Source organism: Stylophora pistillata, chromosome 2 (assembly GCF_964205215.1).
Source record: "Stylophora pistillata chromosome 2, jaStyPist1.2, whole genome shotgun sequence".
Lineage (NCBI taxonomy): Eukaryota > Metazoa > Cnidaria > Anthozoa > Scleractinia > Pocilloporidae > Stylophora > Stylophora pistillata.
Window position 1 is genome coordinate 56,077,288 of NC_142520.1, and position 105,396 is coordinate 56,182,683.

A 105,396-nucleotide genomic window follows, 5' to 3' on the forward strand; every position below is an offset into this window, starting at 1 on the left:
CATCTCACGTTAAGAATTCCATTCCTTTTTCTCAGTTTCTAAGACTTCGTCGTTTATGTAGTAATGACTCTGATTTTCACCACAAATCAGAGTCAATGTGCCAGTTCTTCGATAAACGTGGTTACCCCGCTTCCGTCGTTCAAGCGGGTTACCACCGCGCTCAACTTATTGATCGACATTCAGCACTACAAACGTCGCATAAGGAAGATTCCGACCGCATTCCATTCACTCTCACGTTTCACCCTCAAAACCACTCAGTTAAATCCATCATTCTTAAAAACTTCAAATTACTTCAAAACGATCCAGAGACAAGCACTATCTTTTCGCAGCCTCCGCTCATTTCATTCAAACGCGACAAAAACTTAGGCAATTTTTTGGTCAGAAGTTCTTTTCAGACTAATGACCAACCAGGCACTTTTAAATGCGCTCGTGCGCGATGCAAAACGTGTCCTTTCATTCACAACACTGATAAAATATCGGGACCTAAACGATCCATTAAGATCACCGATCACTTCACGTGCACCTCCGCTAATGTAATCTATTGCATAACTTGCACTTCTTGCAAAAAGATATACATCGGCGAAACGGGCAGAAGACTAGGTGACCGATTCCGAGAACACCTTCGAGACGTGGAAAGGAATGACAAGGACACATCTAAACCAGTCGCTAGACATTTTAATTTACCTAATCATTCTAAGCAACATATGGCAATCTGCGGTCTTTCCTTGCACTTAGGTGGCACGGAAAGCCGTAAAAATCTTGAACAAAAGCTCATCTTTCAAACCGGCAGTCTCAATCCCACAGGGATCAATGAACGCTTTTCATTCCACTAATTTATTCATGTTTTTCTCGTTGCCATGCACCCACCAATAACGTAGCTCCATTTTCTGCCTTTAAAAGCACACACAACCCACAATTCCTCTATTCGCTCCGACGAAGGGCTAACGCTCGAAACGTCAGCTTTTGTAATCATTACGGTGGCCAATTTACCATTTCAACTTTTGTTGATATATCCAAATAATTTGCAGGACAGCTCCGTTCTGGGTGAAATATCGACATATAAAGATTCCGCAAGACGAAAATTTTTAGGGTATGTGTTCTCTAAACTTCCTCAGAGCTTCATATCTAGTCTAGTTGATTTCAGTGAATTTCAAAGAAATCTTTCTTACGGGCCATAAGGCACGTAAGAAGTCGTGGAATTCGAAAATGCAATGATTTGATTTGTTTTAATTTATCGCAAAGATTCAGATGATTTTCACATAAAATGTTTTCATTGACGACAGTCATTAACTTGCCTGCGAACTTGAACTCCGCTTAACTTCGCACTGGTGCTGGATTCATTACGGCTCCTTACCTTACGGTTATGTTCCAGGCATGTTTGTGGCATATGATAAGAACCAGGTTTTACGCTCTCTTTAATTTTTCTCTCCGCTTTACGGTCTCTGATTTTTACAGATATTTTTTGTGCACCATACAGAGGTGTTTCACTAAGAGCAACGAGTCATAAATACAACCGTTAGAGTGCGTTTTAATAATAATAATAATAATAATAATAATAATAATAATAACGAGGTGCTACGAGGTGAAGCAATATAACATCATTATGGATGCCTTCGGGGGGTGGTCACGGGAGCTGGATGTCATGATGCGCGAGCTGGTGGGAGGCAGAAGCACAGACGTACTGCGAAAGATGCAGAGGGCAGTGCTTTCAAGCACGCTGAATATTGTCCGGACTTTCAAGGTGGCAGTTTGACTTTCTGTTAGAAGGAGGACCGTAGACACAACGAAAAAGCTTTTTAGGATTAGTTAATGTACATTTATTTTTTTACTCCATGGCTCACAGGTTACGGTTTTCGCCCTATGCTGCCTGATTAGAATGTAGCATTCAGTTGATTTCTCTGCGACATAAATGACAATTTATATGGCGCCCTATCTAAAAGCTTTAAGGCGCTTCAAAGTTATTAAGACCTTCCAGCACGTTTACCCGGTATCTCAAAAGATTCATAGCTTTGAACTTCCCCAGAAATGCAGGCGAACACTAGTGCTTACTCCAATGACGAAGAGACAGTAGCCGGTTCCTCTCATAAGATATGCAGGAAGGTTGATAATGCCTCAGGTGTCTCAGATCAAGTCCAAACATTGTAAGAGCTTGTAGTAAAATGGGCCGTATTATTTTACGAAGAAGAACAAGGACCAGGATTTCTTTCAACGTCAACACAGATAGTTAGATCAGAGGAAGGCAGGAAGAGGCACACGAAGCCGCGTTTGTTCCAGCTAACGATCGGTCGACTTGGGTTGTAACTCGGAATAAGTTTTAAGTGAAGCAAGCAGCTAACGAAAGGTGAAATTAAATGCAAAGTGAAACCTTCCTGCCTCCACTTTACTCTTTTGGAACAACTTTAGAGTACCAGACTACTTTGACCAGCTCCTTTACATGCGTCGGGAGGCTTTGAGGAACGAGGATAACAAATCCAATAGACGCCATTCTTATTCCGTGACATGTAAATGAAAAACAATGACTTTTATAATGTTACCAAAAGGACGTAAAGACAGCAGAGTGACAATAACTCTCAAAAAAGAAACAACAACTTTGAGTTTAAATTTACAAGACATGTTTCGACATTCTCATGTCATCTTCAGTTGCAAATGAGCATTTAACTGTTGTACATTTGAATTTATATTAAGGTACGTTACAAACTACGTGTCAGGGCTTACGTTACATTTGAATGTTAAAAACGCGAAAAATGTAAATAGCGCGCGCTTGACTAGATCAAAAAATAAATAAATACATAATAAAAATAAATTAAAAGACCGAGGAACAACATAATTAAAAGGAAGGAGACAATTCTAGATGTTTCAACTGCTGATTAAGGATAGGTTTTTCTCACTTAATATGCAACGCCTCTTTGATCTTAATTTGGTAATTTGAAGCGGCAGAGTCTAAGATCGTGAAACATTCAGTATCACAAGAGTCAAGACAAGCCCTCGATGATTGCAGGTGCTTGTAAATATGCGAAGTTTTGTTCGACAAGAGGTGCTCACGAACTCGTGTAGAAATGTGGCGAGTGGTCTCACCAATATAACTGACATTACAGCCAGCACATGAACATTTATATATGACACGCGAACGTAGACCTAGCGGTACTGAATCTTTCACACTGAACATGTTTCTGAGTTTAAACGTACTGAAGACTAACTTAACATCTAAATCAGCTCTACAATAACGTTTGAGTAGTTGTCTTTACTTAGTCTGAGCGATGTTCGAAAACCGACCAACATAGGGAAGTTTATAATAGTGCGCAGAAGGTTTACCGGAGTTGGAAGAGGCGTTCTGCCCAGTAGGAGATGGATTATTTTTCTTCACTAGATACCTGTAAATGATCTTGTCTATGACTCAAGATGGAAAACAATTTTTCCGTAGCAAGAAAATAAGTGTCTTGACATCCAGATGAAAACCAACCCGGGAATTATTGATCTTATATGCTCTGTCAATCAATGTTCTGACTAAACCTAATTTGTAAATCAAAGTGGCGAAGCTGAAATAATCTTCTTACTAATTATGTGGCTAATCTGTCGCTAATCTGTCGCTAGCATCGAATGGCAAACACATTCTTCGAATGGTTCAACACTTGCAATGTTATCAAACGACGTTATACTCATGCTGTTTGGTATAACGAATCTTGGACAAGCAACAGTTAACAAATCACATGGACAAGCAACAGTTAACCGGAGCTGCCTTTATCGATCTAAAAAAGGCCTTTGATCTCGTTGATCACCATTGCCTTCTTCATAAGCTACAGCACTTTGATGTTAGAGGACACAGTTTAACTTGGTTCAGAAATTATTTAACTACTCGTTCGCAGAGGGTTCAATATGGAAAAGAATTATCATCTAGCCTTCCTGTAGACTTTGGCGTTCCGCAAGGTTCCTTATTAGGACCATTACTATTTGTTATTTACATAAATGATCTGCCTAAGTGTCTGATGCACTCCGAAATTAGCATGTACGCCGACGATACCGTCATCTACTACTCTGGTTCCCATGTCAACACCATCAGGGAAAATCTACAAGTAGATCTCAAACGAGTTGAACACGGGCTGACGAGTAACAGACTAATATTAAATCATAGCAAAACGAAAGGACTACTTTTGGGAACAAGGCAATTACTGGAAAACTCATCATAATTTGTACTGCAGATCCAAGGAAAGGACATAGAGAGAGTGACGAAGTTTAATTATCTCGGGGTTATGCTCGACGAGCAGCTTCACTGGAAAGAGCATATTGACACGATTTGTAACAAAGTCAACAAGCGACTGGGAATCTTAGCCCGAATAAGATCTTGTCTTACTCTTAAAGCAGCGAATTGTGTCTACAATACACTTATAGAGCCAATCTTGTGTTATACGGACACCGTGTGGGGTGAATTGTCAGCCACCTCCAGCAAAACTCTACAACGGTTACAAAATCGTGCTGCCAGAATCGTTTTAAGGCATGACTCTTCAAAAGACACTTTTAATGTTTTAGGGTGGGCTGAGCTAGAAACAAAACTGAAAAGACAAAGATGTACCTTAGTATTTAAATGCCTAAATAATCTAGTACCTGAATTTATGAGTGACTATTTCACTAGAAATTGTAATGTACATAGCTATAATACTCGCAGGAGAACAGATTTGCACCTGCCCAAACCGAAACTAAGCCTTGCAAAACAAACTTTAAGGTATTCGGGCTCAGCTCTTTTTAACCTTTTTACCTCGTTGTATTCAAAAAGCCGAGTCACTTTCTTCCTTCAAAGTATTAATTAATACCTACAAATTTTAAAATTTTATAGACACTATATTCTTGTAAACTGTTGCATGTTTGTTTATACCTTTACTCATAAATTCTTTTTGGTATTTTTAAATTTTATCATATATTTTCAGCTTTCAAGATGTTTTGTATTCTTACCTATTGTAATGTTTTACTCCAGGGCCCCTCTAGATATCAGCCTCGTTGCTGAATGGGCCACCCTGGCTAAATAAAGTCTACCTACCTACCTACCTATCTCAATAAAAGATAACAGCTTTTCTTTAGTCTAAGACAGTTTCTTATGATATCGTGATGAAACCCTTGGTCTTTACAATAAGCCCTAAACTGCCTCGTTTATCCGATTGGAATCCTCTTTCTCTTTTACTTTAATCGATGAATTTTGGGATTAATACAAAGGCCCTTAAAAGAGTGGAGCCTCTTTAGAACTTGCTATCGATAAATCCTCCAAAATATCACAATAATCTGTTCGTCTTCTCACGGAAGCAAGTTGATCAATTCGCGATTACTGCAACAACTACACTGAGAGGAAAATGTTTCGCTTCCGGGTTTGACTAGAATACTATACGGAAGTCAGTTCCCGACCAAATAAAAAAAACGCATTTAGGTAATTTACACAATGCACTACTTTGTGAAACATGCAGCAATGTGTGTCGTGGTGCGACGTGATGGTATCGCCCTTTAGGTCAAGATTAAACGCTTAGAGGTGTAAAACGTGCGTCGGTGAAATGGGCATCGTCTGTGAAATATGAAACTCACCACTACTTCCGTTTCATACACATGGTACTTTGCTTTAATAGGAAGCTACGTTATGTTACTGTCCCTCTGGGTCAAAATAAAACAAAATAAGAAGCCAGTTATTGAACAAAATGATCCAGAAGAGAAACAATGATGAGGAAGACTAAAGAACTATTCATAGTTTATGTAATTTTAAAAAACAGTATGCGGCTAACATTTAATTTTCATTCTTTCATTAGAAAGTTGTAATACCTGTTAGTTACCTCTGTTCTTCATTCTCTTCATGGCTTGGACATGCACCTTATAAACTAGTGAAATGGTTATTGCAAAACCATAATCAAAAGCGACCAGTGTAATTAGTTAAATTCAACATTGGCCTTTTTTCATTTCAAGTAAACGTGTAAGTCACCTGCCAGCTACTTTTTGACGTCTTACTGCAAAGCAAAAAAAAAAAAAAAAAAAAAAAAACCGTAAAAGCTACATGCAGTTATTGAATTAATCCCTCTACCATCTCCTTTATCTTATTTTCGTTTGATACCCATGATACTTTAGCACGATAAGGAAGAAAATTCAGACACAAAAGAAAGACGATAGTTCAACTGTTAAGTATATGTATGCTTTAACCTTCAAAGAGATCTGTAGTCAAATTCAGACACGTCCCCTCTTCGAGATTCTGCACTGATCTTATGGCAAAGGCATTTCATTAAATAGTTCAAGATTTGCCTTGCTATAAAACGAGATTATTCTCTTATAACAACGTTTACAAAGGGGATCTCGCTTTTGGGTGTGAAATGTTTTAGAGGGGTTTTTCCAACTAAATAAAACAAATGGCTGAGTAATCTACAAACTTTACTACTCTGTGAATCATGCGGCAATGTGTATCATGGTGCTACGTGATGTCAATGCCCTCTAGGTCAAAATCAAACACTCAGAGGTGGAAAACGTGCGTCGGTGAAATGGCATCGTTTGGGAAGTATGAAGCTTAAGATTACTTCCTTGTCTTACACACGATACTTTGCTCATGCAGGAAGCTATTCTGGCCAACAACAACAGTGATCTATGTAAAAATGCAAGAATTCACTTTACTGAATCATATATAGATCCCAGATCACTGGTACAGATCACGGCCATTTGGTCTGCGACGATAAATTGTTCAACTATGCTGATGCTAATTGTTTTTATCTCTGGAAATTTGTTATTAGCTGTGAAAGGTAAGACTGCATTAATCATCCCAACACGATCCAGTAGCGAAAAAACGATTGCATTTGGACGAAATTGAGGTCAAAAGAAAATTATGACAGAAATTCTCCTACAAACTACGACTTGAAATATATTTAGTTTGAGTTTAAGTTGCCACCTTTTTTTTCAGTCCTCTTTTAAAGCTGTTAAGACAGAATTGACTGCCGATCTCACTGTCGTATAGTCTAGTTTCTTAAAATACACTTTTTGCTATTTCATTCACAAATTCGAGAGGGAAGGAAGCAGATAGTGAAGTAAAATCTTTTGGACATACACTACACGCGTCGCCTCGTTAAACTTTGTCGATTTTAATAAAAGCCACCTGTGAGGATAATTCATCGTTCGAACCGTTATGGCTCTGTATTTATAGAAGGCTCATTAATAAATAGGTCAGATAAATTTGAGAGAGAAAAAACATAGTTCCTGTACAGTATGTCACGGTCACCATTCTATTCGTCAAACTTCCTCAAAGTTTTAATTTTCCTTGCTCTGAAGACCGACTGTTTAATTGTTGTTTTGTGCAGGATCTCTATAACATAAGCTTTAGGAAAGCCCATGTATTAACATTTATATTCAAGTATGATATAGAAAAACAAAGTTGTTCTTTGGGGGGTTAGAAGAGGGTCTCCATGTGGGGGTGGGGAGATAGGGTCAAGGATACTGCTGACGGTTAAAATAAACTCTTTTGACAGTTAAATTTTAGGTCATTTGACGATTGACGGTTAATTTTTTGGAATGTCGTTTATAAAAGGAACTAAACGTACGAATTTAGCCGTAAGTTTCTTTAATGACACGTTTGTAAAGAACTGTTAATTAATAAAACCTTTTCTTAACAAATGACTAACGTTTTACGACACCGGAAGTGTTTCCACACCGGAAGTCAGTTCTGTCGCTAACCAGTTTTTTACTGGTAACTAGAAGTTAAAGTACCTATACTAATGTATTTTTGTGATATATCAAAACTTTTATTAATAAACAACAGAACTTGACCCCAATTAGGGCAATCGTTTAGTTGTTAATTAAGGATATCTGAGACATTTAACAGCTAACATTGGTTTGCTTATTTGACGGTTGGCGGTAAAAATATAGCGTTTTTGACGTTGACAGTTAATATTTTGGCCATTGACGGTTGACGGTTAACCCCTTTGAGACCATCTTTGAAATTTACGTGGGATTACTTCTTCACGAAACTTGCTTCGAAATGTTTTTGCTAAAAGCTAACAGGATGCCTCAATTACCATAGAGAAAATTTATTTTCTTTTGAAATGAATGTTTAGAATTAATTCAAAGACTCTTTACAGTTTAGCTTACAGTGAGAGGCTATAATTAAATCCTTTCAAAAATGGAAAATTTGATTCGTTCCTTATGGAGTTACAAAAATAATAAAGAATGATCAAGCTTGATAACCACTGTGACACTTCCTTTTATGAATGATCAATTAAGAAATTTATAGGCTAAGGTTTTTTTTATCTTTCGTCCGCATCAAGTCGTCTCCAAGGTATTGGTTCTTCACTCACTCCATTACGTGTTAGAAATTCAAATTGTGATCAGTCATGTTTAAACCACTTCCTTGTCTAAGAAACCCTTCACATAGAAGAATAGGTCTTGGCATAAAAAAATACTTTGACTACTACATTTTGAAAATGATACAGTTATGTACAGTCAACCGATGTTAAGTAATGTTTCTTGTTCTCTTGCTCAAGCTTAAACAAAATGAAATGTAAGTCACACGTGGCAAGTAGTAGCCAGCAAGAAGTCCATAAGTAGACCCCGTAAGTGAACATCTCAGTCGTGAGCAAGTTGAACGTTCTGACGTGTCAAGTCGTGTGGAATGTCATGTCTAATTTTTTAGTTTCTGCTAAGACTACTCCTTGGATTAACAGTCGCTTGACTCCAGCTACATGTTATCTTACGAAACACCAAAATACAAACTTAATACGAAAAATGAAAGCTACTTGGTTGTATCTTCCTCAAGAAAAAGTTACCACCCTGACGTGTATATATGTATATGCACGTTATAAGACTTTTATTTCTCCTCTAGAGTCGCAGTTTTTCCTGAATGGTTAGGGTTACGTCTGCAAGACTTCAAAGCTGAAATGCTTTAACGCTCTCACCAAATTCTTCTCACTAGTATCTATGGAAAACAAATACCGTATATATTTTAACGCAACTTCTTGCGCTGCATGAAGAACATCAGCTTGTAAAACGTAGTCATCCTAATTCACCTGATAAGGCCAAAATGTTAAAATGAAAAAATGAACAAATCTGACTGCAAAGTCTAGCTTTCATCTACAAGTAGAAGTGATCTGCATTCTCTGTTGCACAAGCTTCCCACAGGAAAATATTTATCTTCGTATTAAGGGACACAATCATGCAACTGCGAGACAGGAAAACTATATGGCCCAAATGGAATAGTTTTCGAAGTGTCGAAAAACTAGTTTTTCCCTAATCAATTCATGAAAAAAATAAAGAGAAAAATCTTGTATCTTTGGAAAACAAATATGATATACATTTTAACGTAACCTCTTGCGCTGCATGAAGAACATCCCCTTGTAAAAGATAGTCTTCCTAATTCACCTGATAAGGTCAAAATGTTTAAATGAAAAAGTTAACAAATGAACAAATCTGACTGCAAAGGCCTACGGTGGGACCTTAAGTTGACTTAAGTCGCCTTAAGTCGCCTAAAGTTGCCTAAATTCGCCTTAAGTCGCTCCTGGGTACGAAATGTTAGAAGGGTTCCACCCATCCCAATTGACCCCATTCGCCCCACTCTAAACATATTGTGTTTATTGCAAGGGATTCTGTAAATATTATATGAAATCGCTTTAAGTCGCCTTGAATCTCCTAAAGTCGCAACGTTTTTTCTACCAATTTGCTTAAGTCGCCTTAAATCGCCCAAAGTCGCCCAAAGTTAGAAAGAGAGTCTTAAGCCCTCTAAACAACAAACGTGTCTAGTTACAATGATAAGGTTGAGATCGGACGTCAGCAGCCGCTTCAGTCCATGTAACGATCTCACCTTCCCTCCCATCCCACCCCAGGGGAGGACATCCACCACACAGTAATCTCGTGCGTGGGAAATTAACGTCTCCTACCCCTAACCCTGCAGGAGACGGGGACTACAGTTTATTCGTCCTTATCCGAGAAGACTAGAATATCTATCCATTTCTTGATATTATAGAAAGGTAGCAAATTCTCCTCACTTATTTCAAGACCATGAGAATTGGTCCTGCGAGTTAAGTTACGGCGACTTAAGGCCCCAGAGTAGGCCTCTGCAAAGTCTTGAACCTCGTTCCCAGGGTCTCTCAACTTCCCGTCCCCTGGAATTGATCTGCATTATCTGTTGGATAAGCTTCTATAGGAAAATATCTATTTTCGTATTAAGGGACACAATCATGCAACTGCGAGACACTGTAAACTATATGGCCAAGTGGAATAGTTTTCGAAGTGTCGAAAAACAAAAAACAAGTTGATATTGGTCAGGCAAAACGAAAGGTGACATCAACTAAGCCAGTAATAACGCAAAGTAAAAACAGTGACCCTTGAAAGCGGTGAAAGTAAGAGCAACCAAATCGAGATTGATTTCAGTTCTGCATCTAATTTTTTGATAGGGTGACGCGCATGTAAAGTTAACTAAAAAACTAGAACTATTCTGGATAATCGACATAACGCAATTGGAAATTTCTCGAAGATCAAATAGTTCAGTGATGGAGACGTACTCTTACATGTTCGTAAAATCAGTAACTTTAATATGCGTTGTTTTTTCTGTCTGAACTTCTAAGTCACGTTACAATGCCAACTGGTTCTTTTGATAAAGACACATCTCCTTACCTGTAGGTAACACTCTCCAAACTGGCAGGCTCAACATTTCTCAGACTCTGCAGGGTTGGAGCTGCAGCAGTGCGTGTTCACCTTCTCAACACTGCCGACTGCCTCGTTGCACAAACGTTGTATTCCCCAAGACATTCACTGGATCGGGGACGGTAAGTACTAGTCAGTGATCCGGAACACTTCAAGGCACCATCCAAAAGCGCCATGTAGTAACGAAAGGTCTTCGGTCGAGCAACACTCAGGGAATATTAGCGTCTTTCCACTCGATCGATGTCATTTTTTGACCAATCTCTAGGTCGACTCGATTTTGTTGATCCCGTAACTTTGTCGACTAAATCTATTCCACTTTACTTCTCCCCACATGAAATACGTTTCTTGTTTTACATGAGCTCACCAGCTCGTGTCTTGCTTTAAGAGGTCAGTGTAATCAGCTGATCTTTTCCTTACTCGGTTGCCACAGCGCCAATTGTGACCACATTTCCCTGGATAGCATTCATAGTATCCTAATAACTTCAGTTTGTGTTTTGACGTAGGATATTTCGTCGTAATTAACACTCTATTTGGCACCGTAAATTAAAATTCCAGAGATTAAGAACGGGCATCGAAAGACAAATTAGACACAATTAACTTTGAAGCTTTGGAATCTGAAAAGGCGAAACACCTCTGGCACGTACGCTCCAGAGAACAGCACGATACGTGGACTATTTGAGAATGTTGAGTTATTTCGCTTGAAATGCGTGTACAGGTCAATCTCATTATCATCAAGTAACTGATAATGCCTTGCGCGCCCTGGCTTCAAAATTGCAGGTTAACGTTCACGTGACGGTCAGCCATGGTGAGGCGTTCTCACGCGTCCATTCGCCGTCAGCTATGTGGGTTGAGTCGGTTACTACACGTGACTTTGAAGTGTGTGCTCGTGAGTCAGGTATTGGATCAAATGGTACAGGAATCATCAACTGGTTGGCTTTCCAAGATCATCCTCAAATGACGCGTGGTAGTGTTTCTTTTACTGGAATATGGACAACCGAGACTAAGTGTGACAAAGTTACCTTCTCACAGGTAAGAAGAAATAAGGAAATAAAAAAACAAAACTGTGAGGTCAAACCCCTCTGAACATGTTCTACCGTAATAAGAAAGACTTTTGACCAACTTGCAAAGTGAATCCCGCCTACTTCATGTGGAACACATTTCCATGCTCATTTAAACAGGCCACTCAATGCTCAGAAATTTCGGTGGTGGGTTGTAAAGTCCAGATCTTGCAAGGTAAAGAAAGGAAGATTTAGAAAAGATTTCGAGCTTTTCGCTCTCAGCCAATGAAAGACAAGATATCCAACATATAAACCTTTAACTTGTGGCCATGATATGTTGTCTAGCTGAATGGTTTTTATTGGAGCTAAGGTGAATTTACTCCATAGACATAAATTCATATATGATCCAAAAACATTGCAGAGTTTTCTTGGAGGACCGTCCGTGTTTGTGTCAGCTAGGTACACACGTGACACAAAGCCAAATGACGCTATGTATGTTTGGTTGGAAAATGTAAATTCCAGAAGTTTCGAGGTGTGCATCCGGGAGTTCCTGCCCTTCGATGGAAAACATCGAGACACCATTGTGGTAAGAGATACATCTACTGTAGTTTTTATGGGTGAGCGTGTAAGCCAACTTTACTGTTTTCTTCTTTTTTTTTTTTGTTTTTTCTAGTCTGATAACCTTATACTTTGTTTGACGGCAACTCATGCTTTGCATTCATTTATTCCAGGACTGGTTTGCATTTGTTGGCAATGGCTCTGAATTTAATTTTACGCTGTCAGGAGAAGCAGATTTTCCAAACAGTAACCCGCCAACGGCTGAAGACAATTATGGTTTTTGTCAAGTGAGTGAAATCTAGTCTCGTTTACTGTGAAGTTTGAGGAGCTATTTCAAGGTAAAAAAAAACGTTCGTTTTCAAAACAGAGCTGAGCTACGTAGTACCATACAGATTTTCTCTCCTATAAATTTGTTCTCTCTTTAATTTTTACAGGAGGTGCAGTTCAACACAACCTTTTATGCCTCACCTGTTGTCCTTGTGTCTGTGCATCATTTGTACAACTCTCAAGTCAGGATGAAAAGCCTTGTCTCACCCAAAAATAACATCATATCAGCCTGGGTTGAGGTACATGATCGCTCTGATTTTATGGTTGTTATTCTGCTGTTGTTTCAACTTGTCCTCTCTGGTCTCCGTGTAGGAAGTTAGCCTCACATCCATGAGGATTTGTGTCAAAGACTTGAGTGGAACAGGAAGCAAACACGACCCTCTGTATGTTAGCTACGTCGTTATTGGAGGTTTGGGTTCAACTTGAATGTATCAGTGCAATTATTTGATATCGTTGCATTGGTATCTTTCTTTAATTATGAGTTAACTATCATTTTGCTTCACATTCACAGATCTCAATCCCTGTCTAAATGTGTTCTGCCCATCATTCGGAGTCTGCAAAACTTACAGTGCCCATGAAGCTCGGTGTGTGTGTGACGACAACTGCCCGTCGTATAAAGACCCTGTCTGCACGGAAAATGGAACGACATATGTCAATGAATGCCTGTACAAATTTAGCTTCTGCAAGGGTCTGGACAATAATACCTTGTATCATCCTGGCAGCTGTGAGGGTAAGGCCTTATTACTACGAGAAGAAATTTTGTCTTCCACTAACAACACAGACACAGAATTTAGGATTTTCAAATGCTGACTGAAACCTCTGGAAACTTGCATGAGATATAACAGGAAAAAATTGGTCACAACTGGTTTAGAACTTTAGCGTTTCCAATGTTTACAGGCTTTCCAATCATTCATGGTCGGGTAAAGCTCTTTCGAGTTCCCAAATGGTCAGACTCAAGCTGCAAAATAGTGGTATTCCCACCATACCGCTTCTATCCGAACAAAGAAGTTCAAGTGCAGATCACCCTTAGCCACATGAACCTGAATGACTCCGACACGGTGCATCATGCTATCACATTTTGGACAGAGAAAGTCAACAATCAAAATTTTACAGTCTGCGCAATGCGATCTGGGAGGAATGGAAACAACTTCAATCCTTTCGCCACGATTGATTGGATGGCGTACCAAGGGGCACCCCCCGAGGGAATGACGGGAAGAATCAAAATGACAAAATGGTGGTCAGGAACGAACTGCGCAGATGTGACGTTTCGAAAGGTAATTTACTATTTAAATAGTTGTATGCATCCAGATAATTCTTTTATACATCCAGTTTCATTCTCGTTTCATTGGCTTAAATGAGGATAAAAACAACAAATAATACTGATAATAATTTTTTTTTAATTGATGATAATAACAATAATAATAATATTAATAGCAATAAAGTTAAAACCTGTTTGCATAACAATCAAATATATAAGAAGAAAACAAGATAGTAACTTAGCTTTCAAAAAAATCTGACAAAAAAACTAGGCTAGAAACTTCTTTTACGAGGCTCGCGAGTTTCTAGGAGAGTTTACTTAAGAGCAAAGTAATGCTGATCTCAGCAGCGCAAAGGACACTCTTGCCCTGCTCCATGACATGGTAGTCACAAAGCTTTCGCCCTTCTTTGTAGCAAGTAGCTCAGCAAGTCTACTATGGTATCGTTCACATTCCATCGCCATTCCACCTGTCTTGCTAAAACCTAATGGCGTGAATGTAGCTTGCTCTACTTCTAACACGCGGCTTGCATACTGACGCTTCTTCTCTGCTTCTTGCTGCCTGAATATCTGTTCTGGATCCATATCTCTATAGGTGTCTGCATTTGGGTGGCACACTCTCACATCAAAAAAAGCCGACTTCTGCCTCTCCTAGAATCACCTAGCAACTATATCCAGTCGTGCATTAGGGGCGGTGTGAGCTCCCTATTCAACTCTTCTCTTGTGATGTCTGAAAAACTGATAAATTCGTATGATAAATACGCCCCGTTTGCATATCATAGCATGATCAAAAATGAAGATGTTCCCGCAAACACAGAGAGAGGGCGTATCAGGAACTTGTCAGCCGTTGCCTGAGTTTCACAGCGTCTCGAAACTCACTCTTGTTTAAATTTAAAATTCATATCTTTACTTGGCAAAACAGTAAGCCAGCTAGAAGCACTCTTCTGAGTGGCAAGGTTCACAGCTCTTAAAGTTTTTTCACAAATCGAGCGCTTCACCTCATCAAGTTTTTACTTCAGATACTGATTTTTCATTTGGCGCATTTCCCGTTGCACAGCGTGTATTTCATTTTCGTCTGGTGGCTCACGCGCCTGTGATTCTATTTGTTGGGCTAATGGACCAGCGATATTAGCCGATGCTACATACTCTACGGCTGCTACTTGACTTGGATTTATTAGGCCCATGCCTCCCATTCTCGCTGGCAACGCCAGCAGCTCGCGTTCAGCTTGTGTTCATTTATGACCTGTAATAGACGGTATTAGGGCATCAGCCATTGCACGCTCCAGAGGCGCGAGTAGATCCTCTATGTCAGGCAGAGTTCTCAGAGAGTACGTCCAGCGGTGTTTTAATCGAAAAGCGAACGCTGGGTAGCAAGCCAGCTGGGGCTGCGACAGAGCAAACTCAGCCAAATTTGTCACTTGCCCTACCCATTCCTCGACTTTATCGTTGACGCACTGCTCAAGATACATACATACATGCATACATACCTCATTTAATGTGGAAAGACGCTTAGCTTAAGAGCTAGTTTACAGGCATTCCACTTAATACCTAATGAAAACCTAACAACTAACAACGCTAATATCACAGCGGGTAAAATCATAAATTAAATACTGATTAAAAGCTATTTAAAACTGTTATTACAACATTTCCGCCGCAATCAAACTACTATTAAAACTAACGTTACTAATCTAGTAATCCTCGAAATTTAACGATCTAATTCTGTTTACTATTTCTTTGGTGCCCACTTTTATTGTATTGTCATTTGAGAGTGCATTCCATTTCTTGGCTGCAAAATATCTCCATGACTTGAGTCCATATTTGGTAGTGTTAACTTTAGGTAAAGATAAGACATATTCTTGGCGCCTGAGATTGTACTTAAATGAGCGTAAGTTAATAAGATTCCTAATTGCCCGTGGTGCATTGTTCGATATGATGTTATGTATTGTCAGTAACATGTCCTGAATTCCTCGAGATTCCATGGAGGGTAGTCTTATCCTATCCAAGAGATGCTGATAAGATGCATGTTTATCATTATAGACATATCTCAACGCTCTTTCATTGACTTTTTCGATTTTTGCAGTGTTTCTTTTTCCGTAATGGTGCCAAACATGGTTGCAGTAATAAAAGTTCGGTAGTATGAACGAACGATATAACGATTCCTTGGTTTTAAGTTGTAAAATATTTTGCAGTCTATTAAGCGCATTTGTTTGAGCACTCACTTTGCGGCAGATACTCGAAACTTGATCGTTAATTTAAGCTTACTATCGAGTACAACACCCAAGAGGTTAGTCTTTTCTGCGTTTCTGATATCAATTTTACCCGATTGAAGGAGTAGCTTATCTTCTGTTCTGCCAAGGACCATAGCTTGGTACTTTTCCGGATTAGTTCTCATGCCATTTTGAATAAACCATCATCATCATCATCATCATCATCATCTTTATTTGCGTTATTTTAACAATTAAAAAATAGTTAATTACAGCGATAACAGTTAGAAGGCGAGGAGACCCAAGAAGCCACCAGGCTTATGGGAGAGCCACCTCACTTAGAATAATAAATGGATATTTGTATCATCCGCATAATTAATACTGAATCCTGCATCGTGTTCTTGCATACGCCAAATCATTAATAAAAATATTAAACAATGTAGGTTCTAACACAGAGCCTTGAGGGACTCCTTTTAACACCCCTTGCCACGTGGAGACGGTGGTGGCAAGCTTCACTCTTTGAGGGTGAGAAGAGAGGTAGCTTCGCATTAAAGGTAGCACCTGATCACCTGAGTCATAGAATTTAAGTTTTTCCAGAATTAAGTCATGTGGTAGACAGGTAAAGGCCTTACTTAAATCAATGGCTACTGTGCCAGTAATGTTATGATTAGCAAGATCTTCCTTCCACTGTTCAGTGAGTGCAAGGAGCGCCGTCGGGCACCCATGATATTTTCTGTATCCAAATATAGAATTTATGAGGAATCTTCTCTAAGTGAACTGTCAATTGTTGATGAATAAGATATTCAAAGATTTTAGACATTGCTGGATCTTAGACATTTCTCGATGATATCGAGGGTTCTTCTGATGGATCGTGATCCTCTTAGGCATAGCAAAGCTGAACGAATGAGCGGAAATGACACCTTGGCTTAAATCCATGACATGGTGCTTGCATAGCTCTCTCCCTTCTTATTTGATACTAGCTCAGCTAAACGTTTATGGTCTATTTTACATTCTGTGCCCATTCCACCTGTTGTACTAAATACTAAAGGCGTAAAAGTTCCTTGTTCGACCTCCATGACCCTGTTGGCATACTGACGTTTCTTCTCTCTCTCATGCTGCCTGTAAACTTGCTCGGGAGTCTTTTCGCGGTAGGATTCTGCATTTGGGTGGCATACCCGAACATCAAAGAATGCAGATCTCTGTCGCTCCCAGAAACCTCGGGCGTGTATGTCGAGACTTGCGTCGCGGGCTCTGTTCGAACCCCTATTCAAGGTCTCCCCTGTTATCTGCTGAAGAATCGGCTCCACCTCGACATCACCAGATACTATGCATAGCAGGTCAGCTTCTAGATCTTGAAGCTCGTTGTGACGTTGAATCATAAAACCACCCCTCCTGCAGATCATCGCAAGATCAACATCAAAGAAATCTCCGCATACGCAGGTCTTCGGTAGATAATCATAACAATAATAATCATAACAATAATATTCATTATTATTGTTACTATTATAACTATAACAATTATGGTGATAGTAAAAAGACGTTAGGTAAAAAAGTTTAAAACAGACAGCAATTCACTAAACTTTGATATCATTTTAATATTTGACCCCACTGCAAATTAATAATGATTCAGATGACTTTGTCATGATCAATGCAGACCAAACTCAATTTTAAAAAAAGCTGCCAAAATGAAGAAAGATGTGTGATGAGATTGTTTATTTTCATGTGTTCAGGACAAGTTTAAGGAATCACCAGTTGTTCTTGTGACGTCTGATCACCAAAGAAGTGGAAAGGAACACGACGCTGCGTTGATCTGGACAGAGGATGTAACCAAGGACTCGTTCAAGGCTTGTTTACGGGAACTACAAAACTTTGACGGCAAGCATCAGGACATTTATGTGGTATGTGATATGCTTTCTCTCTGTTTTAAAATCGATGAAGCTCTGAGATTAGGGATATTTTCTTCAGTCTCATTAAGGTATCGGCTTAATTCAGTACCATGCTTGGACCTTTGCATTTCTGCCCAAAACTTGACTAGAATTCTGTTAGTTTCATTCCATTACAATTTTTTTCATCGAATTTTAAGGCATTTTAATGTGTAAAATCATCTGTAACTCATTGAAGAATGTGTTACGGTACTCACTAGAAATAAGTCTTTTTCTTTTTTTTTTGCACTGGTTCTTTACAGACCTGGTTTGCGTTTGCTAAGTTACATAAACCACTCTTCACTGAACATGGCTCTGTAAACTTTCTAAATACGGATCCACCAACAGATGAAGACAACAACGCTTACTGCGAGGTAAGTGTACAGTGTAAGTCTGAGTCGAGCACTGCGATTATGGAAAATTAGAGTAATTAACGCTGATGCTCAGGAAAACAATTATTCAAGAATTTTCTCCAATATCTGTTTTTCATCTTACTGACAGTTTGTACACTTTACACGAAGTTACAATGCGACACCATCCGTCCAAATATCAGCCAATCACAGCACAACAGCGAGTGGAAACTTGGCGCCAGTTCATAACGGAATATCTGTGTGGATTGAGGTAAGAGCTTTTTACTTGGTAAACCTTAAAACTTGTTATATCGGCTTAAAAATAGTTGCTTGATTATCAAAAGTCATCCAAAAAATAGCCATCCACTTTTACCCTACTTTCTGTTTTTAACTCCTCTTAAAGGATGTAGTAGAGGACAAAAGAGAGATTTAGCACCACGTTTACGTGAAACTTGAACGGGAAGAGTGACCACGTGACCTTGTTTTTCTCGCTATTTTTTCACGTTTCCCAGTTACGCTTTGCCGTTTCCATGCGAAAGTAATCTGTTTCGCTTTTGCAGTGTACGGATGATTTTCTCCACTTTTTCTCTCACAGAGTAGAAGTAAAGTGCTGTAAAAAGAGAACCAAACTATTCCTTTTAAGTCGTACAAGGGCGCCTTCAAATCCACCGTGAAGTGAACTCACGCGAAACTAAAGCAGCAAGGTTCACGCTATTTTACCTGAAAGGTGAAAGGCCAAGCTGACGTTTGCCGTTTCGCGTAAGGGCGGTGCCAAATTTCTCAATTATCTCGATTGAGATAGAAATTTAGAATTTATTTATATTATAAAAGAACTTTGAATTATTTGCAGAACATGAATGAGTCTGGATTCAGAGTCTGCGTCAAGGAACTGTACGAGACCAGATATGATCCTGTGTCAGTGAATTATGCAGTCCTATCAGGTCTGTATGCAACCAATATTTAGTAGACGGAGAAGATGCAATTCGGTTCGAAACCTTGTCACATAGGAATAAAATTTTGTTACTATATTCAGGATTAAATAATGCATTTATTTCCAGACATCTGCAAACCCGGATGGAGCTACTTCAATGGTTTCTGTTATTTTACAAGTGATACCTGTGCAGATTGGACCACAGCAGTAACAAAATGTAGACAAGAGAACTCAGTCCTTGTTGATGTCATCAATAATGAAGAAAATGTTTACATTCAGCATCGCCATAATGGAGATAAATCCTGGTTGGGTTTTAATGACAGATCAGTTGAGGGTGACTTTACTTGGGTTGACCATGGACTTGGAAACTTTACAGCCTGGGCCAAGAATCAGCCAAATAATTTAAAAGAAGAAGATTGTGTGCACGCACTTGGTGTGAAATACAGCTATGAATGGAACGACGTGCAGTGTAGTGATTGCCATCAGTTTACTTGTAAGAAAGGTAAGTCAAACATATATAGTTAAAAAAGCTTTTTCTAACATACCCTTTTCACGTGTAAATATGCTTCATGTTTTACAATTATTAGGTTGGTGTATTAGTATAATGATTCAGTTTTTTTCTGGGCTTATCCTGGTTTTGGAAGCGTGAGGCAGCTTGGAATGTTCTCCCCTGTACAAGATGTCAGTCCATCACATATAAGTCGTAGCAGTTTGCCACGTTTCTTTTTAGGACAGTTAACTGATAACAATTTCTACTTTTTCATAGAGAGACACTGAGAATACTGGGTATCTTGGTTAAGGATACAGAAGGCTGTCGGGGGTCAAATTTAGACAAAAGTTTTTTTACACCGCAAACAAAGCATTACTGTTTTAACTAAAGTTTTCAAAAAAGTTATTTTCAAATAATGAAACGCACTCGGGTTATTTAGAAAAACCTTTTTTCGAACTAAAAGTTCTTTGAAAGCCAATTGTATTGTGACAAAACAAACTAGACTCCCGTAATGTTTTTCGCAGTAGAACATCCGGGGTAATTACGTATGATGCACGACCCTCGCAGTAGATAGCGCTATTTAAGCAATAGCGAAAATCAGACCTGAAAAAAATCAGGCCTGTACGGGATTCGAACCACTGACCTCTGCGATAATAGTGCAGCGCTCTACCAATTGAGCTAACAAGCCAACTGGGAGCAGGCCCCTAAGTTGATTCGTAATAAGCCCGTGAAAGTGATAAATCAGATACAATGAAATATATGAAGTTCATATATTTTGAACTGCGGTATTATCGTGCATCATACGTATCTAATACCGCAGTTCAAAATATATGAACTTCATATATTGCATTGTATCTGATTTATCACTTTCACGGGTTTATTACGAATCAACTGGCCTTGGTCAGTCTTTCTGTTGTATTCTATCAAAGTTACAAACCATCAAAAAGATGAAAACCGGTACGAGCCACCTTAAAAGACGAAAATTCAAAACAAAGATGGCGGCGCGAGGCTTTTTTCTACTTGTGTAAGAAGTTTACCTAACAGCGTGTATTTGATGTGTTGAACGACCACTGCGTATGTAGGAGACAGAAACGAAGATAAAGATGACGATTCTCGGAGACATAAAGGTTGCTTCACATCTAAACGAAAAATCCAACCGATATGAAATCTTGCGACGGCGAAAAAGGGAGAACTCATGCGATCAAGTGAAGGATAATCTGCCTAAAGTGGAGGAAGAACACTGAAACTTCAAAGAAAAAAATATAATATAACCAGAAGTTGTGAGTAGGTCCTTTAAGATGAGCCCAGGAGGCTGTCTTTGATGGGTATTGAATGATTTTCTAGGCAGTAAACGTCTGTAAAGATCAGATAATAGGTGCTCGCGCGAACACACGCGATAGTCAGCGGTAGCTATAACAGATCATGAGCAAATGTCTATTTTATAGAATCCAGATTTTTAAATGCGCGAGAACGCGAGTGAAAACTTCTAAACTCACGAAAGCTATTGCATAAAAACAAGTCCGGTGAACCCTTCTTTTTATTGTTCCAATATGGTAATAACGATGAAAGGAATCGTCAGAAAAAAAAAAACTAGAAAATTATACGGAAGAACATTTACGATGCGTGAAAATTGCCTTTTTCTAGATTTTCTGAAATTCCGCTCCGTATAATTTTTTAAAAATCTTCGTACATTTTCCTTTTAAGCGCCGAAAGCAATCACTAAGAAAAATCACGGGGTCACTGGGTTTTCAAATTATTTGAGCCATAAGCTAATAAATGCGTCTAAATAAACCTTTGAAAGCGTTGCCATAGAAACTGCTAAGGACGAAATGACACCTATTTTTGGATAGCCAATGATTATATAATTCAGCCCTGTAAAAGTGTTCAACCGGCCTTGGTTAGTCTTTTTTCTGTATTTGTAGCTTTGCGGCGACCAAAAATCTAAATTCGCAAGTTGAAGGGCGTGTCGCTCCAAAACGCGGTTAACGAGGTGATTGGGACTATTTTACTGATCGAAATGACAAACCAAAGTTGACTGTTTGCACGAATCTTTATTCTTGAAAGGCAATCGACCACGAACCACAATCAATGACGAAAATAACGATTATTCTCACGGTCAATCAATCTATCAAACGATCGATCGTAAACTGAAACAACAATACAAAGAAGTTCTATCAATCTAATTAAAAGCCGCGGAATATACGATCAAAGAATCGCGTGTCAAATACTGAGCTCTAACGTCTATAACGAGATTAAAAATACAAGTAAAACAGAGCAAAAGTTTCGAAACACATTAAAAGAATTTTGGTCGCTGATAAGTAGCCTATTGTTCTATATAAATGATGGGCGTTCACTGACTCGCAAATTGGCACGAATTTGGCCTTTAAATCTTAAATCCATAGAGATGATTGCAATATTTTTTTGTATATTGTCGCCCAACACTGAAAAGACTGGAGAGGAAAAAACAAAGTTAAAAAGGTACTCACATATCGGTCCTGCTTGTCCCAGGGCGAAAGTTTACCAAGGCTATTAAAAAATTAAGAAGAACTGATTAAAGGGACGCTAAAACTTGCCTTTTATATGCACGTGCTGACCCTGAAAGGTCCGATTACAAAACCAATAGAAATACAGAAAAACAGATAGGCATTGTTACTATGTGGCTATCTAAGATCATTCTGAAATTAGTCAACTAATCAATAATGAATCAAAAAATGAGCCTTCTGGCTAATGTCCTTAACAGTATTCTTTCAAAGTTACAAACCATCAAAAAGATGAAAACTGGTACCAGCCAACTTAACCATGTCAAACGACACAATAATTTTATTGTGTTACGGTATTTTCTCAACCGACAGAAAGATACAACTCTTACCAACTAAACTACTTTACTAACTGACGCAATAATCTTACTACGGAGCGATACCAATAACCAATAAAATAGCTATCCTCTTATCCTAAAGCCCTCTATAAAACTATAATCTCAGTGTACTACTGCATAACTCACGGTTGTCTTCAAAGATCCAAGTAACGTATTGATGTCCACTTAACTTTTTTCAAAGTAGCCTTCCACACGGCTGACGACTCCAATAACAGTAAATAACTCCAACAACTTTCTGTAGTCGGGCTCTGTAATAACCTTAAGCTCATCTGGGCCCTTCGTGACAACACTAACTCACTAAAAAAGCTCTGACTTTAACCGATCGCGACTCCCTTATATATGTTTTACAGAATGTCCTAGAACATTCTAGGGATCTGTAATACGTCTATTCTTAGTATCATTAAATTACTATTGCATCATAACAAAATATGCTGACTAAGGGTTCTAGAAAGTTCCATTAAAAAAATTCTCAAGGAGTTAGCATGACTAAGCGTTCCAGAAACGTCTTCAGTTCTATTTTTAGGAATTATGTAACACAACGCTCTCCATAACAATTATGAGACTCAAATTTGACCCTCTTGCTACGAGCTTCAGCTGTACAATCTGACGTTTTTGTGTAATAGTTAGCGGGGAGGGGTGAGAGGTCTAGCCAGAACTTTCGAAGGTCTTCGAAGAGGGGATGGAAGGCGTGGATATCAGCGATACTCTTAATCAGTTCCGGGTACGGAAATACGCGTTGTCAGTAAGCGGAAATTAGGTTCGAGGGGCCTAGCTTAACCTTATCTGTTTCTTCTCTGTTAAAAGAGTGTTTACTGCTCCATTTTATATCATTACTAGACTTAGATGAGTGCCAACATGATCTGAATTATTGTCACAAGCTGGCCACGTGTACAAATGAACGTGGCTCGTACAAGTGCAAGTGTAAAGCTGGATACTCTGGAGATGGATTTGATTGTTATTATAGCTATGCAGGTGAGAGGTGTTGAAAAACAACTTGAAATACATTTTTATAGCCCTTTATGCCCAAAAAAAATTTGGGAACGGAAATATCTTAACTTTCACACGAAACTGTCGGTTAAGCAGGGAAATGAAAGTTTTGGTGTTTGTACTCTGTTTGAGATTCTAACCGAACTCTGGCTTCCTTTTCAAACTTTGATAGGAAAAGAACTGATTTGAAAATCTCCTCTGAGCCTTTTATTTATCTCAAAAAATAATTTTGGAAGATTGCTTTTCATTTTATTTTTGCAAACATGAAAAGTGTATTCCACACGTGATAACTGAGTTCAAAAATCATCGCATTCCTATTGTATTGATTAACATAACTTCGTAGAAGTAGAAAAGTTTCCTGTCTCAGGAACCTCAGTAGTTTATGCTCTGCATCAGCAACGAATTTTCTTATGTTTAGTTGTTTGCTGGTGTTGTGTCAATGTTCGACATCTTTACACATTCACATAATGTTAGGGCAATGAAACAAAAAGGGGATCAAAGGTGAAATAAACCGTAGGCCCCGTCTCCTTCAGGGTTAGGGGTAGGAGACGTTAATTTCCCACGCACGAGATTACTGTGTGGTGGATGTCCTCCCCTGGGGTGGGATGGGTGGGTTTACTGGGCCCGCAGTAATTGGCGCAAGCTGTTGCGGTGTCCCTGCCTGTCGGCGAGTCTAATAATCTAAACTGAAACTGAATAATATTTATTTCCTGTTCTAAGGCCTGGGTTATTCGGCAATATTGGCAAACGATGACATTTACCTTGGAACCCTAAGCAGTTGGCTAAGCCATGTTGTGCAGAGCCAGTCCTCTTACTGGAAGGGCTGTTGGCGAGCATCAGTGGATGGTTGGGCCCGCACTACCTTCCACTCATTGTGTGACAACAAAGGGCCGACAGTGACCATTGTCCGTGTGGGAAAATACGTCTTTGGTGGATACACCAGCACGTCATGGAGTAAGTGCATGAGTGATCAAGTTTGCTTGCCTTTTCTCTTCGCTAAAATTAAAATCTGAGAATATATCTGGTCTCTACCTTGAAAAACAAAAAAGTAAAGAAAGAAAAAGAAAACAAATAATCAAACAGGCCCTTTATGTCTCGAGTTGGTGTTTTTGTACGTGGCACGATAAAACTGTATAAAGTTTAAACCCCATGTTTAGATAAAGTATGTTGTGTTATTTTACACCAAAATTAGATAACAAAGCATTCAGTTTAAGCACCGAAGAGCAACTGAAATGGCTAGGTGCGAATCAACACGTGTTTAAACACGTTGCTCTAATAAACGAGACTTGTAGTTTCTGGTATTACCTTAAAGGTAATTATTTCAAAATAATTGAAGCATCACAGTTGGAAATAGGTGAAATAACTGCATAATTAAATGAACTGTGTGATTAAAAATCCCAAGATACTCAATCTGGAAAGTTACTCGATTAAAACTTAGACGTGATTTTGCAGATAACACAGAACAGTCCTTATACTTGTAAAATAAAAAAAAAGGAATAATGTGTCCACGGGAAAAAAAGCCGAGTGTGTATGGCTGTCTAAAACTTGAAAGAAAATAGTTTTCTTCATTTTTCTCTCTGAATTAGCTTCCAGTTGTGCGTACCGGTACAGTTCATCGGCCTTTTTGTTCTCATTGGTTAACAAGCCAGGCTGGCGACCAGTGAAACTGTCTCAGAGAGGAGTGTATGCTTCCTATGCTTATTCCATGTACGGTTGTCACGACCGTGGACCCTCATTTGGTGGAGGACACGATCTTCACATTGCCAGCTACGCCTCATCCAATAGAAATTCTTACTCAAACCTTGGATACTCCTACAGTCCACCAGCTGGCCACAGTTATGGCAGCTCATTCACCAAATCATTCCTGGCAGGAACTTACACTTTTCAGCCTGATGAAGTTGAAATGTTTTATGAAACTACTTGAAAAGAACATGTCGAATCAAGTGTAATAAAAAAAACGCTCATGATTTAAAAGCTAAAAAAAGTTAATTCAGTAAATTAAACTGACTTATAATTTGCATGTTTCCCTTGCAGACTCCACATCGTTTAAAAGGCTTGTTACGTAAAGCAGGTTCAGAATAAACATGATGAAATGTTATAGAAGGAATAAAAGAATTCAGAAAAGGTCTTAGTCAGAATGTTGACACGTTTCGCTGAAAATTAAGATAATTGAAAATATCTCTTTTCCTTCTCAGACTTGCTGAAACAATTGACAGTCATATGTACACTTATGCGCGCGCGCATGACCGCAGGATTACCGTGACATTAACTAGCGCTGCGCCAAAGACATATCTGTTTACCATCAAGCTACGTATGTGCGTTTGTCATTTAGGCAATTTTGCAATCGAACATTTTTTGAGGTGACACGAGTTCATGTTTCATCGTTAAAAAAACTACTTTTAGAATAAATGGTATCGCAAAGTACTATCATTAACTTAATTCCAATGAGAAAGACTCATTAGCAAGACATTTTCAACATCTTGTGACTTTCGATGTTTCAATTATCCTGAGAACAAAGAAAACTGGTTTTAGTTTTTGGAAGGTTCGAGAATTCGGTATTGAAATCAAAGTTTTTGAATAGGAAAGAGAATTCGAAGCTTCGTGCCCTCGAAGTCTCGAGGAACCCAGCGTAAATAGTGTAGCCACGATTTCACGGCCAACGTTGCTTCCGTGACGAATGGTTCGAAGGGATCTGGCATTAGTCCGCGCATAGGCCTCCCAATCGTGAAATTTTAACTTTCACTTTCATTGATTTGCACCTTACAGTCTCTTCAACTTTTCTCTCTGCTTATAATCACTGTTAGAGATGACTTTAACCAGGAGCAAAGGACCGTTCAAATATCATATAGACAAAGACTGCATGATTCAATCGTGCAATTAATGAAGCGTTATTAATTCTCCGTTAGGAAGCGAAACAGGAAATCCAAACAAACACTTTAATTCCAACACGGTAAACTGTAGACTCACAGTAAACGACAACGACCATTCAACAAAACTGCTACTCGATAAACAAAACTGCTACTCAATAAACTAAAAACTTTTCAACTCCCTCTGAAAAATCGCACACGTCAAAATTAAAAGGTCCGCGTGATTTGCTTACGATGTTATTGGCCTACGTAGTCCCAAAGCACGCGCACGCCAGTCGCACGCAAAATATCAGTACTTATTTTTTGGTATCAGTGAATTTGCAGGACAGCTTCGTTCTGGGTGAAATATCGACATATAAAGATTCCGCAAGACGAAACTTTTTAGGGTATGTCTTCTCTAAACTTCCTCAGAGCTTCATATTTGGTCTAGTTGACTTCAGTGAATTTCAAAGAAATCTTTCTTACGGGCCATGAGGCACCCAAGAAGTCGTGGAATTCGAAAATGCAATGATTTGATTTGTTTCAATTTATATCGCAGAGATTCAGATGATTTTCACATAAAATGTTTTCGTTGACGACAACCATTAACTTGCCTAGGAACTTGAACTCCGCTTAACTTTGCACTGGTGCTGGATTCATTACGGCTCCTTACCTTACGGTTATGTTCCAGGCATGTTTGTGGCATATGATAAGAACCAGGTTTTACGCTCTCTTTAATTTTTCTCTCCGCTTTACGGTCTCTGATTTTTACAGATATTTTTTGTGCACCATACAGAGGTATTTCACTAAGAGCAACGAATCATAAATACAACCGTTAGAGTGCGTTTTAATAATAATAATAATAATAATAATAATAATAATAATAATAATAATAAATGACAATTTATATAGCGCCTTATCCAAAAGCTCTAAGGCGCTTCAAAGGTATTAAGACCTTCCAGCACGTTTACCCCGGTATCTCAAAAGATTCATAGCTTTGAACTTCCCCAGAAATGCAGGCGAACAGTAGTGCTTACTCCAGTGTCGAAGAGACAGTAGCCAGTTTCTCTCGTAAATTATGCACGAAGATTGATAATGCTTCAGATGTCTCAGGTCAGGTCCAAGAACATTGTAAGAGCTTGTAGTAAAATGGGCCGTATTATTTAACGAAGAAGAATAAGGACCAGGATTTCTTTCAACGTCAACACAGATAGTTAGATCAGAGCAAGGCAGGAAGAGGCACACGAAGCCGCGTTTGCTCCAGCTAACGATCGGTCGACTTGGGTTGTAACTCGGAATAAGTTTTAAGTGAAACAAGCAGCTAACGAAAGGCGAAATTAAACGCAAAGTGAAACCTTCCTGCCTCCACTTTACTCTTTTGGAACAACTCTAGAGTACCCGACTACTTTGACCAGCTCATTTACATGCGTCGGGAGGCTTTGAGGAACGAGGATAACAAATCCAATAGACGCTATTCTTATTTTGAGACATGTAAATGAATAATAATGACTTTTACAATCTAAAGAATCATGCCGTTATGTGAAAGCTATCGTTATTAGTTACCCTCTGGGTCAGAATCAAACACAATGAGAAGCCAGTTGAGGAGCCAAAACGAGCCAGAAGAAAAACAATGATAAACAAAATTAATTAACCATTCATGGTTTATGGATTGTGGAAAACTTAAGTCCTAATGTTTTTCAAATTGGAAACTTACAATGCATGCTAATCTTCACAGTTTTAAATATCTACATGGCTTGGACACGCACACTATATACAATTTGGACTTTTGAATTGATCATTGCAAAACTATCATCAAAAGCGACCAGTCTAATTAGTTTTATTTGAATCAAGCCTTTCATTATTTCAAAAGTGTAAGTTTGAATTTTGGCCTGCTTTAACCTTCTAAGAGATCCGCACTCAAAACTCAGACGCCTCCTTTTCGAGTTTCTGCATCCTGTCGCTATCATCGAATGGCAAACACATTCTTCAAATGGTTCAACACTTGCAATGTTATCAAACGACGCTATACTCATGCTGTTTGGTTTAAGGAATCTTGGACAAGCAACAGTTAACAAATCACATGGACAAGCAACAGTTAACCGGAGCTGGCTTTATCGATCTAAAAAAGGCCTTTGATCTCGTTGATCACCATTGCCTTCTTCATAAGCTACAGCACTTTGGTGTTAGAGGATACAGTTTAATTTGGTTTAGAAATTATTTAACTACTCGTTCGCAGAGGGTTCAATATGGAAAACAATTATCATCTAGCCTTCCTGTAGACTTTGGCGTTCCGCAAGGTTCCTTATTAGGACCATTACTATTTGTTATTTACATAAATGATCTGTGTAAGTGTCTGATGCACTCCGAAATCAGCATGTACGCCGACGATACAGTCATCTACTACTCTGGGTCCCATGTCAACGCCATAAGGGAAAATCTACGAGTAGATCTCAAACGAGTTGAGCACGGGCTGACGAGTAACATACTAATATTAAATCATAGCAAAACGAAAGGACTACTTTTTGTAACAAGGCAATTACTGCAAAACTCATAAGAATTTGTACTGCAGATCCAAGGAAAGGACATAGAGAGAGTGACGAAGTTTAATTATCTCGGGGTTATGCTCGACGAGCAGCTTCACTGGAAATAGCATATTGACACGATTTGTAACAAAGTCAACAAGCGACTGGGAATCTTAGCCCGAATAAGATCTTGCCTTACTCTTAAAGCAGCGAATTGTGTCTACAATACACTTATAGAGCCAATCTTGTGTTATATGGACACCGTGTGGGGTGAATTGTCAGCCACCTCCAGCAAAACCCTACAACGGTTACAAAATCGCACTGCCCGCATCGTTTTAAGGCGTGACTCTTCAAAAGACACTTTTAATGTTTTAGGGTGGGCTGAGCTAGAAACAAAACGGAAAAGACATAGATGTACCTTAGTATTTAAATGTCTAAATAATCTAGTACCTGAATTTATGAGTGACTATTTCACTAGAAATTGTAATGTACATAGCTATAATACTCGCAGGAGAATATTTTTGCACCTGCCCAAACCGAAACTAAGCCTTGCAAAACAAACTTTAAGGTATTCGAGCTCAGCTCTTTTTAACCTTTTTACCTCGTTGTATTCAAAAAGCCCAGTCACTTTCTTCCTTCAAAGTTTTAATTAATACCTACAAATTTTAAAATTTTATAGACACTATATTCTTGTAAACTGTGGCATGTTTGTTTACACCTTTACTCATAAATAATTTCTTGTATTTTTAAATTTTATCCTATATTTTCAGCTTTCAAGATGTTTTGTATTCTTAACTATTGTAATTTTTTACTCCAAGGCCCCTCTGGATATCAGCCTCGTTGCTGAATGGGCCACCCTGGCTAAATAAAGTCTAACTACCTACCTACCTACCTACCTACCTATCTTAATAAAAGATAACAGCTTTTCTATAGTCTAAGATAGTTTCTTATGATATCGTGATGAAACCCTTGGTCTTTACAATAAGCCCTAAACTGCCTCGTTTATCCGATTGGAATCCTCTTTCTCTTTTACTTTAATTGATGAATTTTGGGATTAATACAAAGGCCCTTGAAAGAGTGGAGCCTCTTTAGAACTTGCTATCGATAAATCCTCCAAAATATCACAATAATTTGTTCGTCTTCTCACGGAAGCAAATTGATCAATTCGCGATTAGTGCAACAACTACACTGAGAGGAAAATGTTTCACTTCCGGGTTTGACTAGATTACTAAACGGAAGTCAGTTCCCGAAAAAAAAAATCGCATTTGGTTAATTTACACATTGCACTACTTTGTGAAACATGGAGCAATGTGTGTCGTGGTGCGACGTGATGGTATCGCCCTTTAGGCCAAGATTAAACGCTTAGAGGTGGAAAACGTGCGTCGGTGAAATGGGCATCGTTTGTGAAGTATGAAACTCACCACTACTTCCGTTTCATACACATGGTACTTTGCTTTAATAGGAAGCTACGTGATGTTACTGTCCCTCTGGGTCAAAATAAAACACAATGAGAAGCCAGTTATTGAACAAAATGATCCAGAAGAGAAACAATGATGAGGAAGACTAAAGAACTATTCATAGTTTATGTAATTTGGAAAACAGTATGCGGCTAACATTTAATTTTCATTCTTTTTTTGGAAAGTTGTAATACATGTTAGTTACCTCTGTTCTTCATTCTCTTCATGGCTTGGACATGCACCTTATGAACTAGTGAAATGGTTATTGCAAAACCATAATCAAAAGCGACCAGTGTAATAAGTTAAATTCAACATTGGCCTTTTTTCATGTCAAGTAAACGTGTAAGTCACCTGCCAGCTACTTTTTGACGTCTTATTGCAAAGCGAAAAAAAAAAAAAAAACCCGTAAAAGCTACATGTAGTTATTGAATTAATCCCTCTTCCATCTCCTTTATCTTATTTTCGTTTGATACCCATGACACTTTAGCACGATAAGGAAGAAAATTCAGACACAAAACAAGGACGATAGTTCAACTGTTAAGTATATGTATGCTTTAACCTTCAAAGAGATCTGTAGTCAAATTCAGACACGTCCTCTCATCGAGATTCTGCACTGATCTTATGGCAAAGCCATTTCATTAAAAGGTTCAAGATTTGCCTTGCTATAAAACGAGGTTATTCTCTTATAACAACGTTTACAAAGGGGATCTCGCTTTTGGGTGTGAAATGTTTTAGAGGGGTTTTTCCAACTAAATAAAACAAATGGCTGAGTAATTTACGAACTTTACTACTCTGTGAATCATGCGGCAATGTGTACTATGGTGCTACGTGATGTCAATGCCCTCTAGGTCCAAATCAAACAAGAGGTGGAAAACGTGCGCCGGTGAAATGGCATCGTTTGGGAAGTATGAAGCTTAAGATTACTTCCTTGTCTTACACACGATGCTTTGCTCATGCAGGAAGCTATTTTGGCCAATAACAACAGTGATCTATGTATAAATACAAGAATTCACTTTACTGAATCATAGATCACAGATCACTGGTACAGATCACGGCCATTTGGTCTGCGACGATAAATTGTTCAACTATGCTGATGCTGATTGTTTTTATCTCTGGAAATTTGTTATTAGCTGTGAAAGGTAAGACTGCATTAGTCATCCCAACACGATAAAGTAGCGAGAAAAGACCTCTGCATTTGGACAAAATTGAGATTAAAGGAAAATTATGACAAAAATTCTCCCACAAACTACAGCCCTGAGCTTGAAGTGCGTTTAGTCTGAGTTTAAGGAACCACCTTTTTTTCAGTCCTCTTTTAAGGCGTTAAGACAGAATTGACTGCCGATCTCCCATTTGTATAGTCTAGTCTCTTGAAATATATTTTTTGATATTTCATCTACAAATTTAAGAGGGAAGGAAGTAGATACCGTGAAGCAAAATCTCTTTGACCTCCACTACGCGTGTAGTCTCGTCAGACTGTGTCGATTTTAATATAAGCCACCAATGAAGATAATTTCATCTTTCGGACTGTTATGGCTCTGTATTTATACAAGGTTCATTAACAAATACGTCAGAGCAATTTGGGAGAGAAAAAAACATAGTTCCTGTACAGTATGTTACGGTCACCATTCTGGTCATCAAACTTCCTCAAAGTTTTAATTTTCTTTGCTCTGATGACCGACTGTTTAATTGTTGTTTCGGGCAGGATCCCTAAATCATAAACTTTAGGAAAGCCCATGTATCAACATTTATATTCAAATATGATATTCAAAAACAAAATTGTTTTTTTTTTTTGGGTTAGATGGGGGTCTCAATGGGGGGTGGGGAGATGGGGTCACGTTTACTGTTGACGGTTAAAAATAAACCCTTTCGACGGTTGACGATTAATTTTTTGGAATGTCGTTTATAAAAGGAACTAAATCTAAGAATTTGGCTGTAAGTTTATTTAATGACGCGTTTGTAAAGAACTGTTAATCAATAAAACCTTTTATTAATAGATGACTAACGTTTTACGACATCGGAAGTGTTTCCACACCGGAAGTCAGTTCTGTCGCTAACCAGTTTTACTCGCAACTAGAAGTGAAAGTACCTTCATTAATGTATTTTTGTCATATATCAAAACTTTTATTCCTAAAGAACAGAACCTTACACCAATTAAGGCAAGTTTTTAGCTAAGGATATATGAGACATTTGACGGCTAACATTGGCTCGCTTATTTGACGGTTAGCAGTAAAAATTATGCGTTTTTGACGGTTATCGGTTAACATTTTGGCAATTTGACGCTTAACCCCAGTGCGACCCTCTTGGAGGTTTTAGGAGGGATTACTTCTTAAATCACAAAACTTGCTTCGAAATGTTTTTGCTAATAGCTAACGGAATGCCTCATTTACCATGTAGTAAATTTCTTTTCTTTTGAAATGAATGTTTAAAATTAATTTAAACTCTTGATTTTTACGTGAGATTTCTTCTTCACAAAACCTACTTCGAAATGTTTTTGCTAAAAGCTAACGGAATGCTTCATTTACCATATAGAAAATTTCTTTTCTTTTGAAATGAATGTTTAGAATTAATTTAAACTCTTGATTTTTACGTGAGATTTCTTCTTCACAAGACCTACTTCGAAATGTTTATGCTAAAAGCTAACGGAATGCCTCATTTACCATATAGAAAATTTCTTTTCTTTTGAAATGAATGTTTAGAATTAATGTAAACTCCCGATTTTTACGTGAGATTTCTTCTTCACAAAACTTACTTCGAAATGTTTTTGCTAAAAGCTAACGGAATGCCTCATTTACCATATAGAAAATTTCTTTTCTTTTGAAATAAATGTTTAGAATTAATTTAAACTCTTGATTTTTCCGTGAGATTTCTTCTTCACAAAACTTACTTCGAAATTTTTTTGCTAAAGGCTAACGGAATGCCTCATTTACCATATGGAAAATTTCTTTTCTTTTAGATATAAATGGTTAGACTTAATTCGAAGACTGCTGAAAGTTTAGCTTACAGTGAGAGGCTATGATTAAATCCTTTCAGAAATGGAAAATTTGGTTCGTTCCTCATGGAGGTAAAGAAATAATAAAGAATGATCGAGCTTGATAACCACACTTCCCTTTATGAATGAGCAATTAAGAAAATTATAGGGTAAGGTTTTTTTTTCATCTTTCGTCCGCATCAAGTCGTCTCAATGTTTTGGTTCTTCACTCATCACGTGTTAGAAACTCAAATTGGGATCGGTCGTGTTCATACCACTTCCTTGTCTAAAAAACCCTTCGCATAAAAGAATAGGTCTTACCATAAAAAAATATTTTGATTACTGTATTTTGTGAATAATACAGTTATATACAGTCAAGCGATGTTAAGTCATGTTTCTTGTCCTCTTGCTCAAACTTAAACAAAACGAAATGTAAGTCGCGTGGCAAGTAGTAGCCAGCAGGAAGTCCTTAAGTAGACCCCGTAAGTGAACATCTCAGTCGTGAGCAAGTTGAACGTTCTGACGTGTCAAGTCGTGTGGAATGTCATGTCTAATTTTCTAGTTTCTGCTTAAACTACTCCTTGGATTAACAGTTGCTTGACTCCAGCTCCAGTTATCTTACGAAACACCAAAATACAAACTTAATACAGAAAATGAAAGCTACTCGGTTGTATCTTCCTCAAGAAAAAGTTACCACTTTGACATGTATATATGTATAGGCACGTTATAAGACTTCTATTTCTCCTCCAGAGTCGCAGTTTCTTCTAAAAGGTTACGGTTACGTCTGCAAGACTTCAAAGCTGAAATACTTTGACGTTCTCACCAAATTCTTCTCACTAGTATCTATGGAAAACAAATACGGTATATATTTTAACGCAACTTCTTGCGCTGCATGAAGAACATCAGCTTGTAAAACATAGTTATCCTAATTCACCTGATAAGGTCAAAATGTTAAAATGAAAAAATTAACAAATCTGACTGCAAAGTCTAGCTTTTATCTACAAGTAGAAGTGATCTGCATTCTCTGTTGCACAAGCTTCCTCCAGGAAAATAATTATCTTCGTATTAAGGGACACAATCATGCAACTGCGAGACAGGAAAACTATATGGCCCAAATGGAATAGTTTTCGAAGTGTCGAAAAACTAGTTTTTCCAAAATCAATTCATGAAAAAAATAAAGAGAAAAATCTCCTTGTATCTTTGGAAAACAAATATGATATACATTTTAACGTAACCTCTTGTGCTGCATGAAGAACATCACCTTGTAAAAGATAGTCTTCCTAATTCACCTGATAAGGTCAAAATGTTTAAATGAAAAAATTAACAAATGAACAAATCTGACTGCAAAGGCCTACGCTGGGACCTTAAGTTGACTTAAGTCGCCTTAAGTCGCCTAAAGTTGCCTAAATTCGCCTTAAGTCGCTCCTGGGTACGAAATGTTAGAAGGGTTCCACCCATCCCAATTGACCTCATTCGCCCCACTCTAATCATATTGTGTTTATTGCAAGGGATTCTGTAAATATTATATAAAATCGCTTTAAGTCGCCTTGAATCTCCTAAAGTCGCAACGTTTTTTCTACCAATTTGCTTAAGTCGCCTTAAATCGCCCAAAGTCGCCCAAAGTTAGAAAGAGAGTCTTAAGCACTCTAAACAACAAACGTGTCTAGTTACAATGATAAGGTTGAGATCGGACGTCAGCATTATCAGGCGCCCCTAGCAGCCGCTTCAGTCCATGTAACGATCTCACCTTCCCTCCCATCCCACCCCAGGGGAGGACATCCACCACACAGTAATCTCGTGCGTGGGAAATTAACGTCTCCTACCCCTAACCCTGCAGGAGACGGGGCCTACAGTTTATTCGTCCTTATCCGAGAAGACTAGAATATCTATCCATTTCTTGATATTATAGAAAGGTAGCAAATTCTCCTGACTTATTTTAAGACCATGAGAATTGGTCCTGCGAGTTACGTTACGGCGACTTAAGGCCCCAGAGTAGGCCTCTGCAAAGTCTTGAACCTCGTTCCCAGGGTCTCTCAACTTCCCGTCCCCTGGAATTGATCTGCATTATCTGTTGGATAAGCTTCTATAGGAAAATATCTATTTTCGTATTAAGGGACACAATCATGCAACTGCGAGACACTGTAAACTATATGGCCAAGTGGAATAGTTTTCGAAGTATTGAAAAACAAAAAACAAGTTGATATTGGTCAGGCAAAACGAAAGCTGACATCAACTAAGCCAGTAATAACGCAAAGTAAAAACAGTGACCCTTGAAAGCGGTGAAAGTAAGAGCAACCAAATCGAGATTGATTTCAGTTCTGCATCTAATTTTTTGATAGGGTGACGCGCATGTAAAGTTAAATAAAATTCTAGAACTATTCTGGATAATCGACATAACGCAATTGGAAATTTCTCGAAGATCAAATAGTTCAGTGATGGAGACGTACTCTTACATGTTCGTCACATCAGTAACTTTAAAATGCGTTGTTTTTTCTGTCTGAACTTCTAAGTCACGTTGCAATGCCAACTGGTTCTTTTGATAAAGATACATCTCCTTACCTGTAGGTAACACTCTCCAAACTGGCAGGCTCAACATTTCTCAGACTCTGCAGGGTTGGAGCTGCAGCAGCGCGTGTTCACCTTCTCAACACTGCCGACTGCCTCGTTGCACAAACGTTGTATTCCCCAAGACATTCACTGGATCGGGGACGGTAAGTACTAGTCGGTGATCCGGAACACTTCAAGGCACCATCCAAAAGCGCCATGTAGTAATGAAAGGTCTTCGGTCGAGCAACACTCAGGGAATATTAGCGTCTTTCCACTCGATCGATGTCATTTTTTGACCAATCTTCAGGTCGACTCGATTTTGTTGATCCCGTAACTTTGTCAACTAAATCTATTCCACTTTACTTCTCCCCACATGAAATACGTTTCTTGTTTTACATGAGCTCACCAGCTCGTGTCTTGCTTTAAGAGGTCAGTGTAATCAGCTGATCTTTTCCTTACTCGGTTGCCACAGCGCCAATTGTGACCACATTTCCCTGGATAGCATTCATAATATCCTAATAACTTCAGTTTGTGTTTTGACGTAGGATATTTCGTCGTCATTAACACTCTATTTGGCACCGTAAATTAAAATTCCAGAGATTAAGAACGGGCATCGAAAGACAAATTAGACACAATTAACTTTGAAGCTTTGGAATCTGAAAAGGCGAAACACCTCTGGCACGTACGCTCCAGAGAAAAGCACGATACGTGGACTATTTGAGAATGTTGAGTTATTTCGCTTGAAATGCGTGTACAGGTCAATCTCATTATCATCAAGTAACTGATAATGCCTTGCGCGCCCTGGCTTCAAAATTGCAGGTTAACGTTCACGTGACGGTCAGCCATGGTGAGGCGTTCTCACGCGTCCATTCACCGTCAGCTATGTGGGTTAAGTCGGTTACTACACGTGACTTTCAAGTGTGTGCTCGTGAGTCTGGCATTGGATCAAATGGTACAGGAATCATCAACTGGTTGGCTTTCCAAGATCATCCACAAATGACGCGTGGTAGTGTTTCTTTTAGTGGAATATGGACAACCGAAACTAAGTGTGACAAAGTTACCTTCTCACAGGTAAGAAGAAATAAGGAAATAAAAAACAAAACTGAGGTCAAACCCTTCTGAGCATGTTCTACCCTAATAAGAAAGACCTTAGACCAACTTGCAAAGTGAATCCCGCCTACTTCATGTGGAACACATTTCCATGCTCATTTAAACAGGCCACTCAATGCTCAGAAATTTCGGTGGTGGGTTGTAAAGTCTAGACCTTGCAATGTAAAGAAAGGAAGATTTAGGAAAGATTTCGAGCTTTTCGCTCTCAGCCAATAAAAGACAAGATATCCAACATATAAACCTTTAACTTGTGGCCATGATATGTTGTCTAGCTGAATGGTTTTTATTGTATCTAAGGTGAATCTACATCCATAGACATAAATTCATAAATGATCCAAAAACCTTGCAGAGTTTTCTTGGAGGACCATCTGTCTTTGTGTCAGCTAGGTATACACGTGACACAAAGCCAAATGACGCTATGTATGTTTGGTTGAAAAATGTAAATTCCAGAAGTTTCGAGGTGTGCATCCGGGAGTTCCTGCCCTTCGATGGAAAACATCGTGACACCATTGTGGTAAGAGATACATCTAGTATAGTTTTTATGGGTGAGCGTGTAAGCCAACTGAACTGTTTTCTTTTTTTTGTTTTTTTGTTTTTTCTAGTCTGATAACCTTATACTTTGTTTGACGGCAACTCATGCTTTGCTTTCATTTATTCCAGGACTGGTTTGCATTTGTTGGCAATGGCTCTGAATTTAATTTTACGCTGTCAGGAGAAGCAGATTTTCCAAACAGTAACCCGCCAACGGCTGAACATAATTATGGTTTTTGTCAAGTGAGTATAATCTAGTCTCGTTTACTGTGAAGTTTGGGGAGCTATTTCAAGGTAAAAAAAGGTTCCTTTTCAAAACAGAGCTACGTAGTACCATACAGATTTTCTCTCCTGTAAATTTGTTGTCTCTTTAATTTTTGCAGGAGGTGCAGTTCAACACAACATTTTATACTTCACCTGTTGTCCTTGTGTCTGTGCATCATTTGTACAACCCTCAAGTCAGCATGAAAAGCCTTGTCTCACCCAAGAATAACATCATATCAGCCTGGGTTGAGGTACATTATCACTCTGATTTGATGATTGTCATTCTGCTGTTGTTTAATTTCAACTTGTGCTCTCTGGTCTCTGTGTAGGAAGTTAGCCTCACATCCATGAGGATTTGTGTCAAAGACTTGAGTGGAACTGGAAGTAAACACGACCCTCTGTCTGTTAGCTACGTCGTTATTGGAGGTTTGGGTTCAACTTGAATGTATCAGTGCAATCATTTTATATCGTTACTTTGGTATCTTTCTTTAATTTTGAGATAAATATCATTTTGCCTCACATTCACAGACCTCAATCCCTGTCTAAATGTGTTTTGCCCATCATTCGGAGTCTGCAAAACCTACAGTGCCCATGAAGCTCGCTGTGTGTGTGACGACAACTGCCTGTCGTATCAAGACCCTGTCTGCAGGAAAATGGAACGACATATGACAATGAATGCCTGTACAAATTAAGCTTCTGCAAGGGACTGGACAATAATACCTTGTATCATCCGGGCAGCTGTGAGGGTAAGGCCTTAATACTATGAGTAGGAACTTCCTCTTTCATTTACAAGACAGACACAAAAATTAGGATTTTCAAATACATTGAAACCTCTGGAAACTTGCATGAGATATAACAGGAAAAAATTGGTTACTACTGTTTTAAAACTTGAGCGTTTCCAATCTTTACAGGCTTTCCAATCATTCATGGTCGGGTAAAGCTCTTTCGAGTTCCCAAATGGTCAGACTCAAGCTGCAAAAGAGTGGTATTCCCACCATACCGCTTCTATCCAAACAAAGAAGTTCAAGTGCAGATCACCCTTAGTCATATGAACCTGAATGACTCCGACACGGTGCATCATGCTATCACATTTTGGACAGAAAAAGTCAACAATCAAAATTTTACAGTCTGCGCAATGCAATCTGGGAGGAATGGAAACAACTTCAATCCTTTCGCCACCATTGATTGGATGGCGTACCAAGGAGCACCCCCCGAGGGAATGACTGGAAGAATCAAGATGACAAAATGGTGGTCAGGAACGAATTGTGCAGATGTGACGTTTCAAAAGGTAAGTTAGTATTAAAATAGTTGTATGTAACCAGATAATTGTTTTGTTTATCCGGGTTCATTCTCGTCTCATTGGCTTAAGTGAGGATGAAAACAATAAATGAAACGAATGATAAGAATCATTTTTTTTAGTGATATAATAATAGTAAGTACTCTGTTAATAGCAATAAAATTAATACCTATTTACATAACAATCAAATATATATGAAGAAAACAAGATAATAGCTTAGCTTTCAAAAAATCTGACAAAAAACACTAGGCTGGAAACTTGCTTTATAAAAAGTCTAAAACATAATATTAGGTCTAAAATAATGTCGACTACAAAATTGCTAAACACTTCTTGGCTCAGTATTCCCGACTTTGGCTAGATTTCCCAAGAAATAGCTTTCTCAATGCCTTAGCAAATATTAGGATGTACTTTTTCAATATCCAAGTCATTGTCCGACAACTCTAAGTGAACTCTCTTAGAAGCTCGCGAGCCTCTCAAAAGAGGCTCGCGAGTTTCTTGGAGCGGTTAACTTAAAGTGAACCTAAACCCAAAACTTTTTTTCGCTTAACGAAATAAGCGTATTTTTTGGAGTATTTCTGTTCAAAAATTTTTTTATTTGCTCAAATCTTCAATTTTCTGTGCCCAGTCAAAATACGGAAAATCGGCCGCCATCTTGCCCCACGACCGAGTTTAAAGAGGAATGGCTCTAGCGGGTAATGTGACGTCAAATCGAGAACACGAAAGTCTGCATTTCACACATTTTCACTTGTTTGGGAAGGTTGTGGTCGATATTGTCCGAAAATATGCCGCCTAAGTGTGTTATAGGAGGATGTAGCAACGTGCGAAATTTGCAAGAGGGTATCGCGCTTCATACAATCCTCATACAACACACCTAGTCATCATATTTCGGACAATATCGACGAAAACCTTCCCAAACAAGTGAAAATGTGTGAAATGCAGACTTTCGTGTTCTCGATTTGACGTCACATTATCTACTAGAGCCATTTCTCTTTAAACTCGGTCGTGGGACAAGATGGCAGCCGATTTTCCGTATTTTGACTAGGTGCAGAAAGTTAAAGATTTAAGCAAATTAAAAAATTTTTGCACAGAAATACTCCAAGAAATAAGCTTATTTCGTTAAGCGAAAAAAAAATTGGGTTTAGGTGCACTTTAAAAGCAAAGTAATGCCGATCTCAGCAGGTCAAAGGACACTCTTGCCCTGATCCATGACATGGTAGTCGCATAGCTTTCGCCCTTCTTCGTAGCAACTAGCGCAACAAGTCTAATTTGGTATCGTTCACATTCCACCGCCATTCCACCTGTCGTGCTAAAAATAATGGCGTGAATGTAGTGTTAGGAGTTGTATGACTCGCTTAGGAAAACTAACCAGAGGTACTAGGAATCTGTAATTTTCTTTAATTCTCTTACAAAAGAGTTGACTTCTACCATAGCGACGCTTTCTTTCTCTCTCCTCTAGCGAGAGGTACCAACACTTTAAATAGGAAAACCGTAGACATGTTTGGGTTGGCTGACTGTAAGAGTTTCCATAGTGTATCCGTTATTTTGCAACGGGGGAAATTGGGTGGGTCGCTCCGCAGTACTTGGCGAGCACCAAGGAACCAATTAAACGCCAACGATCGAGCTGCGCACAGGAATCGCGCGCGCAAACAGGAACTTCGGTGTATGCAAAACTCAAGGTCAGTTTTACCAACCCAAACATCACCACTTATGAAACTAATTATTCTTAACCATAACAAGCGATTAAAATGTCTGACACGGTAAGAAGGAAATCCGCGAGCTGAGCCAAGTTCAAGTACACACTAAAAATAAAAGATCAAAACTATAAAACTACCAAAATAACACGTAGGCACAAAAGGCAAGGCTTAATAAAACAAAAAGTTAAACTGAAAAAGCCTCAAAATAACGCCTTCCAACTCAAATTGACAACAGTAGCTTGCTCTACTTCTAACACACGGCTTGCGTACTGACGCTTCTTCTCTGTTTCATTCGATCATATCTTTTATTGGATGTTAGACTGCGCAATATAAAAAATAAACAATATTATTAATGTTTCGTGCTGCCTGAATATCTGGTCTGGATCCATATCTCTAGAGGTGTCTGCATTTGGATGGCACACTCTCACATCCGAAAAAGCCGACCTCTGCCTCTCCCAGAATCCCCCAGCAACTATATCCAGTCGCGCATGAGGGTCGGTGTTAGCTCCCCTATTCAACTCTTCTCCTGTAATTTTAAAAACAACAACATCAACAACAACAGCATTTACTTAAACACGATAGAAAAATTGAGCAAAAGCTGATGTGGTCGTGTGCAAACAATAAAACTAAATTCCTAACTAAACACAAAAAAACTAAATCCCTAACTAATTATAAGAAGACTGAGGTAAGATTTCTCCATTCGCTCCGACGAAGGGCTAACGCTCGAAACGTCAGCTTTTATAATCGTAACGGTGGCCAATTTACCATTTCAACTTTGTTGATATTTTCAAATTATTTCGTTACCCCCACCGACGCAACCCCAAACAGTTTCTTTAGAAACTATCAGCCTTTATTCATTAAGATTTCTACATATTTACAACAATAAAAATTCTACATAGCACATCATTATAATATACGTGGCTTAAAAATATGCTTGAGTGAGTTTTTAAAAGCGTCAACGTCTTGAATTGATCTCATTTGATTTTCCAGAGCGTTCCACCGAGTAATTGACTTTTATGAGCATGATTTCTTGACCACATCGGTCTTAGGTCTTGGTAACTTAAATGTCATTTTCCTCCTGAGGTCGTAACTACTTACATACTTTTCAAAGCGACGGTTCATAGGACATGGTAAAAGATGATAATAAGCATGATGCGCTGAGATTAGTAATCGTTTCTCATACATAATGTGGTTCGATTTCAACATCATTTCAACACCATTGCATACCATGCGAAGCAGTTCCGCCTCCAAATCTCTCAATTCATCATGGCACTGTACGATAAATCCGCCCCGTTTGCATATCGCAGCACAATGAAGATGTCCCCGCAACACAAAGAAAGGGCGTATCTGGAACTTCTCAGTCGTTGCCTGAGTTGCGTCTCGAAACTTAGTCTTGTTTAAAATCAAAATTCATATCTTTAATTGGCAAAACAGTAAGCCAACTAGAAGCACCCTTCTGAGTGGCAAGATCCATAGCTCTCAAAGTTTTTTTAGAAATCGAGCGCTTCACCTCATTAAGTTTTTACTTCAGATACTGATTTTTTATTTGGCGCATCTCCCACTGCACAACGTGTATTTCATTTTCGTCTGGTGGCTCATGCGCCCGTAATTCTATTTTCAAACATGCAGGGCTAATGGACCACCGATATTAGCCGATGCTACATACTCTACGGCTGCTACTTGACACGGATTTATTAGGCCCATGCCACCCATTCTCACTGGCAGCGCCAGAAGCTCGCGTTCAGCTTGTGTACATTTGTGACGTGTAATAGACGGCATTAGGGCATCAGCTATTGCAAGCTCCAGAGGTGCGAATAGATCCTTTATGTCAGGCAGAATTCTCATAAAGTACGTCCAGCGGTGTTTTAATCCAAAAGCAAACACTGGGTAGTAAGCCAGCTGGGGCTGCGACAGAGCAAACTCAGTCAATTTTGTCACCTGCCCTACCCATTCCTCGACTTTATCGTTGACGCACTGCTCAAGATAAGACCTGGAGCCCATAATAATAATAATGATAATAATAATGATAATAATAATGATAATAATAATAACAATAATCTTCATAATTTATTACTATAACTATAACTATAACGATAATGATGATAATAAAAAGACGTTCGGTAAAAACGGTTAACACAGACTGCAATACACTAAAATTTGATATCATTTTAATATTTGACCCTACTGCAAATTAATAATGATTCAGATGACTTTGTAAAGATCAATGCAGACCAAACTCAGTTTAAAAAAATCTGCCAAAATGTAGTCAGATTTGTGATGAAATTGTTTATTTTCATGTGTTTAGGACAAGTTTAAGGATTCACCGGTTGTTCTTGTGACATCTGATCACCAAAGAAGTGGAAAGGAACACGACGCTGCGTTGATCTGGACAGAAGATGTGAAAAAGGACTCGTTCAAGGCCTGTTTGCGAGAACTACAAAACTTTGATGGCAAGCATCAAGACATTTATGTGGTATGTGATATGCTTTCTCTTTGTTTTAAAATCAATGAAGCTCTGAGATTGAGGATTTTTCTTCAGTCTCACCAGGGTATCGGCTTAATTCAGTATTATACTTTGACCTCTGCATTTGTGCCCAGGCTTGATTAGAATTCTCTCAGTTTCATTTCGTTGAATTTTAAGGTATTTTACAGTGTGAAATCATTTGAAACTCCGCATTGAATAATACGTTACGGTACTCGCTAGAAGTCTTGTTTTTTGCACTGGTTCTTTACAGACCTGGTTTGCGTTTGCTAAGTTACATAAACCACTCTTCACTGAGCATGGTTCTGTATACTTTCCAAATACGGATCCACCCACAGATGAAGACAACAACGCTTACTGCGAGGTAAGTGTACAGTGTAAGTCTGAGTCGAGCACTGCGATTATAGAAAATTAGAGTAATTAACGGTGATGCTCAGGAAAACAGTTATTCAAGAATTTCCTTCACTATTTATTTTTCATCTTACTAACAGTTTGTACACTTTACACGAAGTTACAATGCGATACCATCCGTCCAAGTATCAGCTAATCACAGCACAACAGCGAGTGGAAACATGGCACCAGTTCATAACGGTATTTCTGCGTGGGTTGAGGTAAGAGCTTTTTACTTGGTAGACTTTAAAAAATGTTATATCGGCTTAAAAATAATTGCTTGATTATCAAAAGTCCTCATAAAAATAGCCATCAACTTTACCGTTATTTCTGTTTTTAATTCCTCTTACAGGATGTAGTAGAGGACAAAAGAGAGATTTAGCACCACGTTTACGTGAAACGTGGACGGCAAGAGTGACCAAGTGACCTTGTTTTTCCCACCATTCTTTCACGTTTGCCAGTTGCCCTTTGCCGTTTCTATACGAAAGTAATCTGTTTCGCTTTTGCAGTGTACGTTAGCATATGAAGATGAGACAAATAACAATTTCATGTATAATCGGAAAAAAATCCAAGTCCCAGATGGGATTTGAACCCACGACCCTCCGCGTACGTTCTTCCACTCAGTTTTCTCAGTTCAGTGTCAGCTCAGTTCAGCTTATTAAGAAAAATTGACAAAATACAAAATATGATGTACCACTGCTCGCAGTTAGCTACAGCTATTCGAGGCGAGCAGTGGTTTGACGCACTACATGAAGTATCAACACACAAATTATGCTAAGTGGAATTACAATTACAATACATATATCTTATTAACCAAGCGCGAGGGCCGTACTGGGAGAATATCGGCCCGAGGTCTTGACAGTACGGACCGAGCGCAGCGAGGTCCGTACAAAAAAGACCGAGGGCCGATATTCTTCCAGTACAGTCCCGAGCAAGCTTGGTTAATAAGAGATTTATTATACGACTGAAGTTCATAGGGACACAAGAGCGGTGTCATTCGGGACCATTCGGGACGGTGGCCGGTCCAATACTTAGAGAATATTGACCGGCAATAGAGCATTTTGATTGGTTAATTTTAGTTATTGGCCCTCTGACTGCCCGAGTCGTGTAATAATAAGTAGAATTAATTATTGTCATGCAATACATTATAATAGGCTTACAGAACTAAGAATTAAGTAGGAACAGTTACAATACTAATTTCAGAGCTAAGTATTAAATAAGAATAATTACGATACTAATTTCAGATAATGAAACCAACAAAACAAAGTAATAGTTACAATACTAATCTACAGAACTAAGTATTGAGTAGGAATAATTACAATACTAATTTCAGAGTAGAAGTTATTTGCTGTAAAAAGGGCGCCAAAACTATTCCTTTTTAAGTAATGTGATGTAATGTAATCTTTATTTAAACACGATCAATTCATCAGCCCATAAAAATACATATCACATACGCTAAGTTATTTAAAATTCAAACTACATGCTATAACACTAAAGCTGTTTTCCGTAAATGCCGTGCGTTAGACTTAAAGAATGTCATTGATCTTACGTTTAAATACCCCCAGAGACTCTGTGTTCCTTATATCTTGTGGTAGACTGTTCCATAATGTGGCGCCATTGTAGCTAAAGCTTTTTCTGTTATAATTAGTACGCGCTAGTTGAACATTGAGCTTATTTTCAGAGTCCCTGAGGTCATAAGCAGAGTCACGCCACGTAAACTTTGAATACAGATACCTTGGAGCTAGCCCATGCAGACATCTAAACATCATGGTGGCTTTATGAATTTCCTGCTGGCGTGTAAGATTTTTCCACCCTAAAAACTCGAGTAGCTTATTTACATCAGCATCATAGTTAGAGAATGTCAACACACGGGCTGCTCTATTCTGCAATTTCTGCGGTTTGTCTCGTAGCGTTTTCCCACAGCTACCTCAAACAATGTCACAGTAATCAAAGTGAGGTTTTACTAAAGCTTTGTAAATGAGATGTAAGGTTGATGCTGGGATCAGGTGCCTAATTCGCTTAAGGGCCCCGATACAAGAGGCGATCTTTTTCGTTAGTTTTTCGATGTGATTATGCCAATCGAGTTTATCGTCTATTATTACACCAAGCGATTTCGTAGCTGTCACCTGACTCACTTGAGTCACACAAGGGTGCCTTCAAATCCAGCATGAAGTGCACTCACGCGAAGCTAAAGCAGCCAGGCTCGCGCTATTCACATGAAACGTGAAAGGGCAAGCTGACGTTTACCGTTTCTCGTAAACGCGGTTCCACATCTCTCAATTATCTCGACTGAGATAGAAATATAGAATTCAGTTAAGTTTGAAAAGAACTTTGAATTATTTGCAGAACATGAATGAGTCTGGATTCAGAGTCTGCGTCAAGGAACTGTACGAGACCAGATATGATCCTGTGTCAGTGAATTATGCGGTCCTAACAGGTCGGTATGCAACCAATATTTAGACGGAGAAGATGCGACTAATTTAAAAAAACCTTCTCACATATGAATGAATTTCTACTATTGTTTTCAAGATTAAATTACATATTTATTTCCAGACATCTGCAGTCCCGGATGGAGCTACTTTAATGGTTTCTGTTACTTCACAAGTGATACCTGTACAGATTGGATCACAGCGGTAACAAAATGTAGAAAAGAAAACTCAGTCCTTGTTGATGTCAACAACACTGAGGAAAATGTTTACATTCAACATCGCCATAATGGAGATAAATCCTGGCTGGGTTTGAATGACAGATCAACAGAGGGCGGCTTTACTTGGGTTGATCGTGGACATGGAAACTTTACAGCATGGGCCGAGAATCAGCCAAATAACTTCAAAGAAGAAGATTGTGTGCACGCACTTGGTGTGAAATACAGCTATGAATGGAACGACGTGCAGTGTAGTGATTGTCATCAATTTACTTGTAAGAAAGGTAAGTCCAACATATAGAGTTCTAAAGCCGTGACGTCACGTTACCATGGTGCTAAAAAACTCAGTTCCAAACAAAGGCCCAAAACGTGACCGACGCCATGCAAAATGTCGGCCCTCTCTATCTCGTCGCTCATTTCTTTCTTCGGAGAAGAGCAGAAGTCAATTACGAAGGGTGAAAACCACTACAAATCAGGCCATGTGGAGTCATTTAATTATAGTCAGGGTATTTTACGAGGAGAAGTGCACGCAAGCATGCGAAACAAAGTCTACAAAGTCACGGTGAGTGGAAATGGTTCCAGAATACTCACTGCAGATGCGGCTTGTCATTTAAGCTTATTTGTTGCTTTGAAATGCTTCTCAGTGAGATTTTTAAGTTAATAGCAGTTCTTTTCCATGATAATTTAATCGTGGAATAACTAGACGCGCAAACTTTAGCGTTGATCCACTTTGTTGTTAAGGTCGTTCGATGTATATCGATGTGTTAGTTCAATCGAGGCATGGAACTGTTCGTTCGTTTGGAGTCTTCATGTATTTAGAAGTCTTTGACAGTTGCTTTTCATGTCCTCACGCGTCTTTTTTTTTTCCGATTTGCTAGGTTTACTTAGATAGCGAGAATGCTATAAGATCAAGTGAGTGCGAGTGTCCAAGGGGGAAGTTTAAGTGCAGCCACGCGGCTACACTTTTCATTCACGGCATCTACAACGTCAGCCGGATGTTGAATGCAATTGGAAGAAACGCAAAGCAAATACACCGCTCTCTTGGCAATCCGTCGAAGAAATGTTTCCTCCCACAAAACAGTATTGCTGCTTATCAAGAAACCCTACTCAATCTGATCGGTCTTCCCTTTACAGAGACCTACAGGAGTATGGAAGATTTACTGGCCTTTGTTGGCTTATGAGCCCTGAACCAGCTACTGTTAGTAACCTTCCCATACCGACAATAGAGGATATCATTTACTCGGAAGAATTTCTTACATTACAAGGATCACAGCAACAAATTGATTGCCTAGTAAGACAGGCAAAGATTCCTGATGAGTACATCTTAAAAATAAGTGACATTACCATTGGACAGAGAAACAACCCAACTTGGCATTTAGCTAGAAGGGGCAGATTAACAGCAAGTAACTTTGGTTGCGTTTTGAAGGCCAAACGGGTGACCCAGTCTCTCTTGAAGCGCCTTCTTGGAGAATACGATTTGTCTGGAGTTAAGGCTGTACAATGGGGTGTGAACAATGAACAGGAAGCACTCAAAGCATTCACTATGTTGACAGGGAAAACCGTCCAGGAAACTGGTATTTGGTTGGATGCTTCTGGAATCCTTGGGGCCTCTCCGGATGGAATTGTAGATGATGAAACCGTCCTAGAAGCTAAGTGTCCTTACACTGAAAGGAACCTAACAATTGAAGAAGCCATTGCTACTTCACCAACATTTTGCTTAAAAAAAGCACAGGATGGAAATGGATATGTGTTAAAGAAGGACCATGTCTATTGGGACCAGGTACAGGGTGAAATCTTTTTTACACAGCGAAAGTTTTGCTACTTTGTTGTTTGGACTTCTAAGGACGTGGCTGTTGTCAAAATAGAGCAAGATGAAACCTGGGATGCAAATATTCCAGTCTTGAAAGAATTCTATTTTAAACACATTTTTCCCAAGATAGTGGAAGGTGCATTGTAATTTTATTTCCTTAAACAGACATGCGTGCAAGGCTTTTCACCTGAGAGTATTGGTTGTACTGTCTCTGGCTGTAACTTTTCTCGAGCAATGTCAGTGTCACCAGCAAAGATTTGGTAAATGTATTGGACTATTGGGCCAAATTTTAAAGAGATAAACATAAGATTGTAAATTTGAGTAACAAAGAGTGCAGGTTGTGTTGATCTTTATTATTTCTACTAAATGTCTTACAAAATATAATGGCATTCTGACTTTGTTTATATATTAACATAATTGAAAAAAGTTATTCGATTGACTCAGTTCTATCATATGATGACCATTATATTTGTTTACTGATAACAGCCAAACATCCTTTTTGTACTCAGATCACTCAAACTCTGCCCCCTCACACCCCTCTTTGATAAGTGGAAATTGTAAATTTACCAGTGCAGCACATAACTGAAAAATAACATCAGCATAACATCTTAAATAATATGGGATGAAAGTTAAAATTTTGAAATCCTTTAACCTTGCATTTGCCCTCTCTACATGGATCCTTGCTCTGGCAATGGATTTTGTTTTCCTTGCTTCGCTTTCAGTGAAAACGCCATTATTCAAAAAAGGTGGAATGTTAAGAGAAACATTATTGGGCAAGATGTCTTGGATAAGAAAGCCTTTGTCGGCCAAAACCATATCCCCTGGAACAAGATGGTTCAACAGACCTGACTGTTGTACTATGGCTTTATCAGAAATGGACCCAGGGTACAATTTGCTAACAAAAGTTATTACTGCATTTGGTGCAACCCCGACAATTACTTTAAATGAGTTCATACCCCTGTAGCTTGAATAAGTGGCATTTTGCAAACTCATTAACCCCGGGGCTGCGATCTCCACATCGGTACAATCAATGACAATTCTACAAGAAGTAAACTCTGAAAAAGAAGATGGTGCACATAACACATTTTTTTGCCTGGACGGAATGGTTGTCATGATGTCATGAAATAATATGGAATGCAAAACATGGACAAAAGTGGTGACAATATTAGCTATCGTTGCAACACTGCAACTGAAAAGCTGGGCAAGGTGCAAGTTGGTATAATTTTGTCTTAGTTTCATTAAAGTAATGAAAATCTGGTCCTCAAAATTAATGGACTCTACTTTCCAACCAGAATAATAAACAATAAAATCTTTGAATCTCAAGGCATGAAGTACTACAATGTTAAAAACTTCTTTTGTTGGAAGCCCTGTTTCCGTTCTAAGAACCTCTACACTCAATCCAGAAGCTGAGTAGTGTTTTTGTGTGTAGCTTTCTTTTTCTTGCAGGTCCTGAAGTTCCTCCCTGGCTTGATTTAATTCTGCCTCCAGTATTATCTCATTTGTTGTCTTGTTGCAACTTTCTTGTTTGGTATCATCAGTGTCATTATTAGTGGACTGCTGCTCAGATGTTGTGATTGCCTCAGCCACCATTTCCTGCACCGTCTTCTGTTTAGCTGTTACTTTTCTCTTTTTCTTTGGTGATCCTCCTTCACCAGGAAATATCTTATCTCGATTTCTTTCGTAAATTGTGGGCCCATTTAATTTATCTCCATCCACAAAATGACAACTGCACACTCTAGAATGCTTGCTTGGTTCTCTGTCTTTCCTCCTATTTCAAAGAAACAGATAACAGAACTTAATCCTAAACACTTGTAAAGATTTAAATTGCTCAAAATTCGTTTCAAACTTTCAGCTAACTCCTGAAGTCCAGAAGCTCTTAAAAATATATTAAATAAATCAGTAAGCCATATGCATTTCATAGCACAAACAACATTGAAATATATGACTCAGTATGGGCACCGAGAAATTTTAAGTTTTGAAAGTAAGCACATGTTAGCACAGTGGCGTTCAGACAAACACATATTCTTTCAGCACAGTTGTATTCGAGGTTTTTCAAAATTTAAAATGTAATGAAAAGCAAATACACAAAAACCTACTCAGTACCCACAAACTTGACACTACATGCGCTTGTTCATCGGTGGAAATCGCACACTCGCAAAAAAATGGCAAATGTTAAGATGTTCTTTTGAGCAAAGCGCTAATTACAAGTGCCGTTTACAAACCTTATCAGACGGATCCATCGCTTGTATTCGTCTTTTTCCTTTTTATCGCTTGGAAATGCAAAGAACTTGCAAGTGTGGCTTTCTGATGAATGACTGCATGTCGGAGCAAAGCAGTACACCATTGTGCTGTTGTGTTCGTTCCGATAAATTTCTTCCGACAAAAAGCGATAATTTTCAAATAGTATTTGACATTTTGACCCTGTGTTCTTCTTCTTGACCTCTTTTGTAATATAACACAAGGTTAATAAACGTTTTAATTATAAGACAAAGCAGAGACAAGCACTACGTGACCCACGCGCAAGAGATTGTCCGAGTTGTTTAGAACTGACTTTTTCAGCGCCATGGCAACGTGACGTCACACTTTAGAACTCTATTGAATGAAGTTTTTAAGATATCGGATATAGGTTTCGGATACGTGAAGCAACTTGGAACATTCTTCCCCTCCTGCACAAGATGTCGCTTCATATGTCCTTGCATTTTGCCACGTTTCTTTTACATACATACATACATACATACGTTTATTGACCACTTCCCCAAAGGGGCTTTTCAGTGCCAATTACAAAGGAAAAGATAAAAATAAAAACATATACAAATAATTTAAAGTTACAATTACAAATCATTAGGATGTTCAGGACAGTTAACTAATAACTACTTGTACTTTTTGATGGATGGGCACTAAAAAAGCTGGGTATCTTGCTTAAGGATACGGTAGACCTTCGCGGGCCAGATTTTGACAACATATTTTTTGTTGCACCCCAAACAAAGCATTCCTATTTTAACTACAGCTTCCTCCAAAAAATTATTTTAAAATATTGAAACGCACTCGAGTTATTTACAACAACGTGTTTTCGAACTAAATTCTTTGAGCCGCCAAAGTGTGAAAAGCCAATTGTATTGTGACAACACAAATGACTCCCGTAATGTTTTTCGCGGCAGAACATCTTGGGTAGGATTAGTCGCATAAACATCTTCGTATGTCGGTTTCACGTGGTTATCGTAGCAGTTAGTGAAATAATGAGTAGAGTCACACGTAAAAGGAAAAGAGCCCTCGGGTTGAAGCTGAAAGGAAGCCTGGCCGTAATAGCCAGACATTGAAGGATTTTGATGAAGAATAGAGAAAAGTCTCGACGAATCCGATAAGGGCTCGTGGTATAAGCAGTCTTTGCTGCTAACCCATCGACAAATTCTGCCTCCGCCTGAAACTTGCATCGGAAAGTGGTGAAGAACCAAAGCAGACTAGCGATGCTGTGTGGAGAGTCTTCTGGGCTTCCGCTCCTGTGTTTCTATAAGCGGTCGGCATTTCGAGTTTTCCAGAGTATTGACATAACTTGACATGTGGTTAACCAATGGCGTGAGATGATTGAAAAACTTTGGAAGGGAAAAAAACCCTCTTCGTTTTTACGCATCTGCGTCTTCTTTGGACGAGTTAATAGGGTATCAAAATCTTTTTGTATCGACTCGAAATTTGTTCCGAAGGCTCCCATAATATTAATCTAACAAAAACGCGTGGGGCTTTTACATTTTTTAAAACTTATCTCCCACGATGGTCTCCGACGTAACGCGTACTGGTAAAACTTTGATAACCAAACTTGACAGATGGATTACAAAGCAAACAATAGGAATATCGAAAAAAACCCACATGGTTTTTAAGACCAACCAATTAGGATTGAAACTGCGCAAAAGGTTTTACTTGTGCGGGTAGATTTGATACCCAATTAATTTGCTCGAAGAAACATCGTCCGTTTCGACTTGTCGCGCTTTACGATTAGATCAAGTGAAAACGAAACAATTTTTGCTAGAAAACACATTTCATAATCTTTCCATTCACATATAGTTTATGGTGGTTACGCATTAAATAGCGCGGTAACAACTTTTTCCGCTAATGACCCCCTCTAAGAACTACCATAGCCTTCACTACTTCAAGCAACACAATGATTCTATTGTGTTACGGTATTTTCTCAACCGACAGAAAGATACAACCCGCACCAACTCAACTACTTTATTAACTGACGTAATAATCTTACTACGGAGCGATACCAATAACCAATACAATAACTATCCTCTTATCCTAGAGCCTTCTATAAAACTATAATCTCAGTGTACTACTGCACAACCCACGGTTCTCTTCAAAGATCCTTGTAAAGTATCGATGTCCACTTAAACTTTTTCCAACGTAGCCTTTCACACGGCTGACGATTCCAATAACAGTAAAGAACTCCAACAACTCTCTATAGTCCGGCTCTGTAATAACACTAGCTCCTCTGGGCTCTTCGTGACAACACTAACTCACTGAAAAAGGTCTGACTTTAACCTATCGCAACTCCTTATATATGTTTTACAGAATGTTCTAGAACATTCTAGGGAATGGAAGGCGTGGATATCAGCGATACTCCTAATCAGTTCCGGGTACGGAAATACGCGTTGTCAGTAAAGGGCAATTAAGTTCGAGGGGCCTAACTTAACCTTTTCTGATTCTTTCGTGTTAAAAGAGTGTTTACTTCCTCATTTTTATTTCATAACTAGACTTAGATGAATGCCAACATGATCTGAATTATTGTCACAAGCTGGCCACGTGTACAAATGAACGTGGCTCGTACAAGTGCAAGTGTAAAGCTGGATACCCTGGAGATGGATTTCATTGTTATTATAGCTATGCAGGTGAGATGTATTGTAAAACAACTTGAAATACATTTTTATAGCCCTTTATGTCCCAAAAAATTTGAGGAATGGAAATATGTTAACTTTAACAAGAAACTGTCGGTAAAGCGGGGAAGTGAAAGCTTGGTGTTCGTACTTCGAGATTTTTAACCAAACTCAGACTTTCTTTTTAAACTTTGATAGGAAAAGAACTGATTTCAAAATCTTTTCTGTGTCTTTTACCTGTCTCAAAAAGTAATTTTAGATGATTGTTTCATGTTCTTTTCGCATACGTGAAAAGTGCTTTCGGTACGTGTCAACTGTATTGTATTGTATTGTATTGATTAACATAACGCTTCGCAGTAATGGACAAGTTTCCTGTCTCAGGAGCCTCGGTGGTTTATGCTCTGCGTCACCAACGAGTTCTACAATGTTAAGTTGCTTGCTGTTGTTCTGTCAATGTTCCACATCTTCCGAAATAACATGTAAAAATGTTATGGCAATGAAAAAATTTGGGTGTCAACGGTGAAATAATACTTATTTCCTGTTCTAAGGCCTGGGTTATTCGGCAATATTGGCAAACGATGACAATTACCTTGGATCCCTGAGCAGCTGGTTAAGCCCTGTTGTGCAAAGCCAGTCCTCTTACTGGAAGCGCTGCTGGAGAGCATCAGTGGATGGTTGGGCTGCCTCTACCTTTCACTCATTGTGTGACAGCAAAGGGCCAACAGTGACCATTGTCCGTGTGGGAAAATACATATTTGGTGGATACAACAGCTTATCATGGAGTAAGTGCATAACCTATGGAATTTTCTTGCCTTTTCTCCTCGCTTAAATTAAAATCTACAAGCGCATCTGGTTTCTAGCTTGAAAAAAAAAAAACAAACAAACAAACAATCACTCAAACAAAACAAAACAGTACAATGGGGTCCATGGCATATTAGATCAGGAATACTGAACTGTGTCTTATAACAGTGTCTCAGAGGTAATAAACACTAATCATGCCGTTATTTACGAGTGCCTTTTAAGTTCACGTTTTCAACGAGCATCTATTTCTGCATAATTGTGAAAAACAAATTACCCCCAGATGAATTATTTGCGAATGTTTTACTGCAATTGGGTCAATGAGTCAAGAAATATGATTTGAAAATAAACGAGCACCGCCATCGAATAAACGCCGCCCATGACTACAGGCGCTAAATATAAACGCTAAAAATTTAATAAACGGCGTTAATCGGGCAAATGAGATATTTAGAATGATATTGATGATGACTCGTGGCCTAACATGATATCCTTTGCACACGATAATATAGAATAAAATTCTCTAAATTATATTAGCGTCTCTGAAAATTTGAAATACAGATGTGAAGCGATGATTGGTTTAAACGAAGCATAATTTCGTAAAAGCAAGTTATCGATTGCACAATGCATGATTGCTGACGGAGTTCATCATACAAATCCACGGTCAATCGCTTCTGCCTTGAATTCTCATTCTCCTTCGGGACGGATTTTAGCTGAAAAAAAAAAAATCATTTGTAGCTCATACTCCATTGTCAATTGATGGTCACTGTGGATTGTTCCAATTGAATAAAATTCGCGAAGCGGTTGTCCATAAGCAGGACAAGGCTTTTGAGTGTAGCTTGAATTCAGTTATTTCATCACAAAGTTAAATAATCTGTCTATGCGCACAGGGAGGTTTCCTTGGACATGGAAGTGTTCTAAAGTGACAGCTTTATTCATATCAGGAACAAACCCAACAAATTATCGCCCTATTTCAATTTTACGCTCTTTCAGCAAGATCTTAGAGAATGTAATCCTCTCAGCTGTACGAATACATTGATTCAAATAATTTACTTTCAAACAAGCAATTTGATTTTCGTTGTAAGCGTTTAACAGCCACTGCATTCTGTGGCTTTGCCGATGAAGTCTTGTTAAACTTGGAAAAAGGGAACATTTGTGTTGCTGTATTTCTGGATCTTACAAAGGCGCTCGATACAGTCGATCATGGGATCTTCATGTCCAAATCGTCTCCCCGGTCTCTGCAGTGGTTTTCTTAGTATTTAAGTAATCGGAGTTGGCAAACCTCTTGTGAAAATAAACTATCCAAAGCCCTTCCTGTTACTTTCGGAGTTCCACAAGGAAGCATCTTAGGACCGTTATTGTTTCTTGGGTATATTAACGAGCTACCTGCTGCTATTAAACACCCCAAGGTATCATTATATGCTGACGAAACCGTTCTTTTACTGCTTCGCAATAAAAACCTCGCGAGCTGGAGAGAAAATTGAATGCAGACCTCAACAACGTAGCATTGTGGCTAAAAGCGAACAAACTTACCTTGAACCTTTCTAAGACCAAATCCCGGTTGATTGGAAGCAATGGAATTTTATTTCATATTCCTCATCGTCTCTATCTACTTTTGATTGTGAGTTTGACAGCGTAAATAGGTCTAAGTATTGAGGAGTTATGTTGTCCTCAGACTTCATGTAGTCAGATCATGTAGAGTATGTAATTTCTAAAGTTAATCAACGGCTCGTTCCTGAACAGACCACTTTATTCGTCAGCTACTTATGCCCTCGTAACTTTAAAGTGGCCCAACCTTGAACAACGTAGATTTTATCATCGCTATATATCAGTAGGGTTATAAGTGTATTAATGGCCTCATGGATCACTCATTGGAGCCACTAGCCAACAGGGACGTTCATAATTATAACACAAGAATAGGATCATACTTAGACTACCCCTTGAAACCAAAAATTGGGGTAAACAGAGAGTGTGTTATCACTTATCGAAAGATTGGAACAACCTAGATAAAGTCATTAGAAATGCCGCTGCACCTGCACCAATCTAAGTTCGGACCTTTCTGAAAACCACAGTGACGTGATGAAAGTTTCCTAATCAAAGATTATAAGTGTTTGCTCCCTTAAAAGGAAACGACAGTTGAATAACATTTTGAATTATTTACTTGTCATTCAGCTTCTAGTTGTGAATACCAGTATACTTCGAGCGCCTTTTTGTTCTCATTGGTTAACAAGCCAGGCTGGGGACCAGTGATACTGACCCAACAAGGGAAGTATAGTTACTACGGCAGACATTCCATATACAGTTGTTTTAGCGATGGACCCACATTTGGTGGAGGACACGGTATTCAAATTACCGACTACGCCTCATCCAAAACAAATTCTTACTCAAACCCCGGATACACCTACAGTCCACCATCTGGCCACAGTTATCGCAGCTCCTTCGCCCAATCATTCCTGGCAGGAAGTTACACCTTTCAACCAGATGAGGTTGAAGTGTTTTACGAAACCACTTAACACAGACCTGTTGAATCAAGTTTCATAAAAAATCTCGAACAGAATTTAGAAAACTAAAAACGGTAATTCATCATTTTCAAGGCTTGTTACGTAAAGTATACTTATTATAAATAGCGTGAAAAGTTACACAAGTAATAAAATATTTCCAAAAAAGTTCCTATGATAGGGTTTGTAGTCCACTCCAGGGGAGGACATCCATCTCACAGTAATCTCGTGCTGGGAAATCAACGTCTCCTACCCCTAACCCTGCAGGAGACGGGACCTACATTTAATCGTCCCTATCAGAGAAGACTAGAATATCTAACCATTACTCGATGTTACAGAAAGGTAGCATATTCCTCTCAATTTTTTTAAGACCTTCAGTGTTGGTCCGGCAGGGGCTTGAACCCTCGACCTCCCGCACAACGCTCCAGCGCTCTATTCATTGAGCTAACTGTTGTGTTGCACTAGTTCGCAATGACAGGCATAGCTTTCGAAAAATTTTAAGTTTTTAATTTCCTATACTGTTTTTCAATAGTTGAAATAAAATACATATTAAAAGTCGGCGATTAATGTTCACTTTCGAACGTGTATTCACTAACATTGTCCCTGCCTATACTTGCGGTTGTATCCCTGGCTTTTTTGCGGCATCTGATGAGAACCAGCTGGTTTTATGGTCTCTTCAACTTTTCTCTCAGCTTTACAGTCCCTACATTTTTAGGGATGTTTTTGAGCACTGTTCAGAGGTGTTTAACTTGTAGCAAGGAATCCTTCAATACAACAGTTTGGGTGTGTACAGCCAAGGAAAAATAAAAAAATACCGCAAAGTCGAACCTTCTTACCTCCACTTCATTTTCTCTTGGTTCGTTCCAGCGAATTTAAAGGCCGCTTTATCGACCTTTTATCTTCGGATACCAACGAAACCGCTGGAGCATGTCTCGGTAGCTAGGTATGCCTGCGAAATTGGTATGATTACTATTTTCGGAACTATCTGCAAAACAGTTCTATTCATATCGTTCATTTCTATGTACGGGGAGAAAGTAATGGAGGTTAACCACCCAGGGGCTTTACCTTCTGTAAGATTCTCAAGACCTTCCTTGACCTGCAATGATTCCGGGATGAAATTCCAAAGCTGTTAGTACCTAAAGAAACTGTTGCCTGCTCTTGGCAGGCATGTGAAACGAGGCATTTAAAACACGTCTAGCTACGGCCGCCGTTTTATTCGATAGCATATTTATATCAATATTTCTTTGTTTTATAATAGATTTTTAAAATAAATAAACCATTAATTTTTTAGGCTAATTGTTGAGCTCCAGCTTTTCTCATTGTCCATCACATGTTACAAACGAATCGAAGAAGGTGCCATTTTCAGTGTATTGGTCCACTCAGGTTCGCTAATCTTTAATCGAAGACACTAAGACTGGCCTGGTTTATTATAATACGAGGCTCTGGAGGCTCTGGAGGCTCTTATCGTGGAGGAAAGTCCTTTAAGAAATGAAAAAACTTGGTTTAATTTCTTCCTAATGAAAAAAAATATTTCGTAGATATCACCACTACAGTTTATAATCAAGTTACAGTGATTTTTCAAGTGAACATCTTACTTCCTTTTTTCTGCATCCTATCATTCGCTTGAACCCTGTTCAACCCAACATCAGTATGCATATTCTCCATACTGTTCTCTATATGTATATATTTCCTGACACGGGGAATTTGTATAGCGATCAAGAACTTCTTAATTGGGGATCATTTCCTCTATTCCTGTGACCTTACCGTTCGTTTCAGGGCCGGGTTATATTCCATTTTACTAACAGTTTGTGCATTTGACGCGAAGTGGTCCGGCCGGACCGATACTCATGGTCTTAAAATAAGTGAGGAGAATTTGCTACCTTTCTATAATATCAAGAAATGGATAGATATTCTAGTCTTCTCGGATAAGGACGAATAAACCGTAGGCCCCGTCTCCTGCAGGGTTAGGGGTAGGATACGTTAATTTCCCACGCACGAGATTACTGTGTGGTGGATGTCCTCCCCTGGGGTGGGATGGGTGGGTGTTGCTCGGCATATTAGCATGTATTGCTAGGGGCCTGAGTGTAGTGTATAGGATGCCAACGAGCATGTAATATACGCGATGTAATGTGATGCGTGATGGTGTGAAGTAATACCCTCGAGACCTGCATATAGATACAGCGTGTGTTTAATTATTTAGTTAGTTCTCTTGTGAATACGTGAATACGTGCCACGTGGTACGTGCTAGTGAATAATTTAACAAATCTTACGTGACCAGAAAAAACAAGCGCGCGCGGAAAAATAGTCTTTGCATTTGCTCACGTCAGCAGCGTACACCCATTGGCAAATGAGGGACGCTAAATTGACTAATCAGAGCGCGCGCTTTACTTTGGTTATGTTATAAAACCGATTTCATTTTAACCGCTGTGTACTACACTAATCAGGACGAATAAACCGTAGGCCCCGTCTCCTGCAGGGTTAGGGGTAGGATACGTTAATTTCCCACGCACGAGATTACTGTGTGGTGGATGTCCTCCCCTGGGGTGGGATGGGTGGGTGTTGCTCGGCATATTAGCATGTATTGCTAGGGGCCTGAGTGTAGTGTATAGGATGCCAACGAGCATGTAATATACGCGATGTAATGTGATGCGTGATGGTGTGAAGTAATACCCTCGAGACCTGCATATAGATACAGGGTGTGTTTAATTATTTAGTTAGTTCTCTTGTGAGTACGTGAATACGTGCCACGTGGTACGTGCTAGTGAATAATTTAACAAATCTTACGTGACCAGAAAAAACAAGCGCGCGCGGAAAATTAGTCTTTGCATTTGCTCACGTCAGCAGCGTACACCCATTGGCAAATGAGGGACGCTAAATTGACCAATCAGAGCGCGCGCTTTACTTTGGTTATGTTATAAAACCGATTTCATTTTAACCGCTGTGTACTACACTAATCAGCCTCAACAAGCCGAGTTGAAATAAAGTTGACAAGGTGACGCAAGAGCGAAGTTAAGTAAAAGCAGAACTGTCCTCAATTAACTACCTCATTTAATTGAAAATTGCTCTACGTTTAAACAGTCCTGTGCTGGAGGCGCACATATACATGTTAGTCACATCAGTTCCTTTGTTCCACGTTATTTGCTCCATTTAAACTACTGGCTCAAATTTAAATTCCCAAAACGAGGAAAACACCTCCCCTTTATCTCTGCCGTGCGCTAACTGATTCTTTTGATAAATATTCATCTCCTTACCTGTAGGTAACACTCTCCAAACTGGCAGGCTGAACATTTCTCAGACTCTGCAGGGTTGGAGCTGTAGCAGTGTGTGTTCACCTTCTCAACACTGTCGACAGCCTTGTTGCACAACAGTTGTATTCCCCAAAACATCCAGTGGATCGGGAACGGTAAGTAGTGGTTCATGAGCCGAAGCATTTCAAGGCGCCATCCAACATTGATCGGAGGTAATGGAAGGTCTTCAGTTGAGCAACACTCAGGGAACATTCTTGTGTTGCCATTTGATCGATTCCATTTTTGAATAATTTCTAGATCGAGTCGATTTTATTGATGCCGCGTCTTTGTCAATTGAATCTATTACACAACACTTCTCCTCCTGATGAAATATGTTTCTTGTTTTATCTATGTTATTCATTTCCTCTTCTTACTCGGCTGCCACAGCGCAAACTGTGACCACATCTCCCTGGATATCATAAATAGTATCCCAATAGTTCTAGTCTGTATTTTGACTTAATATATTCCTATGTAATCAACAATATATATTTGTCACTGTTAATTGAGACCCTATAGGTTAGAAACTGGGAACGAAAGACAAAGGAGACAAAATTGACTTTGAAGCCTTGGAAACTTAAAAGGGGAAACATCTCTGACAAGTTCCAGAGATTAGCACTTAAGAAATAAAATTCACCTCACCTTCTAAGCATCAAACAAAGCAGCTGTGTGAAGAGATCAAAAACAATTCTGCGGGAAGGAAAGAGTAATGGAACAGCAAGATCCGTTGGCTATTTGAGGTTCTACTTTAGATTTTGCATAGGTCTCTTCGTCTTCAAGCCGTTTCACCTCCCTGGTGGTTTTCCCCGATTCTTTGGAACGAATTTTCTCCCTCAGGATAGGGTCGTTAGTTTTCCACTTTCTCAAATTAAACCCTCCCATTGCTAATCTCTTTGTAGCGTTCTGTTACAAGGTAAGTGCCTTGTCGGCAGTGCGTTCCCCCGTGACCAAATCGTCCACATAAAAGCTTTCCAACATTCTTTTCACACAAATGCAGGGTCCTTTTTTGCAAAGGTAGCTAGGTGGTGTCTTATAGTCTCATTGAGCAGAAATGGAGAGGCGTTCAACCCAAAGACCACGCAACAAAACCTGTACACGCCAATGCTCAAGTTTTGGTCGCGCACGTCCTCTACCCACAACAACCGCAAACTATCCCTGTCCTTCTCGTCTACTGCTATATTGAGAAACGCCTTCTCAATATCCCCCACTAACGCAATCTTATTTTCCATGAGCCTTACAAGGATGTCGAATAATAAGGGGTTTAGCGGGGGTCCTGTGTGTAAATAGTTGTTCAAGGAAATTCCATCTTTTGTCGCCTTCCACGAAGCGTCATAGACAATTTTTAATTTTGTCGTCTCTGCGTCCCTGCGGATTAACGCATGATGAGGTAAATAATGGACCTTGTCGCTTGTTTCGTCTAATTCTGCCACCTTCTCGATTACTCCCGCTGCGAGTTGTTCCTTAATGATCGAGTCGTATTCGGTCAAAATATCTGGCTCTCTTTTCAGTCTTTTAAGCTTACCTTTCATGCGTGACAAGCTGTTGTCGTAATTGTTTGGGAGGGGGTCATGACCCTGTTTCCACGGCAACTTAACCGAATACCTCCCCCCTACAAACTCTATTTCATTCTCAAACGACTCGTGCACTTCGTCGTTTTGACTCTTAATTCCCAGATTTTCTAAATCCCACAATCTACTAATCTGAAGGTCTAAGGTGGCCTTTATTAAGTCTACACTGTCTTGTCCTACAAAATTCACTGACACATCTTGCGAACTGGGCTCAAGAAAATCTCGCTTTTTTAAGGGGGCCCGATAACACCCAAGCAAGCTCAGTCTCCACTCCAACAGGTTCTTCAGCTTCCCCCCGTTCAGTCCGACCCCTTTGAAATTTTCACAAGTAGTCCGCACCAACCAACAAATCGATTTCGAGTTCATCCCTCGACTGGCATACGTCAGAAAACGAAAAGTCACGCAAATGCGGGAAGTCATTTTTGATGACCTCCACATGCTCATTGCTTATGTGCGAGATGACCGGCACAACATAAGCCTCGAGCACCTGAACCCTGCCGCCGTTGAGAGGTTTTATATCAAAACGTACGACTTCTCGCAGACCAGCCTCTTTGCCTTTCTGACCGAACGTGCTTATTGTTACCCACTCTTTTCTAACAACTGGCAGATCATATTTACTTGCCGCTCTTGCGGTCACAAACGATCTATGACTGCCCGAATCCAACAAAACTCTAATCCTCCCCTGCGATCCCCCGCTAATGATCGCTTGAGCCGTTTGAAGTGCGATTTTACATTCGGTGCCAACGAGCTGGGTATTAACCGAGTTTTCTGCTAGACGGGTGCTATTTTCCCCAGAAGACTGCCCTAGTTTGGTTTCGCATAAACAAGTATTGTGTGACCCCTTACAGTGCTTACATTGTACAGTTTTTTCACCGTCTCTGGCTCTATGGCCCATATCAATACAATTAAAACATCTACCAAATCTAATAAGTAGTTTCTTACGTTCACCAATGTCGTTCACTTTCGTGCAGTTTTCTGGCGTGTGATTTCCTAGGTAGAAGACCTCTCCTTTCCTTGCAAAAAGCGCATTTCCTGTCGGGATAACTGACACGTTTTCTAGGTGAGTAGGGCCGCCAAAAATTCCTGTACACTCCACTCCAAGTAATTCGTTCCTCTAGTGATCGTCAAACGAATTGAAGGGGGATCCTTTCCAAAAGGACTGGTACGACTATCTCCGAATAATTCTGTTCTTCAACCTGTAGCGCTTGCAACGCTCTGTATTTCGACTCAACAAAGTCGTACAGATTTCGCAGCCTCACTGTGTCACCGTCGTTGAACACTGGTCGCGTGTTCAAAAGTTCGTTTACCAAGGTTCTTTGAATCGCAATCTTTTTACCAAACCGCTTTTTCAACAGCTCTACAGCGGCTGCATAGTTCGCGGCCGTCAAGGAGAATCCCGCAATCGCAGATCTCGCCGGTTCCTGGAGTAATCCCCTTAGGTACGAGAACTTGTCCACATCAGAAAGGCCTTCGTTGCGATGGATCGCACTCTCATACCAAATCAAGACCAAATCCCAGCTAATCGGAAGCACCAGAAATTAATCTTATATTTCGTCATCGTCTCTACCTACTTTTCATTGTGAGCTAGATAGCGGAAAGAGGTTTAAGTATTAAGAGGTTATGTTGTCCTCAGACTTCACACGGTCAAATCACGAAGATTATGAGATTACTAAAGCTAATCAACGGCTTGTTCTTTTACGCAGGATCAAACATTAGTTACCCTGAAACGCTTCCAAACTTTCCCATAACAGTCTCGTTTTGCCAGTTTTGATTATGCTGACTTAGTTTCGGGTGACAGAAACAAGGCCGCGAAAATTGTTATAAACAGGCCACGTATTCGTCAGCTACTCATGCCCTCGTAACTTTAAAGTGGCTAAACCACAACGTAGATTTTATCATCGCTGTATCACTATGTTTGCAAGTGAATTAATGTCCTTATGGATTATTCAATAGAGCTATTAGAAAACAAGGACGTTCATAATTATAACAAAAGAAATAGAATCATGCTTTGACTACTCCTTGCAACCGAAATACGGATAAATAGAGAGAGTGTCATCACTCACCGAAAGATTGGAACAACTTAGATAAAGCCATCAGAAAAGCGCCTGACATTGTCAGTTTTAAGCGTAGCATTTTCATTAGCTTTTTTATTGAGTTCCTCTTGTATTTCAAGTGCAGCTTTTTTATTAATTTGTAATTCAGTTTTTTGTTTTTAATTTTTTAAATTCTCTTTATTGTTTGTGTCCCCAATTAGTTGTGAAAACTAAATACATTGACACATTAAGAAAGCTCTTACTTTACTTTATTTTACTTTACTTTATTTTACTTTACTTTACTTTATTTTGCTTTACTTTATTTCACTTTACTTTATTTATTTTTATTTATATTTATCTCTAATTTTACTATATATAATCGGATTTACAACCTTCAATCTAACTTAGGACCTTTCTGAAAACTACAGTGACGCGATGAAAGTTTCCTAATAAAAGATTTGTAAGTGTTTGCTCCCTTAAAACGAAACGACAGTTGAATTATATATTGAATTATTTACTTATCATTCAGCTACTGGTTGTAGAGGCAGTTACAGTTCAAGCGCCTTTTTGTTCTCATTGGTTAACAAGCCAGGCTGGGGACCAGTGAAACTGATCCAACAAGGAGAGAGGAGGGATTCTATATACGGTTGTTCTGGCCATGGACCCGTATTTGGTGCAGGACACGATCTTCTTATCTACAGCGACTACTTATCCAACAAACGTTCTATCTCAAACCCTGGAGCCACTTACAGTCCACCTTCTGGCCACAGTTATGGCAGCTCCTTCGCCCAATCATTCCTAGCGGGAAGTTACTCTTTTCAACCTGATGAAGTTGAAGTGTTTTATGAAACTACTTAACACATATCTGTTGAATCAAGTGTCATAAAATATTTGCAAAGGATTTAGAAAACAAAAAGACGTTAAATCAGTAAATGAAACTGACTTATAATTTACACCTTTCCTTTGTAGACCCCGATCACTTTAGAGGCTTGTTACGTAGAGTAGATTCAGAATAAACAGCATGAAAAGTTACATAAGTAATAAAAGATTTTAAAAAAAAGTTGCTATCAAAACGTGTGTATGTCTTGGTGAAAGTTAAGGTGGTTATCGTTTTTCCTTCCGCTCCCTTAATAAATCGATAGCCACGTGACACACTTATGCGCGCGCACGACCTCTGTATTTTAGTAACTCGCGCAGCACCAAAAATATATTTTTACCTCCAGATATCAGTACATTTTTCTCGTTTAAAATTTAGGAAAGAGACTTTCGAATTAATACGACCAAAGTTCAGGATTGTTCGCTGAAGAAATCATTTTTCCATATTGATGACATTTCAAAGTACTCTCATTAAAATAGTTCCAGTAAATAACTTTCATTCGCACGATGTAAAGAACGTCTCCTGATGAAGTCCTAATTGTTTTGTTTCTCCTGAGGAAAAATTAAATTGGCTTTAATTAAAGGTTCGAAAAGTTGGGAATAAACTTAAAGGTTTTTGACTGGCGAAGGAAATTCGAGGCGAAATACCCTCGAGGCGGCATTGGCAGTTTGGAGGATCGCATAACCTGTGTAAATGCGATACCATGACCAAGTTCGCTTTCGTGGTGATTGCTTCGAAGAAATCTGGCACTAGTTCGCAATGTCAGGCATGGCTTCCAAAAATTTTAAGTTTTCATCTTCTTTTACTTTTTTTTCAATAATTGAAACAAAATACACATTGAGAGTCGGTGATTAATGTTCAATTACAAATGTGTATTCAGTAACATTGTCCCAGGCTATACTTGCGGTTGTATCCTTGGCATTTTTGCAGCATATGATAAGAACCAGCTGGTTTTAGGGTCTCTTCAGCTTTCTCTCAGCTTTACAGTCACTGCATTTTTAGAGATGTTTTTGAGCGCTGTACAGAGGTGTGTAACTCGGAGCAACAAACCATTCAATACAACCGTTAGTGTGTATAGCCAATGAAAAGTGAAAAATATTGCAAAGTCCAGCCTCCTTACCTCCACTTCATCTTTTCTTGCTTCGTTTCAGCGAATTAATATGCCATTTCATCCACTTTTATCTTCAGATACCAACGAAACCACTGGAGCGTGGTACTATCATTATTTTCGGAACTAACCGCAAAAAAGTTCTATTCAAATCTTTTATTTCTTCCTACAGTGAGGTAGTAGTAGAGGCAAACCACCTGGGGACATAGCCTCCTGTAAGATTCTCAAGACCTTCCTTGGCCTGTAATGCGTCTGGGGCTAAATTCCAAAGCTATTAGTATCTAAAGAAACTGTTGCTTGCTCATGGCAGGCATGTGAAACGAGGCATTTAAAGCAATACTAACTTAGGCCAACTGTTTTAATCAATTACATATTTACCTCGATATTTCTTTGTTTTATATAGGATTATTTACGATAAATAAACTAATACTTTATCAATTTAATTGCTAAGCTCCGGCTTCTCTTCTTGTCCATAACATGTTACGAACGGAAGGTGCCATTTACAGTGTATTGGTCCATTTAGATCGCTGGTGTTCGGAAGGCATTTTAAAGACTGATCTGGCTTAATGTGCGAGGCTTTGGAGGCTCTTGTTGTGGAGGAAAATCCTTTAAGATATGAAAAGATCTGGTTTCTTCCTCATGGAAGGAATACTCTGTAATTATCACCACCACAGTTTATACTCAAGTTATAGTGATTTACAAGAAAACATCTTACTTCCTTTTTTTGTGCATCCCACCAATCAACCCTGTACAACCCAACATCCAGTACACAAATCATCGCCCAGAATTCTAGTGTCTTTCGCCCTCTGTTGACGGATCAACAGAGGGCGACTTTACTTGGGTTGATCGTGGACATGGAAACTTTACATCCTGGGCCAAGAATCAGCCAAATAACTTCAAAGAAGAAGATTGTGTGCACGCACTTGGCGTGAAATACAGCTATGAATGGAACAACGTGCAGTGTAGTGATTGTCATAAGTTTACTTGTAAGAAAAGTATGTCAAAGAGGTCAAATGAAGCTTGTAAGATATCATTTAGTTTAAAATGCAGCAATCACTCACAAAGGTATAGTCTTACCAGGCTTATGACCCATCCCTTCTGAAGTCTACTATGGTTACGTCTCAGCGAAAAGCAACAAGGAATATAGCTACTCCACCTCCTAAGAGGGATGTCACTCCATTGCATGTTTTCCCTCATAGTATTTTGTCAACTTTTCGTTCAGGACAGCTTCCTGGTCTCTATTTATGCTCCCGGGTGGGAAGTATTTCTCGTGCTTAACAGCACAATACATTATTTATAGCTGTGGGCCGAAAGCTGGAGCTGGCTTTTTTTTTATCTTCTTTGTGCTAAAAGGGTGATTACCCAATCTACTCCTTTACTAGACTTAGATGAATGTGAAAATGAGCTTAATTACTGTCACAAGATGGCCACGTGTACAAATGAACGTGGCTCGTACAAGTGCAAGTGTAACGCTGGATACCTTGGAGATGGATTTCATTGTTATAGATTCAGTGAAGGTGAGATATGATGACATAAGAAATAGTTAAAAGATACTATACTCAAGAGAATGACATTTTTCAGTTTTCTTTCAAACTACATTGGAGATAGAATAATTCCAAAAACTGTCCAATAAGTCTGTCAAGAAAAAAAAAATAGTTAGGGATACTGAAATTTATTCGTCGTTCACCCATGCTCATGACGAATATATTCCGTCACGACTCAATTCAAATATATCTTTGCTGATTTTTTGACCTACTTGAAGCTTTCCGGACATTGCTGATCGCAAACGTAAACAAGATTTCGCATGTGCGCATTAGGCATGGCATATTATAAGACCATTTCCGGCCGGGGCTCGAACCCTCGACCTCCTGCACAACAGTCAAGCGCTCTAACCAATTGAGCCAACCGGGAGGCGGTAAAGATTAGAATAACGAATTAGAATGTGTTAAAGGTTAGAATGACTTGAAGATATGAAAAGATAAATAAATAATAAAAAGTAAGATCATTTGTGTTACATTTCGTGTATTAGGGTTGGATCATTCCACAATACTGGTAAGCGATGACAATTAATTTTGGAACACTGAGCATTTGGCTAAAGCCCGTTGTGCAGAGCCCGTTCCCTTATTGGAAGCGCTGTTGGCGAGCGTCTGTGGATGGTTTGGGGGCCTCTACCTTTCACTCATTGTGTGACAGCAAAGGGCCGACAGTGACCATTGTCCGTGTGGGAAAATACATCTTTGGTGGATACACCGGTGCATCATGGAGTAAGTGCATGAAAAATTGAATTTACTTGCCTTTTCGCCTCGCCAAGATCAAGATCTGAGAGTATATCTGGTTTCTAACTTATAAAAGAAACAAACAAACAAACAAACAGCAAAACAATACAGTGGGGTCCAACGCATATTTGATCAGGAATGCTGAACTTTGTCTCAGAAATGTGTCTCATAAGCAATACAAACTAATCATGCCGTTATTTTCGAGTGCCTTTTAAGTTCACATTTTCAAAAAGCATCCATTTCTGCATAATTGTGCAAAAAATTTCCCGCTTGATACATTAATTGATTCATCAATTACAAGAGCATAACGTGAGCGAGGCGCGAAAGAAGCGAAGGAAAAACAGCATTTATACAGGAAGTTGAAGCCTGCACCAACTTTCAACAATGGCGAATTAATTTAAAAATTTCTAAATTTTGAAGTAAGTAAAGTTAACCGAGGCTTTTAATTTTGTTTCAAGAGTTGTTTTCCTCCGGGCTTCCTGGGGCCAAACGGGGCGAAATTCGATATTCTGCACCCGGGCTGATTCTTGATATTTTCAGGCATAAGGTCGCGAAAACGTTTTCATTTTATATAATATTTGCGAATGTTTTACCGCGATTGTGTCGATGAGTCAAGAAATATGATTTGAAAATAAACGCGCACACCACCATCGAATGAACGCCACTCATGAACAGAGACGCTAAATATAAGGGCTAAAAACTTATTTAACGGCGTCAGTCTGGTAAGAGATATTTGGAATAATGTGAAAAATTAATGATGACTCATAGCCTATCATGATATCCTTTGCACACGCTGATAGAATAAAAGTTCCCAAGTTTTATCAGCGTCTCCGAAAATTTGAATTACAGATGTGAAGCGATGATTAGTTTAAACGAAGCGTCATCTGGTGAGAGCAGGTCTTCGATTTCACAATGCATTATTGCTGACGCAATTCACGATACAAATCCACCTTCAATCGCTTCTGCTGTGAATTCTCGTTTTCCTTCGATAGGACGGATTTTAGCTGAAAAAGATATCATTTTCACCTCGTGCTCCATTGCCAATTGATGGTCACTCTGGATTGTTCCAATCACAAGAAATTAGCGAAGCGGTTGTCCAGGAGCAGTTACTTGGCCTCAAGGCAAATAAAGCAATTGGATTGGACAATTTTAGTGCAGGGCTTTTGAAGTGTGGCGCCTTATCAATTACTTATTTCATCACAAAGTTAATTAATCAGTCCATGTGCACAGGGAAGTTTCCGGGGATATGGAATTGCTTTAAAGTGACAGCTTTATTCAAATCAGGAACAAACCCAACAAATTATCGCCTATTTCAATTCTACCCACTCTCAGCAAGATCTTAGAAAGGGTAATCCCCTCCCAGCTGTACGAATACCTTGATTCAAATAATTTACTTTCAAACAAGCTATTCGGTTTTCGTTGTAAGCGTTTAACCACAGGTGGCCCAAGCTCTCTTTGAGAACCACACAAGGAACACAATTTTCATATCGATTTATAAGGATTTGTATGGGATTTTCTACAAGATAACCATAGAGATAGTTTAAAGTGAAAATATTAAATAAAAATGGCTCACCTTATTCCATACGTGTGTTGCTTGCTCCTGGTGTCGTTATTTTACCGATTTCACTTGATTTAATCGGTTTTTTTTAATCCTGGTTTTCTCTTCTTAATCCCGGTCTTCTCTTTATGAAGAGAAAACCAGGATTAAAAAAACCGCTTAAATCAAGTGAAATCGGTAAAATAACGACACCAGGAGCAAGCAACACACGTATGGAATAAGGTAAGTCATTTTTATTTAATATTTTCACTTTTAACTATCTCTATGGATATCTTGTAGAAAATCCCATACAAATCCTTATATTTCCATATGCAAATTGTGTTCCTTGTGTGGTTCTCAAAGAGAGCTTGGGCCGCCTGTGGTTTAACAACCACTACATTGTCTGGCTTTCCCGATGAAGTCTTATAAACATGGAAAAAGGGAATATTCGTGGCGCTGTATTTCTGGATCTTACAAAGGCGTTTGATATAGTCGATCATGAGATCTTATGTCCAAATTTTCCCCCCGTCTCTGGAGTGGTTAGTATCTGAGTAATCGGAATCAGCAAACTCTTTGTGACAATGTACTATCCGAAGCTCTTCCCGTTATTGGGGGTTCCACAAGGAGGTATCTTGAGACCGTTATCGTTCCCTGTGTATATCAACGAGCTACCTGCTGCTATCTAACACTCTGAGGTATCATTGTACGTTGACGATACCGTTCTTTACTGCTTCGCAAAGCGACCTCGCTAGCTGGAGAGCAAGTTGAATGCTGTACAACGTAACACTGTGGCTAAAGAAGCGAACAAACTTACCTTGAACCGTTCTAAGACCAAATCCCGGTTGATCGGAAGCAATAGAATTTATTTCATATTTCGTCATTGTCTCTATTTAGTTTTGATTTTGAGTTAGACAGCGTAAATAGGTTTAAGTATTTAGGAGTTATGTTGTACTCAAACTTCACATGGTCAGATCATGTAGAGTATGAAATTTCTAAAGTTAATCAAAGGCTCGGTCTTTTACACGGGATCAAACTTTTGTTACCCTTAAAACGCCCGCAAACTCTCCTGTAACAGTCTTGTTGTATCAATTTTTGATTATGCTGATTTAGTTAGAAAATTGTCCTAATCAGGCCACTTTGCTCAACCTTGAGCAACGTAGATTTTATCATCACTGTATCAGTATGTTTACAAGTGTATTAATGGCCTTATGGATCACTCAGTTGAGTTACTAGCAAACTGGGCGTTCATAGTTATAACACAAGAACTAGAATCATGGTTAGAATACCCTTTGCAACTAAAAATTGGGCTAAACAGAGAGTGTGTTATCACTCACCAAAAGATTGGCAAAACCTTGATAAAGCCATTAGAAATACACCTGCACCTGCACCAATCTAAGTTGGGACCTTTCTGGAGACCACAGTGACGTGATGAAAGTTTCCTAATCAAAGATTATCAGTGTTTGCTCCCTTAAAAGGAAACGAAAGTTTAATAACATTTTGAATTATTTACTTATCATTCAGCTTCTAGTTGTGGATACCAGTACACTTCGAGCGCCTTTTTGTTCTCGTTGGTTAACAAGCCAAGCTGGGGTCCAGTTAAACTGACCCAACGAGGAAAGTATAGTTATCACAGAAGCTATTCCAGATACAGTTGTTCTAACTCTGGACTCAGATTTGGTTGAGGACACATTTTGTCATTCGTGACCACGCCTCATCCCACAGACATTCTTACTCAAACCTTGGATACACCTACAGTCCACCATCTGGCCACAGTTATCTTAGCTCCTTCACCCGATCATTCCTGGCAGGAAGTTACCATTTTCAACCTGATGAAGTTGAGGTGTTTTACGAAACTACTTAACACGTATCTGTTGAATCAGGTGTCCTAAAAAATTCGCACACAAAAGTAAGAAACGTTAATTCAGGAAATTAAATTGACTTATGATTTGCATGTTTCCTTTGTAGACTCCACATCACTTTTAAGGTTTGTTACTTAATGTGGGAACAAGAAGTGATTTTGAAAAGCATTTAACAATGAAAAATTGCGATAAAACACTTCTTAAAATCATTTTAAGATTAAAAAAAATTGCTAAAAGACGACGACTTCGGCTCTGGGGTTGTAGTGATGGACAAACCCGAATACATCCGCCTACTAAGCTCTGCTTCAGTTGATAACACCTCTAAATTTACACAAGTTGATGACAAGCGACCTAAAATGCGTGGACGATCACCCAAACACTTCCACCCACTCCTTCAGAAAGAGAAAGAGTTGCACGAAATTTTACATCAAATTTTTCGTGAAGAAATTGTCAATTCACTTTCTCCTAAGAGCACAGCTGGCCCAAGCTCTGTCACAGGTTCTGTCACAGGCTCTTTCACAATGGATTCTTAAAGAGTTTGTATAGTGGTTTAGTTGGACTTTCTTTTAAGCTCCGTAAATGTAAAGTTGTGTGAAATAATCAAAGAAATAAAGTCTTACCTTCATACAGAGTAGTCTGTGTTGTTCTCGTCGCAATTTGCAGCCGTTTTGTGTTTTAGCTTGACGCCCTAATCACCAACGAGTCACGTACACAAAAAAAGGGAATGTAGGAAACTTCTGTTGACACATGCTCGCCAAAATTGCTCGAAAACAGCACTTAAATACTTTCCCTCGAATCAAAACTTAACAGCACGAAAGCCAAATAGTCGGCCTTCTAAGTTCACCGAAGAAAATCCCGCAAAAGTTGATTAGTCGAGCAACCATTCCAGCGAGAATTTCAAATGAACGCCGTTCTGAATTCTTCTAATACGTGGAAGAAACATCGTGTGCAGCTGAGAGACCGTTAATGCACATTCAACTTGGACCATAGTCAAATCTTTTTCAATGGGTCCTCCCCATAGTCTTGTAGCACCAACCCTTCACACAAACTAAGGTACCCCGGGTAAACTCCATATTTGTAAAAATCCATTGAAAACATTGAAGATGGACAGTATTGACAATCTAGTCAAGTCGATGGAGTTTACCCGAGGTACCTTAGTACGTGTGAAGGGTTGGTTGGTGCATGTTAATCCTCTCAGTTATAAATTATTAGCTTGGACACACACATTATAAAATTGTACCTTTGAACTGATCATTGCAAAATCCTAATCAAAAGCGATCACTCAAACTCGTTAACGAAAATTAGCCTTTGATTATTTCACGTAAACGTGTAAGTTTGAATTTTGGCCAGCAACAGGTTTTCTCCTGCCAAATAATTATAAATAGCTTCTTGCAAAGTAAAAAAAAGTAATAATAAAACGTGAAAGCAACAGTTATTGAGGTAATCTCTCTTTTATTCTCTTTGCCTCATTTTCTATCGATACACATTATTGTCGTGCACGAAAGGGTATAACATATATGCCTTATCCTTCTAAGAGATCTTAAGTCAAGACTCAGACACGCCATCTTTTCGAGTTTGGGAATCCTGTGGCCCGCTTCTGATGGCAAACACATTCGTTAAACGGTTCAACACTTACAATATTGTCAAACGATGGTATGCATATGTTTGTTAGGTAAGGGTACTCAATGAGAGGTAACAATTTTCTCCCTTAAAATAAATTATTTTGTCATCATATGGTGATGAAACCGTTGGTCTTGCCAATAAGCCCTAATTACTGCCTCCTTAATCCGGTTTGAATATTCTTTCCCCTCTACTTAAATTAATGAATTTGGAAATAACATGAAGGCCCATAAAGGTTTGGAACCACTTTGTAGGTGTCCAAAGACAAATCGTCGGAAATATGATAAAAATTTGCTCGTCTCCTCACGGAAGCAAAGACATCGCATCGCGATTTTTGCAACGATTATTACAGAGGAAAACTTCTCTCTTCCGGGTCAAGCTGGAAATATTTTGCAGAAGTTTCCGCAAAAAAATAAAAAAAACCTACTTGGTTTATTTACAACTTGCACTACTCTGTGGATCATAGAGCATTGTGTCTTGATCGTGCAGCTACGTGATGTTACTGCCCGCTGGGTCAAAATCAGACACAATGAGAAGCCTTACATTGAATAAAGATGAGCCAGAAGAAAAACAATGATGACCAAAATTACAAAACTATTCATAGCTTATCAATTTAAAAAACCTAAGCGGCTTATATTTGTTCCTTTCTTTTTCATTTAGAAAGTTGTAATACATGTTAATCCGGCCCCTCCGTTCTTAATTACCTTCATGGCACGGACACGCACACCATAAACTGTAGTTTTAAATTGATCATTGCCAAACCATAATCAATAGTGACCAGTTTAATTACTTTAATCCAACATCAGCCTTTCTTTATTTCAAGTAAACGTGTAAGTTACCTGCCCGCTACTTTTAAATGCGTTATTACCAAGTAAAAAAAAAAACAAACAAACAAACAAACAAGCAAAAAGAAAAGCAAAAGCTACAGTTATTGAAAAAAATTCCTCTTTTACCTCCACTAGTTTCCATTGAGACAAATGATACCTTTGTACGGAAAGAAAACAAATTCAGACAAAACTTGAAGAAGAAGGTAAATTGATCGTTATGTACATGTATGTTATAACCCTCAATGAGATCTGCAGTCAAATTCAGGCACGCTCCCTCACCGAGATTCCGCATTTTTAAAATATGAAAAAATTTCCTTTCCTCCCTGTGGAAGGAATACTCGGAAAATTTAACTAACTTAGTTTTAGTCCTAATGTCTAATTTTCAACGTCATTGAACTGCTGAAAAAGCAACTTCAAGTGAAAACGTACAACTAATACCATTTCTTGGTCGAAATCCTTTAATGCTGAGGCAGGCAAGACTGTTTTGTTCCTGTGATAAAAACTTTGACAAATTTTTCCACCTAGAGAATCATGCAGTTATGTGTAAACTACTTTTATTTTTCCCCCTTTGGGTCAAAGTCAGACACAATGAGAAGCCAGCAATTGAGCCACAACGAGCCAGAAGAAAAACAAAGATGACCAAGATTAAAGAACCATTCATGGCTTATGGATTTTAGAAAACTTAAACCGTTGATGATTTTTGAATTAGAAATTTACAATGCAAGTTAATCCTCTCCGCTTTTTATTATCCACCTGGTTGGACACGCACATCATAAAATTGCAATTTTTATATGATCACTGCAAACGAGTGGTCAGTCTGATTGGTTTAATCCAACTTTAGCCTTTCCTTATTTCAAGTAGAGGTGTAAGTTTAAATTTTCGACCGAAACAGGCCTGCACCTGCAAAGTAAAAAAAAAAAAAAATTGAAAGCTAGAGTTATTTAAGTAATCCGTCTATTATCCTTTCTGTCCCATTTCCTAATGCTGCACATGATACTTTCGCACGAATGAAAAAAAAAAAAAACTCAGAGACAATAGTTTTACTGTTAAGTGCACTATGCTTCAACTGTTCATAGAGGTACGCCGAGGTCAAGTTCAGACACACCGCCTCCTCGAGATTCTGCATCTTGCAGCAAACACATTTATTAAATGGCTCAAGACTTGCATCATTGTCAAATGATTTTTTGCACATCTATATCTGGTTTAAGGGATCTCTGTGAGAGAAAACAGGTTTTCTTCTTGATTTATAATTAAAGTTTCCTTATATAAAATTGTAGCTTCTTATCATATCGTGATGAAATCCTTGGTCATGCAGACATTCCCTGAAAGGCCTTGTCAATCCGTTTGAAGACTAATTCCTTCTATCTTAATCGATGAAGTCGGGAATGATACAAAGTTCCTCAAAATATTGGAACCTCTTTGGGGATGACCTTACATAAATTCTCGAAAATGTGAAAAAAACTGACTTCTTTCCTCACGGAAACAAAAAGAAGAGGAAATGTCGCTCCCTGGTCTGAAGTAGTCTGTGAATAGGCAGAAAAAATAGCTCTGTAATCTACGGATGAATTTACTGCGTGAATCATGCAGCAATGTGTATCATTCCGTTAGGTGTTGTCACTGGCCTCTTGGTCAAAATCAAACATTCAGAGGTGAAAATATTGCGACAGGTGAAATGATATCGGCTGTGATATAATATTCATCGTAAGCGTATTTTCCCTATGATACGTTGCTTAAGTAGTAGAATATTTGAGCCAACAACAACATTGATCTAAGCACTTATGCAAGAGACTTTTTATATTGAATTATAAAACACACTTGACAGATACAGATCACAGTCATTTGGTAGAGGTTTAGTCTGTGAGGATGAGTCGTCCAACTCTGCTGGTGCTGACCGTTTTCATCCATGGAAATCTATTATTGGCCGTGAAAGGTAAAACTGCATTACCACTGAAAATACTATCGGTTACGAAAGCAAAATTGGATCGGGAACCCTGGAAGCAATTTAGAAAATTATGGCAAAGAACTTTATATTTTATTGTCTGACGAACTAAGCCGGGCTTCAAATTGATTAAGTCTTTCTTCTTCAGTCTTCGTTTGGGTTTTCAGGTAGACCTCACTGCTGATCTCAATATAATGTCAAGTTTCTTGAAATACCTTTTGTGCTACTTCACCCACAAATTTTGGAAAAACTGCAGTAGAGAAAAAAATAATTTCGCTCATGTATCAACTTAAGTCTTGCGTCGTCAAACTTTGCTGGTTAGAACAAAAGTTGGCAAACGTGAAGTCATTTCTTCTGATGATAAATTCATGTTTTGAAGTTAGGTAGTAATGTGGGAGAGGAAAAGTGTATTTCCTACACAGTCTGTTATGATCATTATTCTATTCGTCAGACCTTCTCTAGGTTTAATTTTCTTTGTACTGAGGCCGGAATGCCTTAATTGTTGATTCGGATAGGATCGCTATCAGAGACTTAAGGAAAGCCCATGTTTATAACTTCGTCATAAACGTTGCTTTGGAATGTTTTTGCTAATAGCGCTCGAAATGTCTCATCATCCATTTTGAAATGTCTTTCCTTGTGTAATAAATGTTTCGACTTAATTAAAAGCCCTTGAGAGTTACAATAAAGAATTAAAAAGCTAGATAACCACCACTTACCTTCTTTTAAAGTAGCATTGGTCATGTTATACCACTTCCTCGTCTAAAAACTGTTTTCATAGAAATGTAGGTCTCGACATAAAAAATACTTTGATTACTTCCTTTTGTAAATCATGCAGTTATGTACCGTCCAGCGATGTTAATAGATGTTTCTTGCCCTCTGCCTCAGGCTTAAACAAAAATAAATTAAAGCCACGTGGCAAGTATTAGCTCGCAGCAAGATCATAAGTAGGCCCCATAAGTGCACATCAGTCATAAGCAAGTTGAACGTTCTGACCTGTCAAGTCGTAAGGAATATCATGTCTGACCCTTTAGTTTCTGCTCAGAGTGGTCATTGCATTGACATTTCCTTGAATCTTAATTTATTTTATCTTACGTAACACCAAAATACACGCTTCATTCGGTAAATGAAAGCTGCTCAGTCGTATCTTCCTTAAGAAAATGTTACTTTCCCCCCCAGGCTTGGCATGGATACCTACGCTATAAAAGTTCTATTATTTGCTAATGTCACAGTTTTTTTTCTGGATGGTCACGGAGACTTTAAAACTGAAATACCTTACATACCTTACCCTGATAAGTATTCATGAAAAAAAAAAAGCAACCTCCCCCAGTGTCTATGGAAGAAAATATGGTGTATATTTTAAATTAAACAGATAAACTCCACAGCAGTGCTGCACGAAGAATATCAACTTGTAAGCTCACCTGATAAGGTCAAAATGTTACGCTGAAACAATTAACAAATCTGACTGCGAAGTCTGGTTGTCATTCACAAAAGGAATTCACCGGCGTTATCTGCTGGATAAACCATTTATCTTCACATTGAGGGACCTAGTCACGCGAGTGCGATACAAGAAGACTAAAATGAAATAGTTTTCGAGATGCCGGAAAACCAAAAGCGAATTGATAACGTTGGTCAGGCAGAACTAAGGTTGACATCATCATTAGCCAGTGATACATGTAAATGCTGATAGTTTCGAAAGAAACTGTTTGGGGCTGCGTCGGTGGGAGTAACGAAATAATTTGGATATATCAACAAAGTTGAAATGGTAAATTAGCCACCGTAATGATTACAAAAGCTAACGTTTCGAGCGTTAGCCCTTCGTCGGAGCGAAGTGATACATGTAACCGCTCAAATTAAAAACAGTGACTGCTTTTTAAGCTGTATGGAAAAATGAGAGCGACCAAAACGAGATTGATTTCAGTTTTGCATCTGCTGATCTCTCAAGGTGACGCAAGGGTGAAGGTAAGTAAAAGCAGAACTGTCCTCAATTAACTACCTCATTTAATTGAAAATTGCTCTACGTTTAAACAGTCCTGTGCTGGAGGCGCACATATACATGTTAGTCACATCAGTTCCTTTGTTCCACGTTATTTGCTCCATTTGAACTTCTGGCTCAAATTGAAATTCCTAAAACGAGGAAAACACCTCCCCTTTATCTCTGCCGTGCGCTAACTGATTCTTTTGATAAATATTCATCTCCTTACCTGTAGGTAACACTCTCCAAACTGGCAGGCTGAACATTTCTCAGACTCTGCAGGGTTGGAGCTGTAGCAGTGCGTGTTCACCTTCTCAACACTGTCGACTGCCTCGTTGCACAACAATTGTATTCCCCAAAACATTCAGTGGATCGGGAACGGTAAGTAGTGGTTCATGATCCGAAGCATTTCGAGGCACCATCCAACAGCGACCGGAGGTAATAGAAGGTCTTCAGTAGTGCAAAACTCAGGGAACATTTTTTTCTTGCCATTTGATCGATTCCATTTTTGATCAATTTCTAGATCGAGTCGATTTTATTGATCCCGCGTCTTTGTCAATTGAATCTATTCCACACCACTTCTCCTCCTGATGAAATACGCTTCTTGTTTTATCTATGTTCTTCAGCTCCCCTTCTTGCTCGGCTGCCACAGCGCCAACTGTGATCACATCTCCTTGGATATCCTAAAGAGTATCCCAATAGATCTAGTCTTGACTTAAGATATTCCGTTGTAATCAACGCTCTTTATTTGTCACTGTTAATTGAGACCCTAGAGATTAGGAACTGGGAACGAAAGACAAAGGAGACACCTTTGAAGCCTTGGAAACTGAAAAGGGGAAACATCTCTGACAAGTTCCAGGGATTAGCACTTAAGAAATAAAATTCAACTTGCCTTCTAAGCATCAAACAAGGCAGCTGTGTGAAGAGATAAAAAACAATTCAGGGGAAGGAAAGAGTAATGGAACAGCAAGATCCGTCGGTTATTTTATAATGTTAAGTTATTTCGCTTAAAATGCGTGTACATATTAATCTCATTATTTTTCTGATAATCACTTGTGCGTCCTGGATTCGAAATTACAGGTTAATGTTCAGGTGACGGTCAGCCATGGTGAGACGTTTTCACGCGTCCATTCACCGTCAGCTATGTGGGTTCAGTCCATTACTACGCGTGACGTTGAAGTGTGTGCGCGTGAGTCAGGCATTGGATCCAATGGTACAGGAGTCGTTAACTGGTTGGCTTTCCAAGATCATCCAAAAATGACGCGTGGTAGTGTTTCTTTTAATGGAATATGGACAACAGAAACTAAGTGCGACAAAGTTACCTTCTCGGAGGTTAGAAGAAATAACGAAATAACAAAACAAAACTTTCAGGTCAAGGCCCTCTTAGCATGTTCAACCCCAGTAAGCAAGACTAGAAACCAACTTGCAAAGCGAAGCCCGCCTACCTCATTTGGTACAGATTCCCATGTTCATTCAGACAGGCCACTCAGTATTCAGACATCTCGGTGGTGGGTTAAAAAGTCTAAACCCTGCAAGGTAAAGAAGAGAGGAATTAGGAAAGATTTCCAGCTTTTCGCTCTCAACCAATGAAAGACAAGATATCCTATATACACCTTTACCTTGGGTGGTCGAGCTGCATGGTTTTTATTAGAACTGAGGTGAATTTACTCCATAGACATAAATTCATATATTATCCAAAAACATTGCAGAGTTTTCCTGGAGGACCATCTGTGTTTGTGTCAGCTAGGTACACACGTGACACAAAGCCAAATGACGCTATGTATGTTTGGCTGGAAAATGTAAACTCCAGAACTTTTGAGGTGTGCATCCGGGAGTTCCTGCCCTTCGATGGGAAACATCAAGACACCACTGTGGTAAGAGATATCTATCCTGTGGTTTTTATGGGTGAGCGGGTAAGGCAACTTAGCTGGGTTCTTTTTTTTCTATTACTTTTTTTTTAGTCTGAGAACCTTATACTTTGTCTGACGGCAACGCATGCTTCGCATTCATTTATTGCAGGACTGGTTTGCATTTGTTGGCAATGGCTCTGAATTTAATTTTACGCTGTCAGGAGAAGCAGATTTTCCGAACGGTAACCCGCCAACGGCTGAAGACAATTATGGTTTTTGTCAAGTGAGTGTAATCTAGTCTCGTTTACTGTGAAGTTTGAGGAGCTATTTCAAGGTAAAAAAAGGTTCCTTTTCAAAACAGAGCTACGTGGTACCATACAGATTTTCTCTCATTTAAATTTGTTCTCTCTTTAATTTTTCCAGGAGGTGCTGTTCAACACAACCTTTTATGCTTCACCTGTTGTCCTTGTGTCTGTGCATCATTTGTACAACCCTCAAGTCAGCATGAAAAGCCTTGTCTCACCCAAAAATAACATCATATCGGCCTGGGTTGAGGTAAATGATCGCTCTGATTTTATGATTGTTATTCTGCTGTTGTTTCAACTTGTGCTCTCTGGTCTCTGTGTAGGAAGTTAGCCTCACATCCATGAGGATTTGTGTCAAAGACTTGAGTGGAACAGGAAGCAAACACGACCCTCTATCTATTAGCTACGTCGTTATTGGAGGTTTGGGTTCAACTTGAATATATGAGTACAATCATTTGATGTCGTTGCTTTGGTATCTTTCTTTAATTTTGAGGTAACTAACATTTTGCTTCACATTCACAGATCTCAATCCCTGTCTAAATGTGTTCTGCCCATCATTTGGAGTCTGCAAAACCTTCAGTGCCCATGAAGCTCGGTGTGTGTGTGACGACAACTGCCCTTCGTATTAAGACCCTGTCTGCACGGAAAATGGAACGACATATGGCAATGAATGCCTGTACAAATTGAGCTTCTGCAAGGGACTTGACAATAATACCTTATATCATCGTGGTAGCTGTGAGGGTAAGGCCTTATTATCAAGAGAAGGAACTTTGTCTTCCATTTACAAGACACACACAAAAATTAGGATTTTCAAATACATTGAAACCTCCGGAAACTTGCATGAGGCATAACAGGAAAAAATTGGTCACAGCTGGTTTAGAACTTTCGCTTTTCCAATCTTTACATGCTTTCCAATCATTCACGGTCGGGTAAAGCTTTTTCGAGTTCCCAAATGGTCAGACTCAAGCTGCAAAATAGTGGTATTCCCACCATACCGCTTCTATCCGAACAAAGAAGTTCAAGTACAGATCACCCTTAATCACATGAACCTGAATGACTCCCACACGGTGCATCATGCTATCACATTTTGGACAGAAAAAGTCAACAATAAAAATTTTACAGTCTGTGCAATGCAGTCTGGGAGGAATGGAAACAACTTCAACCCTTTCGCCACCATTGATTGGATGGCGTACCAAGGAGCACCCCCCGAGGGAATGACGGGAAGAATCAAAATGACAAAATGGTGGTCAGGAACGAATTGTGCAGATGTGACGTTTCGAAAGGTAATTTATTATTTAAATAGTTGTTTGCATACAGATAATTCTTTGGTACATCCGGGTTCATTCTCCTTTCATTGGCTTAAATGAGGATAAAAACAACAAATGATACTGATAAAAATAATTTTTTTAATTGATAATAATAATAATAATAATAGTAACAATAATAATAATAATAATAATAACGGAAATCAGGGCCAACAGGATAAACGGTCGGATAGTTGACAAGGCGCGCAAGACGGTAACACTACTGGAGGTGAGCTGCCCATGGGTAGACAATCGGGACCACAAAGACAAGAAGAAGATCATGAAGTTCGCCCCGCTTCGTCTAGAACTCAAGAGACAGTACCCGAGTTTTAATATCATTCAGTAGAACATAATCATTGATGTCCTGGGAGGGTACTTGAAAGACCTCAAGAAGAGCGTCAGGGAGCTTGTTGGATCAGAAAGGAGTACAGCAGTGTTAGGTAGAATGCAGAAGTCTGTAGTCAGCAGTTCACTCAAGATTGCAAGATCTTTGAAAGTCATGAGTTGAAGACTTCATCTTAGCCATGTGTTATTTTGTTGAGTTTTTAAGACATTAGGGACTAGCCACTAGGAATTTTTTTTTTTTAGAAGTTTCTTTTTTTTATCATTTTTTATTAGTTTTTTTTTTTTTTTTTGGGGGGGGGGTACATATGTAAATTCTAAACATGTTAGCTGGCCACGTCCTAGACGCCCAGCTTTCGTGTATATAGGTCCTGGCATCCAGACATTTTAACTGCCACATAATAATAATAACTCTATTATAGCAATAAAATTAATACCTATTTGCATAACAATCAAATATATAAGAAGAAAACAAGATAATAGCTTAGTTTCAAAAAAATCTGACCAAAAAACTAGGCTGGAAACTTCTTTTACGAGACTCGCGAGTTTCTAGGAGAGTTAACTTAAAAGCAAAGTAATGATGATCTCAGCAGCGCAAAGGACACTCTTGCCCTGATCCATGACATGGTAGTCGCATAGCTTTCGCCCTTCATTGTAGCAACTAGCTTAGCAAGTCTACTATGGTATCGTTCACATTCCACCGCCATTCCACCTGTCATGCTAAAAACTAATGGCGTGAATGTAGCTTGCTCTACTTCTAACACACGGCTTGCGTACTGACGCTTCTTCTCTCTTTCATGCTCCCTGAATATCTGGTCTGGATCCATATCTCTAGAGGTGTCTGCATTTACATGGCACACTCTCACATCAAGAAAAGCCGCTTTCTGCCTCTCCCAGAATTCCATAGCAACTATATCTTGTCGTGCATTAGGGCAGTGTTGGCTTCCAATTCAACTGTTCTCTTGTGATGTCTTGCAAAACTGGTTTTATTTCAATACCATTGCACACCATGCGAAGCAGTTCCGCCTCCAAATCCCTCATTTCATTATGGCGTTGTATGATAAATCCGCCTCGTTTGCATATCATAGCATGATCCACAGTGAAGATGTCCCCGCAAATACAGAGAGAGGGCGTGTCAAGAACTTTTCAGTCGTTGCCTGAGTTTCAGAGCGTCTCGAAACTCACTTTTGTTTTAATTGGCAAAACAGTAAGCGAACTAGAAGAAACCTTCTGAGTGGCAAGTTCAACAGCTCTCAAAGCTTTTTAAGAAATCGAGCTCTTCAACTCATCAAGTTTTTGCTTCAGATACTTACTTTTCATTCGGCGCATCTCCTGTTACACTGGGCGTATTTCATTCTCGTCGGTTGGCTCAGGTGCCTGTGATTCTATTTGGTGGGCTAGCGGACTAGTAATATTAGGCAATGCTACATACTCTACGGCTGCTACTTGACTCGGATTTATTAGGCCCATGCCTCCCATTTTCGCTGGCAGCGCCAGCAGCTCGCGTTCAGCTTGTGTACATTTGTGATCTATAATAATTTCGGCATCAGCAATTGCACGCTCCAGAGGTCCGAGTAGATCCTCTATGTCAGTCAGAGTTCTCATAAAGTACGTCCAGCGGAGCTTTAATCCAAAAGCAAACGCTGGGTAGCAAGCCAGCTGGGGCTGCGACAGAGCAAACTCAGCCAATTTTGTCACTTGCTCTACCCATTCCTCGACTTTATCGTTGACGCAATGCTCAAGATAAGACCTGGAGCCCATAACAATGATTATAATGATAATAATGATGATAATAATAATAATAACAATAATAGGATACTCTATATACAAGGCTAAAAGATTAGGAAAAAAATTATTAAAATGTTTAAACCAAACGTTGATGGCTGTTTTCCATCATCAGGGTTGAAAATAATGACCGTCTGTGCATACATATATATCTTATGTGATTCCCGATGGGAAAAGTTTGAAGACATTAGAAATAACTTGTTTGTTCAAACTGGGGCGGAATTGTTGAACATCTTTTATCAATGCAGGTTATCCCAGGCGTTTTGTTTCGCATACAATCAACGAATTTCTAAACGACTCAATGCAAGATGACAACATCATTCCGAATTTTCTCTTCGAAGACCGAAAGAAAGTTTTTATCGAGCTTTCTTTTTGCAGTAAAAACGAGAGATTCGGTAAGACGTTTGTTACAAAACTCAACGAGTTCATTAATTTTAATTTCATCTTTGTAATCCTGTGGCAAAGAAGGCCAATTGAAAGCCTTAAAAATACTCACAGATTTAAGGTTGTTTTACAAAGGAGATTGTCCTTGTGGCGTTAATTATATTGGCGAAACTGTGAGAAATTTAACAGTACGTATTTTGGAGCATTCAAATCCTGCTCACACCTCTGAACCTACAAAAAACTTGCGAGAAAATCCATCATATTCTTTCACTTGGCGTGTTCTCTCCTCAGCAGAAACATTCCACAAGCGTAGGATCGTCGAGGGGCTAATGATCCAACAATTCCACCCTAGTTTGAACAAACAAGTTATTTCTTATGTCTCCAAACTTTTCCAATCGAGAATCACATAAGATATATATCTATGTACAGACGGTCATTATTTTGAACCCCAATGATGGCAAACAGCCGGAATCGTTTGGTTTAAACATTTTAATAATTTTTTTTCCTAAACTTTTAGCCTTGTATATAGAATATCCTTAATTAAGCAAACATCGTGGACAATAACAATAAGCATTATTTTTATTATAATAACTATAACAATAATGATGATTATAGTAAAAAGACGTTCGGTAAAAAAAAGTCAATGCAGACAGCAATTCACTATAATTTGATATCATTTTAATATTTGACCCCACTGCAAATTACTAATGATTCAGATGACTTTGTAATGATCAATGCAGACCAAACTCAATTTAAAAAAACTGCCAAAATGTAGTCAGATTTGTGATGAAAATGTTTATTTTCATGTGTTTAGGACAAGTTTAAGGATTCACCAGTTGTTCTTGTGACATCTGATCACCAAAGAAGTGGAAAGGAACACGACGCTGCGTTGATCTGGACAGAAGATGTAACCAAGGACTCGTTCAAGGCTTGTTTGCGGAAACTACAAAACTTTGACGGCAAGCATCAGGACATTTATGTGGTGTGTGAAGTGCTTTATCTCTGTTGAAAAATAGATGAAGCTCTGAGATTAGGGTTATTTTCTCAAGGCTCACCAAGGTATCGGCTTTCCTCAGTAACACGCTTGGATCTTTGCATTTGTACTCAAATTAGATTAGAATTCTCTTAGTTTCATTCCATTACAATTTTATTTATTCAATTTTGAGATCTTTTACTGTGTCAAATCATTTTAACTCATTGAATTTGCGTTATGGTACTCACTAGAAGTAGATGTTTTTTGCACTGGTTCTTTACAGACCTGGTTTGCATTTGCTAAGTTGCACAAGCCACTCTTCACTGAGCATGGCTCTGTAAACTTTCCAAATACGAATCCACCAACAGATGAAGACAACAACGCTTACTGCGAGGTAAGTGTACAGCGTAAGTCTGAGTCGAGCCCTGCGATTATAGAAAATTAGAGTAATTAACGATGATGCTCAGGAAAACAGTTATTCAAGAATTTCCTACAGTATCTGTTTTTCATCCAACTAACAGTTTGTACACTTTACACGAAGTTACAATGCGACGCCATCTGTCCAAATATCAGCCAATCACAGCACAACAGTGAGTGGAAACTTGGCACCAGCTCATAATGGCATTTCTACTTGGATTGAGGTAAAAAGCATTTACGGTAGACTTTAAAAGAATCGGCTTGAAAACAGATGCTTGATTTTCAAAAATCATCCAAAAAAGCTATCAGCTTTTACCCTTTTTATTTTTTCCCGCTTTTAATTTCCTTGGGAAAAATGTTGTAGAGGACGATAACTCCACAGAGAGGGAAATGTAGAATTCTTTTAAATAATAAACTTCGAACTTTTTTGCAGAATATGAATGTGTCTGGATTCAGAATCTGTGTTAAGGAACTGTACGAGACCAGATATGATCCTGTCTCAGTGAGTTATGCGGTGCTTACAGGTCGGTATGCAACTAAACTTTGCGGGTTAGATTTCATCAATATTTAGACGGAGGAGACGCAGATCATTTAGTAAGCTTTGTCACATATGAATACATATATCGTATTAGACGTTTTGCTGTGGAGTATCGTTGAGTATTTTTTACGAGTTGTACCGTATTTTGACGAGCCCTACCGCCTCGTCAAAATACAAATAACTAGTAAAAATTCTCAGCGATAGGACACGACAAAACTTCTAAGAAGTTCTTTATCGTACAACACGCCAAATTGGGTTCTGTCCTCGTGTATCGGTTCACAAGAGCCAATACAAGAGACCAAACAATACACAATAGCTAACCGATAACTCCTAAACAAAGAAAGAACAATGGTATGTTATTTCAGTGCGGGCGAACTTCGCGGATATTTATTTACGGCGAGTGCGTGACAGAAGTATGTGAAGCGGAACGGAATTGGCGCGTTGTTGTGTTTTTTGGATAAATATTCGCCAGCCATTCCGACTCTTCGTCGCTAGAAAAATGATTTCAATTGTCCGCCATTTTTTTTGTAACTTCAATCCAATTCGTCGCTTGCTCGATGCGAGAAAACCTGTCTAACCGGTTCTCCGGGGTACAAATACCGTGTGATATTTGTACTCGTTTTGGGCGTTATTTTTACTCTGCGGACTGTAGGTGGATAATAAATTTCTGTTACTCTTTCCAAGATTAAATCACGCATATTTATTTCCAGACATCTGCAATCCCGGATGGAGCTACTTCAATGGATTCTGTTACTACACAAGTGATACCTGTGCAAACTGGACCACAGCTGTAACAAAATGTAGACAAGAAAACTCAGTCCTTGTTGATGTCAACAACAATGAAGAAAATGTTTACATTCAACATCGCCATAATGGAGATAAATCCTGGTTGGGTTTGAATGACAGATCAACAGAGGGTGACTTTACTTGGGCGGATCGTGGACATGGAAACTTTACAGCCTGGGCCAAAAATCAGCCAAATAACTTCAAAGAAGAAGATTGTGTGCACGTGTGAAATACAGCTATGAATGGAACGACGTGCAGTGTAGTGGTTGTCATCAATTTACTTGTAAAAAAGGTGAGTCAAACATATTGAATGGAGTTTTTAAGGTGTCATTTTCATGAGCAAACACAGCTGATGTTTTACAATGGCTACTTTGGTGCTACTAATGATCCAGTTATGTCTGCCGTTCATCCTGGTTTTGGACACGTGAAGCAACTTGTAATATTCTTTCACTCCCGCACAAGATGTCAATCCATCACATATATGTCCTTGCACTTTGCCACGTTTCTTTCCAAGACAGTTCACTGATAACAATTCTTAGTTTTTGATGGAGAGGCACTGAGAAAGCTGGGTATCTCGCTTAAGGATACAGTAGACCTTCTTAATGCACTCCAAACAAAGCATTACTATTTCAACTACAGTTTCAAAAAATATATATTTTGAGATATTGAAACGCACTCAAGTTGTTCAGGTCGAAAAATATTTTTCCGGAATTCTTTTAGCCGCCAAAGTGGGAAAAGTCAATTGTATTGTGACAATACATGACTCCCGTGATGTTTTTCGCGGCAGAACATACGGGGTAGTTGTAGTCGCATAAACATCTTCGCATGTCAGTTTCACGTGTATATCGTAGCAGTTAGTGAAATAATTAGTAGAGTTACAAGTAAAAAGGAAAGAAGCCCCTGGGTTAAAGATGGAAAGCACATTTCATAACCCTTCCATTGATATATAATTTATGGTGGTTACGCTTTAAATAGCGCGGTAACAATTTTTTTCGCGAAAAACACCTGCGAAGGTCTACCGTATCCTTAACCATGTCAAAGAACACAATGATTCTATTGTGAGACTCAAATTTGACCCTCTTGTTCCGAGGTCCAGCTGTACAGTCAGATGTTTTTGTGTAATAGTTATCGGGGTGGACTGGTGACTGGTCTGGTGTGAGACTCAGAATGTACCACTGTGCTGTAGTTTTAGGAACCACCAGTCTATCAGGAAAACTGACTACAGAACTTTTTGAGGTCTTTTAAGGGGGAGTGGGAGGCATGGATATCAGCGATACTCCTAATCGGTTCAGGTTATGGAAATACGCTCCGTCAGTAATATGGGTAATTAAGTGCGAGGGGCCTTACTTAACGTTTCTGTTTCTTCGGTGTTAAAAGAGTGTTCACTGCTCTATTTTATTCCATTACTAGACTTAGATGAATGCCAACATGATCTGAATTATTGTCATAAGCTGGCCACTTGTACAAATGAACGTGGCTCGTACAAGTGTAAGTGTAAAGCTGGATATGTTGGAGATGGATTTGACTGTTATCACAGCTATGCAGGTGAGATGTGTTGAAAAACAGCTTGAAATGCATTTTTATAGTCCTTTATACCCAAAAAAATTTAGGAATTGAAGTATGTTAGGTTTACAAGAAACTGTCGGTAAAGCAGGGAAGTGAAAGTTTGGTGTTCGTACCTCGAGATTTTAATTGAACTCTGGCTTTCTTTTCAAACTTTGATAGGAAAAGGACTGATTTCAAAATCTCTTCTGAGCCTTTTATCTGTCTCAAAAAATAATTATGGAAGATTGTTTTTCATTTTGTTTTTGAATACGTGAAAAGTGTATTCTGTACGTGACAACTGAGTTCAAATTCTTCGCATTTCCTATTGTACTGATTAACATAACGCTTCGCAGAAGTGGACAAGTTTCCTGTCCCAGGAGCCTCAGTAGTTTATGCTCTGCGTCACCAACGATTTCTCCAATGTTCAGTTGTTTGCTTTTGTTTTGTCAGTGTTCCATATCTTCTTTACACAATAACATGTAAAAATGTTATGGCAATGAAAAAAATTGGGTGTCAACGGTGAAATAATACTTATTTCCTGTTTTAAGGCCTGGGTTATTCGGCAATATTGGCAAACGATGACAATTACCTTGGATCCCTGAGCAGTTGGTTAAGCCCTGTTGTGCAAAGCCAGTCTTCTTACTGGAAACGCTGCTGGAGAGCATCAGTGGATGGTTGGGCTGCCTCCACCTTCCACTCATTGTGTGACAGCAAAGGGCCAACAGTGACCATAGTCCGTGTGGGAAAATACATATTTGGTGGATACAACATCTTATCATGGAGTAAGTGCATAACCTATGGAATTTGCTAGCCTTTTCTCCTCGCTTAAATTAAAATCTACAAGCGCATCTGGTTTCTAGCTTGAAAAAAAAAAAACAAACAAACAAACAATCACTCAAACAAAACAAAACAAAACAGTACAATGGGGTCCATGGCATATTAGATCAGGAATACTGAACTGTGTCTTATAACAGTGTCTCAGAGGTAATAAACACTAATCATGCCGTTATTTACGAGTATCTTTTAAGTTCACGTTTTCAACGAGCATCTATTTCTGCATAATTGTAAAAAACAAATTACCGCCAGATGAATTATTTGCGAATGTTTTACTGCAATTGGGTCAATGAGTCAAGAAATATGATTTGAAAATAAACGCGCACCGCCGTCGAATAAACGCCGCCCATGACTACAGGCGCTAAATATAAACGCTAAAAATTTAATAAACGGCGTTAATCGGGTAAATGAGATATTTAGAATGATATTAATGATGACTCGTGGCCTAACATGATATCCTTTGCACACGATAATATAGAATAAAATTCTCTAAATTATATTAGCGTCTCTGAAAATTTGAAATACAGATGTGAAGCGATTATTGGTTAAAACGAAGCGTAATCTCGTAAAAGCAAGTCATCGATTCCACAATGCATGATCGCTGACGGAGTTCATAATACAAATCCACGGTCAATCACTTCTACCTTGAATTCTCATTCTCCTTCGGGACGGATTTTAGCTAAAAAAATATCATTTGTATCTCATACTTCATTGTCAATTGATGGTCACTGCGGATTGTTCCAATTACATAAAAATTGCGAAGCGGTTGTCCATAAGCAGGACAGGCTTTTGAGTGTAGCTTAAATTAATTATTTCATCATAAAGTTGATTAATCTGTCTATGAGCACAGGGAAGTTTCCTTAGATATGGAAGTGTTCTAAAGTGACGGCTTTATTCATATCAGGAACAAACCCAACAAATTATCGCACTATTTCAATTTTACGCTCTTTCAGCAAGATCTTAGAGAGTGCAATCCTCTCAGCTGTACGAATACCTTGATTCAAATAATTTACTTTCAAACAAGCAATTTGGTTTCGTTGTAAGCGTTTAACAGCCACTGCATTCTCTGGCTTTGCCTATGAAGTCTTGTTAAACTTGGAAAAAGGGAATATTTGTGTTGCTGTATTTCTGGATCTTACAAAGGCGTTCGATACAGTCGATCATGGGATCTTGATGTCCAAATCGTCTCCCCGGTCTCTGTAGTGGTTTTCTTAGTATCTAAGTAATCGGAATCAGCAAACCTCTTGTGAAAATAAACTATCCGATGCCCTTCCCGTTACTTTCGGGGCTCCACAAGGGAGCATCTTGGCACCGTCATTGTTCCTTGTGTATATTAACGAGCTACCTGCTACTATTAAACACCCCAAGGTATCATTATATGCTGACGAAACCGTTCTTTTACTGCTTCGCAATAAAAACCTCGCGAGCTGGAGAGAACATTGAATGCAGACTTCAACAACGTAGCATTGTGGCTAAAAGCGAACAAACTTACCTTGAACCTTTCTAAGACCAAATCCCGGTTGATTGGAAGCAATGGAATTTTATTTCATATTTCCTCATCGTCTCTATCTACTTTTGATTGTGAGTTTGACAGCGTAAATAGGTCTAAGTATTGAGGAGTTATGTTGTCCTCAGACTTCATGTAGTCAGATCACGTAGAGTATGTAATTTCTAAAGTTAATCAATGGCTCGTTCCTGAACAGACCACTTTATTCGTCAGCTACTTATGCCCTCGTAACTTTAAAGTGGCTCAAACTTGAACAACGTAGGTTTTACCATCGCTACATCAGTAGGGTTATAAGTGTATTAATGGCCTCATGGATCACTCATTGGAGCCACTAGCGAACAGGGACGTTCATAATTATAACACAAGAAATAAGATCATACTTAGACTACCCCTTGAAACCAAAAATTGGGGTAAACAGAGAGTGTGTTATCACTTATCGAAAGATTGGAACAACCTAGATAAAGTCATTAGAAATGCCGCTGCACCTGCACCAATCTAAGTTCGGACTTTTCTGGAAACCACAGTGACGTGATGAAAGTTTCCTAATCAAAGATTATAAGTGTTTGCTCCCTTAAAAGGAAACGACAGTTGAATAACATTTTGAATTATTTACTTATCATTTAGCTTCTAGTTGTGGATACCAGTACACTTCGAGTGCCTTTTTGTTCTCATTGGTTAACAAGCCAAGCTGGGGACCAGTGAAACTGACCCAACAAGGGCAGTATAGTTATCAGAAGAAATATTCCATATACAGTTGTTCTATCGATGGACCCACATTTGGTGGAGGAAATGATATTTACATCTCTGACTACGCCTCATCCAACACAAATTCTCACTCAAACCTTGGATACACCTACAGTCCACCATCTGGCCACAGTTATGGCAGCTCCTTCACCCGATCATTCCTGGCACGAAGTTACACATTTCAACCTGATGAGGTTGAAGTGTTTTACGAAACCACTTGACACAGACCTGTTGAATCAAGTGTCCTAAAAAATTCGAACAGGATTTAGAAAACTAAAAACGTGAATTCATCATTTTGACGGCTTGTTACGTAAAGTAGACTTATTATAAACAGCGTGAAAAGTTACACAAGTAATAAAATGTTTCAAAAAAAGTTCCTATGAAAGGGTTTGTAGTCCACCCCAGGGGAGGACATCCATCACGCAGTAATCTCGTGCATGGGAAATTAACGTCTCCTACCCCTAACCCTGTCCGAGAAGACTAGAATTTCTAACCATTACTCGATGTTACAGAAAGATAGCATATTCTTCTCAATTATTTTAAGACCTTGAGTGTTAGTCCGGCCGGGGCTTGAACCCTCGACCTCCCGCACAACAGTCCATCGCTCTATTCATTGAGCTAACTGTTGTGTTGCACTAGTTCGCAATGACAGGCGTGGCTTTCGAAAAATTTTAAGTTTTCGATTTCCTTTACTTTTTTTCAATAGTTGAAACAAAATACATATTGAGAGTCGGCGATTAATGTTCACTTACGAACGTGTATTAACTAACATTGTCGCAGGCTATACATGCGGTTGTATCCCTGGCTTTTTTGCGGCATCTGATAAGAACCAGCTGGTTTTATGGTCTCTTCAACTCTTCTCCCAGCTTTACAGTCACTGCATTTTGAGAGATGTTTTTGAACACTGTACAGAGGTGTTTAACTTGGAGCCACGAATCCTTCAATACAACAGTTTGGGTGTATAAAGCCAAGGAAAAATAAAAAATACCGCAAAGTCGAACCTTCTTACCTCCACTTCATTTCTTCTTGGTTTGATCCAGTGAATTTAAATGCCAATTTATCGACTTTTTATCTTCGGAGACCAACGAAACCGCTGGAGCGTGTCTCGGTAGGTAGCTATGCCTGCGAAATTGGTATGATTATTATTTTCGGAACTATCTGCAAAACAGTTCTATTCATATCGTTCATTTCTTTGTACGGGGAGAAAGCAGTGGAGGTAAACCACCCAGGGGGCTTTACCTTCTGTAAGATTCTCAAGACCTTCCTTGACCTGTAATGAGTCTGGGATCAAATTCTAAAGCTGTTAGTACCTAATAAAACTGTTGCCTGCTCCTGGCAGGCATGTGAAACGAGGCATTTAAAACACGTCTAACTACGGCCACCATTTTATTCGATAGCATATTTATATCAATATTTATTTGTTTTATAATGGATTTTTAAAATAAATAAACCATTAACTTTTTAGGCTAGTTGTTGAGCTCCAGCTTTTGTCATTGTCCATAACATGTTACGAACGGATCGAAGAAGGTGCCATTTTCAGTGTATTGGTCCACTTAGCTTCGCTAATCTTTAATCGAAGACACTAAGACTGGCCTGGTTTATTATTATACGAGGCTGTGGAGGCTGTGGAGGCTCTTATCGTAGAGGAAAGTCCTTTAAGAAATGAAAAAAACTCGTTTTAATTTCTTCCTCACTGAAGGAATATTTCGTAGATATCACCACTACAGTTTATAATCAAATTACAGTGATTTTTCAAGAAAACATCTTACTTCCTTTTTTCTGCATCCCATCATTCACTTGAACCCTGTTCAACCTAACATCAGTATGCATATTCTCCATACTGTTCTCTATAAAAATATATTTCCTGACAACGGGAATTTGTATAGCGATCAAGAACTTCTTAATTGGGGATCATTTTCCGTCTATTCCTGTGACCTTATCGTTCGTTTCAGGGCCGAGTGATATTGAACACCAACAGATGAAGACAGCAATGCTTACTGTGAGGTTGCTGTTCGGTGATCTTCTGAGAAAATGCATGTTTGATTTAAAATTGCGATGATGGAAAATAAACGAAATTTTTAAAAAATGTTATGGAAAATACAAATTCCAGAATTGCCTTAACTATATCTTTTTCTTCTCCATTTTACTAATAGTTTGTGCATTTTACACGAAGTGGTCCGGTCGGACCGATACTCATGGTCTTAAAATAATTGAGGAGAATTTGCTACCTTCCTATAGTATCAAGAAATGGATAGATATTCTAGTCTTCTCGGATAAGGACGAATAAACCGTAGGCCCCGTCTCCTGCAGGGTTAGGGGTAGGAGACGTTAATTTCCCACGCACGAGATTACTGTGTAGTGGATGTCCTCCTCTGGGGTGGGATGGGTGGGTGTTGCTCGGCATATTAGCATGTATTGCTAGGGGCCTGAATGTAGTGTATAGGATGCCAACGGGCATGTAATATGCGCGATGTAATGTGATGCGTGATGGTGTGAAGTAATACCCTCGAGACCTGCATATATATACAGCGTGTGTTTAATTATTTAGTTAGTTCTCTTAGGTACGTGAATAAAACCGATTTCATTTTAACCGCAGTGTACTACACTAATCAGCCTCAACAACCAGAGTTGAAATAAAGTTACCGACCTAAGTTACAGTGCAACACCATCCGTCATCCTCATCGAGAGGACTGGATACGAACTCAGATCGGACCACTCTGTCATGGCTTTTGGGCCTGGGATCTACTTGCCTGTCACAGAAACTTTGTTCACGATCTTCTTTAAGGGGGACGGGGAGCCACGGATACCAGTGACACCCCGTCAATGATTGGTAAGTAGGCTCGTGACATTTATTTCTTATTCCTGTTACGTGCTAAAACATTGATAACTGTGTCTGTTGTTTTCCATTTAGAGGAGACACACGTCAATTGAATTGCTTTCTATATTCTGTTGTTATTCATTGATCAAGTATCTGATAAGCTGCTACAATCACATCGTTCAGTGGTCTTACAGCAACATTACTAACGTTAGACCAACTGCTTTTACTATGTTCTCAATACACTACAGCGTCAATTCTACTCTATTACTAGACTTAGATGAAATTCAACACAAGCTCAATTACTGTCACCAACTGGCTACATGTACCAATGAACGTGGCTCGTAGAAATGTGAATATAACGCCGGATACGTTGGATCTGGATTTGATTGTTGTTACAGCTATGCAGGTGAGATGTTCTGACAGAAACAAAAACTTGAAATAAATTGTTATTGCCTTTCTCGAGCCAGAAATCCTAAAAAAAGGAAATGTATTTCTTAATTTAAACTTATAAGAATATATAGGGCCATAAAAACACATGTTGTCTAGGGTGAGATGATAATAATCTTCTTTATGAAGGTTTGGGTCGCACAGCTATCATGGAAAACTGGGGATGACAGTTACTTTGGAGAAATAGAGAAATTGTTAATCGCTGCTTTGCAGAAACAGTCCTCTTACTGGAAATGCTGTTGGTGAGCATCAATGGATGTTTGGGCTGTCACTACCTTCCACTCATAGTGGAACAAGAAAAGGGCCGACAGTAGCCATTCTCCGTGTGAGAAAACACATCTTTAGTGGATACACCAGGTTATCATGGAGTGAGTAAGTGATTCATTTATCTTATTTTAGCTTTTCTTCTCACTGAAATATGCAACTTCAGGTTAAAATCTAAGACTGAATCCGCTCAATAGAGAGTCAGAGTCAGACAAACAGGTCCTTAGGGCAGAGAAAGTGAGCAACTCCTCGTTTTTCATGTCATAGAATTTGAAATCTAAAACCAAATCCTCGCCGTCAGTGATTAGAAGTAGCTGCGCATATTAACTTTAAAAGATACTTTGTCACGTCCTAGCCTGCAGTGCCGGCGTATTTTGGACGCACGAGGGAATTTTCCTTCCCCTCCCTCTCCCCCGTTGCCCGTTTTTCCACTTAACGCCTACTCCCTCGGCAAATATTTCCTCGCCCCAATCCTCCAATGTTACCAAATCTAAGATGGCGGCCTAATACGAAAATGTGCACTCGTGCGCCCAAAATACGCCGGCACTGCAGGTTAGTTACGTCCTTATTTTCGTCGCATTTTTTATTTAATTGTCTAAACGGGATATTTAGAATTACCCGTTTCATTATTTTTGGGGCTCACCATTTAACGTTAAATCGTGAACCCCCAAAAAACACTGCCTAATTTGTTACGTTGGATCTGCGTAACATATCCTATTTATTACGCTCGATTTGGGTAACTTTTCCTGTTTGTGGGTGATTTTGCTTTTCACACGCCAATTTGAACGTGACTTGTTCTTTAAACTTCTTTTATATAAGTAGGTCATTGGTAAATCTTGTCCAAATCCCTGTTGAAGTCTGTTTGATCAGACGAAACCGCTCGGATAATAAGCAAAGTTGACAAGATCTGTTGCTGCATGCCGCTCACTGGTTTTTATTTAAGAAAAGGTCAACTTTTCGCTGAATCAAAGACGCACTTTACAATGGCTCAAGAAATCGGCTTCTAAAACTCTGGCATGGGGGTAAACTATCTAGCCTCATCAATATTTAGTTGGAAATCATTCCAGAACAAAGGACGTGGTATCCTGCCGCCCTCACCGACCTGATGAGTGCGACTCCAAGAAATATGAAATCGACGAAAGTTAAAATCGACATCCTTAGCAGCCGACTTACATCCTTAGCAAACGAAGTACAAGGATGTAATTAATAAACGCATTTATCACGTTAAAAGCCTCGGACAAATTATGCTTCACTAACGAAAATTTATTAGGGCTGAAAATTCTATTTCATTCCCAAGAATGCTGTCCCCTTGGTCTCGCTAGAAAAACACCTGACACACCATAGAGAAATATTTAAGGGAAACAAAACAAGACATCTGCCCATTTCATATTTACCATAATTGATAGTTTGATTATTTTGCGTTACGCTGAGTGGTTCAAAAGTGTTGAATTTCCGGTCATGAATTGTTGAGCAGATCTTTCCCAGGAACAGTACATCCTCCAGCTTGAACAAAACCATCAAATATTGGTTCAGTTAAATGGAAAAGACATTAAAGTGGCAATAATGGGCCAAGAAGTAACAACAAATTGTTAAGCTTGTAAAAACTACGGAGAAGAGCTAACTTTTGACTCGGAAACTGATTCAGTTATAAATTTTTAGCTCAAAGGTAAATATTGATTTTTGCCATGAATCGACACCAGATGTGATTTATCTGTGGCACGTGTTCAGAATGTTTATCAGTTTGCTCAGGATACTAGGTTAAGGGTATCAAGGTGAGGCTAACTGATCAGCTGATCTAAACGTTTGCAGTTATTTTGGAAATTTTCAAAACTTATCTCAAAGAGCGGGTAATGAGATCAAAAGAGAAAATTACGAAGATAGCAAATCTTTTCCTTGTCACTTTTTTATATGATCACCTTCGTATTTTCTTGGCGATAAACCCAATCCCTTTTCAGCGACTTTAATTTTCCTTTACATTAAAAATCTGTAGGATTTATTCTGAGACTCCTAGAGGTTTAGCACGGCTTTTTATACGAGTGGTGAACCCACGAAAATGTGAAAACATTGAACAAGGTACAAGGCTTTCGTTTGTAACTTTCTCAGGAAAAATAACAGTTTTGTGATAAACATTGAAAAGCGGTGCAGAGCTATTTACTGAGATCAGTCAAGTTGGTGAGTGTTTTAAATGTTTGGTTTTTCCGTTAGTGACAAGTCTAAACCTGTATCCCTCGAAAATATCAGTATATATCTATTTTAAAGCTATTTTTGGTGAAATGAATCGTCTTTCCCTATCTTATCTTCCTCTAGTAAACCTGACACTTGTATGCGAGTCGGGGCAAATTTGTAGGGGAATCAAAACATCCTTTTATTTACCGAAATAAGAAGAATTAATTTGTTGCTGGGTATTTTTCAACATGTAGATGAAGGTCCAGAACTCAATATTCAGACACGTCCCCTTTTCGAAATTCTTCAAACTGTGGATCGTATTAATTGTACGAAAGTTACAGCTTTATCTGATAACGTAAAGAAGATAAATATTTTCTAAAGATATCTCCACAAGCGAAAACATATGTTTTGCAGGATGGAAGCTAGTTTAACATGATGTAATACCTTAATGACGGGTTTTCTTATGAAGTATCTCCGTTAAGCCCAACGCCGCCTGGTTAATTCGTAGTTTGTAACTAATGTATTTACCCTTAAAAGTTTGGCACTCCTTCAAAGGGGTCTATAGATAGACCAATAATAAAGGAAAATATTCTCCTCGCCACCAAACTTTAAACCTTTAAACTTTAATGAAGTAGCACATAAGGTATTTCAAGAAACTTGACATTACATTGAGATCAGCAGTGAGGTCTGCCTAAAAATCCCAAACTAAGGCTGACGAAGAAAGAGTTAGTTCAATCTGAAGCCTTAGTTCGTTAGACAATAAAATATAAATTTCTTTGCCATAATTTTCTAAATTGCTACTAGGGTTCCAGATGCAGTTTTGCTTTCGTAACTGATAGTATTTGCAGTGGTAATGCAGTTTTACCTTTCACGGCCAATAATAGATTTCCATGGATAAAAACGGTCAGCACCAGCAGAGTTGGACGACTCATCCTCACAGACTAAACCTCTACCAAATGACTGTGATCTGTATCTGTGAAGTGTGTTTTATAATTCAATATAGAAAGTCTCTTCCATAAGTGCTTAGATCAATGTTGTTGATGGCTCAAATATTCTACTACTTAAGCAACGTATCATAGGGAAAATACGCTTACGATGAATATTTCACAGCCGATAACATTTCACCTGTCGCAATATTTTCACCTCTGAATGTTTGATTTTGACCAAGAGGCCAGTGACAACACCTAACGGCATGATACACATTGCTGCATGATTCACACAGTAAATTCATCCGTAGATTACTGAGCTATTTTTTCTGCCTATTCACAGTTTACTTCAGACCAGGAAGCGACATATGCTCTGTAAAAGTTTTTGCAAATGTGACTGGAACTTTTTGTTTCCGTGAGGATAGAAGTCAGTTTTTTTCACATTTTTGAGAATTTATGTAAGGCCACTCCCAAAGGGGTTCCAATCTTTTGAGGAACTTTGTATCATTCCGGACTTCATCAATTAAGATAGAAGGAATTAGGCTTTAAACGGATTGACAAGGCCTTTCAGGGAATGTCTGCATGACCAAGGATTTCATCACGATATGATAAGAAGCTACAATTTTATATAAGGAAAATTTAATTATAAATCTAAAAGAAAACCTGTTTTCTCTCCCAGAGATCCCTTAAACCAGATATAGATGTGCAAAAAATCATTTGATAGCGATGCAAGTCTTGAGCCATTTAATAAACGTGTTTGCTACAAGATGCAGAATCTCGAGGAGGCGGTGTGTCTGAACTTGACCTCGGCGTACCTCTATGAACGGTTGGAGCATAGTGCACTTAACAGTAAAACTATTGTCTCTGAGTTTTTTTTCCTTCATGCGAAAGTATCATGTGCATCATTAGGAAATGGGACAGAAAGGATAATAGACGGATTACTTAAATAATTCTAGCTTTCAAGTTTTTTTTTTTTTTTTTTACTTTGCAGGTGCAGGCCTGTTTCGGTCGAAAATTTAAACTTACACCTCTACTTGAAATAAGGAAAGGCTAAAGTTGGATTAAACCAATCAGACTGACCACTCTTTTGCAGTGATCATATCAAAATTGCAATTTTATGATGTGCGTGTCCAACCAGGTGGATAATAAAGAGCGGAGGGATTAACTTGCATTGTAAATTTCTAATTCAAAAATCATCAACTGTTTAAGTTTTCTAAAAACCATAAACTATGAATGGTTCTTTAATCTCGGTCATCTTTGTTTTTCTTTTGGCTCGTTGTGGCTCAATTACTGGCTTCTCACTGTGTTTAACTTTGACACAGAGGGCAAAAAATACAGGTAGCTTACACATAACTGCACGATTCTCAAGGTGCCAAAATTTGTTAATGTTTTTATCACAGGAACAATGCCTGCCTCAGCATTGAAGGATTTCGACCAAGAAATGGTAGTAATCTTACGTTTCCACTTAAAGTTCTGCAGTTCAATGACGTTCAAAATTAGACAATAGGACTAAAACTGAGTTAGTTCAATTTTCCGAGTATTACTTCCATAGGGAGGAAAGGAAATTTTTTCATATTTTAAAAATGAGGAATCTCGGTGAGGGACCGTGCCTGAATTTGACTGGAGATCTCATTGAAGGCTATAACATACATGTAAATAACGGTCAATTTACCTTCTTTAAGTTTTGTCTGAATTTTTTCCTTTCCGTGCAAAGGCAACATTTGTCTCAATGGAAACTAGAGGAAGTAAAACAGGGATTTTTTTTTTCAATAACTGTAGCTTTTGCTTTTTTTTTTTGTTTCTTTTTTTTTTTTTTTACTTGGTAATGAGACATTTAAAAGTAACCGGCAGGTAACGTACTCGTTTATTTGAAATAAGGAAAGACTGATGTTGGATTAAAGTAATTAAACTGGTCGCTTTTGATTATGATTTGGCAATGATCAATTCAAAACTACAGTTTATGGTGTGCGTGTCCGTGCCATGAAGGTAATTAAGAACGGAGGGGCCGGATTAACTTGTATTAAAACTTTGGAAAAAAAAAAAAAAGGAACAAATATAAGCCGCTTAGGTTTTTCAAATTCATAAGCTATGAATAGTTTTGTAATTTTGGTCATCATTGTTTTTCTTCTGGCTCATCTTTGTTCAATGTAAGGCTTCTCATTGTGTTTGATTTTGACCCAGAGGGCAGTAACATCACGTAGCTGCACGATCAAGACACAATGCTGCCTGATTCACAGAGTAGTGCAAATTGTAAATAAACCCAGTAGGTTTTTCTATTTGTCTGGGAGAACTTCTGTAAAATATCTCCAGTTTGACTCGGAAGAGAGAAGCTTTCCTCAGTAATAATCGTTGTAAAAATCGCGATTCGATGTGTTTGCATCCGTAAGGAGACGAGCAGATTTTTATCATATTTCCAAGGATTTGTCTTTAGCCACCTCCAAAGTGGTTCCAATCCTTTAAGGGCCTTCGTGTTATATCCAAATTCATTAATTTAAGTAGAGGGGAAAGAGGATTCAAACCGGATCGAAGAGGCAGTTTAGGGCTTATTGGCAAGACCAAGGGTTTCATCACCATATGATAACAAAATAATTTATTTTTAAGTCATCTTTGAAGTTTTCCCGTCAATCTCTTTAAGTGACTAGGATCTATTTTCTCCTTACAATATCACCCCTGAATAAAGAAGCTCTCAGGAAGTATATAGAGGACAGTATGAATAATCTGCCTACTGATATTCGTGCGTACAGGGTTTGATTAAGACCTTGGTCGTTTACTCTTCCTAACTCCTCGATTCGGGATTTCACAAGGTGGCGATGCATTTACCTTCCAAATCTGTTTTATTCACTCGAATTATGCCAATAAGGATATTTCACGAGGCCTCAAAGAATTTTCTTTTTCTGTCAATTCTGAACTAATCTCACATGAATGGAAGTCACATTGCGAAATTCACATCAACATGACTAACCCTCCTGGAGCGTTCGCCGTGCATTCCCTAGTTACAAGAAAAGCTATGGAAAACCTACGGTTCTGGAGAGCAGAAGTAAGTTAGGTGAATGTCGATTGACCCAGGAAGGCTCGGAAGGAAAAGCGATGGCCAACTCAAATCTCCACCAATGCAAACATTTTTACAACGGATACTTTGAACTATTTCTTTACTTTCATGACTTCTTCATGATCATGTTATAAATCTACGTTAATAGCATGCCTTAAAAAAGTGAGGAGGTGTCTACAAAGAAAACATTTAAATCCTGAATTCTTATGACACTTGATTCCACAGGTGTGTTAAGTAGTTTCATAAAACACTTCAATTTCATGAGGTTGAAATTTGTAACTTCCTGCCAGGAATGATTGGGCGAAGGCGCTGCCATAACTGTGGCCAGATGGTGGACTGTACGTGTGTCCAAGGTTTGAAGAAGAGTTTCTGTAGGATGAGGCGTGTCTAGCAATGTGAAGATCGCGCCCTCCACCAAAAGAGGGTCCATAGCTAGTACAAGGGTATATGGAATATGTCCTCAGAGAGTATACCGGCCTTGTTGAGTTAGTTTTACGGGTCCCCAGCCTGGCTTGTTAACCAATGAAAACAGAAAGGCGCGCGATGTGTACTGGTATCCGCAACTAGAAGCTGCATAATAAGTCAGTAAGAATTCAACTGTCGATCCTTTTCAAGGGAGAGAAATAATCTCCACTTCACACACATTTAAAATTTTTAGAAAGGCTCATAAGATTTAGCAATATTTATTATATCAGCTGTGCACAAAATATCATATCATGAGTCATTAACTTTCCAAATTTACCACACTGAGTTACTGTAAGTATTCCTTTTACTCGATGCTGCGGCGCTAGTTAAATTCTAACGCTTCCCAAGCGGTGAAGATTCAAGGGGCGGCATTTATTCCAATGCGGTGTGCGTTGATTTTAAATCAGATTTATGAAACCATTGACATCAATCACTGTAAAACATTCGTAAGTGGTATTGTGGAAATTTTGCTGAGACCGTTAGTCTGAATCGCCTCAGAGGCGGAAAATCGAGTTTCTCCCTATTAGGTCCAACAAAGTCCGGAGGAAAACTTATCTTTTATATGATGTTGGAAGCTTCCGTTTCGTTTTCCTTTATTCGAAATTTCAGAAAACCCTAAATTCCCCAGCCGCTGTCGAAATTTCGTGCAGGTTTCAACTACCCGTGCAAAGGCACAAAACCCTGTCTGAACATATCTTTCGCTTCTTTCGCACTTTGCTCGCGTTGTGCTTGAGTAACAAATTAGTGAAATGAATCTTCGAGGGCAATTCGTTTTTCGCAGTTATGTAGTAAAAGAGACTCGTTAAAAACCTAAGCCTAGAAAGCACTCGCATATAAGGGCATAATAAGTGTATATTACATGTATATGACACGCGTTCCTGATCAATTATGCCGTGGACCACATTGTGCTGTTTTGTTTTGTTTGTTTTTTTTTAATTAGAAACCAGACGTACTCTCAGATTTCAATTTTGTAGTCATGGAGGAGAAAAGGCAAGCAAACTCAATCAACCACACACCTACTCAATGATAAGCCTATGTATCCACCAAAGATGTATTTTCCCACACGGACAATGGTCACTGTTGGTCCTTTGTTGTCACACAAATAGTGGAAGGTTCCGGCACGCCAACCGGCCACTGATGCCCGCCAACTTCTCTTCCAGTGAGAGGAATGGCTCTTCACTACAGGGTTTAACCAGTAACTTAAGGTGCTCAGGTGATTGTTGTTATTTGCCAGTATTGCTGATTGTGTAAAACCTTTCAGAATGGAAGAATGGTACCCCCTTACTCTTGATACAAAGCGTGTAGGGTTGTATTTAACAAATAAAAGGGGCTCCACTGTACTCTGTTCTGTCTAAAGTGGTGAGGAAACAGCTATGACACGAAAGAAGTGTTGGGATCACTAGACGTAGTCGAGTGTTTGCCCTAGTTCTTTAGTGCTCTTAATAAAGGCGCTTCTTGCTTACCTTACAACAGAACACAACACAATATTGAGGGGGGTGAACATCCACTGCTGCAGCTCCAATCTTGCAGATTTTGGGAAATGTTAAGCCTACCAGTTTGGAGGGGAAGACCTTAAGGTAAGGAAAAGTACATCATTACGGTTTTCTAAAAAAATCCCGAAATTGATTGAGTACAGTTTTACTTTTGCGTGACGACTATTCCATGCACTGCGATTCGAAAAATGTGTCCAAATGACACTTTATGACCTGATCAGGTGAAGTAGGACAAATTATGCGACAGGTTTGTGCTTGCCTGTCTGGTTACATGGCAAGTCTTTCCATCGATAGAAATATGAAAAGTTAATCATGCTAGCTATGCGGTGATACTTTTAGAACAAAGGTTTCCTTTCTGTTTTTAAAGATATATCCATTGATAGAAAGTTGATATCAAACGAATCGCCAAATCCAAGGGTCGGGTTTTGAAATCGACCCTGAAGGGCAAGAATAAAACCGAGCTCGAGCTCTAGCCAGCTAAACTATTACGTTTCGTTGAAAGACGTCCTTTGGACATTAATTGCAAAGGTAACAAAACGCTTCGAATGCTATTAAGCAGGCATAGAGCGAGACTATAGAAGTGCTTTTTTTATTTTTGCATAAGAGTACCTCGCACATTTATCTTAAAAGGAAAGAATGATGTTATCAACCTGATTTGGCCCGAAGTGAAGGCGCCTTAAAGTTGTTAGGCCCACGATGGCAAATTTCGAAAAAAGGGGCGAGTTTTCATTGCCACCAAGAATCTTCTCCTTAACCTTAGGACAATCTCCTGGTTTAAACCACCGAAAATGCAAACTCTGACCGGCTGGCCTAGGTTCTAAGGAATTTTTAAGCATGATATTGCAGATAAACCGAGAGATAGAAAAAGGACTATGGCACTTACTTCCTGAATCGTTTGGAAGCTGATTTAGCATGAAGGGTAACAAGACTTAAACGAGGTTAAAAGCTCAATAGTGGCGGTTAAATGAAGACCATTTCTTCAGCAAAACTTTCAGGGGATAAAATGGGGGGCTTTGCCCTGAAGTTTTTCCTGCTCCGGCTTTTTGTAAAGGGAGAAATTCCACAAAGTTCAAAAAGGGGGATTGAAAATGAAAGCTAAGTCGGAGAAATAAACTCAGACAATTAAATTTAACCGAAGTTTTTAGAAGTCACCATGTAAATTACTCTGAATGATACGCTGCAGCAAATGTGTTTTAAATACGTTTAGCTTATTATGCTTTGCAGCACCAATACAGTCTTACCTTTTGCGGCCAAACAGATATTTCCACGGAGGAACAAAACTATGATCAAGACGGTTAACCGAGTCATTCTTCCAAGCTATGCTTCACAAAATGGCGTTGGCCAGTGAGATCAGGTCCTTATATTAGAACTTAGAACAGCGTTTTGATTGGTTCAAATCGACATTCAACTCAAGCAGGGGAAAAGAAGGTAAAGAGGAAATATCTCGCAAATTGAAACCTTCACGTGAACGCACTCTGCAATGTGATATTTTAAGTGGGACAAGTACAAACCTGTTACTGGCAAAAACTCATTTACCTGGTGTACGTTTCATTTCATCTGTTTGCGATTTTTATTTTGATCTGAAGGGCAATGGACATCACGTAGCTACATGATACATATTGTTGCATGATCCACAGCATCGAATAATTTAAGAGTGCTCAGCTAGATTATTTAATTGTCGGCTTGTTTCTTTCATTTAGATGGGAAATATCACTATCATGTATCCTATATGTTTGTGTCATGAATCTCAGATTTGGAAATGCATATGTGGCGGTGCAGCATATGGTTGCTGCACCAATCAGGACTTCCCCTTGAAATCACCTAATTACAAACCTTTGATCTCATTTTTTACTGTGTGGTAGTGAGGAGAAAATTTTCCCTTTTTATTGGCCTATCTATAGACCCCTTTGACGGAGTGCCAAACTTTTAAGGGTAAATACATTAGTTACAAATTACGAATTAACCAGGCGGCCTTGGGCGTAACGGGGATACTTCATAAGAAAAGGCTTCATTAAGGTATTACATCATGTTAAATTATCTTACATCCTGCTAAAGATCTGTTTTCGCTTATGGAGATATCTTTAGAAAATATTCATCTTCTTTACGTTATCAGATAAAGCTGTAACTCTCGTATAATGAATGCGATCCACAATTTGAAGAATTTCGAAAAGGGGACGTGTTTGAATATTGATTACTGGACCTTCATCGACGTGTTGAAACATACCCAGCAACGAATTAATTCTTCTCATTTCAGTAAATAAAACAATGTTTTGATTAGCTTAAATTTGCCCCGACTCTCACAAAAGTATCCGGTTTACTAGAGGAAGATAAGATGGGGAGAGAGGGTTCATTTCACCAAAAATAGCTTTAAAATAGATCTACTAATATGTTCGAGGGATACAGGTTGAGACTTGCCACTGACGAAAAACCAAACATTGAAAACATTTACTAGCTCGACTGAGTGAAAGGTTGTTATTGGATTAAAATCAGTAAATAGCTCTGCGCCACTTTCTTAATGTTCATCTCAAATTTGTAATTTTTCCTGAGAAAGTTACAAACGAAAGTCTTGTACCTTGTTCAATGTTTTCACATTTTCAAGGGTTTACCCTTGGCCTCGTATAAAAAGCCGTGCTAAACTTCCAGGAGTCTTAGAATAAATCCTACAGATTTTTAATGTAAAGGGAAAGAAAAGTAACTTGGAAAGGGATTGGGGTTTATCGCGAAGAAAATACGAAGGTGATCATATAAAAAGGTGACAAGGAAAAGATTTGCTATCTTCTTAATTTGCACTTTTGATCTCACTACCCGCTCTTTGAGATAAGTTTTGAAAAATTTCCAAAATAACTACAAACGTTTAGATCAGTTGATCAGTTAACCTCACCTTGATACCCTTAACATAGTATCCTGAAAAAACTGATAAACATTCCGTACACGTGCCACTGGTAAATCACATCTGGTGTCCATTCATAGCAAAAATCAATATTTACTTTTGAGCTAAAAATTTATAACTGAATCAGTTTCCGAGTCAAACGCTAGCTCTTCTCCGTAGTTTTTACAAGCTTAACAATTTGTTGTTGCTTCTTGGCCCATTATTGTCACTTTAATTTTTTTTCCATTTTACTGAACCAATATTTGATGGTTTTGTTGAAGCTGGAGGATGTACTACTCTTGTGAAAGATCTGCTCAACAGTTCATGACCGGAAATTCAACACTTTTCAACCATTCAGCGTAACGCAAAATAATCAAACTAACAATTATGGTAAATGATATGAAATGGGCAGATGTCTTGTTTTGTTTCG

The 105,396-nt window shown here is 38.8% G+C and overlaps 5 protein-coding genes, 1 non-coding gene and 4 pseudogenes across 8 annotated transcripts; 5 read left to right on the forward strand and 5 right to left on the reverse strand.

Moving 5' to 3' along the window:
* The first annotated feature begins 6,599 nt into the window (after positions 1-6,599).
* Positions 6,600-25,896, forward strand: LOC111318833 (uncharacterized). Its single transcript, XM_088748595.1, has 17 exons — positions 6,600-6,752; positions 10,615-10,760; positions 11,416-11,667; positions 12,058-12,222; positions 12,368-12,481; positions 12,629-12,760; positions 12,834-12,930; positions 13,033-13,251; positions 13,419-13,795; positions 17,711-17,878; positions 18,166-18,276; positions 18,404-18,523; positions 19,103-19,193; positions 19,311-19,685; positions 23,386-23,520; positions 24,256-24,489; positions 25,122-25,896. The coding sequence occupies exons 1-17, from the start codon at positions 6,701-6,703 to the stop codon at positions 25,457-25,459; spliced, it is 3,126 nt and encodes a 1,041-aa protein (XP_088604721.1). The 5' UTR covers positions 6,600-6,700; the 3' UTR covers positions 25,460-25,896.
* Trnan-auu (transfer RNA asparagine (anticodon AUU)) lies at positions 20,289-20,361 on the reverse strand. The gene has a single exon. It is a non-coding gene; the product is annotated as a tRNA-Asn (tRNA).
* A 5,415-nt stretch (positions 25,897-31,311) lies between the features above and the next one.
* Positions 31,312-38,819, forward strand: LOC148740520 (uncharacterized). The gene is made up of 9 exons (XM_088748589.1): positions 31,312-31,499; positions 35,894-36,039; positions 36,695-36,946; positions 37,335-37,499; positions 37,646-37,759; positions 37,900-38,031; positions 38,110-38,206; positions 38,309-38,526; positions 38,692-38,819. Exons 1-8 carry the CDS (start codon positions 31,448-31,450, stop codon positions 38,470-38,472), a joined length of 1,122 nt encoding a protein of 373 aa, XP_088604715.1. The 5' UTR covers positions 31,312-31,447; the 3' UTR covers positions 38,473-38,526; positions 38,692-38,819.
* Positions 38,692-70,664, forward strand: LOC111319126 (uncharacterized). 2 transcript variants are annotated; one of them, XM_088748581.1, is made up of 9 exons: positions 38,692-39,068; positions 43,077-43,244; positions 43,507-43,617; positions 43,745-43,864; positions 45,990-46,080; positions 46,197-46,571; positions 52,843-52,977; positions 53,511-53,744; positions 55,930-56,868. In XM_088748581.1, exons 1-9 carry the CDS (start codon positions 38,829-38,831, stop codon positions 56,268-56,270), a joined length of 1,815 nt encoding a protein of 604 aa, XP_088604707.1. In that variant the 5' UTR covers positions 38,692-38,828; the 3' UTR covers positions 56,271-56,868. The 2 variants fall into 2 exon arrangements, with proteins under 2 accessions (XP_088604707.1, XP_088604706.1); XM_088748580.1 differs by lacking the exon at positions 55,930-56,868 and adding an exon at positions 70,460-70,664 and having other exon boundaries at positions 38,819-39,068.
* LOC148740521 (uncharacterized) lies at positions 46,587-48,527 on the forward strand. The gene is made up of 2 exons (XM_088748588.1): positions 46,587-46,849; positions 47,166-48,527. The coding sequence occupies exon 2, from the start codon at positions 47,348-47,350 to the stop codon at positions 48,242-48,244; it is 897 nt and encodes a 298-aa protein (XP_088604714.1). The 5' UTR covers positions 46,587-46,849; positions 47,166-47,347; the 3' UTR covers positions 48,245-48,527.
* On the reverse strand, positions 48,430-50,695 carry LOC148740522 (uncharacterized). Its single transcript, XM_088748585.1, has 2 exons — positions 50,320-50,695; positions 48,430-49,865 (listed from the first exon to the last, which is right to left on the reverse strand). Exons 1-2 carry the CDS (start codon positions 50,439-50,441, stop codon positions 48,608-48,610), a joined length of 1,380 nt encoding a protein of 459 aa, XP_088604711.1. The 5' UTR covers positions 50,442-50,695; the 3' UTR covers positions 48,430-48,607.
* On the reverse strand, positions 60,218-61,527 carry LOC148740523 (uncharacterized; annotated as a pseudogene).
* Positions 70,665-74,818: 4,154 nt separating the features above from the next.
* Positions 74,819-91,785, forward strand: LOC111345977 (uncharacterized; annotated as a pseudogene). The gene is made up of 17 exons (XR_015996573.1): positions 74,819-75,174; positions 77,391-77,536; positions 78,236-78,487; positions 78,865-79,029; positions 79,175-79,288; positions 79,429-79,560; positions 79,634-79,730; positions 79,833-80,051; positions 80,217-80,593; positions 83,940-84,107; positions 84,382-84,492; positions 84,620-84,739; positions 84,949-85,039; positions 85,764-86,131; positions 87,250-87,384; positions 87,933-88,166; positions 90,350-91,785. The product of XR_015996573.1 is annotated as an uncharacterized LOC111345977 (transcript).
* LOC148740524 (uncharacterized) lies at positions 80,943-82,652 on the reverse strand (annotated as a pseudogene).
* An 8,552-nt stretch (positions 91,786-100,337) lies between the features above and the next one.
* LOC148740525 (uncharacterized) lies at positions 100,338-103,942 on the reverse strand (annotated as a pseudogene).
* Between the last annotated feature and the right edge of the window lie 1,454 nt (positions 103,943-105,396).

Coding starts and splice junctions, on each gene's coding strand:
- LOC111318833 (XM_088748595.1), top strand. CDS start 6,701: ATGCTGATGCTAATTGTTTTTATCTCTGGAAATTTGTTATTAGCTGTG. Junction 6,753..10,614: donor TTTGTTATTAGCTGTGAAAG/GTAAGACTGCAT, acceptor CCTTACCTGTAG/GTAACACTCTCCAAACTGGC. Junction 13,796..17,710: donor CAGATGTGACGTTTCGAAAG/GTAATTTACTAT, acceptor TCATGTGTTCAG/GACAAGTTTAAGGAATCACC.
- LOC148740520 (XM_088748589.1), top strand. CDS start 31,448: ATGCTGATGCTGATTGTTTTTATCTCTGGAAATTTGTTATTAGCTGTG. Junction 31,500..35,893: donor TTTGTTATTAGCTGTGAAAG/GTAAGACTGCAT, acceptor CCTTACCTGTAG/GTAACACTCTCCAAACTGGC. Junction 36,040..36,694: donor CATTCACTGGATCGGGGACG/GTAAGTACTAGT, acceptor TCAAAATTGCAG/GTTAACGTTCACGTGACGGT.
- LOC111319126 (XM_088748581.1), top strand. CDS start 38,829: ATGAACCTGAATGACTCCGACACGGTGCATCATGCTATCACATTTTGG. Junction 43,245..43,506: donor AGCATCAAGACATTTATGTG/GTATGTGATATG, acceptor GGTTCTTTACAG/ACCTGGTTTGCGTTTGCTAA. Junction 43,618..43,744: donor ACAACAACGCTTACTGCGAG/GTAAGTGTACAG, acceptor TCTTACTAACAG/TTTGTACACTTTACACGAAG.
- LOC148740521 (XM_088748588.1), top strand. CDS start 47,348: ATGTTTCCTCCCACAAAACAGTATTGCTGCTTATCAAGAAACCCTACT.
- LOC148740522 (XM_088748585.1), bottom strand. CDS start 50,441: ATGGTGTACTGCTTTGCTCCGACATGCAGTCATTCATCAGAAAGCCAC. Junction 49,866..50,319: donor CGATGGATCCGTCTGATAAG/GTTTGTAAACGG, acceptor TCTTTGAAATAG/GAGGAAAGACAGAGAACCAA.